General features: G+C 37.8%; 2 protein-coding genes across 4 annotated transcripts; one reads left to right on the top strand and one right to left on the bottom strand.

Annotated features, from left to right (window-relative positions):
* Window positions 1–20,911: 20,911 nt before the first annotated feature.
* On the top strand, window positions 20,912–28,732 carry myl13 (myosin, light chain 13). The gene is made up of 7 exons (XM_035428467.1): window positions 20,912–21,099; window positions 24,100–24,127; window positions 25,647–25,796; window positions 27,032–27,205; window positions 27,778–27,855; window positions 28,231–28,268; window positions 28,513–28,732. The coding sequence occupies exons 1-6, from the start codon at window positions 20,998–21,000 to the stop codon at window positions 28,257–28,259; spliced, it is 561 nt and encodes a 186-aa protein (XP_035284358.1). The 5' UTR covers window positions 20,912–20,997; the 3' UTR covers window positions 28,260–28,268; window positions 28,513–28,732.
* Window positions 28,733–60,227: 31,495 nt separating this feature from the next.
* On the bottom strand, window positions 60,228–140,361 carry LOC118234689 (corticotropin-releasing factor receptor 2). 3 transcript variants are annotated; one of them, XM_035431405.1, is made up of 14 exons: window positions 139,942–140,361; window positions 139,661–139,820; window positions 138,116–138,194; window positions 128,496–128,615; window positions 85,732–85,817; window positions 83,663–83,769; window positions 82,374–82,491; window positions 80,726–80,879; window positions 76,770–76,830; window positions 71,166–71,238; window positions 69,745–69,830; window positions 65,811–65,946; window positions 64,454–64,495; window positions 60,228–62,623 (listed from the first exon to the last, which is right to left on the bottom strand). In XM_035431405.1, the coding sequence occupies exons 2-14, from the start codon at window positions 139,700–139,702 to the stop codon at window positions 62,483–62,485; spliced, it is 1,245 nt and encodes a 414-aa protein (XP_035287296.1). In that variant the 5' UTR covers window positions 139,703–139,820; window positions 139,942–140,361; the 3' UTR covers window positions 60,228–62,482. The 3 variants fall into 3 exon arrangements, with proteins under 3 accessions (XP_035287296.1, XP_035287299.1, XP_035287297.1); XM_035431408.1 differs by having other exon boundaries at window positions 139,984–140,361; XM_035431406.1 differs by lacking the exons at window positions 138,116–138,194; window positions 139,661–139,820; window positions 139,942–140,361 and adding an exon at window positions 128,716–128,961.
* Between the last annotated feature and the right edge of the window lie 3,818 nt (window positions 140,362–144,179).

Raw genomic sequence — 144,179 nt, 5'->3', positions numbered from 1 at the left:
GAATACAATGCGGTTTATATAAAGCCCTGGCATTGGCATGCACACTAATAATCTGCGCTATAATGGTTTACTGACAGGAGAATTGACCATCTATTTTGTATCCTTTTAGCAGCTGATTCACATCTCACTGTCTCACCTCAACTGTCTGCTAATGAATGGCTGTAGTGCCAATTTGCAAAATGCTGGCAGACAAACAGATGTACGAATGGCAGGCTGCTAGCAGGCAGCTAGTTGCCACTGTGCTGCAAATGTGTTCACAGTTGTCTTGTTTTTGAGCAACTTCTTTAATGAACACCATAATAAGACAGATGTGTTCCCTGCTGAAATACCTTTTAAAAATCTTTTAATCAGCAACAAAATTGGGAAATTACTTCTGGCAAATGAGTACCAAGTATGGAGACCAAGAAAGCTACTGTGAAGGTGAAACCAAAGAAAAAAGTGAATTAGAGCTATAGCAGAGCATTTCTGTGTTGCAAAGTCAAAGTGTGGAATGTCCTAAAGATTAAATTAATTATGGTCATGTGTGGAAGACAGAAAGAGGTGACAGGATGATTATGGGAGCTTTGAAAAAAAATTCTAAATTATAAGCTCAAGCAATTGCTAATCTCCAGACAGTGGGAATGAAAGTATCACAGGACACTGTGCGCAGAAGAATGAAACCTCTCACCCGCACCAATAAAAGAAAGGCAAGATTGGAATTATCAACAACAAAAAAAATACGGACAGATGAGACAAAGATAAACTTTTACCAGAGTGATGGACAGGTTAGAGTGTGGAGAAAGAGAGGGCCTGCTCCGGACTCTCAGCATACAACTTCATCTTTCAAACAAGATGGAGGCAGTGCGATGGCTTGTGGCTGTAGTTCTGCATCTCTATTGATGATGTAACCAGTGATGGCTGCAACAGAATGACAACTGAAGTCTACAGAAACATATTCCCCACAAATATTCAGAAAAACTCCACCAAACTCATTGGATGGAAGTTTATTAATCAACAAGGCATCAACCCGAAACATACAGCAAACTTAACCGATGAGCCTATCAGGAAGAAAAGGAGGAAGTGTTTGATGTGGCCCAGGCAGTCATCAGATGTTAACCCCCTTGAAGGTGTTTCAAAATGAAACTGTTTTAAAAAAACCCAGCAAACACACACCAACTTATTTTATTTTTTTATTTATCGCTGATATTTTTCTATTTTTACACATGACAAATGTATGTCAAAACCCTGACAAAATTTCTTTCTGTTTTGTGCCTTTAACCACCTGAGTTGATGATCAATGTTCAGCGAGGCAGAAACCCTAAGAGAGGGACTCAGGTTCATGCCCCTGGCTTGAAAACAAGGAAAAAAGAAAGAAACCAGTTTACTACTCTGATCTGAGACACACAGCATACATTGTTTGAAGTAATTTCTTCCGTCAACAGAACAGAATGAGTTTTCAGTGAATGTTATTTTAATGTTAAGTTGATCTGTAATTTATATTAGAATTAACAGATGTAGAATATATGCACTGTATATGCTGCCACACAACAGTTTTTTTGATGGAAGCTGCATGGGGTGTATATACCTGCTGTGAAAGACCAATATATTATTTTAACAATTTTATACCCATTTCTGCATGTAAGTAGATAAAAATCTTTGAAGGCATAGCAGATTGCTGAAGACATGCAAAACAAAAGGAAAATGTGATGAGGGAATGAATAGAAAGCCTGTTCCATATTCATCCTTTACTTTGAATGATGAACATAAATATAATGTTTAAGTCTTTTATACAAAGATCAAGAATCAGAAGGAAAAGAAAATTTATACTTGTTAACATTAGTTACTCCATGTTGAAAATAGGGTTGTCCTACAAATACTACTATTCCATTTGTGTATAAGCAAATCTGCTTTGTCCTCCACGATGACAAACAACCTCAGGATCAGCATGTCCAATGATAGTCTGAAGATCATCCTGAATACATAGAAATGTCTAGAATTGTAGGGCCAAAGTTATGGCCAACATACGTCACGCAATCAATGAGATGGACATGTACACCGCTTACTGCCTTGATGACCTGGAATCTGGACTGTAGCATGCTGGCAGGAGATAAAACCACCATGTTTTTGGCTACATGTGGGCCAAGGTGAAGCACATACTGTATTAGACACAAATCAATTTGTGTAGGCTGACATCAAATCCAACTAATTTCTCACCTTAAAATCACCTAATTGAGACCCAAGTAAGAAAATGAGGTGAGTTAACTGTGTAGGCTAATCATGAATTAAGTGTAGAGTAACTACAAAAACCAGCAGACCCTGTAGCTGTCCAGGACCAGGGTTGGAACTACTGCTACAATATACTGAGAGTAACATGATAAGTTGAGTTTGCATACTGATGAACTCACTATCCTATTGTATATTTAGTTCCACCTCAGCAAGATTCAGTGCTCTAGGACTGAAACTGCACTTTCATTCTTTCATGTTGCACTGAAGAATGTCCACTTAAAATTGCATAATTAAACAATAAAGCACAAAAGACTGTGCTGTATGACGTTACAGGACAGCCTTCAGTGCAGTATTGCTTTTATAAAACAGTTACAATGTATAGAAACAATTGATGACACAATATTATTTATTTGGTACTATAATGAGTGTGAGTAACAAATTGTTACTTAAAAATGATATTACAAAATAAATAATAGGCCTCACAATTGGTGAGGTAAACTTGGTCTCAGCCAATCTGCATCCAGGATCAAAACAATTTGTTTCATAATAATTCATACATTTTGTCTAAATATTATTAATATTAAGAAGTCATTCCAAGAAGCAGCAAACAATGAGACAATTATGCAAAACTGGATCTACGGTTTTGGTGGCTCTAATCAAGAATTTTGTGGCCCCACAGTGTTTCAAAATAATCACTTGAATTGTGTGGCCCAGGGATGGTTGTGGCCCTAAATTATGCATCACTTTATGCTTTCATATCAGATCTGAAAACATTTTAAGAAAAAAAATTAGTTTGCTGTTTCAAAACATAGAAAATAGCATTTTGGTAATGGTTATAAAGCTGAACCTTCCCTCAGAGCCCATGGCATAAGACAGTTGGCTTTTCTTGCAGATTAGTGCCATCTAGAGCAGGCTTTCACAGTCTCATTCCCTCTACTCCTCACTGAGTGCTGTATTTTTTAACTTAAGCTGTAAGTAATATTTTAGCACTGTTTAAACTTGCATTTAAGCAATCACATGTATTCTCATCTTCAAACATATTTCAACAAAGCACATAGTGTCTCCTTTGTATTTGTTGTGTTCCTGAACTCTTTGTGAACCGTCAACTGTTTAGTTACAACAATAATCTGTTCACAATTTCAATAAGAATTACTCCAGAGTATACCCTCCCACTGATAAATGAAATTTGCCATATATAATCCCCTTTCCAAACTAATTGGCTCAATGCAAATCAGGAAAATCAAAGCATCCACTGTCCTATGCAATCGATTTTCACGTCTTTGAAGTAACAACATGCGTCCATTCCTTTATGGGGAATAATACATAATGTCACCATTGATAGTGAACGCTACAGACTACTGATCAATTAATGACCCATTGCACTTTAGTAATTGCAATTTCTTTGGGGCTGGAAGAAAGATCAGCATACTTGACGTCCTCTGATTGTGAGGCAGGTCACTGATTTGAAAATATTTGAACACCACATACATGTATGACTTATGAGACTATGGCCTGCGGCTGATTTATGGTAAATTAATGTTTAATAAGGGATCTTTTATTTTATTTATTTGTTTGTTTGTTTCTTGTTTCTTTTGCCTTAAAAGATCAATACGGTATGAAATATTAAACATGTCAGAGCAGAAATAAAAACAGTAGAACTGAAGGGTCAGAACAATATGCATCCTATGGGACATTACACACGGGACATCTCAAGTGTCTCCTTCTCTGCAGTTTAACTTGTATGTATACAACAAGACAGAAGTCTAAAATTGATGCAACTTGCCTATTTTTTCAATATATTTAAATAATTCAATACAAGGATGGAAATGCATGTGAAAGTTTCAACTGAACACATGCACTCTGTGTAGAGTGTAGACTTTTTTATTTGTATTTATTTATTAATTTTTAAATCTGTTTTAGGTTTTTTTTCCATCTGTCAAAGTAAATTCTGCCTTTTTCATTTTCCCAACAGGTTATGGATCAAACCATAGGATACCAACTGCTAAGACACAGGAAGTACAGGATGATGAATTTAACAACCAGATGGCAGAAAAAAAGAAACAACATGATATGCATTTCAAAAAGCCAGTTGAAAGCCGTTGCAACCTCCAAGCATGCAACACAAATGTATTCTGGCAGCTGTAAATTGGAGGCCCCCACGCTATCTATAATTTGAGTGAAAGAAGGAAAGGACAGTCACCACCGATCAGGATTAGTGTAGGCTATGTAGTATCCCCTCTTGAAGCGAGGTGTCAACATGAAAAAATATGTCACATACTGATTGACAGGGAGTGGAAGAGGTGGCAATGTGGAAACAGGGCTAAAAAAAACTACTGTCTGCTTTGATTGTCTTCTCATGTGAAGCTAATACAGTCAATAATAATATTATGAATGAAAATATCCACCCAGAAAACAGCTGTGCGGACTTTAATTAGCTATTTAATTTAATTAACCGTTTTTTTTTTTTTCTGTGATCGAGATGTAAGTGTAGCAACATGGGGGTAAATATGAATGTAATGATTGTAATATTAGTACACAGCAAAATGAACTCTTACAGTGTACAAGTGGTCCCTATTAAACTTGGAATAGAGTTGGAATAAGCCTGGACATATGCAAGAGCAATTAAAGGAAAACTCCATTAGTAAATGTCTTGTAACGGTAATGTGAAATTCATACCAAATGATCTGATATTTATAATATATTTTACTTCATAGCTGTCTCAAATTTTTCAGTTCCTATCCTGTCGAGCATCTTCCGGATCGGTTCCAGTGTGTTATTTTCCTAGGTTACCCAGAACTAATTTCGCCATCCCTCTTTGCGATGAGGGGCACGGCGTACACAGCCAGCTACATTGACATTAACATTAGTAAGTTAGCTAGTTATCTGACAGTACTTAGCTAAAAGCAAAGTCGGACATCGTGGTCATGCCTTGCTGCCAAAACAGGGCTTAGTTTTTGAAGCTCATTTCCTGGTCTTGTTGAGAGATGTTGCTCACTAGTGCCAGCGCAGCTGGCTCCAGCACTGGTCTTTCAGCCCCTGTTTCATTGTAAGTCAATGGTAACAATACGGTCAAAATACAGTCAATAGTTTTTTGTTTTTTTCCCCCCACAAGACAGTGCAGTCGCTATAGGTGTTTTATCTTCATCTAATGTCTCACCATGTGACATTAATCTTAGTAATTGTTATTTTGGGCAAGATATTTTGTGGACAAATCAGGGACAGTTTGCTGATTAGAAACGATTTTCTAAAATGTACCATTCAGCAACGTCCTTTATTTACTCAGTCCTCACATGCATCTGAAATTGTGTTTAAAATTTAACTGGGGTTGTTCCTAGGTTTTTAGTCCTTGCATCTAGATGTGATTCGATTTAAATAATGCTATGTCACAATGAATTATTTACCAATAAGTCTGAATATCATTCAGAAAAACAAAATCATGTCATTCAGTAAAACAATGAAATTAAACATATTGGCCATTTATTCCATCCAAACATCTGATGATAATCACAAGTGATTGAACAATATTATTTTTTGAACAATTCATTTATAAATTCATTTATTATCTTCTTTCACTTTTCTACTATAAATATGGGGAACTGTCTCCTCAAAATTTTACAGAGGTTTTCTATAAAATGAAATATTTGGTATTACTTTCCTGTTATATGGAAATAATCTGTTTATTATAATAATTTCTTATTTTCCGATAAAAGTATTTAAAATAAGTTAATTTTTAACAACAAAAAAAATTGTTTCACTGAATGACGTTTTAGTTCTTGAATAAACTTTTTTTTTAATGCCAAGGAGGCTCTTTGAACAACTCATAAAAACGTTTGCAAATTGCTGCTACGACATTTCTATTCTTTGACATTTTAAAAACCTAAAACATCACTGACCCATGACACAGTTTATATAACCAGGACGTGACCTGGCCTTCCATTCACCCCATAACACATCCTGGCTTTTGTATTTTCTAAATAGATAACCATTGGCAAAGGTCATCCTACTACCAAAAAGACAAAAGACAGTACCATGTCCTGATGGTTGCACTGATGGGGGGGTCATGGCCACCCCTAGGAAAATAACAACCCCCTCACCACCCCACAATCATGATGTGACTGTCACCACCCCCCACCCCCCACCCCCCAGCCCCCTACTCAGTTCTGCACTCCCAAACTCCACCCTCTACCCCACTTTGATCCACAGCATTGAACATTGCACCTTACACTCAGTATAAAGAAACAAAGAAATAGGCATCAAAAATCTATAAACTAAAAGGAAAACTTTGTTGTTAGGTGTCCAGTTGAGGAACTCTGCCACTTTTAAACTTCTAAAATTATTAAAGGTTACCAATAAAAGCAAAACATTAATTTCAATGTGACAACAAAATTACTCGTGACACAGACGAGAGAAAATTTTACTCCACCATGCCACCATGCCTCCATTTTCTCAAGCTATAATGTGATTCACCCTGGCTAAGTGTATCAGCTGAATAATATTAAAATGTAGTGGTCATTATGGATTGTTTTCATTACGTATAGAGCAACTGTGGATTAGGAACGTAGTGGGAGTTTCAATACCACATCCTGTGAAAAGGAACATTCTGTGAATACCCACAATTCCTCAACACACTGAGGGCTTCATTAATGTCTCATCTGGGTTTGCTGTGTACAGGGTGGAGTTGTCTCCTCCTCAGTGGTTGTGTGTCTTGGAAAAGATGCAATTATTTCAAGTCATTTTAAAACTGAATTTGCAGTATGTTACAGAAGAAACTGCTGCACATGCAACTGCATGTGCTGCACAATATGTCCACCAATTTCCATGAATTGTTTCTATTTGTTTTCTAGGGCAAGCATATAGGATAATTTGTAATTCCAGTCTCATATTTACTTAAAAACCCATTAACTGATTAATGTAAATTTTTTATTGAAATCCAGTGCCAGCTGTAGGATTGCTTCTAAACCCCGTCCTTGACCATGTTGACTGGCTAGCCGTTTGGTGCAATCCAGACTTCACTTAAGTTCCTGTTTTCTTTTCAATGCACTAAGTACTGTTGACTTGAAACCCTGAGTCATTTGCTTGGCATTACATGCCGCCAGTCAAGCTGATTCAGAAGGGCAATTGGAAGTTTGCCCATAACTATTTTCCTGTAGCTTGCTAACTGATGTTGTGAAATGATGCTTTGCTTGCAGGTGATACAGTAATTTATTCACACTACCCTTATACAACAAGTTTTGTTTTATGCTGCTTTCACATGGATCACAGTAGACCACAGAGTGGCACTTTTGGGAAAGTATGGAAAAAAAGCAAGGCCAGCATGACATCATATAAAATATATGTTGCTATGGTGATGCTGTTAGGTGATATTCCAATAATAGAAGCCATTTCAGAAACTGAAGAGGAGGATTGTTGTCAAGGGAAAAGGCAACAAAAGTCATTTCTCATTTTCGGATGTGAAAATGTCAAATGTTCTGATGTGTTGTGCCATATCTGGTTCGGAATTCTGTTGAGTCTGTCAGTAAAAAGTTTAATCGTTTTAACTTTGAAGGCAAGTGCCAATCGCTGTTGCCATTCTTTACTTATCTTTGTCTATCCTTATCTTTGTCTTAACCAAATTGTACCATTCTGCTCTCATCCACTATAATGACATGCGGTTTTCCATTTACTGCCTACCATGACCCAAGTGAACACGGCATTACAATGCAGACAGTGCACTCTGTCTCTTTTGGTCACGTTTCCCTCTCCTTTTAACGTATGCCCGTATAAATTCAAGGAGATTTAACACTGGTCAGAGCCAAGGCCATCGAGCATTTGAACTTTAAACTGAAAATTACTCCAACACCACAAATGCAATACCTTGCACCTCTTTTGCCAGCAGCCTTACCACCCTGCTCCTACTGAATGGGTGAATCTAAGCAAGTGTAGGCTTGTTTAGTACTGGGATGGGAGACCACCTGGGAAAACTAAGTTGCTGCTGGAAGTTGTGTTGGTGGGCCTGTAGGGGGCAATCTTCCTTCTGGTCTAATAAACCCCTCTGCCCCAGTGCAGTAAGGGGGAATCTGTGCTGTTGGAGATGTCAAAATCACACAAGTGATTGGGACCAGAGGAATCATTGGAATTACTGATACATAACTTCATCATGGACCTGGCATGCGAGCTGCGTGAAAATTACATGAAGTCGAACACAGAAGCAGTGTCATTTATTTCCCAGAAAATAGTTTTATCACATAATGTTTCATAGTCTTTATGAAATGAGGTTGCTGCGGGAGCTGAAATTGATGCTGTGATGCTGAATGAGCTTGATACCACTGGGCATTGGGCATCAGGATTGGCAGTTTAAGGTAATAAAACAATGCAGCCTTTCTTGTGTTAATGACCCAGATGTTAATGGATTTACACTACTTCCTTTTTTTCACAGATAACACCAACTGCAATACAATAATTAAATGTTCAAATTTCATATAAACATGCTCTTTTTATCAAAAATGAGCAAGCAATCCAATAATTAGTTTATCAGTCAGACCGAATAATATTTGGTACATAATTGGTACAGCCCTAACATCCATGATTTTGAAAGACTCAACATTCAGCCAGTATAACGTTTGGGTTATCTTCGGATCAAAAATGACCCTTTTCTGAATGTAACAGCAGTGAAATCAGCATGAAATTTTATGACTTTTCCTAGAGTGACCCTACCATTATAAAAAGTTAAACATTGCTCTTTTTCATATTTAACCCTTATGAAATAAATTATGAAATAAAAAGTCATATTCAAAGTTAAGTGCCACACATCTATTACAGCAATAAATAAATAAATACATAATTAAATTGTGAGTTAATTAAACAATATATTTTACTTCAGTCAATTGTTTTCTTAAGTATCATTTTATCTAGTCTTTTAAAATCCCACTGATTTGATATGATTTTTAAAATATAAAATAATAAAAGTGTATTTTATTATACGGTTTCACTGACATGAAATTTCTGTTATTAATTGTGCTCATCATTTTTTAAAAAACATCATAAGCTGTAAGCAACACAATGAGAAGAACAGATGCACGGAGTGTGTAATTATTCCTAAATGATTTCAGTAGCACCATGATGTCATACCTTCTTAATGCTGCCTGACAAAGACTGAGAGTCTGTGTTCACTATGGTTATAGCTGTAGGAAACCCTGGAAAATGCTGTATCAGTATGTGACATGCCCCGCCACGCTGTAACCTGGCAGGCTGCATAACAGTCATCCCAACGGGGCCTGTCAGAAATGATGTATCATTAGTGCAAAAATTGAAATGTTCTGCATTCATATTTTAATCAAAAGGTCAAATACTCAAAAATCCAAATGAGGACAAGACTGAGAAAAACAAGAATGTCATGTCTCCACATTTCTTCCTGTTCAGTGATGACATTTAACTTTCCATTTCCTTGTGCCGGGAGAAAAGTATTCATCCTGCTTTAACTTCAGCAAAAAGCATACTCAATCTTGCATCAACCCAAAAAATCTTTTCTGACATCTGCCATCAAGCCAAATCCGCTGCTATTCATGCCTGGCACAGGATTCACCAAGTTCATTAAATAGACTTGTCCAATGAGCTTCTCTAACATTCTGTGTTGCTAGTGCTGTTGCATTGCAGTGGTATTTTAAAAATTTAATGAATGTCTGTTTTCAGTAATGGTTAAGATTACAATTCTTTCTGGATGTTCATATTGCTATTAGATGAATAACTAGCCAAACGTGGACCGTGAAGGAGCTATGTTGCAATTGTATGTTCACATTGACCTCATGGGACATATGGAATGCTATCTTAATTAACAACAATAATTATCTTATGTGTGTATGGAGCTTTTCTAAGGAATGCTATTGACTGATTTCAATTTAGGTGAATATGCACCCAGAAAGCCATTATATTGAGACTTTTCAGGAAAGTGGGCCTTGAATTTAAAAGCAGATGAATTGCCATTGAGTGGTTCATCCTGTTAAGGCACTGTTTTAATGCAGGAATGGGCCCCACAGCCTGCATGATGACCTCAAAATGTGTGTTACTAGTGTACTTCATCAATATAAAGAGTATTGCCAGTGATAATATAACAAAGTTTGACATGTGCATGACATAAAATCATAGTGGTGAACTTATAGATAACATCTTGTATTGACACAGGCACACATATGTATTTGGGCAAATATAATTTTAATGTTTGTGTGTGTTTTTGATCCCTGCTCCTCCAATGTAAGGAAGACATGGCTCAGGTAGGGGATTACAGAGCCTGTATAATTTCCACAGCAGAATATAACAGCTGCATTTAGCCAGCATTATGCACTTGATTTAATATGCATTCCTGTCATTAATTGTTGCCTGTCTGCCTGTCTAATTGCATATCAGTTAAATTATTAATGTAAATGTCTTTGGTTTATTTATACATTTGCTGGCTAGATATTAATTTCCCTTCTGCCATAAGCTGGTGCAATTTAATTTTTAACAGGATATTCTTTACCCAGGTGAAATAAAAGCCTTCTGGTAAAATATTTTCCTTATCAGCTATATATGCTTGGAAAGTAAAATACTGTGCTGTCTGTCTCGGTGAGAATCTTGCAGAGTGTATATCACTGGTAGTGAAATTACAAATTGACTTCAAAAGATGAACTCCAAAAAGACAAGCAACAAGAAAATCCATAGCTCAAACATATCATTAGGGGAAATCACTTTCAGTGCAAGAAGTTATAGTACAGCATTCATAGCTAATTTGTTGCATTTTATTTTCTTACCCTTGAGCAAACTGAATAAATATACCACCACATTCACTCTGTAGCCTGTAGGGAGCACTGTGGTGTGTCTCATGTACAGTGGCTCATAACCTGTCACAGAAACTGGTTTGATCTCTTGGTTGTTTTAATGTGCAGTTGGCTGTGACCTACCAAATGTACAGACTTTATGAGAGGCAATGGCTAAACAAACCACAAGCCAGTCTTGGTGAAAAAAATTAAGTGTCTATCCATAGCATGAGGCCTAGATTATTGCAAATGTCCCTTGTTGCTGAGACCAATTCAGAAATATTTAAGGCAGTAGAATTCAGAGACTGGCACATACTAATGACACCATCCGCATCGAGAGATGGTTGTTTAATAATAATGAAAAAAACGTTTTTCATCTGACACTGACATAATTCTTGTTATTTACTATTTGTTACAGAGCTCATTTGGCATGTCATTTGATCTAACTGGGAAAACTCCCACTAACTGTTAGTAAAGTTAGAAATGGCTCCTTATGTGTCAGTTTTGTATCATTGCTTATGTTCAAATGTTTTGATTTTCCGGCTCATTACGTATAGTCATAAAGAGAAAGTGGCTCAAAACAAAACAAATCATCCAGAGCTAGTATTGTGATAGACAGCAACAGAAACATTGGTTAGCAACCAGAACCTGAAATCAAGTAGTGGACAGAGCAAAGCAGGACCTGATCATTATATGAAGTGTAAGGTCTATGGTATTGCTATTTCATCTTTGCAGAAAGAAGTTATTACAGAGAATTACTTTTCTCCCCTCTGTGTGAAGGTCATTTATGCATAGCTACACCGTGACTGTGAAAGATATGCGTCCATTGATCTCACACAAACCTCTAAATGATACATTTTTGCTTATTAGTGATTAGGTTTTAACCAGGATTTTATCTCTCCCTCAGCCATTTTCCACAAACAGGTATGTACTTTAAAAAATGTATCACCAGTCATGTCAAAACATTGATTTTGCGGTCAGTTCACCATCTTGATTCATTTTAAGGGTGCTATTGGTGAAATTAAAAATATAAGTTGATGATGACTTTATGCCAGATGCGTGCCGTGTATAAGAACTAGAATTGAAAGTTGCGGCGAGCCATGTAGTATCATAGCTTGTCATTTTTCTTGCTTTAATTCTTCTGGTGTGGTAACACGCTGTGTGTCCACTGGTGTGTGCAACACAATACCCCCACAAAACTAATGATTTGTTGTATCGCCTGAATGCACTGTCATATGCCCTGTTTAGTTGTAGTCTTAGTTTAACCGTAATTGTGAAAAAATGACGTTGCAAACCATTGCTAGCTGGCTTGCCATCTAACGTAGGACACACATTACGTTATTATTCAAGTAATGTTATAGGGCTGTTGTGAAAGCACCATTGTCTCAGTCCATATCTGTAATTTTCAATTAATAATTGACTTACTTTCCTATGAGAAGTGTTTGCTGTGTCCGGACAGAGCAAAAGACTCGTCAGTCAGCCTCGATCAGATGCGTTTAACTGTTGTTCCACAAGCAGGCCTAGGGTAACTCCTTTTATTGCAGGTTAACATAAAAGGTGCTTTCTGAAGCTGTAAATAACCTTGCTATAGATGCTAGGCGTGTGTGGCCTGTGGTGAAGTCCTTTGGCTAATGGTACACTGATCTCAAGTAAAATGCGTTCTGTTTTGTTGTTGAAAAGCGATGCTTCCACAAAGGAATAGCTAATATAATTCACTAGGCTTGGTTTTATCTACCTACTTTGTCTTGAAAGAGAGTCTGGTTCATGAAAGAAAGCAACATATTTAAGCTGTCCCTGCTTTATGCACTATATCTATAAATAAGATAAAAACATAAAATCTTTGCCCTTAACAACTTATTATCTAAACATTTTAAAACCAGGAGTAAATATTCATAAAAATAGTAATGTGATCTTAAGTCTACCTTTGTGCAGAAAAGGACTGTGACTAATTTTTTTTAGACATTTTCTGAAGGGATGAGTTCTACAGAGTTCTATGGATTTTTATGGTTACTGAGCCCATTTAAAGCTTGTGAGCATATTTAACAATGAAAAAATATATTGGCAGCAAAATGTCAAAAAGACTTAATAGACTTGGGGTACACAGTATATTATTTAACAGAATTGAATGGAGGGTTATTGATAACATCGTTACCACATAATTCTGATATACAGTCAGAAAGTGTGTTTTGTTAGAACACAGGCAAGTCATGTCAAATTGGCAGACAGTTTGTGAATTTTCAATGTGTAATTGCTTCATATTCTAAACCCGGTCCAAAACTATCCTGAAAGACGCTTCATAGGAAATTGATTGTTAAGGACATAAAAGAGTTTGCAACCAATGCAATGGGATTTCATAGCTTGCAGCCAAAAAGGAGGGTATGCATTTAGACCACAAAGGAAATTCACTTGGTCATTTTGGTCCAGTTTTTTTCACCGTCCCTTTGTGTGACAAAGGAAACACAATGGTCCACTTTGAAGTATGCGACAACAAACATGGAGATCCTCTTATCATGTTCAAGTGTTCTATTCATTTTTCAAATCTTTTTATATATCTGCTGAGGGAAACCAAAGATAATAGATATATCTAATGGAACTCAATTTATTTTGAAATAAGGCAGTGTCTAGGCCAAGCAGATACTGAAAAATGAAAGATTTCATGCATAACACAATGAGGGTGCATATTGGAATCTGTTGGAAGCAGTCATGGAAGAGCATGTGGAATTTCTTTGAAATATAACCATGACATTTTTGTACAAGCTTTCAATCAGAAGTATTTCTGAAACATTTCTGCAAAGGAAAAAATGTATGCAGTTTGTTTTGTTTTGCTTTAAAGCTCAATATTTTGTTTCAGTGTTGAACAAGTGTTTAAAATAACTTCCATATTATGTTTTTATTGGTCATGTATTTGATTTTCAAAGAGTAGCCATGAAGTCCCCCAGACCCAAGAATGCATGCCAATGTAACATTGTTGTTGTATTTACACATTCCTGACACAATCTGGGGGGGGGGGGGGGGGGGGGGGGGGGCAGTAAGAATTGATAATTCAATCCAAGGTGGAAATTCTGCTAATAGTGATACAACATTATTACTCGGCCAGTTTCCAAAATTTTAATTGTTCCATATGTGGCTTCATTTCAGACAAAATATTTTCATTACTTGTCATGTCAGAGAAGTGGTTTTGCTATTACCAAAATCCAGTGCATTACAATCTACCATAGCTCATTGTTGCAATTTAGTCATGAGATTTTAATCACTTGCCTGTGTCAAGGCAGCGCTGGCTGAAATATCTTGTTGAAATTAAACCGTTGCATAAAATTATGTATGGCAGTTTTTACTAAGTAGAAAGCAATGACACATGCTTGTACCTGACTAAAAGTTGGTGGATGAAATATATTTAAACACAAATGGATCTAACAGGATTGCGTGGACAAGTCCAGAACCAAACATTCCTTCATAAATTCAAAAGTCTTTTGTGATCAGTATGCTTCCCTGTGACTTAAACCTTGGATTGCAGGGTTTAAAATTTATTTATTTATTTATTTATTTATTTATTTATTTATTTATTTATTTATTTATTTGTGCTGACTTACAGGAGCCAGGGACCTTGATCTTCTGTTCCGCAACACTGTTACCACGTTACTCTAAAATAATTAATCTGTGAGAGAATCTGGAATATACCAGTGTTCAGCTCTTCTTCAGCCATTATTCTCAGAGCTTTGGACCTGAACAGTGACACTGTACCATAAGACCTCCTGACAGAGGTGTCATATTTCATTTCTGGAATCAGGATTAAAGCTGAGACGTGAAACATTTACATATCATCCGTGTGTTCTCTGAGGTCATGCTGGCGGAATGATTTTCCCAATCATGGGGAAGGGGACCGCACACGTATTAAAATGCATCTGGCAACCTCCGTCCCAGTTGATTGAGAATTTGTCCCGCCTTCCACCTGCTTTTGGCACTGCAGCAGCTGCCCCCTGCCCATCATAGCAGCGAGGCAGACATTTTCCTCCTGGCAAATCCATTTGTTCTGGTCCAGTTGGCGGCCGTGGTTCATCTGAAGGGTGGGTCAATGTCAGCAGTCACTATGCCCGAATGTCCCCAAATCAGACAAAATCTTAAAAAAAACACTATGAAAAGGTTCTGAGCTGAGTATTATGTTTACAGGACACTTGCTTTTCTTTCACAGCTTGGAAAAAAGTCTTTCAAATCACCATCATATCAACAGGCCTGTCAGTTTAAGGATTCACAACATAGCTGGTGTGACTTCGTCCATTTTGTTAAGCCGAACAGAAACCTTTGTAATTGACGGGTTCTGAGTGAAGGTTACAGCAACACAATTGCTGCTATAAATCTCCTGGCTTCCTTCCATTGTAAATACCATGTCCACAACAGGCTGCAACCAAAATAGTTAACTGAACAGTTCTGGCGTGTTTCACGAGCTTCCCGTTTTGGTACCTGTGACGTCAGTGTTGCTGGCGTTGATGGCCAGTCGGTGGCAGTCAACTGGTATAGAAAATGGCCGAACAAGAACTACGTAAGCAGTTACCGCTGAAGGATAGTAAAAGATTAATTTCAGAAATATTTAGTATCCATGCAGAGTTTGCTTGGTAGAACCCCCAATCCAAGGTGATCTAAATTGATCACAAATAATGAACTGTTCAGCAAGACATTTACTGAAGCATTCAGGTGCAGCACATTGTGCATGTGTGTGGGACACATACACACACACACACACACACAAGTGTACATCAATGTACTTTGAACATCTTGGAATAAAAGCCACTAATGCCTTTTTTTGGTTATCATCCTGCCATTATCGCCGAATCACTTCCATTTCGATTTTGGAGATGTCTGTATTGATTTGCAATTGTAATTGTAATATTCAGCTGGGAAATGGATGGATAATGCGGCTTACAAAAGCTTATCTTAAATGCAAAACACAAGCAAAATAGGCTGTAGCATTTCTAGCCTTTTTGATTGTGTCCATTTATACTAATCACGTAGATCAGGCAAAAGCTGGAACACCTGTATGAGAGTTAGCTAGCAAGCTACTTCATAAGAGAATAATATCACTGCCATTGTTACCTATTACTAGTGCATGGTGTTGCTACCTTCTTCTCAGGCTGAATTGTAGATGCAATGCTGTTGGTATCCCACTTTTCCCACCTCACTAAAAAGAAAATTAAGACCAAGAACAAAACTGATGGTGGTTATGCATTATGATATGACGAGGGAGTAAATATCCAAATGACCACCATGTGCACATACATAGGCATTTGGATTTGAGATAAAAAGATTCATATGAGACAAAAATACAAGCTATCAAGTACAGCAGTTTGAAAAGTCTTGAAAAAGAAAGAAAACACTGGTGGAGAAATGTCAGAAAAACATTGTACAGGTCAGTCAAGGACAACATCCGCAGTTTATAACAGATAAATCATACGAGCTGTGACCAAAAAAAAAAAAAAAAAAAAAACAATCTTCAGTGACATCACCAGCAGTCTCCAGGGATGAAAATATCACAAGCCATCAGATCACAGAAGACTTTGAGAGCAGAATTATAAGTACTACACTGCTAGGTGCAAACCTCTCATCAGCAGCAAGAGTCAAAAGGCCAGATCAGAATTCACCAAGAAGTACAGAAATTAGTTCTGGAAGTTTTTATGGACATATGAGACCAAAATAAAACTTGAAAAACAGACATATTTTGCCTGGCAATGTTCAAATTGCAGTACACATATGTATTTTTTTGAGCTCTGTGCATCTGTGCATAGATTTCTTGTCTAAATTATATAGACTGTGACGAGCCTGTGAGTGAACTGATCATTAGAACAAGGGGCCAACTCTGAATTAACATCAATGTTCACAAAGTTGATTGCTTGTCTGCCAAACAGTAGCACAGAAAAAAGGTAGATGGATCAAACATATGAATTTCCAATATTTCTTTTGTAAATGCACTGTGCTTAATTTATTTGCTTAATTTAACCTTGGCTGAAATGTTTTGTAAGAGAACATAACCTTTTGCCTGAATATACAGTATGTTTTCAGGTGAGTTTTTACAACATGTTGCCTGACAAATTTTGATTTATTAAATTCATTCGTTCAGCTTTGTCATGTCATCACTCACAGAAGCTACATTGATGTAGTACGCTAGTGACATGCATTTTAAGGTCATCATGCTTTTTCTCCACGGGCTGTGTGTTCTTGACCATGGATATAAGTCAGCACTCAGACTTAAAATGCCAGGACTGCTGGAAATGTAGAGGGCACTGGCCCAAAGCACAATGACAGCAGGAACATCAGGGTCAGGGGTGTGCAGGCACGTTTTGCCATGTGCTCTATTTGTCTGTACAGCTGTGTGTAAACAGGTCCGCCCAGGGCATTTTGTGTCAGCTTCTGAGTGTTCCTGCACCTGTGGCACCAGATGAACTGTGCATTGCTGTTCTTAAATAGTGAACCATAATTACATGTTATAAAATGAAATCTCCATGAGTAAGCCATGCCCAACTGATTACAATTACAGATGCAGTGGCCATAAATTTGAAAAAGAAAAAAAAAAAATCATAGGCTAATAACAATTTGTAATAAGGGAAAAGGCTACACTATGTTCTGTAAATGTAATGATATAAATGCAATGTATGTTCTGTAAATATAATGCAAGTGCTGTAGGTGTAATCCAGGCCTATTACCTGTATATGCAGCTTGTTTTCCTGCATATTCCCACTTGGTTACAGTGATTAAATAAAGGGAAAATTCCTCTGTTAAAGGGACATGTCACATTGATATAACACAAGTAATTTTGTGGAGCCTACCCCATTTTATTTGCATAGCGTTAATACAAGCAACATCTGTTGTCTCTCATATTGGTTTTTCATGGTACATTTTTTAAGAACAAAAGTAAGAATAATTTTTAAAAAGTTTTGTGAATGAGGCCCCATAATTCCAGCAGAAAAAAAAAGTTCCTTTTTATACTATACAATTGACACCAATTTTGGTTATTTTTGTCATTACATTATTAATGCAATTTTATTTATGTATAAAATTGAAGGAAACCATAGGCTAGCTCAATTACATTTACTTCCCTCTGTCTTGCTTTTTAAAATGATTTGGTCACGTAGTGTAGACACAGCGAATGTTCCTGACACAAAATTAAACTTTGTCACCTTGTATAATTTGCTACATTATGTCAATTGCTATGCATAGCCTACACTGCGTGAAGTGGCCAAATGTAATTGTATTGTTTATAAAAAGCCTATAAGAAAAATTAACAACACATCATGATTCAGATCATATCATTTAATATATCTCTCTACTTTTTTCATATTTCTCAGCCTTTTAAGGCTTCCTAGACTTGACATTGGTACAACTCTGGTTTTATGCTGACAAACGCCAATAATAGACTCCAAAGGCCTAGAATCCAGACCAGATACTGACAGCTCGTATATACTTGCATATATAAAGAAGCAATTGAACACACCTGTCTAATCAAAAACACCTGTGAAGTCGTTTTTTCCCAAACATTATGGCGCCATGAAATGGGTGAAACTAAAATGTATTAAAATATCCCTTAATAAAAGCTGAGTGGGCATTTAACCACGTGCACATTGTTTTATTGCAGATCTAAAACTGTGGAGTACCGAGCCAAATCAAGAAAAAATATGTATTTGTCCCGAACATTATGGTGCTCACTGTATATATACATTGAATCATGCTATATATACATCATGTCTTGGTTCTTGATATATACAGTATATATACTGAAACATCAAAATCAACTGTTCGGAACACCATTAAGAAGAAAGAGAGTACTGGTAATAGCAAAAGATCTGGTAGGCCAAGGAGCAGCTCCACAGTTGATGACCATAATGAAGAAAAACCCTTGTCCAACAGATCAGAAACACTCTTCAGGAAACAGGCATGGATGTGTGAGTGACTACTGTCTGCAGAATACTTCATAAACACAGGCTGCACTGCAAGATTCAAACCTCTATTTAGCCACAGATACAGGGGTAGCCAGGTTACAGTTTGCCAAGACGTACCTAAAAAAAGCCTGCAAAGTTCTGGAAAAAGGTCTTCTGGACAGATAAGACCAAGATTCACTTGTATCAGAGTGATGGCAAGAGCAAAGTGTGGCAGCCAAAAGGAACAGCCCAAGATCCAAAGCACCCCTTCACCCTCATCTGTGAAACATGGTGGTGGGGGTGTTATGATTTGGGCATGCATGGGACATAAGAATATCCTTACATTATATATAAGGCAAAGTGCTGCATGTTTGATTATAAATATTAAACTGTACAGTACAGAGCCAAATAAAGAATAAAATATATAGTTCTATTGTATTCAGTTTGAATATGGTTCAAGCTCTTCCGAAAGACTTGAGGGGCAGCTTATATGCTTTAGCACTCAGGCATGGAATTGCATTGGACTTACCTAGTAAGCTTCCATACAGTGGTCTAACAGAAATGTTAAATATTATGCAGAAGGATTACTCATTAAACGATTGTACATATCTTCCGTCAAAAATACTCAAGTAGCCAACCTAGTCGAGAGAGATTCTTTTTTCATGGAATATAAGAACACAGAAACTGGGATTTTAGAAAGCATGCTCAGCTGCCAATTCTCCTCATTCACTGAGTCATCTCTTTAGCTGCACTGTCATTGCCAGAATCCAAGTATGGGTTCAAAGAAGTGAAATATCAGCTACAGCTTCATCTGCATTGCCAAGGGAATACACGCCTGCCAACAAGCAGGCTCCTGACGTTCTGACTCCTGAAGAGCTTGTCACTCCTGCTCCTGTTTGTTTTCTCTCTTCTGTCTAACAGATTAGCCGCACAGTCATTAGCATGAATGTGTTGATTGAATTTCAGAGCGCAAATTCAACCTTTGTTCCCAGCGTTCACCGAAAATTAAATGCAAGCATTCAGGTTTTTTCTTAACATGCAGTTTGGAGTGATACGACGGTTGAGTGTGTTCAGTGATCACCCAAATTAACTTGTCAAACTGCACTCATGAAGACAATTGTTCACCCAGCTGATGTGCTGGCCTGACTCTCCGGGCAGCTGCTTCCACTAGCACAAGAGGAGGAGATAGTTCATGCAATGCATGCCAGTGACAGAAATATCAGCATAGAGATTTAGCAGAAAAGAATTACCACCTGCACATCAAACTTAGCATTAAGTGCACAGCCAAGCAGGTGAAAGAAGTCACAACTTTGGTGCTGCCATAATCAATTTTATTTTTATTTCAGGGACACCATTTTGGGACACGGGTCCTGACAACATTTTGAGAAATCTTTGTTGATTTAAATATTTTCCGTATCTGCGCAAATAAACCCGTTGAGTTTTTTTTTTTTTGCGGACTCCATTCCCAGCTTTTAAAATAAAGGAAAATTGTTACATGCGATTAATAATTCTTCAGAACACCTGAGAATAGAAAACAAATCATGTTAGACTTGTATAATCTTTTCTATTGAATGTACCTTTCATTCATAATCATCCTAATCGTCTATTGAATTTTTCTCTGCCCACATATTCATCACATTCATCAAACTTCTTTATTTTCACAGACAAATGTATAAATATGCATAATGGGGGCGGGTGAGGGAGAATTAATGGTCGGAGACATCATAAAAACAAAATATCAAAATGCTACATGATTATGAATAGCCATGTCCTCAAAGTATTTCTTGCTGCCCACAGGAAAGTAAATGTCCCTTAGGATCAAATATGGGAATGGTCCAAGTTCAGAAATTCTATCCAAATTAGCCGTCCTGTTGTCCCGTCGAGAAGCTTGTCTGTGAGCAGTTGTCTTAAATAGCAGCACAAAGCAATGCCCTTTTATAGCCGTGCCCCTATTGTAAGTGGCATCCCGGGATGGAGGGGGGGGGGGTGTGGGGTGGTTGAAGGACAACTGAGGCCACTGAATAAAGGCCGCTCTCCCTGCGGAAGTCTCTCCACCCAGACGGAGCTTGAACTTGCGAAGAGCCGCTTCTACAGGGGGTCTGTCATCTCAGCTGGTCTACATGGCACCCAAGAAGAAGGAAGAGCCCAAACCTGCTCCCCCTCCCAAACCCCCAGAGCCTGAACCCCCAAAGGAGCCAGCATTCGACCCTACAACTATAACGGTACCAGATGACTTGCACCTGTATTCTGAATGTCACTTGTTTATGGTTATTGTTGAGTATCCAATGTGTACATTTGTAATGACAGTTCAATTTTCAGTGATTTTCAGAAATAGTAAAATAATTGTTTTCAGCTTGAAAAAGAAACACTTTCATGTATTTGTACAGTATGTCATCGGAAAGACAGAGAAGTTGTTTGACTGTTCTCTAGAGCTCAGTATGGATTTTCTGCACCACTGAATGCATCAATCACTGTCTTAATGATGCAACTACTAACCTAAAAAAATAGAGAAAAGCTTAGAAATTGACATGTTGAGTTGATGAGTACCTCTGAATCCCCCCATCCCCCAGATTAATCTAACCACCTGCTGCTTAGAATTTCAAAATCAATGTCTTAAATCAGTATAGACAAAAGTGATATATTGTTTAACGTTTAGGTGGGTTTACAGCACTGCCTTGCTTCTGTGATTAGAAACACTGTTGTGTGGCCCATATCAAAGGCCACCCCACTGCGTAATATTTTAGAATAAATTGCTTCTGCAGGTAGAAATGGATTTGCAGAATATGGGTTTGTAGTGGTTTGTCATATAAAAATTATCACGCATTTATCTTTTGACTATTCGCTATCATGGAAAAATGAAAGAAAAAAAATGCAAGTTGAGAAACCTTTTTATAAAACTGTTGAACTTAATGTGTTTGAGTGATACCTACATTAAAAGTTGAACATATAGGTGAGACAAGTGGCACAGCCCACAAAAGCCATGCTGCATACTTGCTGTGGGTCGAGTATTGAGCCTCTGCCATGGCACCTTATGGGCAGTGGTCCCTTCTATGTCTGCTACCCTCTCTGATTTCTCCCTGTATGAATAAAACAAAAAAAGTTTAATAAATTTAATATATATAATCTGTTAAATGTCATATGTACTATATTAAGAAGGGCCTGGACAGCTTGTTCAGTTAAACTTTGAATTATGTGCTATTCTGTGCATTCTAAGCACGTTCTCAGTTTCTCTTGGCATAATAGGTATTCTATTGCATAAATTTTGTTTTTAAGGAAAAGATAAAATATCCAACAATGTTTTTAAGTGTCCATATACTTGAAGATCTGATGTATTCCAGAGCTATATGCCATGACTCCCTTTTACCAGATTCCAACCTCCCTGGGATAAGGAATGTCCGTATGCAGTATTATAGTATGAGGTTAAACCCATAAAATGTTATTCTCATTATGGTCATTTGCTGTGGGCCACCCACTCTCAGAAATGCTTTCTGCAGGAAAACCTCAAAGTCTAAAACTGTAAGCTAACAATTTACAGCTATGCTCCTGTACCTTTCATTGGAACTGCAGGATAAATATACACTCATATCAGACTTCTATGTTGGTCTTATGTTAATTTTAACTTTATTTTTTTCAAAAACCCAATCAGTATCTCAAATAGCCCTGAACATGTTTCTGTCTGTTATTTATCTAACATACGTGGATATCCATATACATCAATGCTATGTATACAGTACATTGAAAGTGGATCTTTCTGGCTCACAGAGAAGTCAGACATTGTTCAATTTTGCACGGAAGAGTTAAAAGAAGCAAAACTCCCCATTGTATCAAAATAAATATCAAATCGAATAAGGAGGTCACCATTCTTATTAGTGCCAAAATATATTTATTCGTAAAGGTAAAGGTTTGAACTTGGCTTTTTCATGAAATACATGCTTCAACTGTGATAAGGTGAAGCTTTTTTCATGAGATCCTGGGCTGGACAACTAGGCAGGGCTGTATAATCAAACGACCCTTGTAACCCCAAACGATGCTTGTCCTGATAAGATAACAAAAGTTAAGTGTTAAGTATGAGCATGAAAAAACACAGGGTCAATGGCATGTTGTGTCGGGCCGTGTGGGTAAAGGTCAGCCATAAATTGTCCTTGACAAGTATGTGAGACAACAGCAGTGCCGCGAAGCGGCCGGGTGGCGCTTTTAATTACCAGCGTGCAACCAGAGCTCAAGGAATTTAGCCTGTGTTTGGACATCTGCCGAGATAGCACCCGACCAACCTCGAGGGAGCTAACGCAGAAAGGTCAAATACACACAACAATGAGGACAGGCTTAACTGCTTGCTTTTTGCAGGTGACAACTATTTAGTCCTTCCATTACTACACACAATAATGTATACCTTCTTAGATGACTCTCCTATCGAGTCAAACTTGATAGGGCAGTCACGGTAGGTGGATGGTACTTCGTGCCTGAGGGATTTCTGCAGGGATTTAAAAAGCACCAAAGGGCACATCTATCAGGAAATAATACCCAGGGAAGGATAATAACTGGACACTGCAATGACTTTAGCCAAGGAAAAGTCCACATGTGACATATGTTGCCAGCAGCCATGCTACTATGTACTTTGCTACTGTTGAATTGTTGAAGCTAAGCTGGTGTGGGCTTGGCTAGGACTTGGTTGGGAGGCTTCCTGGGAAAACTAAGTTGCTGCTGGAAGTGATGTTGGTGGGCCTGTAGGATGAGATCTTCCCTCTGGTACAGCCCCAATGCCCCAGTGCAGTGATGGGGATGCTGTACTGTACAAGATTACACCTTTTGGATAAGAAGCTAAATCGAGGTCCCGATTCACTGTATGTCTTTAAAGATCCCATGAAACGTATTGCCAGGAGCTGGTGTCCGAGCTAAATGTCCTTGTTTTCTCCAACTGCCACCAACTGCAACCTCTGATTTAACTGGCTGAAAAAATCATTCTCTCCCTCTCCAGCCCCGGCTGATGTGTGGTGAGTGTTCTGGTGCAAAATGGCTGCTGTGCTACAAATTGATGGTGGCTGAGGCGCTGAGTTGGATGCCAGTCAGAAAAGTGCTATATGAATGTAACTAATATGCCATATAGAGTTCAAGCAAAGTCATCTTCATTGAGATACATCTTAAGATTATTCAGGAGGGTTTGATTGAATTGCAAATGTCCTAAAACATTTGCAATTGATTGATTGTTGCCCTCTTTTTTTCAGCTTGAATTCACAGCTGAGCAAATTGAAGGTGAGTTGGAACTGTGCATGCTGAAAAAATATCTCTGAATATCATGTCCTTTTGGAATTTCTCAAGATTATCCAAAACATTCCTAGCCTATATACAGGGTTCAGCCAGGTCATCCACTTTTTACCACCAGGTAATTTTATCAAAAAAGTTCACTCTCCATAAAGCAGAGATAGAGGATACATGATAAACATGAATTAGAAATTTCAGAAAGAGTACATTCAAAATATATTGTATATATATAAGGTCGAGCACCCATAAAGTTTTATTTTTATTCCAGAATAGTGTTCAGGAAAGTTAGAGATACACTGAAAAACCTGACTGAAGACTTGAGACTTCAGAAACGGCCTTTTATGGCAGCCTACAGTTTCACAAAGTTTTGATCTAGAATGCATGCATGTCATTAATAGCCTCACACCACTGGGATAGAACAACCCAAAACATTCAAGCAGAACCAGAGCATATATTGGAACGGCTACAAAAAAGGCTCTTAGTTGCTAGTGGTGAACTGTGTGTAACCCCAGACAAGAACAGCACAAAAGGTGTGCACATATATAGATTTACACTCATCTGTGCTGCAGCCTGGGACACATGACTATGCCAGGGTCAAATACTTCCAACCTGCCCAGGCATGCATGCGCATCTGCACAGTGAAGACCATTCACAAGGCAATTACTGTCCACACTCTCAACAATGCAGTGAGCTAAATATAGGCTGATTCTTAGAAATAAACCGATATTTCTCAGGAATAATTCTTTCTTTTTATAGGAAGGCAGCTGCTCAGCTTTGGTGGAAAATAACTAAGCACCTTTTTTTTAAGCACTATTGTGTTAAATCACTGGGCAGCCTCTCTGGAAACAGAGATGTCAAATAGACAGTGTGAGGAAGTTGGGGCTGCCATGACAGGACGGTCATACAGTTGCTGATGCCTTCAATAATTCACTCAACCCAAATCAGTTAGTAACACTGCACTTGGTGGATTTCTCATCAATAAATATCTGCCAAGGTCACTGTACCTTGTTAAGGTGCTCTTATAGGATAGAAAAAACTCACTATAAGATAAAGATGCAATCTTTCTTGAAAAAGACCTGGTTGGATTTGGTAGGTAAACTTGCAGAAGGGAGCAACCAGTGACATGCATCTCTTTGCTGTTGCATCTATACAGGCTGCAGGTTCCAATTATCATCTTTACCGCTCTGCTTTCCATATTGCATCCCAATTCCGTGTGTTTCTGCTGACATTATTGTAGAGTAATGCCTCCACATCTGCCCTTATGGAAATGGAACATTCTGCAAAATGTATTAGGATATTTTAATACTTCAGAATGTTTTGGCAAATATGCTAATTATTGCTGCCTTTAGATTTTTCAATATCAAAAAGCAATGTATTTACAATACATTGCAGCATATAACATTTCTATCAGGGTGTGGTCTTACAGGATCACCGATGGTATTTAGGCCATAGAAGGCAAAAGCAATCTCTCGCTCTCTCTCTCTCTCTTTCTCTCTCTCTCTCACATCAGATTTCAAGGATGCCTTCCAGCTGTTTGACAGAACCCCAACAAATGAGATGAAGATTACTTACGCTCAGTGTGGAGATCTGATCCGGGCCCTCGGTCAGAACCCGACCAACGCTGAGGTCATGCATGTCCTGGGCAAGCCCAAGGCTGAAGGTTAGCCCAATAAATGCCTCACATCTGAAACATGCAAATCTCCAACAGCTCTATTTTATAAAATTAAAGGCAGTCCATACAAACAAATATGTATTATTATTATGATTGTAGTGAAAATATCATTATACTTTCTCTAGACAGTCATATTAAATAGTACACTGGTGTAATGCACAGACCTCTTAATTCCAAGTTTGAGCATATAGCAGGCTGTTTTAAGCAGAGTAAGTTAACAAGAGTATATATTTACACATTGGGCTACTAGCTCATTTATTTGCTGATAACACCAACACATGAAGCTATATTTAAAAATCCAAATAGCCTTATAATTCACAAGTAATCAATGTCTTGCTTGTACAAAAATACAGATTTTATTTGCAAGGTGCCAGGAATAAAATAGAATGTCTCTTCAAGTCCGTATTTGTTGAATGATGAAAAGAAAATAAGCTTTTGAACTAAACAGAAAAAAAAGAGACATTGATGCAAAGCTATCGTAATGATGAGTTACCTGTCTAAAAATACATTTAGCATTGCAACGCAATGGATCAAGACAGAGCTTAGAACTAGTGGTGAACTTACACAGCCTCTGAGTTTTATGCAAGGGAGCAATTTGTTATTAATGCCTAGCAGTGGATGAAGTGACAGAACACCACCTGCAGGCAAGTGATGATGTGCATGCTCCTGACATTCCGCAGTAGCTCTCTGTGGTTTTTTTTTTTTTTCCAGAACATTTTCGTTTTATTGAATGAAACATGTCTACAAACAGCAAATTGCTAGTATTTGCTAATAACAAACAGCAAATTGCTAATATGTCTAGTCCTAGTGAACCCTAGTCTTCATTTTCATTTGCTGAGCAGTTGTGAGATTTATTACAACTCTTTACTCCCCTCCCATCCAAATGAACTCGATGGTGGATGAATTGGAGGTACTATAGTTAGGCATACAGTGGTATGCATGTACACTTTTTAAAAGGTGTTTGAGTTAAATTAATTAAATTGTAATAATTCAATCATGCTTTGTTTGTTAGCCTGACAAAAGGCAGCTGACAACTAACAACAAACATTATTATTATTATTATTATTATTATTATTATTATTAATACTATTATTATTATTATTAGCAGTAATAGTAGTAATATTAACAGTTCAGAATTAGCCAATGTCACCATAATTAGTGTTGTGACTATTTTTAATTAATTTGTACTTGTTTACAAAAAATAATCATTGTGCTTTTTACAGAGATGCAGACAAAAATGATGGACTTTGAGACGTTTCTGCCCATGCACCAGCATATCTGCAAAGCCAAGGACCGAGGCACATTTGAGGACTTTGTTGAGGGGCTGAGGGTGTTTGACAAGGAAGGCAATGGCACAGTTATGGGGGCGGAGCTTCGCCACGTCCTGGCAACGCTGGGTAAGATCAAAGCTCAGCAGGGGGGCGCCAGAACAACAATGCACAACAAGCTCCATTAAAGCAATTCAGCCGCCGTAGCAGATGGCTGTGGACTCATACCCTGACAAGGTGTACCAGCAGCCACAGATGGTATTCACAGCCACTCTCTTTACCGCTCAGCATTGCTTTGACAGACAGGGTTAATTGCACTGTTGTACACGTCTTCCAATGTGTGGCCAATTTACCAGGCTGAAATCTGTGTACTTCGTGATTCTTTTTTAATGAGTCAATGTTTTGACATGAAAGAAGTCCGTATTCAGTGAACCCTAGAATGCGTAGGGCATGGGAAACTATAGATGGAGTCTAATTCTCTATGGTGAATTGTGAAGCTGAAGGTTTGCTAGGGCATATGTGTGCAGGGTTTAAATGAGGTGCACGTTTCTGAGCCCACGGACAGACACCAGGTATATGCCCCAGGCCTGAACTCTGTCCTGCTCATGCAGAGTGGAACGGCGCGGGCGGATCAAAGATCAGGGCGCTGCAGATGTTTTCGGCTCACGCCCTGGTGTGATGTCTCTGTGTCCCCGTCACAGGTGAGAAGATGAAAGAAGATGAGGTCGAGCAGCTCATGGCTGGACAGGAGGACGCCAACGGCTGCATAAACTATGAAGGTCAGCATTATTTTCTAATAATTCTAGAAGTCCTTCAAATAAACACCAAAGAGCAAGTGTGGAATGTTACATCTGTGTGCACTGTACACCACGCAAGTTAAATGTCATGTCAAATATCCTACACTATTTCACTATTTCAATAGCCTGACTTCTCTGAAAAAAAGATATCACCTTTCAAGGAAATGCAGGTTAATAATCAAGCGACAGTTTTAGAGAAGAGCTAACACCGCACTTCAAAAGGACAAAGGAGGTATATTCTACTGTAACAGAGCATGTAGACACTGGGTGCACTGTGGTGCAAATTCGCTTCTTGCAGTTTTGTTGAAAGTGGTTGATTAATCCACCCTAATCCATTTTATCTACTTCTCTCAACAGCCTTTGTAAAACACATCATGGCAGGGTAAACAGCTAAGGTAAATGAACATCATGAGATGCATGTAGATAAATAGATTTGCTATTTTACCAATCAAAGAAAAAAGACACATCATAAATTGTTTTTATTATCTTAAAAAATCCTAAGATACAAGCTTGTGTTTGATTTGGCATTTGTCCATCAAGCTCCATAGAAAAGAAAATTATACTCTGATGAGTGTGTGTCATGGACTGACAAAAAGTAAAGTAAAAACATCTGAGTTTCTATTTTCTTCCATTCCACAGGGATTCAGTATGACTGTTGACTGGAAAGTGTTTATATAAAACAACATCCACCCCTACACTAAGGGGGTCTGCCTCAGTGGCCATCCTGGAAATGCTGCTGGCTGTGGCCACATTTTTATATTTCTGTCCTTCTGGTTGTCCGAGAACAACTGCAGTGCCACAACCACGTTTCTTACATGGAGGGATCAAACATTTCAATAAAAGCTGAATAACTGAATAACCTGCATGTCTCTTTTTCATCATTCTGGGTCAAAATGATTGATCATGCTTTATAAATGGTTTATAATCAGGTTTTCATAGATCAATCTCAGAATTACTTTAAACTGAAGATAAATTATGCAACTCTGGGCATGGTGGTGCAGCGCGCAGCACTGTCACCCCACAGCAAGAAGGTCATGGGTTCGAATCTTGGCTTGGGGCCTTTCTGTGTGGAGTTTGCATGTTCTCCCCGTGTCCGCGTGGGTTTCCTCCGGGTACTCCCACAGTCCAAAGACATTCAGATAGGCCAATTGGAGATGCTAAATTACCCATAGGTATGAGTGAGTGATTGGGTGGTGTGTGTGCACTGAGATATATTGGCGGCCTGTCCAGGGTTATTCCTGCCTCTGGCACAATGCACGCTGGGATAGGCTCCAGCACCCCCCGCAACCCTGCCCAGGATAAGCAGGTACAGATTATGGATGGATGGATTGATGAGGGGGAAAATGTTTAAGATCCACCTTCCAAACATCCAAAAACGTGTCAATATTTGATGTTTATTAAGGTTAATGATGAATTCAAATGAATACGTTATAATCATAGTATATCACACCCACATAATGTGGTTGAAGTGGATCAGAACCAAAGATGATGTTATTCTGAATTCATCCCATACATATCAGTCTCTGACAAAGAGGGGCAGCCCAATCAAAAACAGGAGGCTAATTGATAAGTATCCAAATAGAGCCAATTGACTGGAATTAACTGGAATAAAAAGATTTGCATAACCTACAAGAATAATAGTAATCACATTTCTAATACACTTAGACACACTTTATACCTCATGGTCCATGTGAAATTACAAGCTGTAAAATTAGACATGCTTTTATAAAAACTGTGGTTATTCAAGACTTATCACACACAGTTCCACTATATACAGTATTAGAGAGATATGTTTGATAACTCCTGAGATTAGTCTGAATTGCTTGTCAGCGCATCCCAAATGAGAACAATTTTCAAAGGAATTATAATTGTGGAAATCCAAAACAGCATACTAATCAAATGGTTAAGAACTATTAAATTGTTTGGGGTCACATCTAACTATTATTGTTCTGAAAGCCACTAGGACAATGGCAGGTTTAAAGTTAAGTACATACCGTCGGTGACTGTGCATATCCCTTGAAACCCTGTTCATCCCACTGACAAATCCTATAACACCCATATAGGACACTGGCACAGGAATACACTTCCTTGTCATAGAGGAGACATCATAATTATGAAAATGTTTAAGTTCCATATCCAGTACACATGTGCAGAAGGCATGACATTTTCAGTGAAATAATAATAAAAAAATAATTAAATGTTACAAATGCTTAATGTAACTGTAAGTGTTTTGCAAAACAGGGCATGGCCGTCTGGGAGATTTGCGAGGCCCTGTGTGAAGTAGGTAGCGAGAGGCCTTAGTCACGAGGCACTACATACACACACAGCACACACACATGTTTTTATTTCTCAGGCACAATACGTTGTAACAAATGCACTCATCATGTGCCCTCCACTGTTAGGTGACATAGCCTAGGTTACGCTAGGCCTACTGCTCATATATTATAGAAAACAACAGCACACTGTAGTTACTAGTATATAGATTAGCTTACAACCATGTCTATTAGGATTTAGGACTCATTAAGCAGTTATACCCCACATTGCTGAAGCACATTTTTAACATACGCAGTTGCGCCATGCAAAAACACCAGTCACAAACATATCCAAGCACCCAAAATCAATGTAAGGGCACATATAAATAAGCGATATTCTACAAAAACTGGGTGTACAAAAATGTCCAGCTGCAATTAATTAAGGTCCAAATATTCTGTTTTTTTTTATTCTGTTATTTCTCTGCCCTGGTTCATTCACAAACCACAGTGTGTCATGAGGTATTTGTAATTAGAGGCTGTTTATAATACAAATTAAAATACAAATTTTTTTGTTCATGCAAAGTACTTCATTTTTCAAATGAGAAAACACATTCTAAATTGGTTTTCTGGAGGATTCCTACTGGCATTAGTAATGTGAGTACTAATACCTGGAACCAATTAATAATGCTGGGTGGCCTCCCTGGATTTCTTCTGCAAATTAGCATTTTTATTTGTACTGCAACAGAAGAAATTGAGAGAATGCTCCATAAGAAGTAATATAAAAGTAATAAAAGTAACAGTACATTTCTGCACAATGATAAAGATAAACAATTGAATCATATTCATATCAAAGTAGCAACACTTTACAGAGGTACATACAGATGTGAAAACAGAAGTCCTTTCAGGCTTTCCCGTGCATACTTCCCAATTCTCTCATATTTATCTCCACAAATTTGCATCAACATTTGCATCAACTTCTCATGCTTTGGTCCAGGTCATGTGCAATAAAGAAACATTCTGCCCAGTGAGGGCTTTGGATAGATATTAGTTTTGGAAAATGAAATGTGATACTAATCCTAGCGTGCTTTGCATGTCAATGTAACAACAGGACCTCAAGATCAAGGACCAAGATCAACAACAGTGTCACTATGTGTTGATTTATTTATGTATTACTTATTGCAGGTACATGCCAAAAATATGCAAAGACTATAGATTTGACCATAGAGGTCAGCAATTTCATTTGACGTAAGGGGGAATGTAAACTCACCGGTTTTTTATTTTATTTTATTTTTTCTTTCAGGCAGAAGTAATGGTATTTTTGCCTGAAAGCAAATTAAACTGGATGATAAACTACTCAAGGATGCAGTCCCAGCATTTCAAGTCATACATTAGTCACATTTTTTAATGTTTTTTTTTTTTTTTTTTTTGCCAGTTGATTATTTGAGAACAAATCAGCTAAACTCCCAGTACAAAACTACCACAAAATTTCTATTCTTATAATGCACCACATGGCCTTCTGAGAGAATTCTATGGCTGTGATTAATCATTTTTTATCCTATTCATGTATGTTCAGCTGAGGATGAGACTGACCAGTTTGCCATCAGTTTAATTGATTATTTAAGTGTTTACTTTTAAATAAATGAAAATTAAATGCATGTACATTTATTTCACAATCTTTATTATTCCCTGTATTCTTTACGACAGGGCCTTTGGGGATTCTTTAATGTGCTTTTTTATTTGCAGTGGCTTCAACCAGTAAGGAATTTAATTCATTTATCTTTTCAATTTAGCTCGGCTTGTCTTATCTATCATTGGATACCACCTCCATGACAAGAAATTTGAACGCGATCAGATTTGTGGGACTGATTTGTGCCCAAGTTGCACTCAAATATGAAATTAACTTTGTTTTAGACCTGATTGCTATTGATTCATCCTGATTTCATATCAATGATAAAAAAAAATGAACCAAACTCAATTTGGAAGGGTAGCCTCAGATCTATATTTTCCTGAAGTTGATTGTGTGTATGACATGAATGCAAATAACTCTTAGATTCTAAAGATAGACTAAAGATATTCTGAAGCAACCTGCGACTTGTTTCTCAAGAGCAAAACATTTGTAAAGGTGTTTTTTGTTTGTTTGTTTTTTTAATTAAATCCTTTCATTGGAAGTTCATTTTTGGCACATTATACCACAGCTTTTTGTGCCCCATCATTTTACTAAAGTTCTGTACAGTTCCCAGTTCCAGCCAAACAGAGCAAGACTTTACATCACTCATTACCTCTGGATTAAAAAAGTATTTTCTATGTGCCTGAATGTGAGAAATGGTTGTAGAAGAGGGTATCAGTATGAGACTGAGGCACTGGGCCAGAATGTGAGTGTCTGCGAAGACAGCAAAACTTATATTTTCATGTGTTTTTTTATTTATATATATTTTTGTCATTACTTAAGAAGTTACACGTATGTCAACTGAGAACTCAATTTCTTTGTAGTGACAACCTGGGAAATGAAAGTGGATAGAGGATGCAAGAGAGTGCACAGTGACTATGTATTTGCACTAATGCAAGTTAACTATGTTAACCAATAACTAAAATACATAACATCGAAATTCTTAGAGGCAAGAGGCAGTCTCAGGTTTCTAACAAGATGTTAATATTGAAAAATGATTTGAGAATCCAATTATTACACTTCAAATGGTCTTTACAATTTTTTACAAGGTATAGCGTTGCCTTCAGTGCTGGCAAATGAAAGATGTCAGTTCATCCTTCACAATGTAGCAGGGACGATTCCCAAGTGGCAGGTTTAGCCTTACAAGATACAGGTACTAAAACATTTAGGAAAACATGTCACAGAGAAGGCTTGCACCAAACAGTGACAGTAGAAAGCTGTAATATGTTCAGATGTATGGTGTCTGTTATACTAGAGAGAAAAGTGCTTCTGGCCTGACAAAATCTAGGTCATGCACCACACTCTGATCCCGTTGATGAGAACTCATGTGCAAAAATTAACCCTAGGGCCAGGTGCACAGGCTGAGACATCACAGAGCATTAATCATATGTGTGACTTTCACAGTGCAACGAATGTACACATTAGCATTCGGACACGTCCCTGATTGACATCCAGGCAAATTCCTGGCTGGAAAAAAAAGAACAAAGATTGACTCGCAAAGCTCAGCAGGGGAACGTGCTAGAGCTGGCTCTGCTTACAGAGCCCATCCTGGCCCATAAATCTTCACACAACACAGTCCTGGAATAGTACTGCTCTCTCCCACACAAAGACGGCTCCCCTTGACCAAGAATTTCCCCGCACGTGCACAACTGCCAAGCCAACGCTCACCACTATGCACAACAGTAAAAATGCAAGACAGATTTCTGTGGTTAACTAGATTGAGAGATGCCATTAGCAGGAGAGCAATGAGTCCTGAAATGCTTTTAGCAAGTCAGTGAAAGTGAGTGGTGCTAAACCTTGTGGTGACTTCACAGTTACTTGGAGGAAATGTTATCCCATGTGCTACAGGTGAATGCTATGACAGTTCAGAAAATATTATGTTTGTGTTGTTGCAATGTATCACAAATCTGTGTGGGAAGTCTGTATAGCTCCTAATGATTGCAAGGGTGGTATTATCCAAATAGCTGATGCAAAGTAAAAGGTGAAGCAGGGGAGATGGTAAAGTAGGCAGTATACTCCAAACAACATGCAAACCTTTCAAAGAAAAACTACCGGAAAACATGTTGCCGTACATCGTCAGTATACGCAATACAAAATGTTTTTCATTTTATGTCACTTTATGCTGCTAAGGGGCGCACATAAAATGTTTTTCCAAGTTGCTTTGCACGATGATCATTAACACCCAACTCCAAGGAAATTTTGTGCCAGGAATTTGAGTACATATTGTCATCTTTAAAATCTTTCTGTGATCAATTATAAAGATGATGATATCCTTGCATGAGTTCAGCGTTCAAAAGTATTAATCTCAAAGAAAGCGGCGCCAATAGAATCCTATGGAAAGCACATCAGAACCAGGAAGTCCAATTTTTTTTGTTCAACAGACATGCACAGTTGTGTCCTTCGTCACATGCCCAATCACATGCAGTGACATGAGGACTATGCGAAGCCCACCCCCCTTCACCATTAAAGCATATATTTAGGAGCATATATCAGTTCAGTGCTTTCGCCACGGGTGATAATTAAATGCCAGTTCTCATGACAACATGAGATTGACAACAATGTACATGTATCTGGAAAAAAGCATCCGCATTCACAGATCGCAAATGACACTACAATATTAAGAGAAGTATTTTTGGACAACCTCAAACTATTTATGTCGTTAAAACTGACATTAGCGAGCTCCTAAACGTATCAGCATCATCGGACAGCTAAAATGAGCTATAGCCTACTCACACAGCCGACCAAACCTTATCCTCACAGATGAAAACAGTAATCATACAAAACCTGACTATCGCGACTTTAAGGCGATGTGCACCAACAGCTAATTAGAGAGCCTATTTATAGAGATATCAAAGTGAATTTTACTGTTGTTTGTGTAGGCTATGATGGAATTGGCCAAAACAATAAAAGGCGTTAATTCAATGTTCACGGTGCAAGGAAACATAATGTTAATATGTCAGGCCTAGCTACTGTGGAAAACGTGACTATACGTGACTGCCATTTTATGAATCAATTTAGCTCAGCTTTTAAGGGGATTATTAACGAAATCCTGTAACAATACCAGCTTCATACACTGTCCTGGATTTAGCTACCTGAAAAAATGTATCCCCAAGCAATGGCTACAGTTGTAAGCAGCACAAACTTTTGACTAAAAGGCTTACATATCATAAATCTGACATGCTGCAGCTTTCTTATCCAATCAGGATCATTTACATTTCAAGAACCAGCAATAAATAATTACTATGAATAAACAGATGAATGTGAATAATGAAGTGCCCATTACGGAAAACAAAATCAAATGCAAACATCCTCCCCCCTTGGAATTTCACACATGACGTGTCCCAAACACCCCCATGAAAAAGCCCTATGGTATGGCCCACGCTTCCTTGGAAGGCTTCGAGAAAAAAAAAAACGGCTGTATGTTTGGTTGGTGTTTGCGAACTTTTAATATAATGCAAAATAAACAATGTTTTACATGAATGTTACATTTTAACTTCAATAATTTAACTTTCCCCCCCCCACAAATTTATGACAGACCGCTATCAATTTCATTTAAAAAATTGCGGTCGTTTTTTTTTTTTTTTAAAGTATTTTAAATTCGCGGTAAAACGAACATTATTTCTTTTCCGTCTTTGCCATATTTTCTCGTTCTCATTCATTTACAATTCACCTTCAGAACACACACAAACAATGGTAAGTACATTTTCCCCCTTCCTTCACGTTACTTTATATGGTTGTTACGTTGCGCACAATTAAAAAGAACACGAACAGGGGTTTAAATGCATTCGACCATGTGCGCATGCTTAAAACTGTAAATGTCCACAGGTCATGGGCTGCCTCGGAGTAGTCTTTTTTTTTGCTTAGGAAGGTTCCTAACTGAGTGAAATGACCTGGAAGTATCTAAGTGGCAGCCATGATAAGAGCTCTTCGAATTCTCTAAATGCTAAGGAAATGTGCTTCAATGCTTCCTATCTTATGTCCTTTAGCATAGGGCACACTGGACCCTCTTTTACGAAAGGGAAGGAGATAATGCCATCCCACAATTCCTTACGGCAGCAACATTTAAAGCGAAGCACCATTCGACCGTTAACATGACTGAGTTGTGTGGTGGTTCTTAAGCTATTATATGCATAGGCTTATAATCAGATCATAATCAGCATATTAACCATAACTCAGAAGTCTGTCTTTCAAGAAAAAGGGATATGAGACGTTTTTAGCCAGATTATGTTTTTAATTCAAGATGTTTGAAACTTATGAATGATGATATGTACAGCAGTAAATGTGTAGGCCTAACATGCCTATCTTGCATTAAATTGAATTAATTATTTTCATACAATCATACTAATTGGGATTCATGTCGATAAATATGAGTGGACAGGAGGGTGAGTGTGAGCAACCATTCTCAATGTGACAACCATTTCGTTTAACTTTTGTGACTGGTAGCCTATATTCCATTTTATTTAAATTCCAACCTTGGTAATGAAGTAATATTTTTCACCGGGTTGTCCACGTTTATAGCCTGCATGAAACACAGTAAGAACGCACGGGGCAAAGTATCCAAGATGCGCTTTTAGTAGTCCATCTTCGGAACATTGTAGTTTTACCACGGCAGACCCACGTCAATAACATCCGCCGTCGCATAATTACGAAGCCTAGTGTAAGTGCAGTCGGATTCTCTTAGCACCGCGGTTGTCTTTTCCTAAATCCTTTTGAATTCTCCTTCACATATTTCCTTAACCTCATGACGTTTTCCATCGAGGTCAAGGAAAAGTGGTTAGGAAAAGACATAGGATGTATTTTTTTTGACTATTAGGATGCAGACATGGTTTCACTCCATGACGCCTTACATTGGTTCTGCGCAGCTGCAGTGACTTCTGAACATACCCAGCTAAAAAGAAATAGCAGAATGGCTGCTGTTGGTGTTCGGGGATTGTGTGGTCTGAAGACACCTGTGCTCCTCTTGCATCAGCTTCCTCAAAAAAGGAGCACAACCAAAAGATAAACACATTAGCAGAGCCAATCTTGAAGAAAATTACCCATAATCAAGGATTGACATAAGTGGTACGCAAGTATCCATTAATGGCAGAAAGATTAAATTGCATGGCAATTTTATGTTATATCAGTGCAAATACCAACCTTTCGGTATGCATTCTGTTAGGACATAATATAGCCACAGCTTTTTGCTGTTAATGCATTCTGGTGCACCACTTATGTCAACCTCTGCCCATAATCCAATGTTACAGCAGTGGGTTCTGAGTTCTAACAGAGCAGTTGTGTGAACAAGTGGTCTGAGATCTCATCAATGCTTGGGTGGCCCAGAAGTGGACCTCTTTCAAGAAGAATTCAGTTCATTTTAAAATAACTGTGAAAACACCCTAAAACTATGCCGCTGCAATACAACAAACAAACCTGCAATTTAAAAAGTTTGGAAACTTGAGGGCAAATGCAATGGCAAGTGATGTGAGGACAGGTATACATCAGTGTCCCAGTAGGTACCAGCCATGGTCTCATAGACTCAAGGAGAGTTTTCATGATCAGAGATTACCCTGAAAATAAGGCTATATTGGTCCTGGCAAGTTTGAGAAGCAAATTCAATGTATTTGTGGTCCAGACAGAGCCAAACAACTTCAATGAACAATTGAGCATTTCCTACAGAAAAGGTTAATTACCTTACCTTGATCCCAAAGCTTAAAGTACAAGACTTGCCTGTTGTCAGCTTCAAAGGTGACTCAGCTTACAGGTGGTTTATGTGAGATTCTTATTTCCTTGGACAAAGCTTGAGCTATGCTCCCATCACATTGCTCCATGTCAAAATATCCCATGTCACAATATATGTGACATCGCCTCAAGATCACGGAGCTCAATATTCTAGTATCGCAGGCCCATGTCACCCTCAATCACAAGCTTCATTCGGCTAAACCAAGAAAGACTGTCTTTTTAGCCCAGCAGTATCCCTGTGTCTATGCAAGCTCCAAAAAATGACAACTTGGGAGTTTTTGTTGCTCACCAGTCACATGAAAGTTGATTGTGCCTCTTCTGTTTGAAGTCATGCAGGTGGCTGAGCTTTTGTGGTTTGTCTGGTCCTTGCTTCAACATGAGTTGAACTACAAAATCATGACTTCAGCATCTCATAGAGTAAAACTTGTCAATGGACTCTGAAGTATCATAAAAGTAAAATCCAGTTTTATCCAGAGAATAGCAATTCATCATTCCATAATTTGCATTTCCCCCATCATCATGAACATTCTCATTTGCCCTTAAAAATATGTCCCTATACTCAGAAAATATCCTGTGGCAATGCTTGTACTGACTGACGGTTCTTCATAAAGCACGTGTCTGCAACTGATGTGCGGAATCCTGCCAAAGGCCTCATCATGGCTCCTGTGTTCCACAATGGCTTTTTGTTTCCACCCATCAAGCACCGATCTTTCATCCAACGGGGCATCCCATTTTCAGCAGGATCATCCCAGATCCCATTTTAAGTGGCCCTAATTAAGGGGCTCAATGCAAGTGGCCAAAGGCGTCACTAGGGGGGTGCAGGGGGTGCGGGGGTGCGGACTGCACCGGGTGACTCCATCAGTGGGGGGTGACATCGAAATGAGTGGCAATACATTTTTTGTGCGGTGTTTTGTGTAGTGACGAGTTGAATCAGCAAATTTCTCTGATGCGGTTTACTGCCGGTTGGTTTAATTAGCGGTTTGAATGTGATGATAAGCGCTTTCTCATTTGAAACCATAACACACAATTACTTGCCCCCCCCACCCCCGTCGACAACATCGGGTGACGCCAACGGTCGACCGCACCAGGTGTCACCAGCCCTAGTGACGCCACTGCAAGTGGCCCTAGTATTTGCATGTAGCTGTAAAACATGTAGTCTGTCTTTCACATGAAGACTGCAGTCAACCTCTCGAGTTACCAATGTGCTACATAGCTCGGTGCACAATGTACAGCAGCTAAGGCATTTTTACTCCCCCCTTGCCTTTGTCGACAAGCCAATGGCTATTTTTACACCACACAATATGACAGGAGACATAATGCCAATTGGAGATGAGGTCAATCTTTTTTTTTTTTTTTTATTGGTAAGCTCATGTATCTTTGGAACGGAACTAAAGCAGCTTATGCAAACTGAGGACATCCTCAGTTTACTGCAACATTTTCATAATATGGCGCATATAATTAGTTGTGCAATTTATTTGCATTACAACTAAATACACCAACCCAATTATGTTGGCAATTGTCTAAAAGTGCAATATCTGATGCAAAACACATTTTCAACGTACAAAAATGCCAAGTTACTCACATATACAAAGCACTGTCTGTAAGTCATTCATTCAAATCTAGGCCTGCCATTAAAAGTATTGATATCAAAATTGTGCCAAGTTACATGCAAATATATTTTTCAGTCTTAACTCAGACAAATTTTACAAGCTGTAAAGAAATGCTACCCAATATTTCATAAATTCTTTCAAGTAACTTGGCCCCGTGCTCTTAAAATCTTACCATCTGAAGACAATGCCATAATTTCAAGTTTGTGTCACATCAAAGTGTCTAAAAACAAAAATTGCCTCATGCAAGGTATTTAAATGAATGTATGAAACTGCTGGTCAATACCTAAATAAAGGATATTCCCCCAGAAAGGATATGTTTCTACTTTGTTCTCAAGTACAAAATGTACAAGTCCTTATATATTTGCAACTTCAAATAAATACTGATTGTAAAATAATACTGTACATACATACATGGAATACTTTATTATCCGCGTAGCGATATTTTCCTAGCAGCGTGTAACATTCACATTTATAAACAGACATTTAAACCAAGAAACATACAATCATTCACAATATACACTAGAAGGGTGGGGGGAGGGGGTGTACATACATGAATACAGATGAAAAATTACACATATTGCGACCTCTTAAATAAAATAGAATCTTACAAACCTATCCACACGTGTTTGCCCCATTAATGCATTGTACACACAGGGCCAAGCTACTTGAAATAATTTAGGAAACATTGGGTAGCGTTGCTTTTGAATACAATTTGTCTGAGCTAAGATATTGCAATATTGTTGCATATAACTTGGCACAATTTTGATACCAATATTTTTAATGGCAGGCCTAGATTTGAATGAATGACCTATAGATAGCGCTTTGAATGTGTGAGTAACTTGGCATTTTTGTATGTTGAAAATGTGTTTTTCACAAGATTTTACATACTAGTTTTATCACATTAAATTTAATGTATTAAACAGAACACATACAATGGACCAGAAACAAACAATTTCCTTTACTATTTATCACTTCTCAAGCAAAAGAAAATGTAAGAATTGTGTTATAAATGGTTCACTTGACAGTTTTTGTCACTTTGCAGTAATGTAAAAATGCCATTGAAAATTGCAACAAACATGCAGTTTCATAAGTGTCATATGAATGTTGCTGACTGATGAGACCGCCTGTAGTTGAATACATCAGAGCCTTATCCAGTCTCCAACCAATCATATGTTGTTTTATTGATCATCGTGTGTGTGTGTGTGTGTGTGTGTGCGTATGCATGGTTGAGTATAACAGTGGCTACCTTTTAGACAGTAGGTGGAAAACAGACAGTATGCTGCCATCAAGAGTTAGAAAGCTGATATACACATAATGTTAGATTGTAAAAATTGAGCAAGTCTACTTGAATTATTCACATTTTATATGTAAGCCATTCAGTAGTGGTCTAGTGACTGCTACATTTACATTCAGTATTGATAATCAAGACTACTGAAGTCTACTTCAGCCTCCAACCTATCCGGCATGTGCATGCCCAAGGATTAGGTTAATCTGTCGAGCAAGCTTTTATGGCTCACATCATGGGGTAAATGAATGGAAAGAGAAATTAGTAGGATGAACCACGATGAAGCAGCAGTCAATATTGGACAGTATTTAGTATGGAAACCAGGATAATGCTGAATATGTACTAATTGTTCATTGCATAACACATCATCTGGAGCTGGAGGGTCAGTAATTCCTTGGTTGGGGAAAATAGGCTCTAAGTGGTAATACAGTATATGATGTATGCCAATGCAATGGTAGTCCCTTCTAATAGTGATTGTGACAGAACCATACTTTCTGACAAATTACATATTGAGCATATAGTAAAATTACGTTTGATTTAGCAAATGTCAGTTCATATTGGCTACTCATTGACTATAGTATGAAAAAGTTGGAAATTCATAAATATGGCCTTTGTAAATCAGCCCATAAATAGTATGTAGCCAATTGTAAACTCAGTATTGAAAACATGAACAGGTGAATGAAAAATAAAAAAAGAATCCACTGAGCTAACGTGGGACAGACAGGAAGAACATTTCTCTGACCAAGCTACATGCATGAAAATGACAATTAGCCAATCCCACCTGGTTTCCAGTAATGTATGGACAACGTGCCCACCTTTCACAGGAGGTGCATTCACCTAGTGAATAAAAAAACAGTGGGTTCGGGTTAGGGTTAGTCCATGAGTTAGTTGCTGATATGTTCCAGAGTGCTAAATGTACAGAAGGATAACCTCACAACTAAAATCCTAATTCAAACTGTATGCAGTCCAAAAACAGCTGCCACTACAAACTGCTAAGTACAGCCCTAATCAGGTGGATTCTCAATATATCATCAAATGCCTGGGCCTTCTGTGCCTTATTGCTGATATTACAATTTATTGATGATATTATGCCTCATTGATGATACTGATGATATTTCACTGTTGTATTTCTGAGATGTTCTGCATTTTTGTTGGTTGTGGTAAACATAGCTTCTTTTAAATGAATGAAAGTAATGCTCCAGTGAAACATGTCACATCCAGTGAATGATTACAGTATGGTAGCTGCTCGGGCTCTGATTACAGTCCTATTCTATTAACCCAGATAAGTGGTTAAGCCGACTGAACCATCTCTTCAAACATTTTTATGTATGAAGACTCATTTCAATGAGGCTTTGTGGTCATTTGTTAAACACCCTTTATTTTTATTCATCCGTGTTCTTCATTTTAGACAGTAGGTGGCAGAAATGTATCACATAACATCAGCCAAACCAGAGTCGTTGGGTCTGTTTTAAGGATATCAGAATAGAATGCAATCATACAGATAAATACTACTATAAAAATAGTACAATGTACACCTTTTATAGGTGAGATGTGACTTATGAACTAACTGCAAGAAAATATATCTACACATTTTGAAAGATGCCTGGAATAGCCCCGCCAATGCATTTGGGATCTGCATAGGTGAGACTCATGGCTATGCTCCTAACATCAGTTCACAGACTAGTGATGCACACAGTAAATTGCACCACTTTTTTTATATCTAATGGAAAACATTGCGTTTTATTTACATTTAACAGGTTTTTATGAACATTATCATTCTGTGCAGCAATTTATGAATTGGAACAAAAACAGCCAAACTTTGCAAATGTTTTGTATGAAAGAAAGCTGCTATATCATGATACATTAAATCTAGTGAAATGTATCCACTTGGATTAAATATACCACTCGGTCGTGTGTTACTGCTGTAAGACATTACTGGAAACTGCTGTATTATGGTAATAATGTCAGGAGTCACACACGCTAGCTCCTGCCACCCAACAGTAACCAGGCTTTTCTTTCCCAACAGGAACCCACCCACCACAAGGAAACCAGGACAAGGTGGGTAAAAGGCAAATTCTTTATTTAACGCCACGATCTCGCACTAACCCCTGCCCTTACTGCCCCCCCCCCCCCCCCACAGGTAAGAGCACACTCCCCTCACACAGCACACACAGGCCACTGTAGGTTTCCCCCTCACACATGTTCACTCCTCACACCAAATAGTGTTCCCCAATCTGGCTCCCCTGCACGTGGTCCCACTCCAGAAGGGGGAGACCCCGCTCAGCAGTCTGGGAGGGGAAATTACCAACACCAAAAGGGGTTCTCACACACGCTCCACACCTCTCACTCCCACACACACACCATGAACACACATTAAACAATAAGAAAGATGGGATGTAGTTCGGCCCGCACCTCCATGCTGGGCCTTCCTACATCCCAAAAAATAAAAACCAAACCACGATGAAAACACGCTGCCTCCCGCCCGTCCACACTTCGTCTCTAGGCTTCTGGGCTGCATCCCGGAACACTCTGCTGAACGCTGTGCCCTGACCTGGTCTCAGAGACCGCCATGTGAGGATATCACTGCACCCCACACTGCTCAGGAGGGAGCAGGCACTGGTTCCAGTCCTGGTCCGCTTTCGCCTATATCCCGGACTGCACCGCCGTACCCCACACTCTGGCCCGTCCGTCCTGATCGTCGGTACTGCCAAGCTGGGGAATCGCTGCGTTCACCACCCCTCACAGGGCCAGCGCAGCGCCTCTCCTCTTAGGGCCAGTGCAGCGTTCCTCCTCCTCCAGGACCGCCCTCCAGTAAGCCACCGCCAGATGGACGAGAGGCAACCAAACTCACACAAAAAAAACAAAGAAAGCAAAACCAAAAATGCAAAAAACCAAAGCTAAAATCCTCTCACGAGGAAACCCATTAATTCATCTGGCGTCTCTCTTGTGTTCTGCCTCTTACCTCCCCTCTTTATAACCTGGACCATTATTTATTTCAATGGGAATCAGCTGCGCTGCTTCCCCGCCAGTGCAACCAGCCATCAATCAATTACCCTGGAGTGTGTTCCACACGCGGATCCCAATTAACTAATTCACCCGTGATTCCAGCACAGCGAAGCCGGCGGCTTGTCAGTCTCACCTCCTGACAATAACATAACTTAACATAACATAACATAACATAACAAGACATAGCATAATACTACTACTACTACTGTTTGTGTCCTACCCTGTAACCAGTTCCGAATCCACTCTGAAATACGTCCTCTAATTCCTTCGGTCTTCGTTTTACTAACAAGTCTCTCATGTGGTACCTTATCAAATACCTTTTGGAAATCTAAGTAGATAATATCATACGCCTTGTTATAATCAAAACACTTAGTAGCTTCTTCAAAGAATACCAGAGGGTTTGTCAAGCATGACCTTCCCTTATGAAAACCATGCTGGCTATCCCTTAGGATGTTGCTATTTTCAAGAAATACTTTCAACTTGTCTTTAATGATTCTAGTATTTTACATGTGATGCAAGTTAAACTTACAGGCCTGTAGTTTCCTGGATCAGTACGGCCCCCTTTCTTATATTGGTATTATATTACCTTTCTTCCAGTCCTCAGGTATTTTTCCAGTTTCTAAGGAATGTCTAAAAGTACCTGCCAGTAGTTTATAAATGTGAAATTTTTTTTTATTTTTTATCTTACTTTAGATCATAATTTAAATAATTTCCATAGCACCTTATAGCCTTTGTACTCTCAAGGGAGATTGTGAATGTGAGCTCATTGCCAGTAATTGACAGGTATGACTCATGCTAAACCCATCATTTTTTTAATGGTTTCAAAGTTGAGTCAAGTTGTGTCAATTCAGAGTTGATGTTTGGGAAGTCTCCACCAGATGGAGCTATAATCACTATTATATGAGAAGGGGAGGATGTGCTTTCCATCTTGAATCTGGTTGCTCCCAAGGCTTCTTCTTGTATGACAGGGGGTATGATATGGTATACTGTGTAGTGTATTGTGACAGTTTTTATTGTAGCTTTTATTGTAATTAATTAATGTATTTATTTACAAAATGTGCTATATGAATACAATTACAAATTTTTACAATTCAGTCCCAACGCTAATGCCTTAGTGAAGCTTTCCTATTGCTTCTATTAATGGGCACAGGCTTTAAATCTTTAAACGGTACTCTTCTTACAGACAGTTCATCTGATACAGTCTTCAGCTCAAACCAGAGGAGAAATTAGATTTTGTGTTGTGTACACTGATGTCAAAAGATAGGGCAAGGTTCTGGGCATCTCTATGAAGTATACTCAAGTATGTATACAGTGCCTTGGAAAAGTATTCAGACCTTTGACCAATTTTCACATTTAACCAAATTGCAAATGATATACTAAAATCTTGTTCTATGACATTTTATTTAAAAACACTGAAACTCAAATTGTGAAAATGAATACTAAAGAGCATTTTATGTAAATTAGAGATAAAGTAATACAAATGCATAAATTAGGAAAAAAGTATGTCAATATGTTATGTTGTCCCCTAAAATGAGGGAACTAATGTATAAAACGGGTTGTAATTCCTACGCGGTTCACCCAATATGGATGCAAATACCCTCAAATTAACCTCATATGTACATTAACCTCACGTTCATTGTTTCATTTCAAATAAAAATTGTGCTGGAGTACAGAGCCAAAAGAATAAAACATAACTGTCCAGATACTGTTTGTCACAGTTACTAAGCCCTAGAATTAGACCTTTAAAATCCTGAAGTAATCACCTATTTTCACTGTAGCAGAAGTATAATAATACATATCTGAATAGATTATAATTACCCTACTATGTCTTTCCATTTGACAATGCTGAACTGAATGGTCTTTAAATGTTCTGTTAATAAGTGTGTCGCTGTTTCATGTTGAAATGTGAAATAGCTATTATTATTATTATTACTATAGCTAAATATTATATCCACCCACAATGTAGTCTTTGTATTTTGCAGAAAGTTGCCAGACAGGCCATTGAGAGAGCCCATTTCTGTGTGCTGCATTTCATATTACATTGCATTATAGACTCACTTATCCAGAGTGACATACAGTGGTGGAGAACACCAGGACTACTCACAGTAATACAAAAATGCACCAAGAAACCACAGTGGCTTTTTTAAAAAACAGTAAGTGTAAAGGTAACCTAATATATAACAATTTGCATTGTAACAAAAGGAGCTACAACTAGACAGATACCCTATCTTTACACACGGCTATAATTAGGACATTATGGAGCCATCAGGGAAGCCATGGTGGAATCTGTAGAGGGCAGAGTTTCTGCTGTCCTTACTGGAGTGGGGTGCTCATTCCTGGGGGGTGGGGGGAGGCGGGAGGGAGGTAGACATATCTATTACAAAATACAAGGTTCAGATAAAGCAGCCAAAACCAGGCTGCATTTTTGAAGCTCACTTCCTTGTCTTGTTGAGAGACGTGCCACTAGTGCCACTGCAGTTGGTTCCAGTATGGGTGTTTCAGACTCCCGTTTAAATGTAAGTCAATGGCAACAATACGGTCAAAATACAAAATCAATCTTTTTTTTTCAGAACAAACAGTTTCTTCAGAACAAACTGTTTCTTCTTTATCTAATGTCTCCCTATATGCCAATTTGTTAAGCAATTGTACTATTTGGAGTGTTAAGTCTGTAATATCTTGTGGACGAATCAGGGACAGTTTGCGTCACTACCGAGTCACTATATCTCACGCACTTAGTGGATGACTGGACTTCAAGCATATGGAGCATAAAACGGTGTCCTTAAATAACATGTTAATGTATTTCTTTGGGGGAAAAAATTATCAGACAAATGAAACATGAGGAAGATTCATAGATGATTCTTCACCATTCCATGCAAGTTTACAATCACAAAGTAAAATGTTTTGATGTGCCAAACAACCATGCTTCCTTTCCTGGATGGAGGCATGATCGGTGTGTACACAAAACACAGAGAAGTAGTGCAAGCTGAAAAGGCCTGATGCTGTTCCAGCCTTCAGAAAGAGGGGCAAGGCAACACAAAACCAAGGTTACTGGGCAGAAAGAGCAAGGAAAATAACTGCAATCAAACCAATAACATAAATTTCAATAGAAACTCAAATAAAGGTCCTGGGGCCTGGAAATAGGCAGACATTCTTTTATCAAAATGCAATTTCACAAGTGGGTCAGGGCATACATTCATTTATTTGAAGGGGGACTACTTCTTTGACTGGGGGGAAAAAAAAAAAAAAACATAGTCAGACTAACAAAACAGGAGAAAGATTTTCACTTCCTGAACAGCAGCAGATCTGTGCCACCAAAATTCTCTAAAATTAGCTAAAATGATGAGGACTAGCATACAGTATGTAAGCCTTTTCAATGCCTCAGCAAGTTAGAACTGATGCCACTAAATGTGCCAGCTGAGAAAGAATGTAACAACAGGAAATCAGCAAAGGTAAGTGGCATTTGTTGTCTGCGGATTTGAAACGTGTGCTGAATATTGATTTGCTTCCTTGCCAGTTGCTTTATATCACTGCTTACACATCCCCAGAGATTTGAAACCTATTTGTTATAATGTTTCATGCATGAGTATAACATTAGCTAGCTGCGTGTGATTCAAGAAGGATAAAACTTGAAGAGCATGCACATGTAGAGAAGTCTGCAATTTGCCAGATGCCAGCAATGGAAAAACAATTTCTGGACCAGACTGTATGCAAATTTCTGTGTCTCAATGCTATCATAATGAATAGTTCTGAGACCATTTTTAAAAGTTTGTACATTCAAGGAGCAACATACACAATGATTGCACTTTTTTTTTTGTTAATGAATTCTGAGTTTTGCTCATCCATTTTTATAGGCCTAGTTGATGAAAGAATAGCCAATTCTTTGTGCTGAACAAGTGAGTTTGGAGAGCTGGAATAATGGAGTTTAAATGGTGTTTAAGGTACTGATTAAAAGTCAATATTATGTGACTGTGGGCAAAGAAAAGGAGTAAATCATTAAGCATGAAAATAATGCTACCACATGACATGATTAAGTGAACCCCTGCACACTGGAGCAAATTAAACAGCTAATTAATCGATTGACTGCCAAATAAGTAAAATACACATAATCAGGATGACAGAAACAGTCAATTTAAATGTAATACTTCAGCATCCCTATTTTCAAGCTCAGTAGCCATGACTACATGCCACTAAAGCCACATGATTCAGAGACATCAAGTTTTAGCGGCTGGAAGTCATCCTATTCAAAGAAGCTTTAATGCTGAAGGTTATTCTGTCTAATAATATACATCTCTGAGTAAGTAAGTACTCAAAAATCCTCCACACATGCACACACACACATACACACACATATACACACACACACAGTCTTACGGGGCACTGTCCCTTCAGTACCATGGGTGTTTCTTACAAGACTATGGACTGTGACAGTGTCAACCTCACACACTGGTAAGGCAGCAGGGCAGCTCATTGCTTGTCATAATAGCAGCGACTCATTGCATACATGGTGGACTATAAAAGCCTACTCCTTAGGTCTGGGGAGGCTGTTGTAAACTCAGCCATTTTGTGGGTCTCCTCACTAACCTGGCAACTATTTATGGTTGCCATTTTGGAAAGCTGTGCTTTTTGTTTAGGCCTGTAATTGTTTTGGTTTTTTTTCCTATATTTTTACCATTTCTTTGTTTTGTACCCCATTGGCTTACCCCAGTAAACACATGGCAGAGTCTTGTCCATTCAGCAACCACCCCGAGCATGGTATCATCAACCAGTGAACAAGAACCAAACCAGGCAGGTAAAGGCTAAACACTGTCAGAGCATCAACCAGTGCCAAAGAGCCACACCAGACAGGTAACACTATCACAGCTGTAGACCTATGAGTCTGAATGGAATTGGAACAGAGGGAATTATATACTTAAAATAGAACAAATTATTTGAATTGACCTCATGCTGAAAACACTATAATAACACAAAAACTGGACTAAAAACTGACAGAAAAAAATCAAAAGAAAGACTTTTTGTGAATAAAAGATTTCAAAGCTGTCTTAGATTTTCAACTACTAGCAGTCTAGTTAGGAGATTAGACCTTAAAATGTGCACAAACTGAAATGAAAGCCAGACAACATACAAGTTATCAGTGGATCCAAACAATGTCTTTTTACCCCCTGTTGACAATGTTTCTGACTCCTTCTGACCCGTCTATCAGTGCATAGGCTTCTTTCTTCACAGCAAACTGTTCAGGGTTAAACAAACTGTTATAGTAGATATGGTCACTATTGGACTCATATATGTACTCAGTTAGAGTTGCATTAATACCTGGAATTTTACTGTTTTCTTTAAGAAGAACCAAAACCCTCACAAGAAGAATAACTACAGCTGAATATGATTCTGGAAGAAAAATGTTTGATGGTAGGCAAGTTTAAACCCAAAAGAGCCATCGAGGAAGAAGGGCAGGGGCGATGCTTTGTGGTAAATGGAAAGCGTTTAAAAAATATAGTAAGAAAATGAAATTTTGATCAGGTGTGCTGAATTTGACTTGCAGCATCATTTCCGAAACAGTCATAGCATGGGTATAACAGTGATTATATTTGAGGATCTGTGCATCTGAGCTGTGCATATGTGCATGGTTCTTAAATATTTTGCCCATTATCTGCAGGGAGAGTTACCCCTCTGTGTCAACCTGCCAGGGAGCGCATTAGCAACTAATTTTAGGAAATCATTTTAAAACAGCTAATTAAAAATTGAGGATGCTGTACCTTTTGCAGGAAAGACTGTGTGAGATAAACAGCTACAACTTGAGCGCACATTGGGGTCACAAAGGAAGCTTGCATTGTTTTACCACAAAAAAAGAGTCTGATTTGAAAACAGATTAAAAAAACTTGGTACACTGAATTTGGTTTATATTTGTTCAAAAAAAAAAAAAAAGATGTAAAAATTCAATCCAAAAATAAATCATCAAATAAATAGTGTGGTGGTGGGGGGTGGCGGTTTCAAGTCAGTGGCCTGGTACTTTGTACAAAACACAAACATTGAAATGCAAAAGATAGCAACTGAATATGGTGAGGTGGTGTACCCCCAAATAGCTTTTATTATGGAAGTGTTCATCCATATTTGGCTAATTTATCCAGGGGTGATTTGTTTCTAGCCAGGATGAATGTTGGGCCTACTAAGAAAAATTACCACAGTGATACAATGCAAGGCAAATAAGTTGACATTATCTTCACGGAAAGTCATTGTGGTACACTTTCAGACCCAGTCGGAACTTTGATTATCGTCCTGACTATTTTCATTGGAAGCATCATCATTTTCATAGAAGCAGGATAAAATTCTCTCGGTATCTGTGAAATAATTAGCAAGGCAGCATATTTGCATGCAGATAGCTTGTCTAGGGAGGCGACGGACTACCTCAGTAAATTATGCCAGAGAGTCCCTTTAAAGCCTCAGTCGAGGAGGCAGCAGGTGTGGACCACTGAGCCGTTCAATAAGCAGAAAAATTGCTGGTGGACCCGATGCTGTAGTGGATGTTGGCTGCAGATTTATTAAATTTCCACCAGGGGATCTTCAGAAAGTGAAGCAATATGCCACAATGGGTTTCCCCAGGGTTGTGGCTACTGTTGACAGCACCTGCATTACTGTTAAAACACCCAAGAAAGACGCAGAATAAAATGTTTGCTTCCTGTAGTGATGTGAGTCTTAATAACTAGTGTTGCTGTATATGTCCCTGGTTCCTGTCATGACTCCTTCACTCGATGAAAGAGTGAAAATTACGCCACATATTAAGTTGATACTGTCACAGAGCACCTCCTTGGTGTGTCAGGTAATATTAAATAATTTATCTGTGAAATTATCCCCTCTGGAAAGATCCCCTCAGCTGAAAAGCGGCATTTACAACTATATATAATACATAAATCTTATGAAAGATGAGGACTGGTTGGTTTAGCAATATGACAATGTCCCTTTACCCAATACATTCCATTCTTTGCCCTGTCTTCAGTTTCTTATGCTCCTTTCCTTATGCTCTATGGGTCATAGTGAGACCTATTATCTACATCTCCTTTTCATATTAAGAAAAAGTTTAATGAAACCAGAAAATATACAGTATATTAAAAATGGGACCATTTCACCTGGGATGCTAAAAAACATGGAGTAAAATGTAATGTCCAAAACAAAACTCTTTCACTCCTGCAGAAGGGGTTGATTATTATTATTGTTCTTATTCATCAACCTCATTTCTTCACCTGTACATGCAACTGTATAAGAGGCCACTTATTTAAAATGTGAGCTGGCAAGGGACATTTTCCCAGAAAATGAATGAAACTCAATAATGTAAAGGACAAAGAACAGAGGACAGATTGGTTAATGATGATAGAAACTGGCAGGAACACTTATTACTTATCCCTCTCATATAGAGTAACATAGACACCATTATGGTAACTACACTGTTGGCAGTGTCGGTACAATTTTGACACCAACCACCTTGAAAATAAATATCAATGGAACAGCTGTCACATTAAGATAAATGTTAGCCATGCAATCAGTAAATCAGTATTAAAACAAATATACCAATAAACTGGTCTAACCCAGCTATACTCCCAGTTGTTTAGAAAGGCAAAAAGATGTCAGCTTGCAATGGACAGAAGAATATAATGAACTATCCCAAAGGGAACCCAGCTGTTTAATGAACCTCCACGGGAATTTGCATATCAGGCTGAATAAAATATCCTGTCAAATGTGTGACAGTAACAATCAGGAAGTAGGACAATATAGTGTCAATGTGAAGCTATTAGGAAGCAATAAAATGACATTTTTTATGCTGCAGCTATGACTAGAACATGATTTTCCTTTTAAAAGTGCAATTAGGTATCAGCGTAATATACTACTAAAGTCACTATTAATTAATTGTGATCACTCATTTGACTTTTTCTCAACTACCTCTGCAATATATAATAAGAAAATGCCACAGTTGGTTTTGATTGCTACTACAGTATGTACTGCTGTCATCAATGTACACACAAGTTTGTAGGGAGAGAAGCTGTGAGCACTGAGCTTTAAGGCATAAAGGAAAGAGTTCCTATTAACATGAGCCGAAATGTACTGGCTCACTGGCCATATTTTTTTGGCTCCAGAAAGCAGCAAGCTCAGTCCAGAACTGAGCCAAAACGCACTTTTATTAATGATGCCCATCGCCTCTGCTTGGCACTGAGATATTGTGAAGATAGGGTGTGGGTATTGGCACTTCTCAATCATGTTGTTTCACAGAAATCAGGATGCAGTCCAACACAAAGAGTAGGCCAGGCTCTGGCACAGCTTCCAAACAAGTGTCCATATGGTAGATTTTTTATTTGCAAACCCGATACCACTTATAAAATAAAGAAAAATCAGGTTTGTGTTGTCCATTGGACTGCGTGCCTTTTTTATTTTCTTTCTTTTTTTCTTGCTAAACTGTGTAATTCTGTATGTAGCTTATATTAAGAAGCCTTAGTGAAAGGCTTTCTCCTGGACCCAGAATTATTGTGGTTATTTCACTTATCTAGGATCCTTGGACCCTGGATCAGTGAGCTGATCAAATCTGTGTTATTTGAAAGCCAATGTACGAGTTTTTCAGCAGACCAGCCACCATTGCACTGGTCCACAGACTAGTTCCCTTCTTTTTACAGATACCATTCCTTCGCAGTTGTCTGACTATAGATTTTTTGGAAACTTCAACCTCCTTCTCAACTCTCTGTCTGTTCCTCCTGGCCCGTATTCTGCCCCATATTTTGCAGGCAGGCACAGAAGGACCATTTTAATACTGATGTGAAACACATTTGCAAAAAAATTAAAAACGAAATAACAAATAAATAAACCAACTCACTGATATAACAAAACACAACACAACATACCATAATGAGATCAGGCCTTTCAGCCCAACAATGTTTGCCATTTTCCTACCATTAATCATACCTAGTGCACATAGTTTACCTGCAAACTAGGTAGTACCTCGCACTGAATCAAGCCTGGTCACATGTAATTAGCTCTCTTCTCAGCATACTAAACCTGATAATTACAGAGCACAAGCCATAAGACGTTCACAAAGTCGATTTTACTGGCTTCAGATTTATTTCTCTTCTGGGAGCTTTTCAACATTGACACATTCTCATTTAGACAAGGGAATGGAGAGCAAAAAATAGGAGATAGGCATTTATTATTCAGAAATGGCTCAATCAGATTCTTATTTTGTTCATTGCAATATTTTATGGTCACATCATACTATGACCTGTTTTTTATTGCATAATAAAATGTGCTGCTGAGATGGGAATGTATTATAGACAGTAGCAACAGAATTAGGAATTTTACTTGTTTAATTGTTCAATCATTAACAACAAATTTACATTTTGCTATATTTTTTTGTTTTTATTTAATGTATAATGCATTAATCCTCAAAAACATTTGTTGCCAGTCAGTGTTATCTGAAAGTTATTTGATAAATGATATTGCCATTTATCAGTAGTCTCTACAAAAACTATGAGCTACTGTAGGTCCCAAATGTAAACAGTAAAATATTACAGGCTGTGCTGTGTTAATACAAATTGTTTCCAGTTTGATATTTCTTATTAGCTATAAACCTGTGTATTCAAGGAGGTCTAGAGGACAAGACTGAATATTCTAGACTGTGAAAAGCACATTAAAGGCTGTTTTTATTAATATCCTTTCAAATCGTGGTAAAATCAAATGTTAAAAATAAATAGCGAGAGATGTGATGTTGCACTTTATCGCTCTGGTTAATTTTAGACAAAAGGATATGTTGAGCTCGACCTGTGTGAATTTTCTCACAACTTTTAATTACTGCTTTCACACTGATTATTTTAGCAGAGCTATGCAGGGCTTCACAGACATCTATAAGAATTTAAAGAAAAGGGCAGAACTCACACTTTGTCTAATGGCAAATTCCAACATGAAAAAAAGCAAAAAAAAAAAAAAAAAAACTAATTCTAAAAATGTCATGAAAATAATATCTCAAGATGGTGGAGAAGGAGAAAATGTCAAAGGGTTGTCAGTGCAAACAAGTAGTGACAAGAGATTCAGGCTCTATGGGTCATAATGAGATAATAAAAACCCATTATCTACAAAATAATAATAATATGTTGTTGGTATTATTATTATTATTATTATTATTATTATTATTATTATTATTATTATTATTTAATGCATCACAGTAGTACCCTCTAGGCATTACAATTGGGCACCACCAGCAAGCCATGACACAGCCCCCCACCTGCAGGCCTGCACATAAAGGGGCAAAAATAGAAAACGTTTCAGGGGGCCTGTCATTGGATAGCCCCCAAAACTGGGCAGTAATATTGACAAGGTGTGCATTTATGCGTTGTTTTTCTATTAAGCAATCCCCCCCCAACCCTGTCCACAACTACAGCTACTATTTTCCCAGGGCCAAGCTACTTTATGAAGCGAAGGCAGCTCTCCATAATATGTATTATCATTTGACAAATGGTCCCTCACTATAATGTATAGCAGTACAACATTAAGTACAATTTTTTGTGGAAAAAAATCCTCAGGCATGGGTACATAATTTTACTAATTGTGTTAACAACTGGATTAATAGATAATAGCAGTAGATTTAGCAGTCACAGCTTTGAAACCAAGCCACAGCATTAGCACTTTAAGATGTGATTAAACATAGAAGTACATACAATATTTCATTCACATCCAGGGGGGGTCTCATCTTTTTGATCCCTCCGGCCCATGTCACATGACATCAGAGTACTTACATTCTGGGCTACTCACAAGTGAACTAACATTTAGCGCTGATTACAGGATAAGCTCAAGGGCACAATTACTGTAATGCAGTCCTATCACATATACCAACTCAGCCTAGAAAGGCACGATAAAACAGGAAATATTAAATTCACACAACTAGCGTGCGCACACATGCACACATCCACGCCCTCACACACACGTACACACCCACACACATACACACACGTACACACACACACTCACACACACACAAACAAAATGTAATAAAAAAAACATCTCTTGCATGCATGTCACTCACCTGGCATAACTTTACTGTAGCACTTAGCATTGATTTGGTACCACTTTTAGGGTCTAATAACCTAATTGGACCCTTACTGTGTCTTATGGCTGCACACATTAGCCTCCTGCATACTGTTTTACTGCCACTGCCTCTTGCACAATCTTATAGGTCAACTCTGTCCCCACAGGAAGCATGTTTTAGGGAATGATGGTGCATAAGGTAAATTATTGAGACGACAAACAACTTCACAGTATCCATTCAGAACAGTTTGCTTTACAGAGTTTATAGGATTCAAAATCCCAAAATACACCAAGCCTCAAATTCATCCACCAGTTTGCTAATGAGTAATCTACACAGCACAAGGATGCTGTACAATCCCAGGCGCACTGATACAGAATGGTAACAAGTACGTGGCATGGTACGTGACGTTTCGTGGATGGACGCTTCGAGGAGTGTGCATGACAAAAAAACAAAAAACAGTTTAACTGGCAAGGCTTTCTCTCTGGGCGATGGGAATGCGTACATCTTCTGTGCTTCCATCTTGAAACGGCGTCTTTAATTGTCACAATCCTTTATTGGCCCCCTTCAGCGGTGACCAACTGCCCAGGAACTGTAGCAGGCAGGAAGTGCTGGGGGGGCTTTGCGTTGATGGGATTTTACGCTCCACTTTCCCCGGACCCAGCAGGAGCTGGAAGAAACGGAATCTACATGCATATTACATAACCTGCTCCGACTATTCCTCCTAAAACCATTTCAAGGCACATTATTAATAGATTTAGCGTCTACAAGGGGCCACGACGACTCTACACTGACCACAGAGCAAAGCATATCAATACCTGTTCACTACCTTTAAAAAACACCAATGCATCACGTAATCAAACACATGTACGTGTTAGGATGTGAATCTGGGAAGACGGAGATCTTGTCGATATCTCTGACCTTCAACAGATGCGGACCAGTGTACTCATTCTTTTTCTCTGCCTCCAGTACAGACCCTACATTATGCTGGTCTACTTTTATTGCTTAACCACATCACCCACATGTGGTAGGATGTAGCAGATCTAGTAACTGCTCATCTATGCTGATGAAGACATGGGAGGGAAGAGATATCCATTCTTGGAGTAAAAAGATTTAAACAATTTTTTTACTTAAGCTATAGTGAACACAATACTGCTGAACATATTTTTTTGACGCTCTGGTACATGTAGTTTTTACTTTTCTTTCTTAACAAAGATTTGCAATAAACCAATATTAAATTGATTCAGACAATGTAACACCCATTTGAAGTCAATGAAAACACCATGAGCATTACATTTCAGTTTATTGAAATATCACGATCAAATCTGATATTTAAGAGCAGATTTACTATGTACAATTGTATAAATTCATTCCCGTCCCCCTCACAAGGTAACACCATATTTATAAAGCTTTCATTTTACAATTATTTTGATTTTTCATCATTTTCCGTAAGGCATTATTGGTGTTTTTTATCAGAAAGTACAGAAACACTGATACGTAATTATTTACATCACCACATTATCTGTTTAAACACAACAGGACTGAAATTCATAATTCAGGTCATTGTAATTGCAAACAAATGTGCAAGGTGTACAAGTCCACCAAGACCATATTCTGACAAAAATGATTAAAAAGATGAAAAGACCATCCCAGTGAATTTCAAATATTAAAATTTGTATGTATGTATGTATGCATGTATAAATGAATGAATAAATAAATAAATAAATAAATAAATAAATTCCTGAAGGTGACCGTTTCTGTGTTTCAAAACAAACAAATATATTTTGCTCTGCAATGTTAAATTCTGTACAAGCAAAATACAAATGAATTTCCCATTTCATTTTCAGGTAGGCTCTACTGTGTTACTGGATCTTAATGTGAAGTAAACTGAATGCTTCATTCTACTCTAAGTCTAGAATGATTACCCAACTAGCGTTGTTTGAACATACTTTACAACTTGTAGGTGCAGAATTCATATGTTTTGGAGTTGATGTCATAGAGGAAGGTTAAAACAAAGAGTGAGCATGGTACTTTATAAGTTATGAATTACTGATGACTTTCCTGACATGTATCATCATAATAATAATAATAATAATAATAATAATAATAATATAGGTTCAGAGCAGTGAGTCACAGACCAGCTGATACCACTATATTATAGCTAATAATAATAATAATAATAATAATAATAATAATAATAATAATTCTCACCAGCTACTCAGGGTCCAGAAATTGGTTGAGTTTATTGGTCAATGTCTCAATAAAAGTTACCTTGAATTCTGTCAAGACAAAAGACAAATGATTTGTTATAAACACCATTTAACTATAAAATGAAAATATGGTATATTAAACAAACAAACAAAAAAACGTTCAATTCAATTTTGCAGATTTAGACAATCATTGAAAGGCTCTATTTGAAAAATTACTTTTTAGCCTTTCAGGTTTATTCCTCAAAGTGACGATCCACCTACATTGTAAAAATGGAAACACACGGCCATCTCTACCAAATAAGTATGTTTTCATACATCTTTCCAAAAATGCATTTGATTGCAAATTAAAATAGGTACGGTTCATTTAAAACTAAATAGCTGTAAAGATGTAAAGGATAAAGAGAGGTGGACGTAACAAAACCAGGTCAGCTAGTCACATGGTAGAGCTGCTCTATTTGATTTCTCATCATATCTTTGATGAGAGATCCTGTTCCAAGCCCAAACGTACTGGTAGTTGTAAAACCACTTTACAAATTCCTTCTCCAAACATGTCTCCCCCTTTTATCTATTGATGCACCTTTTTTGAATGGGCCTCTTTGAAAACTGTACCACAATGAATGCATCCACATTTATAATACAGCTTTTTTCACATTCATACATAACTGAAATATTGAGGACACTGTATAGCCAATGTCAAATATTTTACTGCATGAAATGTTGACTATACAATAGTGCATACTCATGTACAGTCCCATCATCCTGCCTCATCTTTCATAAGCGAACTTACTCAGTCACTATTCATTGCTCCACTGTGCCTATTATTATTATTATTATTATACTATTATACTTTTTTTGTTTTTACTTAGAAGCAATAATTTGTTTTTGTTCCTTTTAAAAATGAACTAAGTATTGACTTAAGGCTGATTCAAAGGCTGATTCTTACACTTTTTAATTAGCAGTTGGCACTTCAGCACCTTTCAGAGAGTGTAATATCTGAAAATGAAACTGCAGATCTCCACATGACATTACTATACTGCTCTAGAAACAATGGTGGATAAAAAACTTTGCCTCATATTTCCATTATAGCCTGAAGAAACCAACTAATCCTAAATGTCACAGTTATGAAGGACCACAGAAAGTCTAAAAACTTTAAGAATCCGAGAACTAACAGGAGGTGGAAGTTAGATTTCAGGATGAGATAGCTAACTAGGTCAGGATTTGTTTGCTTGGACCATAACTGATGATTGATAATAACGTAGTGAGTACTAGGTGATTGTGAGGTCAGTGGCCAACAAAACCAAACTCTGAGCAGAAACTCTGTCATGAAATATCTATCAATTAACATTAGCTACTTTCGTAAGTTTTTTAAGTACTGAAATGACGTATTCATTTATTTTATTGAAGTTACGTATTTCTGGATCACTGCAATCTAAGATACTCTTTCAGTATTGCGGAATAATCAAAGGAGACAGATACAACTGAAACACCAAATGTTACTGTAAATAGAACACAAATGACTAAAAACCCTAGTAATTCTACCATTGGTATTTAGTGCTATTATTGGAACTGGTAATGCAGTGGGGTGCGCAAGCACACCCAGGCCTTTACACATCCTGTGGAAAGCAGGGATCATATCAACAGGTCATTTGTAGCCCTGGCTTTTATGAAAACTTACATAATGTGATACCCATGGCAAAGCAAGTGTCACTGGTAAAAGAGGACTCCAAATTGGGTTGTACAGGTAGTCAGGTCTCCCTCTGTACAGCTTGGCTTTAGCTTTTATGAGAAAACTCTTGTTGGCTGAAATGAATTAAATATTTACAATGGGTAATGAGCATGCAGCTTAGTTATCTTGTCACTGAAATATGTATTAAGACTATTTTAGTTTTGGTGAAGTTCCTCTGATCCAGTTGTGGCAATATCGCAAGCTGCTAAGGGCACTGCGTGCTAAGTTCTCAATTATATCTGTAATTAGGTTAACACAAACACATGCCTCAAGAGATGTTCTGCATGATATTTGTGCATGCTTACATTAAATAAAAAATAAATTAAAAAACATAGCATAATTCCTTTGGTTAGCATGGCCAAATAATTTACCAGCATATTAACAAAGCATCATGTTCACTAGGCCATAAACAAATTTGTAGGATTTTTGGTTCATCCCTATTAACTGGGATGAACCAAAGGAAATTAGAATGAACAAATCTTTAACTTATGTATTATTAAAGAATGATCAATATTCCATGTTGACCTTTTAGTATTAACAAAGTGACCACAAATGTATATACAGAGGATATGTAGCATATTTGTTCATGGTCGGTAATAATAAACAAAGGGATTAACTCAACTGCATTTAAACATTCATACAGCCTCTAGGTCACATCCACCTCAGGATGACAGGTTGTACAAAACTGTGCACTATTAGTTGACAACTATGCTTTATGCCTGTAAATTGTAAGAAGGCTTTGCGGGAACATTGCCCATCTTACTAAGTGTTTCATGATCTTTGTCCAGCATTACTTCATGAATCAAGTGTCAGATGACTCACACTGCAGCAAATTTGGAAAGCTGGACACAGGTCCCCCCTTGCTTCATGGTGTTAAGCATTAGTTGACTCACTTTGCAGGAACTGCTATAAAGCAGATCTGAGTAAATGTGCCAACCAATGTTATTGTACATATATCCTATTGTAAATGCATTTTTTACAATAGGCTTTATTATTAGGCAGGAGTATTGTAAAAGCTGTGTTAATACACATTCATCATATTAACAGTGCATTTGATGACAGCTTAGCACAGTTAATGGTTTGTTAATACGGTTGTAATATATTTGTTAATATTATGTAAGAAATTAAAGTAATAGAACCAGACTGTTTTTCCAGTTTGGATTTGTTGTGTATTTAATATTTTGTCACATTAAATAATAATAATAAAAAGTTTAATAATAAAGTGCCTTTTCTTTTGTCCTGCGCTCCTTTCAGTAATTAGTAAAGTGAACAACGACAGAGACAGATGGAGCCAAGGAAAGCCAAGGAGCAAACGCGTATAAAAGAAAATCCCATAGGGAAGTGATTAACATACTTCATTCATTTCCAGTGGGGCGGGGCTGGCCGTCATTTGAATTGCTATTAACTGTGTAGTGATGTGATCTGAAAGAGCTCAGAGATGTCCAAATGGAGTGCTCTGGAAAAAAACTATAAGGATTCTGAGGTACTGCTACAGTAAGCTGGGCTAAATCAAATTAGAGATTGAATGTGAGACACAAAGACAAACACACAGAGCACTAATATACTATCAAATGTAGCCGCTCATTTAACTTTCAACTGTAATCTAGTGATACAATCAGGGTCCCGACCCCCCCCCCCCCCTTTTTTTTTCTTTTTTTTCTTGGTTTACATAGACCGAATGGTGTCTACCAACCCATGTACAATAGGCTGGGCAAAGTAAAATGAATGAACAGCCAAGGATTTCAATGAGTAATTAAAAAGGGAGTTTTCCCAAATTTTCAAATATCAAAAATACTGCTATAATAAAGGAACTACTAACAGAAGGGGACTGGTATTTATTTCAAGTTATGTATTTATTTTTATTTGTGTACAACGCATTTGAATTAATATGATCAAAACCTGACTGTGTAATTAGAATATATGAAGTTCGCATTTGGTCAGTCAGTAGATTTCCAGTGAATTTATATATTAAGCATGCTGCCAGTGTAAGTTGGTGTCATTTTACGATCTCAGCCTTCACTCACGAGCATTTAACATTTTCCCACCTCTTACAGGAAGAGGGCTGGGCTGTCACTTGCATGCCCTAATGCCGAAGGTATCGAAAATACTTGAGAATTATGAAGTCCACTCCCTACCACTGTCTTCTTGGTGCATTACAATCAATTTTCCTCCCTCAAAAAATAATTATGGTTACTGTAGAATATCAGTTTATATGTTCTAACTTCGACGACAACAATTAGCACGTACTGTACAGTGTCTCTTCCCAGAGCAAGGCCGGGATTCAATCAACATTTGTAAATATGTTATTAATGAAGGCAAGTATTTTTTTAAATTAAATAAAATTAGAAATAATTTGAAAGCCAAAGGTAATAACAAATGGTGATTGAAACATATTTTATTGTTTCCATCACTTCAAAGTAGACCTCATTACTATTAATTAAAATTTACATAATCTTTGCTTAAGTTGGTGTTGGGTTCCTAGATATACCAGCTGGGTGCACTGGGAGTAACACTCCCTTCCTCTGATCATTACTCCACTTTTCATCAACTCTCAATTCCTTGTAAAATATCAACCAAACCATGCAATGCAGTATTGCTATAGTTACACTGGATGGCCAAAAGTATGTAGTTACCTGATCCAACATCTCATCCAAAGTTATGGGCATTCATATGGAGTTGGTCCACCCTTTGCTGCTAAAACAACCTCAAATGTTCTGGGAAGGTTTTATACTAAGTGTTGGAGCATTGCTGCAGGGATTTGCTTCCATTCAGCCAGAAGAGCATTAGTGAAGTTGGGCACTGATTGGGCAATTAGTTGGCTTTCTAGTTTATTCCCAAATGTCCACACCATTCTCAAGAAAACCATTTCTATATGGACCTGGCTGTGTGCCTGGGATAACTGTCACGCTGAAACAGGAAAATACTTTCCCAAAACCGTTAATATTCTACACATAATCGTGTAGAATGTGCTTGTATGCTGTAGCATCATGGTTTGGCCTAGCTCAAACCATGAAAAACAGCCCCAGACCATTACATTTTACATTACAGGCATTTAGCAGACGCTCTTAGCCAGAGTGACTTACACAACTTTTACACAGCATTTGCATTGCATCCATTTATACAGCTGGATATATACTGGAGCAATGCAGGTTAAGTACCTTGGAGACAACGAAAGTACCTTCCTGGGAATGGAACCTGTGACGTTTAGGTTACAAGACCAGCACCTTATCCATTATACCCATTTACTACCGTCTACCAGATCAAGGGGTGTCCAGATACTTTTGGTCATATAGTCTATATATATTGATATATATGTTCCTTTATTCTATCTAGGGAGTAGGAATTGATGCCATTTAGATGCCAACACATATTTCAGTACATAATTATGAAAAAAATAATTTTCATTGATTTATGTTTTGCTTTTATGCATTCTGTTCTCCCCAAGATGGAAAATGGGACATTATAAACGTAAGTGAACAATAGGACTAAATTATCTATGATTGCCAACATCATAAAAATTCACATTTTATGATTATGCATTTTGAGTGCTAGATTACCACATATGATCATTCCAACAAGCATTTTATCACTTAGCAGGAACAGAGCGAAGCAGAATCCTACTTCCAAAGAAGGGGATGATAATGTGCTTTTCAGCCATTAATTTCCCAAATGCACGCTCCTTTAGCAGGTCATAAATTGCACGCAGGCAGTTAATAGAACGGCCATCTCTAAAGCTGGTCTAGGCACTGCTGGGGCAGAGGGACCTGCGCTCGCCTTCTGGACTTTCCATTGAGGAAAGACCACATTGTTTGACCCAGAGCCTTCATTTTGGTCATGCTGAAACGGCTTCTGACAGAATTCTGAGTGGAATGATCCAAAGTTTTGCAGTGAAAAGGCAAACAAAAACGGGAAGGATTTTTCCTCGTATGCACCATGTTCAGATCAAAGCATGGCTCCCACTGTATTTTACTTAGCTTTTCTGAACAAAAATGTTCACAAAAAGTAGTTCCACCTTCGTTGTTCGATAGGAAGATGGGATCGGGACAACGCCACTGTCAGAAAGTGAAAGGAATGAAGCTTCTCCAGAGGTTACACGGCAGTTGTCTGTTTTATGCTGTGGAAGCTGATTCGGGTGGGGGAGGTGGGAATAGACATCGCACGGGCCACTCGAACCCGCAGAGCATGGTTGTCCTGCCAGCGGTGCCACCTCTTCCTGGCAGCTGAGCGTACCTACAAAACAGGAGCAGAGTCATGTTTTTTTAGTGCGTCAGTACCAATCAAGCTGGATTAACACTAATGGCCTTCACAATTAGCCCTGCCTCAAACAGTTACATTTGGTCAACAAAAAGGTAGGGAAACAGCCACTTCCTAGTACAGATGCCACTTAATTTAACAGTCACTTTGCTTTGTGATTCTCTGTACTTGGCAAAGAGGTTAGTGGAAAGCATTCAATACCTAGAACATTTAATCCCTACATCCCCCGCACCACCACTTTTCCAACAAGGTTCTAACAACAAAGCTGTAATTAATATATAAACCACCTTATATTTATATATATATATATATATATTAAATATTATAATAATTTCCCCACAGCACTGGAAGTTAGACCTTCTAAACATCAATGACACCACCTTTCCTGCTATTATGAACAGCTTAAAAAAATTATCCCAGAGTCTGACCTCCAGGTCTCAGTAAAAAATACTACTAATGTTGCTGCATGTGATGGATAGATTTGACCCTTCTGCAAAATCGGTATCAACATGGTTAGACATCCATTCATTTGTATGACACCTGGCTCCAGTTTGATTAATCACTCCCTTAAAAAGTTAATATATGAGATATTAGAAGAAATCACAAAGCACATTCTGTGTCTGCACATACAGAATTCAAATGAAAAGGTAAAGCAGTGCAAATTTGCTTCCCAATGTTCTTACTGTAATAATCTTCTAAATGGCATAGAAGGGGTTAAGGATCTGAGGCAAAATAGTGAGATGGTCAACTGTGCTTCTAATCCACTCCTAATGAGATTTGATTGGAACAATTAATTTCAATGATTCTACATTGCCAATTAAGCAGCTATGTTCGAGGGGCCGCAGCTATCAGGGTGTTCATTTGTGAAGGAAAGAATCCAATTTAAATGTACTAATTAAAAAGGAATTAATGACAGGGCTTGGAAATTAACATGCAAGCTGATACTCCCAAAGCCTTACACTCAAGAAACACCAGCTTCTAACCTCCTTACCTTAATAATGGGATATGCATGGGTACAAAAACAGCTCACTTTGAGTTATTTATCATAATTAAGTTGTTGATCAAAACATGAAGGTCTTTCAGTACTTCTTATAGGCTGAGCGCTTCACCAGACATGGTGATAAATGTCTCATTTTGGCTTCAAACCACCTCAGTCTGCTATTATCACAAATAATGTGGGTGTGGCACTTTGCAGTCATAATCCACACCCAGCAGGCTTCAAAAGTCAGTTTAGATGACTGTATTATAGAAAGAATAATCGTACGAAAATGCCCTTTTTTTTACATTGTTAGTAGCGTAAATGTATTTAATCATGTTTATCATTGTTTTTGATGCCAAGAAAAAACAACATACTCATGGGACCTTCAGGGCAATTAGCAGTAACAAGCCAGGAGGTATAGTAATTAGCTTCCCCATCACTGAACACATAACAGATAACTACAACTGCAATTAGTTGAAGTTTTTTCTTTCCAGGTTCTCCCTTCTCTAACTGCTTCTACTGCAATTTCTTTACACAGAAAGAGAAGATTCTTGGTTACAACACAAAGAATCAAGGAATATATAGCCGGATTAACAAAAACACACATAGCACATACAAATAATGCAGTGTTTGTCGGTGTGAACATGGTTTCAAATAGACTGCTGCCCATTAGCAATGCTTCCCGTGACATCTGATCTGTGACATCAAGACGGATCGAGAGAAGTTCAAATGACGCCACTTGCAGAGAACTCGGCCTAACCCTCACTGCCCCTGCATTTGTCACACCGCAGCACCCATGCGTGAAATGATTTCCAATGTTGACTCACCTCCCCATTAAGGAAGCAGTAAAATACTGACACGAAGAAACCCTGAAAAGTATGGGAAAGGACAGTTAACACATTACAAGCGCAGTTTGACTAACGTTTAATCTGTCAGCCCGAACAGCCTTGCAAACTAGTACAACACATCCACCATTTTGTATCTATTTCTTTTGGAGTTTAAAAGTAACTAGTAAAATGCAGAACTTGTGTTATCTCATTTTTCACAATGGGCAGATCTGCTTACACAAACCATGTAAACACTGATGAACTGGGCCCTGTGCTTCAAGCGGTCACTTATTTTATTCAACAAGTTCTCATTACATTTAGAAATAAAATCAACTGGGCATGTTTCATGTGGAGCCAATTTCAACAAATTAAAATTCTCTGTGGAGGACCTGGTTAGGGAAGAGGTTCTATTAATATTTTATATCCTCAGGTCTCATTTTCTCAGTTAAAAAATATGGGCTAATAAAGTGAAAAGATATTAATGTCTGGCTATAATTCTGGATACATCTCACAGTGTGTGAGCGGGAGAAAGAAATGAACTATGAAGTTGAAGGTGGCAATAATGCCTATTTTTAACATGACTCTACATTACAAAGGGATTGCAATGACAATTTAACATGTTTTGAACAAAAACATAATATCGTCAGGTTTTTTTAAAAAAGGTGTTGGAAACATTTTCTTTGCCACATTTTTCCTCAGTTGGTAATCAAGTGACATTGTGCCATTTAAGCCCATTAAAAGGGCACTGGAGCCGACATGCATGTACTCCTCAAATGCACAGTCTACAGGCCAATGGCAGGAAAAGAGTATTTTATTGATGAAAACTCCTGAAAAAGCTTGTGCACAGCTGACAGAGTTTGGAGGGACTAAAGCAGTAACAACCACAGGACACCAGGCTAACTTAAATGCTCACATGCTTTAGCTTTTTTGTCAGAAGACATTGTCTCCACTGGCTGTGTACCTACACTTTAAACTTAAAAAAGTTTATTTATGTGTAAGTACACTTACAAATTTAAGACAAAAATGCAACCAATTTTACACAGGCATGTCTGCACATGGACACTAATACTTTTTTTTTTACCCTTTAAACTAATTTGATTCAGTTAGCCCATAAATAGACCTCAATTCAGCAATGAACATTATTTCTCCTGTTCTGAACACTAATAAACAGTGCGTGTGTTAACTCTAGGCAAGAGTCACATCCTCATATTGGCAGCTAATTTAAAACAAATTGGTGGTTAGGAAACTGTCACTGGAGGCATTTTTAAATTGCTTATGTGAGTAAATTAGTCATTCTGGCATATGAAGCATCACTATGTGTATACACACACAAAATTGTATGTTATCATTATCTCACCTGAAATGACTGCAGAAAAGAATTGAAATAAATAAATACTATTTGGGAGATGTCATCTTCCCCCGGATTGACAAAGAAAAGCATGTAGGTGATTCCCAGCAGGGGTAGCAAAACCAACGTGGCCTTCACAGCTTTTCTGTGGATGGAAGAGAACAATTCTGTCAGACACAATGACTGCAACATACATGTAATTAATCCCTCCCAGCCCCAATATTCGTATTTTTTAAATTGGCAGCTATTCTCTGTTTGCCTCCAAGGGATTGCTTGTGAGCCAGTGACTGTCTGGTGCCCTTTAAATGGCATGCAGTGATGTACTGGAGAAGAGAGGCAAGCCTACTCTGCTTTTCACAAAGCCGCCCACATCCACATTTGAGGCATACCTGCCCCTCTGATAAATTCACCCTGAGTCCACGGTCAGCCTACAAGTCACAAAGCATGCTGCTGGACCGCTAACACAGGTCATTAATAATTCAATACAACTGGAAATCTGTAAAGTTTGCAAGTACAAAGGGGGAACTTTCGATTCAGGTGTAACTAGACTGAGGAACATAGCATTGCTAACCAGACCTGGGTCAAATACATATTTGTTTTGGATTCAAATACTTTACTGATCTTGTTTGGTGTATTGAAACCAATCAAATAAGTGCACGACTGCCTTCTGGTCATATTGGCAGTCTCAATTACACCAGACAAGATCAATAGGGCACAGAAAAGTTTGAATCCAAAACAAATATGTATTTGACCCAGGTCTGTTGCTAACATAACATCTCTACCCTGCAGATACAGAGCCAAGAGTGTCCCACTACTGCAGGTTTCTGGTCATAGTAAACTAAAGATATAACCCAGGCAGTAATTAAGGCCTTTATTAAAGTATTACAGTTCTTCTTTACATGTGTGGATTGTTGAGTTCAACAGTCATTAAAATCATGTCTCCAAACCGTGGAGACAAAGAAATGTGAACACTTGCATGTGTTTGAAAGTTGAAGTCAAGTGCAAATCTTGATTGAATGTAGGCCTGTGTCCAGGCCATAGGGTTTAGCCTACATGCTGACAACAGCTGTGCCACTTGGGAGCTGTCACAACACAATTAATTTTAAGCATTAATGAAAGAATGTAATCTCAGAGATGTTAACCCAATGACACATCAGATCACCTCCTTCCGTTATGAAAACTACTTGCTTTCAGTTTTCCAATATGTTAGCGGTTACCAAAGTTATGCTCGGCTTGAAAGAGATGAAAAAGATATCGTCAAAGCTTCATGGTAAGAAATGTCAGATGGACGCAGAAAAGCTCTAATTATTAATTAAAGTGCCTTATTGTTTCGGATCAACGGGTACAAATGTGCAATGTTTATGTTTTCCCAACTGAGAACTGGAATTCCTTATCATGATCGATACTTTTCGAGGCCTTTCCTTTTAAGAAGTATTGCACGTTCTCCACAAAGCAGTCTACTTACCAGTATTCTCTGCTAATCTGTGATGATTTACATGTACTGTACATTGACAAATGTTGTCAGTAACTCTTAATTCACTGCAATGTTATTCCATTTCTGATAACACAGAAGCTCTATCATTGCAGACTCTCCTATACTGAGCATACCATTGTAAACATGAGAGCTCAGTATTGAGCCAAATCTCCAAAAACCGCAGTGCACTCTGCTCTTCAATTGAAAAAAAGACTATGATTTCTGTTACACAGTAGCACTGTGAGTTTCATCATCCCTGAAATCCACTAAAAAGGATGATTTGAATCTGAAAAGGGTAACATTGTTTAATTGTCTTGTTAAAAGCATGCTTCAATTCAACAGAAAATGCCTGAAAAGTCCAACAACAAAAAAGTTCTGGAGTCTCATCTATAAATTTTGTTGTTTATGAACTTAGACCGTTGGTATACGTATCTTTTCCCAATCTCTTGTCATGTAATATTAGGAAAGCATTACATTTGTAAAAGTAGGAATATGTATTTTTATCAGTTCAGTTTTGATAACTGTGACAGCAATGCTTGAATCACTGAGGAAAAATACAAATGGGACATGTGGCATTAATGCCTATTTGCAATGAATGTTGGTTGTTCCAGACATTTTTCTTTCAGTGTTTTCAGACATTCAATATTAATGTTTCTTAGATTCAATTAAAAAAATGAAATTAAAATGTACATCTGAAACATAAATTATGTTAACAGAAATGCATATACTGATTCTTGGAAAATAATATCAATCAATCAACAAGCCAAGGATATAGAAATATATTTCTCAGTTTTAAGGTTGAATCACTATTGTTTAAATGCACGCCATACCTTTAAACCTATTTTCAAATGTAATGCTACATTTTTTTATTCAGTCCTTGATTTCAAATCACTTCTTGAATGCACAATTTTATAAGACGGGTCTGTTTTTCAATTATAATGCATTCCAGCTGTTGTGCATGAGGCAAAAATCCATATCAGCTCCTAATTATGCATGCAGACATATCCTGCAATGGGGCTGCAGGGTAGCTCACTTAGCAATCTAATGCGTCTCAGAATTATTCCTCCCGCTGCTGACTGCTGTCATTTGCCCAGCGGAAAAAATTACATACTGGAGATTATGAATATACTGTATGGCAAAGTACAACAGAAAGTCTGGTTCTATATGGATTTAGCATCACACCAATACTACTCACAAACAGATATTACTGAGAACACAACATGATGAGCCCTGCAGTGACTACAGTGAACAATAAAAGTAATTTTCTAAATTTAGTGAAAGATACAGAGAGGTAAATCTGTTTCTTCTGCTGCATACATTTCAGGAAAAAAAGTCAATGTGCATGTATTGAATCATGGTCTTAAAGGCTTCAGATGGCGGAATAGAAAACATGACGTGCGAAATCTACAGTAGTAACATTTCCAATTTATCTTTATTTATTGGAAAAGTATGCTAGTATTGAGTGTCTGGCTGTGTTTGCTCAAAGCTATTATTGTTGAGACAGGTCTGGAAAATCAATGGGATATAGACTCAAATTACTTCAAGAATGGGCCACACACATCAATAAATCTTTACCCTATTTTCACAGCCCTTGCCATTGAGACTTGATTCCAATGAGGATTCGTAACAGACTGTAGTGTGGAATACCTCAGGATCAAGAGCATAGCAGTCTTACTAAACTTTCACAGTACTGTTGGAAAATAGTAAGGAGGATATTTTTGCTATGCATACTGGCAGACATGTGACGTAGATTGTTTCTGCGAGAGGTTACTAGCACTGACATGAACAGGCAATGCTAATTAACTGTGGAGAGCATTACAAACTGGGTTCAGAGGCAGCTCTCAAGAATTCATGTGTAATCTACACAAATATGGTCCAAAAATCTGGAAAATCAATGGGATATAGACTCAAATTACTTCAAGAATAGGCCGCACAGATCAATAAATCATTACCCTATTTTCACAGCCCTTGTCATGGAGACTTGATTCCAATGAGGATTCGTGACTGTAGTGTGGCCTACCTCAGGATCAAGAGCATGGCAGTCTTACTAAACTTTCACAGTACTGTTGGAAAATAGTAAGGAGGATATGTTTGCATACTATTCTTTGCGTACTAAAACAGACTAAACAGTAGGCTTAGTAGACAGCACACACTTTGAGGACACAGCAGTTAGGAGGATGATTTTGACACAGCCACACTTTTAGAGCCTGTATAATGCAATGCCACTACACAAATCGATTGCAAATTTCTGATGCTGTTTCTTAAAGAGCACTTTCCTAAAAACCTGGCTGCAATAAAATGGAGCAAATATGCTGAATAAAACTGGATAGCATGAAGTAAACTGAATTGGGAATGCATGCAGTAAAAAAAATAGAGAAATACATTTGCTAATCAGTTAATGGGTGCAACTGAACACTGTACACACCTCCTGAATGCACCTGCTGCTTTGCATTTGAGTGTTGGGCTTACCTATACTGTATTGTTTCTGAGGTGGTTGAGGCTCTCAGTTTGGTCATCAGGATCCTCACGATGTTGAACAGGAAAACAAAATTTATCTAGTGAAAAATTAAGAGAAAGAACAACTTTGTGATAATTGCCACGTGATTGATGTGTGTTTTTAGATGTCGACCAATCCCTGTACATTTGAATGACTGGGAAAATGGCAACTGGCCAATTATAATTTTAAAAGACTGTCTTTGAAAGCAAAGGTTATGATTCAGCCAACATTTCAGAAAAGGACCAAGATCTTGGTGCACACATTCATCTTGCTAAATGTGCCGTTTGTTGCACAGATTAAGATTATTACTATTCAGTTCCTACACTTATTCAGCGAAAATGCCATGGATTCTATGCTCATGATGACTTCAGTGTGCTATGGCACAATTCAATGGCAACAGTCTGGGAGTGAATAAGTGCCACATGCAAGGTTTTTCATTCAAATGCTTGTCGGAAATAGCTTGGTGAGTATTAGCAATCCTTCTCAAGGCCTGTTTGTGAAGAATAAAAGCCGATGAGCATTTTAAATAGTAGACCGAAGCTAAAACCAAGAGTTGATTGCACAAGGTTATTGTGTAGAGCATAAAAAAATATTGCCAAATCTTTAAAAATAGCAAGATTTTAAGTTTATTTAAAAAATATAACAGTATTCAAACTCTGAGCTGAACTGAGCACCTTGCCATGCATACTGGCAGACATGTGACATAGATTGTTTCTGTAACCCAACAACTAGAGGTTACTAGCACTGACATAAACAGCCAATACTAATTAACTGTGGAGAGTATTGCAAACCGGTTTCAGAGGCAGCTCTCAAGAATGCAAGTGTTATCTATACAAATCTGTTCCAAAAATAAATCTTTATTGCTTAAAATCTTTGATTTATCTTTGATTTTCTTTACTTATTATTCACTCAGTGAATTTAGATAATTATTCAGTTCATGCTAAATAAATGCATAGAAATACAATATTGTAAAAATGTTTTTTATTCATATCTAATAATATTAAATCAATACACAAATATTTTATTTAGCTGGCTTTGGAGATAACAGATTTCTTTCCCACTTTAATGCCTGTGTGTGTGCACATGTGCCTGTGTGCATGCCTGCATACCAGAGATCTAGGGTTTTGGCGGCCCTAAACAAGAATGTTGCTGTGGCCACAAAGTGATCCAACATAAACACATGCACCACTTAACCGCTTAATTAAATCCACTTACTTCACTTGTAATGCACCATAAACAATTTATAACAGTAGTTTTGGGGTGAATACTGTACAATGACAGTGTGTCCCGAAAAAAAAACTTGAATAATTATGTGACCCAAGGATGGTTGTGGGTCTAAATGGCTGCATAGATTGTTTAAGGCAGCGGCTGGCTCTGGGGTGTGCATACTTACCAACAGCACAAGAATGACAGGCCCTTGATAAATGTAGTCTATGTACTTCCCAGGTTCTTTTCCAAACCAGCATCTGCAAATGAAATTTAAAAAAGTATTGTGTGCTGACATTTGTCCTATTAAAAGGGCTGAAGTACATTGGGATGGCAGGTATGCCATCCCGCCAAGTTACGCCTTGGCGGGGGCATGCCCCATACCTATACAGCACCGAGAGTTTGGCACTTTTCAGGGTTCCCCACAGAAATAACCACAACAGCCACAGACACTCAGCCCTTAAAAACATTAAATTCTGTACATTTTGACCCCATTTCAACAGACAGATTTCATAAACAACTTCACATGTCCACACATAAATAAAGCCCCAAACTAAGGGGATTTTGCGTTTTCTCCTTCTTCTTCTTCTTCTCTTTCTTCTTCTTATTCTTCTTCTCATTCTTATTTTTCCTGCCGCCTATCCCATTAACAACATGTCTCCCCATTGGACATTTTACCGACATCAGCCAAATCTTCACATACACGACCCAATCAAAAACTTGCATAAACACGCAAAATACCCATACCTTTTTATTCTGAAACATTTCCAGTTTAAACAGGTAATCTGCCTGTGGCCTAGTAGGTAAGGTTACAGTCCTGGGAACATGGGGTTCAAGCCCACCTAGGGACACGTTTCTTTAACCTGCTTTTACCCTCACTAATAATTGTCTACTACTTCTCAATTATTGCTTTTGCACCATATCTACCCGCCGTTCACCGAACGTATACACTGCATTATGACGTACCGTCTGCACATTCAGTTATTAACCAGCTACAATATTGCAAAGCCATATGGATTTAACGGGAGCTCTTCTGTGCTTACTGGCCTGTGTTGTTCTTTAAAACCACGGACAGGTTTGCTAATGATATTTCACGCAGTGCATAGCTATGTCATGGTGCTGCACTAACGAAGTCACAGACTGGTAAACTTTCGGTTGAAGGATTGAATCCCGCCTCGCCCTCAGGCAGATAATTTCCTCTTTTACACTAACGTTTTCTTACGCTTTTATATTTTCTTTACCAAAACTCACTCACGGCCACCCATATGCATTTCATGATGGCAAACGTCTTAAGTACTAGTACAGAACATGACAAAATCACATCAGTGGAATAGATTTCGCACGTTACTTAACCCTCCACTTTAACAACTAATGCTTTATACCGACTGTTATATATACCGTTCGATAAGGAAACTAAGCTCGCTCATGGTCACTTCATTTACTTCGCATTATAGTCTGTGATCATGTCGACCTTCACCTAAATGCCCATTCTGCTAAAAACATATTGTTTCAACTATGTAATTTCATCATTTCATCCTAATTTCTCTCACAATGTTGTTATTTTCTCATATGCAAAGCCTGCTGGGACATATGCGTCTGCTTTTATTCTCCACTATCAAGTTTTCTAGCTTAGCAAAACAGCGAAGAGGATTCTTACCTGCAGATAAGCCTATCAAAATGCCTTATAAACCTTACAAACACTAAAAGTGCATCTCCACGAAATAACAGACAGCAGAGCAGGACAGCAGGGTACACAAGTTGCGACCTAGGGAGCTCTAATTCTACGGGCTTGCTGATTCTTTTCTCAATCAAGGCTCGTTGGATGGCCGTAAAATCCGTGAGTACATACACTGGCCATATTTCACCTGCGTTTCTGATGCATTTACACTTACACCACCGCACCCTTTGTCACAGCCACTGTTTTACATATATAGCAAACCGAAACTGCTAAACGGTACACGCTCATCAGACTGAGGAAATGTTGGGTAGCATTGCTTTGGAATACATCTTATTTAATTTCGGTGAGGCAAGATAGCCTATATTGTTTGTAGTACCGTAACTTGGCGTCATTTTGATATCAATACTTTTAATGGCAGGCCTGGACTGGTCTTGTATGTGTGAGTAACTTGGCATTTGTACATTGAAAACGTGTTTTTTTATGAGATACTAGATTGCAACGCAATAAGAATGTCATGGCAACTGCTCAAGGCTTCACACAGAGATGTCCCAATTCATTTGTAAACCTAGGGCAAGTGAAATCGACTACATATGCTGAATAATATGTACTTCAATGTGGCAGGCATGTCCAATTACTGCATGTGAGAAAAGCTCCTGCTAAGAGCTAAAAGAAAAAATCCTACATACATTTGTCTTTGATAAAAGGAGATAGCATCCATCAGATGTTTTCATGTGAAAAGAGGAATGGTCTTCCATGGGTTCATAGACAAAGTTTAAGGGGTGGGGAGGGGGGGGGGACTCTAGGGGCTGAAAGATTTCACAAGAGTAAACCTTAAATGCTTGCACAAATACAACTATAACGTTACATATTATTATATGCACCACTAATGCAAATCGCCACTAATCACAACTGATTATTGGTAGAAATAAATGAAACCCTGTTGCTACAGCAAGCAACCAGCTACAGTGTACACACCCCATGACACACCCAGATACAAACTTGTGTTTTCTTTATTTTGCAAACCCACAGCCTCTGCCATTTTTTCATCGGATTCATATCGAAAATTGATAGCCTAGACTTTAAAAAAAAAAATAAACTGCTCAAATAAACAAATCTAACAACATGCAGTAAGTAGGCCTATAGCTTTCTTTTTGTGTCGTCTTCTGGTACTGTATATATGGACAATGGGTGGTACTGTGTTGAACAGTGCAGTGTTGAATAGTTGGAAGTGTTGACAGTAGTGAAATTTTGATGTGTTATGTTGTATGGTTCAATGGCTATAAGTCTTTTTGTGTGTGGTGCAGCGCTATGGTTGCAAGTTGATAGACATAGCATATTTTCAACCCAGAATGAGATGAAGCTCTGTGCTCCTCCAGTATAATTCAACCCATGCACTGGCACAAGACAAACTGCACCTATGCGTGGGTTCAATCATGGAAGCCAGAGAATGAAAATAAATCATTGTGAGAAAGCACCGAAAGTATGTTTTCTGGCAAATTGTGTCTTCTGTCAAAGATTGTAATACATATTTGGTTAGAAGTAATATAATACAAATTAAGTTGCGTTTTACCATTGTTTTAGTTATTCAGTTATCTTTTTTTGTTTGATTTTAGCTGTTATTGATCAAATAACATCAGTTATAGCTATAATGATAATGATAATGATATCTCATCAAAAATACTGCTCTGAAGAAATTACATCTTTATGAAGTCAGCAGAAAGTACATTTTCTGACATTTTAGAGCCAAGCAGTCCAACTAAAACCCTGCCAGTGGTCAGTGCTTACCCTCCACATATGTACACAGCTGACAGAGTGCGATTTCAGATCAGATGTCGTGACAGTGATCAGTACTGGAAATAGCCTCCTCTAAGTGTCAACCGTAGCAGGTCTTTCCTTGAGATTTGCCATTTCCCGGTTTCACACCTGGGGGGTCCTCCCCTTTGCCAATCTGCTCAGGAAGCTAACCACATGCCATAAACTACGGGGCTCCGCGGCTGCCCGGCCCTTCACAGATCCTGCCGCCTGGAGCCGATCATCCTCTCCGCCTTTCATTTCCCTCGATAGCCGGCGGCTAACCCCCGTACCCCTAAACCCCACCCTGCGAAGCCTTGAAGCTCGCTCCTGTCAGCCCTGAATCACTGCACAGCGTCATCCCCTTTATCCTCGATGCCATTTTGTGATCCTGCGCACGGGTGAGCCAAAGAAGCGCAGCTGCAAGGAAGGGAGGATTTACTATTTCATCTAGTTAATCCGAGTCTGCTTCTTTGTCTGAAATGAGGGGAACTGGCTGCCAGGAAACTGAGCTTCTTTTATCTTTTAACTCTCATATTGCATTTTCTCAGCCCAATGCTGAGGGCCAAGTATTATTGAGTCAAATGTAATGTTTCGGGAATCTTCAATTATGATCCTATTAAAAGAATGGCACAGTAATATTGAGAATGACTTATATTGTTAACATTTTGTTGGCTAATTCATACAGTAAGTGTTATACAGTATATATCCACCATAACTGTTGTGGATTGCCAAGACAATTTGCGTGGAAGTATGAAAGTACATGTGCAATATACAGCTGTTTATGCTTACATTTAAGAATGGTTGTCATTATCACTTTTCAGTGATTCGTACTCTATAAATGTCCAATAGATGTGGATAGTCTCATGTGCTACTGAGAAATAAGTTGTGGAAATGATTGAGCAATAAATGAGAACATCAGAGAGGAATGTCTGGGCACCTGAGCTCTGTTAAGGCACTATGCACAGTCTGGAGAGTACCGGTGCTTACTGTAGCCAGGACTTCGGCCAATCAGTATCACTTATGCACATTTAAGGGAGGGGCACGTTTCAGTGTGCAGGATAACCCTCACTCCCTAGAAGCTCCCCTGATTGATGAGCCAATTGTGACCTGCCCATGCCAGAGGCACAGTGCTCTACTGTTGCACCTATGTCACCTTCACTGGCAGGCTGCAGTGGGAAAAAAAACCAGGCACCTGTTTCAGGAGTTCTAAGTGGAAGAAGGGTGCTGGGAAGATATCCATTCACCTAGTTAACCAATTAATCCCGTATAGACATTCTTTCTAATCACATGGCTTAAATAAATCCAGATGTTAATTTGGATTTAGTGTTTGCTCTTAGTCCAACTTCCCCCTTAAATCTGTTTAATTCCCTTTCCCATCACAGGCATGGCAAAACCTTTGATCTGTGTTCAATTATTATTATGTCTAATAGCTCTGATATGCATCCTGGTGCCTGCAGTTATCAACTAATTAATTTGGAACTCTCACAAAACTCCCTTCAATTGGGACTTCAAGCCGCAAGGGTGATGTGCAATTACCAAACTCATTTTCTAATATTCTATATTAAAACACAGATGGCACAGCTGTTATCTTTTAAAGGCACTAAATATGCTTTTAAAATCAAGGCTCAACTTGTCTGTTAGTTAAGATTAATACATAGTCTGGATAACTCATGCTCTGTAGAACTGCAACTGCCACATAGGTACTGATTAAAGGAATAATCTTTACATAGTAAAATAAATGTTTGGCAGTTTCATTTGAAAGAACCTAAACATTCTCAATTGAAAAAACCTATAAAATATATAAGTGTAAAAATTGAAGTTAAATTCAATGTGAATGCAATGTGAAGCTATTTTTTCTGTTTGGGTACAAAAGGAAGAGATCATGTGTAATTACTGAATGGCCAGTAATAATATCACAGTGTACACCGCACACTGTAAGACATTCATGTACAATGTAGTACCCTTTAATTACCATTCATTAGTTACTAAATCAGACCTTCACTGTCAAGTAATAAAAATCAAGAAGGGATTTTCTCCACTTTAAGTAATTTTCTTCATTGTGGTCATAAGGACATAAATATGTGCCAAACTGAACCTGCTGGAAGATTCAGGCTTGTGTTTAGCAAACGAAAACACTCTGCAATCGATGAGCACAGAACGCCTCCAGTTTGTGAAATTTCTGAAAGACGTGAGGCCATACCTTTTGTCTTCAGCAAGGGAGTGGTTCCTCTGCACGGAATTACATTAATGCCTCCAGGTACGCTCCAATTATTTTCAAGTATTGATTTTAAATTGATGTGAAACGGGTAACATACTTACTGTTCATTTTCATTGTAAAGCTTGCCTATAGCCCAAGCCACAATTATTGGACATGGAATACCTGCAAGAAAAATAAATAAGCAAATAAATAAATACAGTATATGTAATCATGGGCTTTTGTCAGTGAAAGACAAATCATTATTATTATGAATTTTAGAAATTTGAACAATATATATATATTTCCCTGTTGTTGTTCGTACTGTCACAGAAGTCAAGTCAAGTCAAGTCAAGTCAAGTCAGTTTATTTATAAAGCACATTTAAAAACAACAGAAGTTGACCAACGTCTGAAGCAATACAGAAGCAATACAGCAGCGCCAGTGAGACAGGTCACAACTCAATAAACGTGAGCACAACAGTACAACTATTTTAGAAAAATCAGGAAAGCAGCAATATAATTCAAAGAGCTACAGCATCCCAACTGGACAGCTGGTCTGGTGCTAAATTAAATTGTGGATTGAGATTTAAGAGGTGAGAAAGGTCTCTGACAAAAGCTGAGACTGGAAATCCCCAGACATGCTCACTAAGTGAATTGAGGGGCCACATTTAATGCTATCCATTAGAGTTGATAAAAAAAAGGATTAAGGATTATTTTGATATCCTCGTTATGATGCAATGGCTAGATGTCACACAGGAAATAATGAAGAAGTACTTTTTTATGGAATTAGTTTAGAAATCACAATCATATGTAAAATGCTCACACCACAATAGTAATTCTGTGAAGATTTTGCAAGTGTTAGCCTAGAAGTTGAGTTTCCAAATTATTACAGTTAAAAGTATTTCTCAGAACCAAATATCTCTTGCATATATCATGACAGTTGTAAGGCTTTTAGATAAAGTTTGTATCATGTTTCGGATTAATGCTTGACTTTGAAGGGAAAGGTGAACACAGCTTTGCTGCAATACTTCTCACCTCTAATGTCTTGAGTTAAGCATGTTTACATCTGTTTGATATCATTTTATTTGGGAAGGTAGGAAGTGAGAGATTTATCTTAGATTTGCATGCACATAACAATAATGTCTTGCTTTTAAAACGACGGGAGACGCATGTAACAGCTTTAAAAATATTCATTCCATTGATATGCCATATTTCTATGCCACTGAACTCTCCCCTGTATACAGTATTTGACCTCTCATGTTCAATAAAAAGAATGGAGGTACCTTGCCCTTTGTGGTATGCACTTCCAAATCACACACACAACTGAAACAGGTGGTGGGGCAAAATGCATTTATTCATGTTTTATTTCACCAGGCCAGCATCTACCATGGCAGTATCTGCTTGTGAGGCTTCTCATCTGAAGCATCTACCTTGGCAGAATCTTGCTACTGTCTACTGTAGTGTAGTATCACAATGCTTTCCTTCACAATTAGGAAAAAATTACGATCTGTGTAGCTTAAGAGTTGTTGTGGTTTTTCAGTAATCACACTAAAAAATATTTAAAAAAATTTTTTTTAATTGTATTTTAATAACTAAAATAAATTAACAAAATTAAGAAATAATGTGTAATTACTGAAATGGCTAAGAATTTAACTTAAAGGTAAATCCTTTTCAAAATAAACATCTAAACTTTTTTTAAAAGATCTTTTTCCAGCTTGAAATTCTGATGCCATTTAGTGTAAATGGCATCTGTTAAGGCTTTTTACTAGATGTTGGATCATTGCTGTAGGGGTTTGCTTCCATTCAGCCAGAAGAGCATTAGTGAGGTTGAGCACTGAATGGGTGATTAGGCCTGGCTCGCAGTTGACTTTCCAAATGATCCCAAAGGGGTTGGATGGTGCTAAGGTCAGGGCTCACAAAGCACAGGAAGCACAGAATCATCAAGAATATCATTGCATTAAGATTTGCCTTCACTGGAACTTAAAGAGCCTAGCCCAACCCATGAAAAGCAGCCCTAGACCAAGGGCTGTCCATATACTTTTGGTCATACAGTGTAGTGTTTAACGTGTTGCTGTGACATCCTCGGTCAGTTTAGGAGATGGCAGACACATGAATTGCCACCTGCCAGATCTGCTCACTGCATAGTCAGACAGTTAGGCTGCGCTGAAGGAGTAGGCTTCAGGCATAGCTGGCACAAGCAGACTGCCGGAGCCTTTACGACCAGAGGGGTTGCCTGTGTGTGATGACTCAACGGTCAAAACCCTGCCTCCATGGCTGATGCTACAGCCAGTCTTGTGTTGTCCTGCGGGCCGGAGCCAGTGCAGTCAGGGTTCAATGGAAGACTGTTGGGTGCCTCGAACCACCAAACTGTTTAAGATGGATGAATCACCCAGAAGCCTTGTTATGTCACATTATGTTCTGTGAAAGTTTTAGAATCATGTTAATTTGTCCTTAAAATGTAATTAATCAGGACAATGAGAGAACAGTTTCATTCAGAAGTTAAACTTCAATTTAATAACTTCAATACCGAGGTTCCAACTGATAAAACAGTAAAACTTCTCTTCCTGCAACCTAAGTCATCTTGCTCAAAATATTAAGATATGACCAAACACTGCCAAGTTCTCTTTATCAAGAGAGTTCAGCTCCATATTCTCGGTTATGTGGTACATTTCACTGCATGTTCCTCTGGAGACATTTGCCTACTTTTAATATTTAGTCTGAAGCAACCCTTTTTTTGTAAATATTGGTTTCTCTCCTTCCGAGTGAAGGGAGCCAGTCATGGTTCATATGTAACATGTCTGTGTTACTTTTGCTTTTCTTTAGTTGTTCAAAAAGTGAGGGTAAGTTTCATTAGGGTTTTGGTATGGGTGTTACAAAGTCTAATGGCTAAATTTTATAAGAACTTCCATTAAAATTAATTCAAGCGCAATGGATTTCAAGGGCTGTTTAAGGCCAGTGGCCATTGCATTCCTGTGTTGGATCACCACCCCTGCAGCACTGTTCCACCTAAAACCTGGTCACATTAAGCTTATTCATTGCCTTTGCGGTTGTTCATTTTATACCATGCTGGTGACATCCCAGTTTACACAAGTATGTTAACCAGAAGATATTGATATGACATGAGGCATGTTGAGAACTTTGCATTTCTAATCCATTTGTAATCCACACACCACTCATTTGTAAATAACTGAGGTAATAACGGCAACATCAAAGGAAACAAATTGCTAACAGCACCAGGGAATTACTCGTGCCACATTTCAGTGAACTGTCCTGTAACGTATTGGCTGAATGAATATCCCACCATGTCTATCATGAGTGGTGTCTACACAAGAGTGCTTATATATATTTTTATAAGCAAATCCATTACATCAAGCAGTGTAAATTGGTAGGTGCAGCTCAAATAACAGTGTTACAACACTCTAGTTCTATGGTGTGAGTCATGCCCTAACATAAGTGTTAGTCTTTTGACAGCACTGTTCTTCTGTTCACACTTAAGCTCAGGGTGAGCATATACTGTCATGGTTCTGTGTTTCCGTCTGTCTTTTCTTGTTGGGCCGCCAGATGATCTACGTAATGATCTTACGTAGTCTAGACTTCAATTCGTGGCGAAAGTTCAAGCCATCACAACAATTTACTGATAACATACTGCGGGTAATGGTTGCTAGAATCAATCGGATTGCAGGAAACCAATTTCACCAGCTGTCCACCTTATACTAAATCTGTTTCAGACATGCATCTTTTTGATCAGTGCCAGTGCCTGTTCTTGCATTTTCAGCATTTGCATTCTTAAAATAGAGTGCATAATGGTCATTCCAAATCTGAAGACAAGTTATATTGGTTAATATATTCTGCAGTATTCCTCTTATTTACACTTTCATAATTGTTTTCTGTTACTGTATATTACAAGTATACACTGCAAAATAATTTGTGAAATATTGTCATATATATTAAATTTGATGTTTTTCTTACATGGATTCAAAAATGGATTGAAGAAGTCAAAATATATCATGTGTTACACTTCAGAGGTGAGCCAATTGCAACCAACTGAACCACAAACAGAAATGACGAAGATATACTTACACCACCCAATAAAAAGAAACACCCATTTTCTTAGCTTGTCTGTGGAATATGTCATCACAATGGCAGTGTGAAGATAGCAGCCCTCCACAAACATCCAGAAGAAGTTAGTCACCACAAAATAATTGTATATTGTTGTGATAAGGCGACACCAAGGCTGGAAAAAGGGGAAAGTTATTGCTTTATTTAACTTATATGTAAAAGATCAAATGCAGGACTTTTAATTAATTTCATTAGACATTTTGCAGCTAATGTGCTATTACTATTTTTAGTGGAACTTCCCACGGCATATTCGGGACCTTTTTAAAAATTGTCATAGAAAGACAGTACTATTTATTTTTATAAATAGTACTTTTTTAATTTAATTAAAATATTTTTCATTATCTTTGTTATTTTCAATCAACTAATATTCAATATTTTATCCAGAATTTTGATTAAAGTAAATAAGAAATATCACCAAAATACTGATTCACATCATTTTAAATGAGTATGCAGTTGTGTACTGCTGAATAATTTATTGAAAATAATATTATACTAGTAGCAGACACAAAAACATAAATTGTATGATATCATTGGTGTATTTCAGGTCAGAAGCAAGCTGTCAAGATGCTTGGGGCATGCAATGCTCTTTCAAAAAGCCCTTCAAAAGATGCTATGCTTTCTTGACTTGAGCAAAGCTGACTTGGCAGTGGCTATGCTATATAACAGCAGGCATTAAAGCATCAGGCCGTGGAATTGTCCTAAAACCACGTTGTTAATCGGACAACCTCATGTCTGTTTCGCTTCTGTCCGTGTCTGGAAATACGTTTTTTATAAACTCTAAGAAAAAATTAATCTGTGCCCCTTGCAAATGCCAAATTATTTGAAAGAAGTTACACTTACTGAAGACCAACGAAGCACTTTCCGCCTCATTAAGGGGATTGAAAATATTCCTTTCTCAAAAGACTCAAAAGAAATTTTCTGTCTCATTTTTTGTGAATAAAATTGTAGTTTCTAATAAAACTAAAATGAATGAAATACCCTGCAGACATTTTATATTGTCTTTGTATGACTGATACCTTTCATACATGAATCATTGGTGAGCAATGCAATTAAGGTAACCAAGGAAACCAAACTAATAATGGTCTATGGTACAAGAGCAATGAGAAATGTCAGTGGGAAATTGAAACTGCAAAGCAGCACATACAGCAAATACTTGTCATGGGTATGCAAATTGTGCTTAATGACTATTCATTAAAATGTTTCATCAGGCAATTTGAAAAGAACATACTAGCAGACACTGTTAAAAACTCAAAAGGACAGATTTTAATTTTCTCTGTACTTTCAGGGCATAATCCAAATGCTCGTTTTGTGACTTTCCAATAATTAACTTTGGTTTAATGCATGAATGGTGCCCTTTCCAGGTGACATTTGACCAGCTGCTGTTTCCTCAAGGGAGATGATAATAATTTCAGTAGACTAATGTAGGCCTTGATTTTTAACTAAAACACCTTTGAGGTGGCGAGGAAAGTGCTGCCAGCCGTGAACTGCACTCCCGATGCTCGGATTGCATTTAGCACCGTTACTGACTATTAATTACCATCATCGTCATAGTAATAATAGTGTCAACAAACAAGCTGGAAAAGACAGCAGGAGGAGGAAGATGGCTGACCTCATTGCTCTCGTGAATATTGTGGTCGATCAGCTGAAGCAGGAACCACATGACGTTCCTCAAAATGAAGGTGGTGATCAGGTTCCAGTGAATTATGTTGCGAAGGCATCTGATACTCCTGGAAACAGGAATAATGGGAAACAACAGAATAATTATAAACTGATTGACTGTATATGTATTTATTGTGGGATTCTCCACCGTCATAAACTATGGAATGCAAAAAAAAAAATCACTTCAACTGATTACAATGTGTTCAGTAATTAATTATTTCAGATCTCGCCAGAATCTGTTTTTGAAGACATGATGCATCTGAAGTTTAATATAAGGGGGGGGGGGAATGTTTGAATTCCTATATACTGTGGTACTCAGTAAAAAGTGAACAGTTATTTTCCTGAAACATAAGATTCTGAAAATTAGTGTTCCGTAATAAGCATGACATTGCCTTAGCCGGTAGGAATCATGGCCTGAAAAAAAACCTTTTCTCTGCATGAATGAATTGCATGACTAATGTATAGAATATTGCTTTCACCAAGACCAAAATAAGCTCATCTGAATTAAACGCATATTGTTAAAAGGGTTATGTTGTCTGTTTCGCTCCCTTTGCTTTGAAAATAAATAAACCTAATTAATTTGCATAACACTATTTCTAAATGTAAATGTATCAATAATTAATTTTATCAATAAATTATCTCATACAGTATTCCAAAACCTATTTTTCACTGTTCTTTGCCTTTGTGTCTATTATGTGTCATAGTCCAAGGAAAGGATGCACAATACATGATGTGCACAAAGTTACACTTAACACATTATCTTGTGACAACTGCAGGATTTTCCTTATTGTCTCAGACAATAAACTGGAAATCTGGAAGCTGGAAAGGCTGATTTTCAATATCTGATACAGCCAGCTCCTAACAATATCATATTCTCATGACACAGTTCAGTGTGTACTTAATTTCATTCCCAGAAATCACCAGCAGAAGAGAAGAATGCAGGTTCAGAAAGTAAACTAGTCAGCAGTGTAGCATAATGGGTACTTTTATTTTTTTATTTTATTGTATAGGATTTTACTTTCTAACCACTGCCTCTGATCACCAGGAATAGAAATGTTATCACAAAATTATTTGTTGGAACATTTCTTCTGATTGACTTTGTCAGCAGGTTCACACTTAAGATGTATTTGTCTTTTTGGAGTGCAATGAAAAGAAGGCTATAGAGGTTTAGAAGGCTATAGTGGTTGCAGTTTTTCTATATAAAGTGTCACTAGGAAAAATAAAAACCATTGTACTCACCGCAAACATAAGAAAAGTATGAAGGCAACGACAAGTGCCCCCACAGATATACAGTGACCTAAGTAGTTTATAATCAGGGCAATCTTGTAGTGCATTGGATACTTCCTCTGGAAAAAAAAAGACCAAATTAATTTAATAACAAAGAAGATCACAAATCTTTTAAAAGTCTGCAAAATCTACAGTAACTATTTTAGTAAGCACTGGAAATTGCGCAACTAGCCAGAATCATTCCAGAATGATCGCTCATTGCTATTGACTATTTTTATTTTTAAAATATGATAAAGTATTTGCGTTTGGCAGATGATTTACACAACATTGATCAGTTTAATAAGAATGGCCCAAATTACACAATAAAAGAAATAAGATATCCATAAGAAGGGGTCCAAAACAATACCGAATGCTTACACATTCTGATTATAGGGCACCAAGAAATGAATATGGAAAAACCAGGCACAAGTAGCGAGGCAACCACAAGAAAAAGATCATTTAAATCAGGAAATAGAGGTAATGGCCAATACATCATGCCGTATTACAGTATATCAATTCAATACCAATGGAGAGCAGAATAATTTGGAGTGACATCACAAAATGTATTCATTAGGCATACCGATACCAACAGTACTTGATGTAAAGAAATGATTGCATGATGTTAGGCAGCATACTAAAAAAAAATATTCCTACAACATAATGGGGGAAAAAGATGAAAAGTCTTGTTTGTTTGATTGACTTGCATTTCCCTGTAGTACGACTAAGTGCCTTTCATTGAAACTAGGGATGTGACTTCAAATTATACTATTTAAGGAGCCATCACATAAATGAAAGCAGTTTACTTTTATATGACTATTTGATGTCAAGTTAAGACAACTGTCAGAGGATTCAATCTTTAAATAGCACGTGTGCTATAAATATGCTTTAACCAGCGGCTGCAGTGTGAATTAATTAGGCCACTGAACTCTAATTCCAGTCAAATTTATCCTCAGGTTTTTCTCACCATGACCTTTAACATCGGAAAAATGCATATTAACATATGATAATACAAGTGTGCATATTGTTCATGGGAGCATATTTTTATGGGAGCGCTATTATTCAAACATAAAAAGTATGAACTCAAGGTTGTCGCATTGGCTGTTAAAATGTCCAGCATGCTGCAGTAGCCTTGTTGCAGAGGCGGTTTGTGAAGGACTCTACCGCCTTGGATTTCCCCCTGCAGCCCTCTGGTCATGTGACCTGATTGGCTTTTATGCGCAATTCTAAGAGGACCAAAAAATAAATAAATAAATACATTTTGTGCTGCTTGATCCGCACTAATGTAACTACTCATGACTGGACTTATTACGACCCTGCTCCGTGTGTCATCCCACTCCTGTAGGTTGTGAATTTGAGTATTGACAGATCCAATCCTCAGTTTGTTTATGTCAGAAGCCCCAGGCATTTCATATCTGGAGCCTTACTCTTGTTTAATTGCCTGGAGAGAGCATAGCGCTTTTGACATTGATGAATGTGAAGATTTACTACTGTAATCATGGTGACAGTGCATACCACGCTGTCTCTTTACCCAAAACAGGTACCGACAAATACTAACTAGGACTTTTGGAGAGTCTTTAATGACTATGGTCTATACTGTAACTGTCTTCATAGGCATTTACATTTATATGTGAGAGGTTCTTTTTTTCAATATATATAATGGGTAATTTGATCATTTCAGAGAGAATTGCAGAAAATAATCTTACAAATGATCACTAATTTCAATTTGGTAATTTTTCTTTGGTAATTCAAGCACTTTTCGAAGATTTAAATTATCACTCACATTTAACTGTGCCCCAAGTAAATAACAACTGTTGACTGAATCCAGCCCTTCCAATTTTTTGTATTTATTGAATGAAATAGATGACATTAACATTTAATCAGTACCAAATAGTTTCCCCACGAAACGTGCATAAACTGAAAGTTTCTGCAGCACATAGAATGTTCAAATTTCACTGTGAAGGTTGACAAGCTGTCTATGTAGTTCAAGTTTGTCTCAATAAATTGGACATATAATACATGCCCGGATATACAAACTTGCTCACCTTTTCCTCCAAGATGGGTTCACAGCTAGAGTAGTTACTCTTGAAGGCCCATGTTCCATTATCCATGCATTCCCTGTATGCATTTCCTGCGAAACAAGAGGGAAAAAGAACATTTCATTTTACTACATGATGACATATGTTCAAAAATATTGTTTTATTTTAATATTTGTAAAGACAAAGGTTGGCTTATTCTATAGAGTCGTAGTAGTTCCTGTTCACACAATTAAAATGCCGCACATGCATCTTTAAACTGTCATAGGCGCCTTTGAAAGATCGAGTGAATGCTTTCTGATTCCGCATTTGAAAGTGTGTGTCAAAGAGGTCAATTAATATGAACCTTAGCTCTGCCTGTCACTGCTTATGTTACCACAGATTTGCCATCATATTTACAATAGAAGCATTTTTGTATTAATGGCCTCTTGAGAAAAGTGTGGGCTTACCATGGCCAAATCAAATTTTAGGGAAAAAAATGTAATGGAATTTAAATGTGTTTGCAAATCACACTCATGATCAAAAATAAATAACACCAGCAGTGTTGTCTTAATTTTCCAGAAATAAAGTTCCTTAACAGACTATCTGGGTCAATCGCAGTACACTTAGTTGAAGTTCAAACCTCAGGTATAAAGCTCTAGACCACAGAACTGCATTACAACTGGTACCGATAATGCTTATTCCACAGCTTTTGATAACCATTCCATTTGTAATGCAGTTCTGTTGTCTACAGGTTTATAGCATTTATAGGTTTAAATTCTAGTTAAGCACGATGCAACTGACCCAGAATTATTTTAAATAAAGATGTTTGGTGGGTGCTGGTGTGCGGTAGATTGGAATGTAACCATCATACCGAGAGAAAACAGCATTCAGCATTTCTCTAATTGGCTTTGAGGATTACGGAGAGGAGATGGGGAACCAGCTCTTCTTTTCCACAGCCCCCCTCAACCCTAACCCCCCCCCCCCCCCCATCTCTCTCAAAAACTGCCTTTGCAGAAAGAATGGTCCATGAGCTTCAGCAAAGCAGATTTATTCACTTTCAGCCTGGCTGAAGGCCTATTTGTAGTTCTGCTGGAAAATTAGGTTCACAGTTTGACATTTGAATCTCCTCACAGCCAGGCTCTCTCTGGGAGGAAGACATGCAATTGTAAGAGGAATTTTATGTGTGACTGAGGCCAGATTACATGCATATCACCCAAACCCCTTTATGCACCCACCTTTGAACTGAACATTGTGTTTAGCACTCTCCATTCCAAGAAACATTTGTTAGACCTTACACAGGTTTAACAATCCTCTTTAATGTTCTATTATATAATATAATGGCCAAGTCATATAGGGAATCCATGATTTATTAATAAAATCATATTTTCTGTTGGACCATTTATTTATTGATTGATTGATTGATTGACTGACTGACTGTAGTGCTAACAATTTTGCTTAGAAGTCAAATAAGATTGGAATTATCAACCAGAACATGCATTCAATAACCTGGTCTCACTGCTCAGGAAAAGATCTATTGTTATTGCATTGAATGTCAGTTATATAACAATTAGAATCTTTATAAGCAACACAATTATTTGACCTGCCTAACAACATTCTCAGCGAGGAAGGGAGCCCAGAGATGGTTCTTCAGTCTGATTCAGAAAATAGCCAGTAATTCTGCTGCCTGCAGAATGTGAACAAACAGCCATAAAAGGACAAGTGGCCACACAGGGAGAGAATATGCTTAAATTATATAATATTACCCATCCATCCATTCTGGTCAGGGTCGCGAGGGGGTGCTGGAAACTATCCCAACATGCATTGGGCAAGAGACAGGAATACACCCTGGACAGGTCACCAGTCCATCGCAGGGCACGCACACATCATTTTCTCATGGACTCCTAGGCGCAATTTAGACTCTCCAGTTAGCCTAACCTACACATTTTTAGACTGTGGGAGGAAACCCACGTGGACACGGAAAGAACATGCAAACGCTACGCAGAAAGGCCCAGGCCGGGAACCAAGGACCTTCTTGCTGTGAGGCAACAGTGCTACCCACTGCACCACTGTGCCGGCCTATATTATATTATATTATATTATATTATATTATATTATATTATTGTCATGGTTTTGGGTGGCTTGAGGATTCTGCTCTATTCCTTTCCACCCCTGCTTCTCTAATTAGAGTTCGTCAGCTCGTTTGGGTTAATTGTCCGAACGCATGTGGAATTCACTCTGCCTACAGACCCCTTCCGCGATGATTGGTTCAGAGCTTAGCAGGCGTGTTGATTGCATTAGCTGCAGCACCTGTCTAACGTTACTTAAGGTGTGGGTTCACAAAAAGATGGCGTTTTAGTGTCATCTACACACAAGAGCTGGTACTGGTAACTTTTCAGCGCTTCGTACCTATATATAAAATTCACATCCAAGAATTATGCTCATAGGCGTTAATAATCTCTTGCGTGAAACTTATATAAGGGAGGTATGGTTTAGCACGTCTGTGACTCCTTTAGTCAGGATTGTCACGGGGTAGAGAGTTAGGAGGAAATCAGTTCTGTGAGTTGTGCAGTTATTTCTCTCTCTCTGAGCTATGGAGGTTTTTTTTGAGTGCAGTGCCCAGAGGTTGGGTCTGCATCAGCTCGCTCCGTTGGGCTATTGTTTATTTTATTTTCATTCTGAGTTTTGGAGAACCTATCTTCTCCCCCTTGGTTCGGAGTCCTCCTTTTGAGGTTCCCTTATTTAGTTGGGATATTCCCGTGGAGTAGTAGTCATTTCTGTTCGTTTACCTTTACCCTTCCTCAATCTCGGAAGAGATTTTGTGGCGTGCTCAGCTTTTAGTGAGACGCTTTATTAAGATCCCTGTTCGGTTGCGCTTGGTCTCCGTCCCCCAACCCTTACAATTATATTATAGATAATCAAGTACAGTACTACAGCTTAAACAACGAAGTACCGTAACACAGATGGAGCCGTTTCAGGCTGTCACAAATATTCATGCAATTGCAGCTCAAAATTCAAAACTCAAAATGACCTTTTGAAATATTTTATTTAGACAATCCAGAGCCTACATTTTCTGCTCTGGGAGTTCTGAATCTCTTGTTGGCTCAATGGCCTTCATGAAGATTACACCCTACATTTGACTTATTATGCATTTATATGATTACATATTATATGAAGAAATTCAGTACCTTACTCATGGGTTTATACTGAAGGTACAGTATACGATTCCACCCTGATGTTTAGAGAAGCTCTTGAAACTCCATATTGTTGCCAAAAATTGTCATCAGTAGGAAGTAATGCACACAGGAAACGTTGAATAAATTCAGATCACAGAAACTACTGTGCATATTTAATTATATTTGACAAATTTAAGAAAGCAATCATTTAGTGTATACCGCCAGAAAAAAATGTGTATGTCCTGGTATGCCCATTGTACCCTTTACCCTTTTAGATTACAAATATAGATTGCAAAGGTACAAATGTTATCCAGTGAGTGAACAACTGTACCTGACACATGCCATATCTGTTTATGGAGAAAAGAGTTAGGGCATCATCCTGGAAGCCTTTTCTTTTAGTTTAATTCACATATATCTATGTATTTGCATTGTACATATACTGCAGAGGCAATATCAGACATTATCAGGCTTACCTTGATACATAAAAATGGTTGTTTTGCTAGATCAATTGTTCATCAATTATGAATCAACAATATCTCATGTATATTCAAGTACCTTTTACTGTACAATGCAAAAGGTTGACAAAAAACATTGTGTTGCATCTGAACTTGAGTTGCACCTACCGCTTCCGTATATGGGTCATGTTACTGTGATACTTAATAGCAGGCTGCTGCATTCTCCCTCCTCAACTGATGGGTGATGCTTCAGCAATTTGATCTACATTTGCAACTAGGCATTCTGTTGCTTGTGTGGAAAATATGAAGAATAAGAAGTTGTTCAGTGGCAGTGACACCATCAATCTCGTTTGTTGCTAAGATGAAAGTAAGGATGCAGAATGCATTGACCTATGAAGCTCATAAACACTGAGCCACTGAGGACATGACATTTTCCCATGAAAATAATGTCAGGCACCTTCCCACAATCCAAAACTCCAATTCCTACCTCAAATTAACTGGTTGCTAATTGTTTTTGAGGGAAAGTAAAATAAAATATGATTTACACTATGTAATAAAATGCAATTAGCTACACGACACTCACTTTTTAATGAAATCTTAAAATCCTCCTACTTTTCAATGTTAGCAAGTCTCATCTGGTGCTGAGAAAAGCGTTCTGACCCAAGAAAATTGCTGACATCTGGTTTCAACGATTCACACAAAGGCAAGCAGTGTAGGCTAGTAATGTAAATGGGTCGTATTCTAGCTACAGTCCTCAGGTTAAATTTTGTATATTGATTGGATAATTAATGCAATCTTCACATACACCCAAAGTAACCAAGGCCCCTTTTATCCGTATTGACACACTCACACCAGCTGGTTGTGCTAGTAAGCTACCAGTAACGGTAATCTTTTTTTGTTGTTGATGGAATCATGCAATTATCCAAGCTGGCTGCAGTGAAAGAAGGCGTGGCTAACTAAAGTTAAGCTGCTTCAATGCAAGTCTAAGAGGGGTTTTCTTCTGTTCAACTTATAATTATTTATTTTAATGTGTGCTAGCTTAGCATGTGCAACTTACTGTTTTTGGTGCATTCATTCACCATTGTTACACCATTGGTGTTATCCTGTTAGATTTCAAATGTTCTTGTTTTGCATGGTAATTAGTTGTCTTTTTGCATGAGGCAATACAGAGTCCAAAATCAGGAGTGTGCATAAAGAAAATACAGCTGGTAAATTATTACATTTGGAGAAGTGCGAGAGATCTTATCCCTATTTACATCCTGATAGGCTAGTTTTCCACGATAACTGATAGAATACTGATAGAATTAAAAGATAGCAAGCTCCTTAATTGTTTGGTAATATATGATCAGCCAGCCACACAAGATAAACCTTAAAGCATTTGCTGGGTGTTCTGTTCCTAATAGAGCTTCTTCAAATAAACATACACTGTAGATTTTAGTGTTCTCAACAAGCTTTGCCGTGACTAATATTCTGCAAATGTTGAGTATCTTTCCTCAAACCTACAGGGAAATCTTTTACGTTCTGGGAACTTTCCTTGTCTTTAAAAAAACAACACTTTTGTAATGTCATGGGAAACATTTGTCAGCTGGGTGAATGCAGCCAACCATGTTTCTAGTACAATTTGAATACACTCACTATTTTTGGCTGGATCGCAACAGCGGGGCCAGCCCTACAACCGCGAATGTCTGTGACTGAGTGAGTGACTGAATGAGTGAGTGATGAAGGTTTTAACCTGGTCTTGTTGTTATCATGGTCTCTTATTGTTTCCTATATTACATTAAATGGAACATAAGGACCCTGGGACAGGATTTACTGCATAAGGAAAAATGATATTTGATTTTTTTCTTTTTTTTTTCAAATTTCCGCTGGAAGGTCTTTTTTATTTTAAAAGGTATATTTCAATGAATTTTTGTGCACATGATGACAATCTGCAGAGAGACATCAACATGCTAGAGCACTCTAGTGATATGACCCACAGGTCAAACTAAAAATTCTCTTATGAAGTGATGAACTTTCATTTCATTCAGAAGACAAAAACCAGACATGTTACTTTACATGTTACTTGGAGGGACAGTATACTTACAATAAATATCCAACTATATTGAATGATGGTTGCAGCAAATTTTTACAGATCTAAATGTTTGATTTCATATATTTACAGTTATTGAGGTCAGAAAAATAACTGAATGCATCCACTGTAAAACATAATTTTTAATTTTGTTGGCAAACTTTGATCTAGCACCAGTGCAAGTTCAAGTGTATAAACATGAAGCTATATGGAAGCAATTTCTATTTTTGAAGATGAACAAATGCTTTTTAACAAAATTACATGAAGTGTAGATGTGTGTGTGGTTTGAATTTAGGATGAAAGCACATAATCTTATCCATTAATATGAATTTTCAAGTACCAGTTGTCCCAGTGAAAAAAGAACCCAGTGAACTTCATTGCAATTAAATGAATGAACAACCTACATGAGTCAGTTCCAACATCATGGAATGTATCCAAATCAAAGGGTAAATTAGGTCATATACTAAAACAGGGGAAATTATTGGACAATCCAGCTGTAGTTTGTACTTAATGACTACCTTGTCAGCACTAATTACATACCATTTGACATATGACATTTTAAATAGAAAATTCACTTCAAATATTATTATATATGTTTATTCAAACACTTAAACTTACGTCTTCTGTCTAGGACAACTTACTTTTGCTTAACTGGCCAGAAAGAGGCAGACATATTCAATATGACACAATTAAAACACCTACAAAGCTATAAAAACAACAAGTCACAGATCAAAGATAGAACAGGCTTCCTAGCTGAAGGCTTTGGCGAGTTTCACATTTTCTGATGATCACATTGTGGAACTGTAAAAACGCAGGACTTAATTAATCAAGTGAAGTCCGAAAAGGAATGTGTGCATATAAGGCGATTTAATCAACATTTTCTTAACTTCTGCAAAATAAACACAAATGTTTGCCCCAAACACATTTCAGGTTTTGGATTTTTATTTTATTTTGGTGATTTGATAACAGCACTCTTTGTTTTCACAGATACGTGGCCAGGTGTATGCTCTTTAGACCTACTAGCTGATAATTTCATCAATTAAAGATTTTCTTCTTTCTAAAAGAATACTTTGATATAGCACAATAAATGAAAGCATTAGCTGACCTCTTCACTCTTATGTTCCTTCTATGCAGAATAATTGGCAAATACTATTCATTTCCCCACTGTACTCACACCATCCAATTAATGATATCAGCCCCTTAGTGGAATATTTGGCATCCAGGCATATATTGCTGGATAATCTATTATTCTGAATTGAAAGTACATATTTAATCAAATGTCAAACATAAAGTAGGGAAATTATGGGTCATTCAGCTTCCAGTCCAATACTAGAAATGTGAGAAAGACATCTGGGGAATATAATACCTTTTAATATTAACATTTTTAGTGGCATACTGAAAGCGGTTCCTACAAATTTTGTGAATATTTTAAAAATCATTTACATTTACATTTTAGGAATCAAACAAAATAACACAAAACTATTACACTGAGGAACGTGACAGAATGAAAATTTAACACGACATAGCTCAGGAGGTAAGACCGATTGTCTGGCAGTCGGAGGGTTGCCGGTTCAAACCCCGCCCTGGGCATGTCAAAGTGTCCTTGAGCAAGACACCTAACCCCTAACTGCTCTGGCGAATGAGAGGCATCAATTGTAAAGCGCTTTGGATAAAAGCGCTATATAAATGCAGTCCATTTTCCATTTACCATTTAAATTGACCCGCCACCAATTAAATGTGACAATAAAAAATAAAGAATGAAACATGAAGAATACACCCACCAGGAGTGAAAGAGTTGTGTAATTAATGAAAAAAGCATTTAAATTCAAATCTGAAAAACAAGAAAAGTGGTCATGCAAAACTATCCCCTGTTATACATGTTTAAATGTCATGCCTATTGTTCTTCAGGGACCTACATCTTCAGAAATGATTCATTCTGTGACAAATTAAAGGTCAAAGTAATTATTACAATTACCAAGGTTTACCGATGAAGTTCATGCAAAAAAGTACATTCATAATGTATTTTAGAATGGTAACATTATGAACAATCATTATAATTTACTGGAAAGTGGAAAACTGAGTATTTCTATGTGTAGTGAGGTTTGGTCGGGCTTATTCAAAACAATGGAGTTCAACAATCAATCAGAATTCTGTACCTCTGTATATATTTATTGGCTATGGTAATGACTGTGAATAGACTAATTGAAAACAATAATTAGCATAATCTTATACAATTATAATCAGAGGAAATGATAATTCTGCGACAGCTAAACATAAAGGTTAGCAGTATAACCATTTAATGAAGGTTCATTTTTGTTATGGATTTGTGACACACTACTCTATGTTATGTGGTTAGTTTATTTAATCAGTCTCATAAAATAAAGTTTTAACAATTTAAAACAACAAGGTCAGGGAATTTGCTATTCCAGACCAACATACACACAACAAACAAAACACAACAGCAAACAGCAGCAAAATAACCTAATCAGTAGGGCTGCCCCCGACCAAAGATTTTCCTAGTCGACGAGTAGTCATTAGTTCAAGCCATTAGTTGACTAGTCGTCGCACGTTTATGATATTAATTTAATTATTTAAATATATATATTTTGGGGGTATCAGAAAATGGTTTGAGTTCCAGGGATGAGAAATAATGGTATAAGTAACACTGGTAACACTGTGCTACATTAGAGAAATACAAAACTGTAATAATGAGCCTTTAAAATATAAATTTTACAAGAGCACGCACGAAGCGAGCTACCTGTTAACGACAATGCTAACGGAAAAAGCGGTAATGATTCTGAATGTGTCAGAACAACCAGCAAGGAGAACATTTTGAAAATTTAGTTCAACACAGTATAACATCACACAACTTATGAACTTGTAACACCAACACAATAGCTTATAAAACAAATGATAAATAAAAAAACTGCTTTTTGTTAAAAAACTAAATTGAAAAAAAAATAATTTCGTTTTTTTGTTTTAATGTAAATAAATATAAAATTATATAAACAAACAAATAAATAAATATACAGCAAACTGAAACATTTAAGAGAAATATCAGCGCAAAAATAAACAGCTCTACGGAGAAGTAGCCTCAACATGGAATGAAAACTTTCAATTTTTTCTGAGGTCAGAATGCAAACAAAAATGTAACATTAACGCATTTAACGGCAGCAATGAGTTGGCGGTGTATCAGGTCAGATAAATAGAGTACATGGTCATAGCCCTAACTTCCGCGTCATTCGTGGAATAGACGGCCGTGCAGTGTTTTCAGTTCGTTATACTATGTTAAGCGCACGCATGCTTTGTACATGGCGAGTGGACGTCCGCCAGCAAACCGGACTTCAGGGACCGAACTAAAGCTACGAGAAGTAAAAAAACACCTACGTTGCAAACACATCTTTGCATGCAGAGTTTGCATGTCACCTTCTTGGGGTCGTCCTTTACACGCTCAAAATGATCCCACACTTTGGATGATTTCCTGCCCGACTTAGTCTAATAACTTTTTAACGACAAGGGTGCAGCTCCCGAATGGAGTTTGAGGTTGTTGTTTGTTTTTTTTTTTTCTGCGACTAACCGACCAATGAAAACTTGGTTGACTAAGACTTCTCATCGACTACTGGTTTGGTCGACTATTAGGGGGCAGCCCTACTAATCAGGTATTTCAAGTTTTACGCTAACATATCATTTTATGTCAGTGTTAAATAAAATGTCTTTCAATACTTAATGGCAACAATAAGGGAGGCCAGTCCTTTATTCTGTTAGGTGATGTCTCAGCTTGTCAGCTGGTCCCAGGGTCTGTGGCAGGTGCACAGAGACTTGAGAAACTTCTCTGAAGTTAGGGTCGCGACGGGTTCCAGTCAAGACGACTCGGGATGTGCACAAGTCTTCCGGCAGGTGATACGGAGGAAAAGTCTGTAGATACTTCTTCCTCAAAACGGCTGTCAATGGGAAATAAACCAGCTTGGTTTATTTTGCGGATGGTGGCAGGCCAACTCAGGCAGGTCCCCAGCGAGGTGCGAGCTAGGAAGTGCAGCGAAGTCCGGCCATTAAGGACATGTGTCTGGTCAGTTAGGCAATGCCTTACCTCAGAGCAAAATTTCGATTTTTTGATCATTTTTATGCTCAAAAACTCACTGATGTGACAGAACCCCATGTGTGATCTCTGTAACATGATTGTTGTATTCTTTGGGTGCATTTGATTGGCTTGTGGTATTGGAGTGGTCAATGAAACATGGATAGATAAACCATTGATTATTGCTTTAATGTTTAACTCTGTTCAATCGGGCTCCCCATTCCTCCAAAAGGGGGTGTTCCTTGGCCCAAGCAGATTCCTTGGCTCTAATAGATCAAGTATAAATTTATTGCAGGGTCACAAGAGGAAGGGGACAGGCACTACATTATGCCTTGGTTGACCAAAAAAGTTAATGATGAACGTGACTCAGCAGAGGGTCAGTCCCGTGGTCAGGGACCCAGGGGCCCCAAAGTTCTTGTGTATAGTTAAACACCGTTACGTATGCGCTAATGTTGGATAACATCGAGCATTATGGCCAAAAAGGGCCACGTTAATGAAGGAAGGGAAATATTCAGTGGTGTGGGAAAAGTTACAGTCCAAAGAGAGCAATTATCTCTGGAGATAGCACTCTGAGACTCAAAAACACCTGGTGGGAAAGGAATGTACTTCGTGAATCACCTTGGCTGAAAGAATCTTCCAAATGACTAAACTGTAATTGTACAATTACAGTTAATGACAGATCTATGACAGACAGGGAAAATTAATTCACGACTTCATGAATTCATGTGGTTAATTCTGCGTGTAAAATTCGAGGTTGGTTTACATTTGTAATATTGTTTTTAACAGGACTTCTCTTCATCTATGTGAAGTGATCTGAATAACAAACTCAGCAGCCGAACATGAATTTATCAAACCTTTAATATCATATTGGAGAATAACACTGCCACATAAAACAGCATATATATATATATATATTTTTATTTTTTTATTTTTTTATTTTTTTATATATATTTATAAATATTTTTAAATAAAATGTATATTTTTATATATATATATATATATATACATATATATACATATATGTTGGGTTTCCCAAATTCACTTGATGCAGTATAATCAGACAGACTCAAATAAATGAGCCAGTCTTATGTATGGCCTTGATTATGGGCTAGTACTATGACAGGCCAATTAAAGCCTGGATTGTAATAACCAAACTCAATAGCTTTTATATCTGTTTACATGCACAGTAAATCGACATCACCACCCAGAAGTCTAAGTAATAGAAAGAACTGAGAAGATTTCAGAAAATTCAGTAAGACATAGAGGGGAGCGGCAGTTACCCTATTACTGGTGACCCCTATATAATTCTTGTCCCTTGTTAGCTATGAGTTTTGAAAACTCATGATATTTGTCATGATATCTGCATGGCTTCTCTCCTTTAAGATTTCTCTTGTATTCACCCTCTCCACTGTGCCCAGTTCTATTTAACAGCTGGTGTGTTTAATAAGAGCTAGAATTTAATTGGCTTTCTTCCTGGCATAGCTAACTGATGCAAAATTTTTGATTAGACCTGACATGCATACACTATGTCCCCTTTTATGTCTAAGCAGAACCTGGCAAGTCGATGAATACTTTCACCTAAAAATGCAAAATGATGGGTTCTGGAGACAGTAGTGTATTGCCTCAGCCCCACAATATGCAAGGTACACCGATGACCCATTATGTAAAGCAATGCCGGACAGACACTGCTGCTTAAAAAATCCTACTGATGAAAACCATCTAACACTGGATGCTTCAGCTTATCAAAATCATGATTTTGATTATCATTGACATTTCCATGTACATGAAAACAAAAATGTTGGAACAAATTAATTTGGGTGCACGACTGCTGACAGACAGGGACAAGGTCATTTCTGTACAATGAACAGGTACAATTATTTAGTTGTGAGAAAGTGACTTGCAACAGGTGCTGATGAGTAGCTCTTGAATGAAACAAAACTGGGCCACTTTCATTTGTGTGCAATTTTATTGTGGTATTCGAATGCTTAGCTTTATGTTTTCACATTGGGAGTGGCAATTTAAGCATGAAAATGATAGTGGAGAAAACATAATTTTACTTATCCAGTGTGACTTGTAAGTACGCACACATAAATGCACAGTCAGTGATGAATGCCGACAGCTCGAAAGAGACAGCCTTTGCAATGGAATTATACCCATGTCAAATGTACAAAGTGTAAACTCAAATTAGGCAGAGCTAAAGCTCACTGAAATCAAACAATCAGAGGTGTGAATCTTTCCCTCTCAGAAGATTCAATACACATCACAATACATGATCTATCACAGGATCCAATGCAACGATTTGATCCAATTCAGCTTCGATTAAATTTAACTCCCAATTAAATTCAGTTCAGATTTCATACAATGCGGCTTAATTTACCAGGCGTTGCCAATGTTGTCAGTAGAAATTATTTATTCTAGATCACAAAATCAAAGTCAAATAATCATCAAAAATAATCACGGTAAAAATGCATTGTCAAAGCCAAATTTTTCTCCATACCACAGATTTAAGGATGTTGGGAACGTTATTTGCCTCCTATCCGGCATCTTCAGGCAGCCGGTAATAAAGATGTTCTTTGTTTACTTTGCAGGCAGTAATAAATACGTTTTTGGTTTACATCACACACTGTCCATCTGGCTTTATGAAGAGGAGACTGAGACTCTGGGTTCAGGTTCAAATCCCAAGCGGGGGTACTCTTGTTATGCCCTTGAACTAAGTACTTAACCTCAATTGCTTTATTACATTTCCAGCTGTATTGATGAACAGTACATAAAAATTCAATCTGTGCAGGTTGTTCTGAAAAAGTAATGAAACATTAAAATGAATGGCACCGAAAGAAAAGCTATAAAAAGCCCAAAGCGACTCGCGAATAAACTGAAAGAGTGGTATTTTTAAATTTGAACGTCACAATGTTATTCTTGCCACATTACTTTGTCAGAGACTGATACAATATTGTAGCAGTTTAAAACACTTGTAAACCCATTCTGTAAACAGCAAAGTTTTTCATTTAAACTCTCTGGGTCTTAAGACAAAACACCATGAAAATAATTTGGGGCTGTTTTTAATTCAGCAAGCACAGATTAACTGTTGTTCAAGCCTGTAATGTCACTCTGAACATTGAGGCCAAGTTTTAGAACCTTAACAAAAATAGCACCTATAAAAAGAGAACATAAAGGTTAGTAATTTTATAATATCCTCACTACTGAGGATATTATATTACTGCAGAAAATATCCAGATTAGTGAAATGTAGTGATGTGACATCATTGATATATGCCAGGTTCAAAATTATTATTATTATTTTTAAATAGCCATCCACGGGAAAGTTTAAGCTTGTAGGATCATCTTTTTAACTTAGAATATGGTATATGTATGGTATATGTAGGACGGAGTGTAGCACAGTGGGTAAGGAACTGGACTTGTAACCGAAAGGTCGCAGGTTTGATTCCCGGGTAAGGACACTGCCGTTGTACCCTTGAGCAAGGTACTTAACCGAAATTGCTTCAGTATATATCCAGCTGTATAAATGGATACAATGTAAAATGCTATGTAAAAAAGTTGTGTAAGTTGCTCTGGATAAGAGCGTCTGCTAAATGCCTGTAATGTAATGTAATGATATATGGAATATTTTTAATTCATGATATGGTTAAATCCATATCAAATACTTGCCCTACTTTATTACCAAACGGCAAGAAATGCTTTCATCTCACATTACATTTGGTAGGGCCTGTATTAGAGTGCTATTCATAACATACTGATGGGAATTTTGCTGAATGACTCTAAGGGTCGATCAATATGGATCAATACTGTGAACAGAAGCTAACCCAAAACCCTGCTGAGCCATGGAGTTATAAATAAAAAAAATTACTGTGGCGGAAAAACACTGGTGCTCCACAGAGAAAGGCACTCAAGTGTAATAAAGCAATACATTCCATGTTATTGTACTCTGTTATACTACATTATTATTCATACAGTTCTTTTATTATGTTATTAGAAACAGTGTCTTGGGTCTCTTCCTTAAAGAGGTTTAATAATGTTGGGGAAACCACATACAGATAGAATTCTACATAGATGTTTGTAGTCTTGGTTTCCAGCAGCCGTTCAAGCAAGCACAATTTGTTAAAAATATTTTGTGACACCACTGAGTGACACAAATAACATAAATGTAGTACAATTTAATGTTTTGACAGTAATCAGCTATTTCCTGATATTTAGCTGTGCACAACACAGAGTTGATTATTATTATTATTATTATTACATGGAAATGGAATTGATTAATTAACTGCATTAGAATATTAATCTGGTGCTCCAAACTATCAGAACATTTAATCTACAAAAAAACAGTAATGATCTGAGAAAACTGATGGGCTTACCCATTCTTGGAAAAGCTGTGAAACCACCGAATGGACTTATTCAAGCTTAAGAAACTGCATCCACACAGGGTCACACAAGCAGCCTATGTACCATCATGTGACAATAAGCTAGCACAGATTCCAGCTCCAGCAACCATGAAAGAAAGGAAGTACAGAAGAAAAACCAGATCGGAGACCGACTTTTCTACCGACAGCGCAACGGAGATAGTGCTCAAGTCAAAGTTTCCTTAGTCAAACAATCCATGCGACCAATCTCAGACCCATCTGTGCTCCAGCAGTAAGATTGACATTTCATGAAGTATGTTATCTGTTGTAGTTAATGTTGTGTTCACAGCATATCACTTCACTTGTTAGTTGGCTACAGCCACCTAGCCTGCATAGCCCACATATATACTTTGTTACTAACATTAGCTTACTGTACAATCTGCCTTCCTTTTAACCAAGATCTCTCATAATATATACTCATTTGATATAATGGTCTCATATATTTAGAATGCCAAGGTGTACTGAGATTAGCTAGACGTAGCTAACTTCATTAGCGCTTTGTACATGCCATTCTCCTGGTTTCCAGGCCATATTTGGCACCACATGCTAAAAGCTAATTCATAATTCGCTCCAACAGAGGAGGTTTTGTAATCTCCTGCATCACGTGTGCTGGCAAACACATAACTAGACAGACACACCACTTTGGCCTTCAACCTTAAAGACCAAAGTGAGTTAAACTTAAATCCAGACCCGTATCTGGCTAGTACCTGTATTACTGAAGCCATAATACCTAACAATTGCAGTACCTAATATTTGTGTTTGTCACAAGCGTGCGCACAAATGCCACATAGGCACACATACTTATTTATCTTGTAATAACACGTTTAGTTTTGTGAAATTTGACTAATATGTATATATGATGGATGACAAGCCAGACTGCCTGACAGACAAGGTCCAACTGAAAGCTCCCACGGCTGCAGTAAACACTGACGTATATCCCTTGGTTTCTTGTTTATTTCAGATTTATCTGCCAACGTGCCACAGTGTACGTTCACAGAAAAGCACAATTCGTCAAAGCACAATACCCTTAACTTTGGCATATAAATAAATCAAGTGTCACTTCTGTTCAATGCAAATGTTACAGTAACTGACTTTTAAAAACTATTTATGAATCCATTTGATTTGTGAGTCAAATATAAGGACAACTTTTTTTGGTCTGATGAGGGTGTCTTCATCACAGACAGAAAGAAACTAATCATGAACTTATTCCACTTTTGATTGCGTTTTCTCACTGTTTGGCAAATAGAGTGGATATTAATTTAAATTTGTATTTGGCATTCTTGTGACTAACATTGCTCCAGTACTACTGTCCACTGGAATAATTGTATAACATAAAATGCCTGTGAGTGTCACAGGAAACACTGAGGCCAGGATACAATTAGATTTTTTTCTTAACTTGGACTCATGATTAAATGTTAATATTTATTCTTTCTGCAAAACATAAAAACAGAATGTAAAGTTCACCCAACTAACAAACACTTGCATTGCATTTAATTGGCCACTTAATTCAGTACCATTAGCCTACAATTAGTTTTAATACTAAATCACAGGGAGCAGGGGTTGTAAATTAGCCTTGGCTGCATATACAGTATGTTTCTTGTTTGTAACTTGTAAAAATATCAAATTTCATCGTCCCCAACAAATAAATGAATACATTAAAAAAAGAAACAATTGTGAGATAGTGCTAAAAATGCATATTAGTTTGAAGCCAAGGCTAGAGCATATGGTACTTCATCTAAAGCTGGTTCACACTATGGAGCTCCAGGAATGGATCAAGGTGGGGGGGCCCGGTGCTTTCGACAGTTGGTGCCAACTGTGTGTTTTGATAGAAAGATTATGGATATTAATTCTCCCCCATCTGACCAAGGCTCTAAGACTTAATTTACATTTGATAGTAGGCCTGGGATCAGTAACAATTTCTCTGGCAAGCAGACAGATGGCATCAAGCTGCTGCTCGCTGCTCTTCCAATTTCCTTCCAATGCTTAGAAAGGGGGGGGGGGGGGGAACTGAGAGGACCTTCTCAGGTAATCTAACATATATCATATTCACATTAAAACCATAAAATGGATACAAATTAAACAGATGAAATTAAAAACAGTTTTTGTGTGCGATAAGGTAGAATAGAGTAATAACTAGTATATAGATAATAGATAGATAATATAATATAAAGTGGGACTTTATAATGTTGTAAAAATTAACTTAATTTAACACTGAGGTGTTCATATAACACATTTCTCATATATGGTGTGTGGCCATTTTGGCTCAAATAGCACATGGGGCATGCTCAGAGCCCCACCAGAAAACTGTGAAAATGACACTGTGGTACCATTCTAGATTTGTGTTTCCTCTAGGTCAGCTGCCACTTTCCTATTGACATACAAAACAGCCATGATGAGGGAAGCAATTATTCACAGAAGAAATAATCATGTAGGCATTTACAGGTTGCTCATATTGTTTTTTAGCCTCTAACATTTGAAAACATATTTATCAGATCTAAAATATTTATGGCTTTAGAGGTAAAAAAGCAGACATTGACAATATGCTGTAAAACAAATAGTCAATAGTCTTTTGTGTTGTCTGTTATTCCCTGAGATTCCATCCCACCCAAAGTGATGCAGTACACCATGGCAAATGAACAGCACAAATGAACATCAACAATTCAAAATGACAAAATTGTTATGCAGTTCTGGGATGGTTAACAGCCATGCATTATAGAGCGTATATCAGAACATTAAACTGTGGAGCGTACATCAATGTGTCAAGCTATTTGTCAAGGTTGAATGAATTCTTCAAGTTTCTTTTATTGTAGTCCCAGACATGCTCTAATGGAGCAAGAATGCATGAATTAATTTCAAGCCATCAAGAATGAATCTGACCAGAATAATTCAGATGCCATTTTCGTCAAACACAGCCTCGATTCCCAATGGCTCAATCGAAGTGCAGCGGGCCTGGTAAAGTAGTTTGTTGTCAAACCCAAGAGGAAAACTGCCTCCTTGTCAGAATTGTTTAATGCGAGATCGTAAATCTGAAGCTCTTAGGAAGGGAGTGGCATCCTGCTGAGAAGAGAGGAATTGGTTCACCTCACAAATGGCCTACTTCTCTACGTGTTCAACGAGGCCACAAATGTGAACAGGCAAATACAAAGACTTGACAGCTGAATTGAAGGTGTGGCTATGATGTTGTGACATAGCAGCTGATATAGCTGGCAGTTACAGCAGGAGGTTGGTGTTGTGACATATACAGTGAGGTCCATAACATTTGGGAAAAATACATGCTCTGAAGCTGCTCACCGAAAAAATAAAATAAAATAAAAAAGTGGCCTGATGGAAATATTTTAACCCCTTCGTGCAGGTGCCAAATCTGAGCAGTCATCACCCTTTTAAGGGGGTTTATATTTAAGACTTTATCTTAACTCCAGAGGTTTGAATGGCTTAAATTAAACAAGATACTGTGCATGTAATGAAGTTCTTCTCGTTCAGTTTGAAAAGTTCTGAGAGACCAGGCAGGATTTCTCCCTGGACAGGCCGCCAAGCTATCGCAGAACACACACACCATTCACTCACCATTCACTCACACACTCATACCTACAGGCAATTTAGAGTCTCCAATTAGCCTACCTCCATGTGTGGAAGGAAACCGGAGTACATGAAGGAAACACACAGACACGAAAAGAACATGCAGACTCCACACAGATAGGACAAACCCAGGACCTTCTTGATGTGAGGTGACAAATTTCCCTCGCACAAACAAGATGAGGTAGCCTAGTTGTCGAAGAAAGGAGGATACTTTTTTTGAGTATTGGGACACACCCCTAGGTTACTTTTGTGGTTTTTCTTCGTTGGATTTTGTGATTCTTTGGCCTCCCTCTTCTATTGCAGTTTTTGATTGCCAGTTTTGCCTTTTTCTTGTGTTATAAGGAACTCTACTGAATTCAGTGTCTCAAATAAAGCAGTAAACCAACTATCCTACTTTGTCCCTCTTTGTCTGCTCATCACATGATGCAGAGGCCCTCCCCACCCAGCCTCCCCAATAAGGGCATTTTATCTTTTTATTTATGCAGGTGTACGCAATAAAATCTAGCATTTGTCACAATCAGATTAAAAAACACAAGCCATGAACATCAATTTTATTAGAAAACTGTAGTATTTCATACAATTACATAATATTGGTAAGATCCAACACAAAATAATGTTTCTATCCATATCTACATATATTGCTGATTTGTATGTTCCCTATTGTTTGGGCAGTCACACAAAATCTGCCGGGTCCAATAATCAGTCCAATAATTTGGCTTCATGTCGCTGAAATGAGCCAGTGCCAAAGATCCAGAATTAACAGCAGCCTGGAACACAAAAATCTACCCACAGATGGCTGTCTAGCATTTGAATCTCTGGAGGTGCAGCTGACTATTGAATTTCAACAGCAGTTTGTTAATGTGAATAAGGCATGTTTTCACAGTATCAAGTGTCCTCATGCCCACTTTTTGCAGGAAGTTAGAAATCCTTTTTCGCCAGCTACACATCCAGATATCATCAGAGAGATGATGTTTAACTTAAGAACTGACGCTTAATGATGCAGTTGTTGTGATCCACAATTAAGAGGCAAAAGCGTATTACAAAGCTTATTACAGGCTTGCCTTGATGCCCTTCTTACATTAGCATTAAGAATACATTTTATCATTACCCTTTACCCATTTAATTAATTTATTTGTTATAGTTTGACTTCAAAATAGCATACAAAAATATCTATTTAATAAGCAATGCCAGTTTATTGAAAAAGAAAGTGCCCTCTGATAAAACAATTTAAAATGCTGTTATAGATTGTTTTAAAGAAAATGTCAAACAAGCTAAATGCTCTACCTTGCCCTTTGGGATATTTAGGAACTGGTAAATTGATCTTTTATAGTGAAACAGGGACTAAGAATTACAGCAACATGGTGAGTTGGATGTGTACACCAAATGCTGTCTTTCTTAAAATGGAAAATTCATTAGATGTCTGATATTTTACAATAACTTTTTGATACCCCAGATCCCCCTATGAAGTTATAACCTCAGATGTGATACTGAGGCTGTTTTTCACAAAGGGCTGCCATCACATGTGATATCTCAATGCTATCCTCCACAGTGATATATCCATATGGAAGACATGGGTCACCAGGACACACATTTTCTTCATCCCCTTATTTTTTACCCTATACTTCACAAAAATGAAATACCTGAGTGATCTGCAATACACAGGACCCACTCTCATAAGGACCCATTATGGTAATTAAAAAGATACTAACAGAGCTTAGCAAATAGATTCTGCCTGTGTCCAGGTGCTCTCAACAGTCTCCTTGGCTGAGATATTGATATTCTAATATGCAACCATGTTACTCTAAGGAAGAGTTGTTTTACTGCTAATGTGCAAAGACGTCTAAATAATTGATTGGTGGACTGCATATTCAACTGGCCATTTAGAAACAGCTGTTGGTGAATAACAGGTGAAGCCAAGACAGTTTGTTTCTCCTCATACCTTTATAGTGCAATACTCGGCTACTTGCTTCTTGTATTTTTCAGGTAAGAATTTATTTATTTATTGTGGGAATGTTCCTTTAATTAACTGTCTCCTACCAAGCTTCCTTTGTCAAGTTTACCCAAATATCACAATTTCATTCACAATTAATTAAGGCTACCTTATTTGTACTTAAAACTCCTGATTAGGTATCATCAATGTGTGACCATACATTTTCCAACGTAAATTATATATATTTAAAGAAACCTTTAACAGTTGGCATGTTCATCTAATCCCCAATGGTACTGAAACAAACGGCCATAATAAAAATATGCCCAGTTCATATCTTCCTAGTATTGGAAAAGTGACATTAAAAAGGGTTATTGTGATACAGTATTTATTACATTGGCTGTCTTCTAAGGTTAAGTTTCTCAACAAGACACAAAAGAAAATCGCTGGCATGCTGTACATCATAAAAAATATTCACAATTATTTTCACCAACACGGCATCTCCCTAATAAGCACAACATTCAGGCAAAATTATGTTTGTGAAATTGCATACTTGTGTGCAGCGGTAAGTAATAAAATGACTAACTAGGGTAGTACACACTCTGAAGTTCCTCTGAATAGCAATTACTTTTTTAAACAAATAATGCAAAGCTATAAGTCAAGAGCTGTCAGTGTCTCCTGACTCTGAATGTTGCTGTAACCCTGGGGTGACTCACTTATTTTAATCATCTAATAGCGCAGCCTGGCAGCCTCTGACAAGCCCTGTGTAGTTTCAAGGCATTTTGTATACTGAAACATTAATATTGGTCCATAATCCTCCACATACTAAGGCAGAATGCTCTCAAGTCCTCCTTACCTCTGCAAATAAGTGTGCCGCTGGATGTACTTGACTGATTTAATTACATACAATTCCGCTTATGTCTCCTCCCATGCATATGAGTGTTGCAGCTTATACAACAATGCAATACAGTGCATATGGTTGCAGTTCCTTGCCAGAAACCAAATGGGCACTGCCATTGTTGAGCAGGGTACTTAATCTGATTTAAATGGATTATATGTAAAAATGTTGCAACAAAAAAAAGTGTATGCTGCACTAGTTAGTCTAGATATGGGTCTCTGCGAAGAAAATAAACAATGTAACACTGCTACTGAGAGATGACCATCGGAACAGACAGCTGACGATGCCTGACATTCAGCATGTTTCTTCCAGAAGGCTGAAGCTCTCTGCAGCTGTGATGGTTTCCCTTATCCTGCAAGCACTGGGTGACTAAATTTAGCGCTGGCTGCTTCTGTTGGCACAGATTAGTCCTTTCTCTTCAGTCTTCTGAGAGTCTGCTGAGGCCTGCACCTCAGGGCTCTCTTCAAAAACACAGGCCCACATTGGGCACAGCTGAGCTTCAATGACAGTGTGATAACAAAAAGGAGAGGAGCACATCCCCAAGCAGGGACATTATTTCAAAAGCTCAATGTGTTTTCAATTAAGTCAGTAGGGTCCCTTTTCTACAGCAGGACTATTCAACTTGAACCTGAAGGGTACTGGGCAGGTTCTTTCAGAAAAAAGCAGTGCTCTTTAAGCACTACTGCACTCTGAACGGTGGAGTGAAACTAAATTTGTTCAACTGATCCAATGTCAAGTTACAGGGGGTAAGATGCTGGCTTTGATGAAAGGCTGAAGGCGCTGGATTAAGGCTGAGCAGCTGTGCTGCACAGACTGTGGTTTCGTTCTTAGGCCTAGATTCAATTCACATCTGTCCTTAACTCTGACTTGAGAAATAAATGAAGGCATTTATTTTCACTAAGCAAGTCATTATTTCGTAACTCTTTTTTATTTTTATTAATGAGCTCACTGAATTTTGCTTGTGAAGAAAAAAACAGCTGAAAGCCAAAGACAATTTTTTCTTTGAGACATTTTGCAGGTTTCTTGAAAGTTCACCTAGAAAATATATCAAACCAAAAATGAGCTTATCCTTCTCAAAGAAAAGTCTCTTCATTTTGAATTTTTCTATTCTTCCTCTGCTATTTTGGTCTATGTCTGTCTTATCATCAATCATGGACTTTGAATTTCCTTGCAATCTTTTTTCCTCTGGCAGAGTAATTTTATTTAAAGTTACAATCTCAAAGATTTCCGTTTCGTTCTCTTTGGCGGTACCAATGGCGAGAAGCGGTAATTGCAGGTGTGTTTTTGGACCTCACTTCCCATAGATCCAACCGGATCCAACCAGTGTCGCCTGTGTGACGTCAGTCAGTTGGCACCTGGGCCACGCCAACTATTACATTTATTATTTACTGAATAAAAAATCGTTGTTATACAAGTAAAGTTATGTACCTACTCATTCATTGTCTAACATTAGGCTAACTTAAGCTGTCTTTACACTGCCAAGCCGGGTTAAAATGCTGTAGCAGACCTGGGGTAGAATTAGTGATTATCAATTTCCACAAATGTTCTTTATCCACCTTTTGCTCTGTATGAACATCTTTACACTGCAGAGAACATTTTGTGGGATTCGCTGTGGTTCGTGCAATTATGTATCGTGCACAATAAACAGTTTTGTGAATGATTGTTGTGTGATATTTTTGAAACAACTGCCTTGTTGTTTCTGATTTTGCTAGCTAAACTGTTCGAGAACAAAGCTGAGCTGGGTGTTAAATTAGCAATCAGAACAAGAAGAATAAAACAAAAACAAAGGAGATTTCATCAAAAAAGGGCATCAAGGCTGAAGGAACATGAGGAAGCGTAATAAAATAATAACAACGCTAATCCATACTGCCATATTCTTTTATTTAGTTTTCTCATGCTTGACATCTTTACACAGAAATCAGACCCGCTATGCTCCGCCTATACCCCGGCTTTATTCCGATCAATATATTGATGAACTTGATGGCAATGTAAATACCGATAACGTTAAGGCCAGTTCAGATCAAGAGACAAAATGGTTTTAGAATGTTGCAGAGAAAATTGCAGCGGTGTGAACTGGTTAGTTGCAGAGCGTCTTAAGCCGTTGCCTGGGGTATCAAAAGACCCACCTTGTCAAATCGCTAAGTGCAGCTTTAGAACGTTTACAATCAGACGTCTTGGAATTTTGCAGGTTGCATCCAGTCTCGTTGCGAATCATTGATCTTAACTGGCCTTTAGTTAGCTACATTGCAAGGTTGCAACAAGGTAGCATTGCATTCGATAGACGGTTTGTGAGGCCGGTACCGGTCGGTAGCGTTAGCTAGCGTTTTTTCTAATTGTTAGCTGACATTAGATTGTGTTAATTACATTAGCTAGCTAACGCAACGTTACCTGATATGAGAGATGGATACTGTGAGCAACGTTGTCTAAACTAATGTTGCCTTCCTTGACATGGTCCGGTAGCTAGCGTTAGCTGTGCAAATAGCTATGCAATTTAGTAACGTTACATTGTCATCAAATGTAGTACGAAAACTACATCAACAAATAATATGACCTCTCATGTTACACAAAAACTAATTAGGGTTCCATAACCCCCCCCCCCCCCCCCCCCCCCACCACCTTTCTCTGTAACGCTAGCAGACACCGGAAAAAAACAGTACGCCGCTCACACACAAGTGAGTTCAACAGCGAGCCTGTTGCGTTAGCTCCGCCTACCCTCTCTGGCGGACCAACCACTGATGGGTGATGAATAATGCGTCGCTAACTATGCGCCGCTTGTGATTTTTTCCCGGGAATGTCGCCACAGACACACAGTTCTTTAATCATAAATTATAATAATAATAATAATAATATTAATTAATATAATAATAGGCTCAATCACCATTGTGTTACCTAATTCAGCGATAGATAGTGACTTAACAGAGATTTATTTTAATGAAAATCTTCGAGATTATCACTTTAAGAGCAATACATGAATACATCATGTCCTCAAAATATTAGGCTCCACTGACACATTATCACTTTGAGAGCGGTTTCATCTGAGAGTGAAACAAAGCAGCGATTCCATGCTCTTAGAGTGGAAGAGGATTCACACTCAGGAAAAAGCCAGAATCCTTATCCATTGCAGATGAGATACAATGAACTCTTCAAGAAAAAATAAAAATGGGGTATTGCTTCTGATTTTTTCCCCTTAACGAGGGGCAGGTGTGGAATTATCTGAAAATAATATGCACATTAGGAATTCAAGATAAATGCATCCATTCATATTTTTATAAATTACATTTGAGTGAATAGTGGGCATTGCCAGCTAAATTACTGATCAAGTACTTGGTTGCATTTCATAGTGAAAATTGTTTTGAAAATTGATTTTACATTAATGTTGCAGTCTCAAATGTGCAGATCACTCCTAGCACAAAATGGTTATGGCACATTGAGTGTCACATGCCTGCCTATTCTGGCAGGCAGGATTAGAGGCAGCAGTGGAGAAGGCAATGAACATGCCTGTGCAGGCATCCTGAATTTCTCATTCTTGAAATCCGTACTGCATTAGTGGTGGAAGCATATCCATTTAGGGCTTGTGCTTTTTGATTTATGTCACAAAACAGTGCTATACTGAGGAAAGGGCACTGACCGGAACAAAAGTGATTTCGTCATCAACAATTTATGAACGTATGTGCTGCATCTATGTAAGTTCTCCCTCCTCGCGTTTAAAAATAAACATGCATTTTTAAAAACACTGGGAGGCAAATTCCCCCCACATTCAAGCCAGCACTGTAAAACATACATGCAATTTTACTCAATTAAGTATTCTTATTTAATAATTTCCAATTAATACATTTGCACAATATTTTGTAATTTTACAATTAAACCAAAAAAGGTGAGGGGGGTTTTATAAACATAATAGGAACAGGGGGTTGAACACTTTTTATAGCCAATGTATATAGTGCACATCAGGTGAAAACAATGTCCATGGTAAGTAACTGCTATGAATACTTCTCTCTTGAATATTAGTCCCAGACTAAATGCACATGTCATAATGTACTTGTAGGCTAGTAGGCAGGCACTCCTAATTTTGGGCTACCCCTACCAGAGGTAGAACAAAACACAATAATGTTACATCCACATATTTAATTGTACTGTTCTTTTTGTGTTGTATTTGTCTCCACCAATTAAATTGTAAGGATTAGCCTAGACTGAAGTCAGTTTCTTTGTCATTTGCTTAGGACACCTTTGACATTTTGATTCCAATTAGTTGAATATATTGTATATGTTTAATATTATTACATTACAGGCATTATGCAAGTGCTATTTAGCACAGACACACCTATCCCAAAAGTCATGCCTTTCTATGATAAACCATGGAAGAAATATTCAAAAGTAAATGAATTCCTTTAAAATAAAACATTTTTTCTCTACCAGAATATTTACCAGCATATTTTAGATCTGTGTTTATAAGCCAGTTTTTCCATATGCATCAGGATATTCCATTTTTTTATTTTGTGTGTACAATTATGTTTTGCCTTTTTGTATGTACAATTATGATTATCAGCATGCCAAATCAGAGAGCTCTCTGGCCCCATTACAATGCATTGCAAATCAGAGTAGAGTGGTTCTAGTGGTGACCTAAGCTCCACAAAGAAAGACGTGATAAAATTATTATCAATACCGATCCGCATGGTGAAACTAGTTTGGAAAAATGGGACCTGTTGAAAAAAAAACAAAGTTATCCTTTAAAGTGATCAAATAAATAATTGTGCAGTAAAATTATAAGTGATGCCCTATGGTTATGTTTGTACCCTGTAGAGGTTGTGTTAACTTCTTTTCATAAAGAGAGTTAAAAAAACAAGATAATTTGGCCACTGTAAGATAGCAAAAGTTTAATGCAGTATCTTATCTTATACATTGAGGTACAGTGTGCTCATTGTCAGTGACATTTGCACCTAGAATGACTGTAACAACAATCATTGTATCAGTGTAATCCTGGTGTGAAAATGAGCAATTTAATCATTCAATCTAATGAGTAGCTACTCATATTTATGAGACCATAGTTAGGAGAAACATACAGCAGAAGATTCACATCCATTTAGTAATGACAAAAAAACAACAACAAAAAAATATGCAGACTGTCATATATTGTGATTCTCAATTATGGTGTATGTACACAATTAAACAATTGACTGTAATCGGACACAATCAGAAAATTTTATGTTCTGTAATAGTGGCCTGGATTCAGTGACAATTTGTACATAAGTGACATTTAAACACGTGCTAGTATTTTCATTTACAAACACAGTTTGGTGAGTTGCAATCTTAGCCTAATCTTTAACATGGCATACTGTTTTGTTTATGAAGAAAAAATATCACTTGGTTTTATGTTCATGAAAATTGAAGGATTAATTTTATTCATTATAGTCTATCCACAATGGGGGACCACTTGACCTAGATTCAGTCTGGGACAGATTCACTCAGAACAGTAGAATGTACTCGCTTTAACTCTGGAGAATGAATTGAAGCAGTCATGTTTTCCCAACTCATTTAGATGTGGTGACAAAAAAAGAAGAGTGGATTCTGATTTGTTTCAATTGACATTTAAAGTTTACATTTCAATTCACGCAGGACCCCCTGGAAACCTGTGCTACTCAATGCTCTCGATTTTAACAGGGTGTGGTTTAGAATGCCACTGTTCAAACTTCAATTTGAATAGGGCTATAATTTTTTATGGCATGAAATTTAGCCTTTTAATCCCAAGGTTTATTTAAATATTAAATGCACTTTTGAGGTGCTTTGCTTTTTGTCATGTTGTTGTGGGACTGAATATACATTCATGGGAGCCAGATTCAACTGAAACCTTGGCTCCTTGCAGAGCTCTGACTGACAAAGTGTGCTCTCTCACTGTATAAATGCACAAAAATGGGGAGTTGCGTGCACAACAGGTTCTGTCTGTCTGGATCTGTGACAATGGCCTGTTTCTTTTACCCTTAGCAACACACTTTGTGTGCCATTCATTTCCTGATGGCGACTTTTTCCATATAAATGCAAGTTCAGAAAATGATGTGGCAAGAGGAAAGGCACCCTCTTCCTTGCAATTCATCGTCAAACCTGTCTGGCATCTACTTTCAGGGGTTCAAAGTCAGGACTTTGACTAGGCCACTCCAAAACTTTCATTTTCTTTCTTTTCAGCCATTAAGATGCGGACTTGCTTTAGTGTTTTGGCTCATTGTCTTGCTGCATAACCCAGTTATGCTTCAGCTGCAATTTATGGACAGATGCTGGACAGTCTCCTTAAGCATTTTCTGGTAAAATTCAATAAGGATAAGTTGTCCTTGTCCAGAGGCAACAAAGCATTCCCACACCATCACACTACCACCACGTTTGACAGTTGGTATGATGTTCTTACTATGAATTGCTGTACATACAATGGAACCCATGTAATCGAAAAAGTTCCACTTTTGACTTATCTGTCCATAGAACATTATCCGAAAAGGCTTGGAGATCATCAAGGTGCTTTTTTTGCCTATGTGAGATGAGCATTGATGTTTCTCTTGGTTAGATTAGAAGTGGCTTGTGATTTGCTGTTCAACCATGAACCCCATTTTCGTCCAGTCTCTTTCTTATTGTGGATTCATGAACGCTGATCGTAGCTACAGTAAGGCTAGATAGGCCTGCAGCTCTTTGGATGTTCTTCTGGGAACTTTTGTGACATTCTGGATGAGTTGTTGCGGCACCCTTAGCAGGCCAGCCACTCCTGGGATGATTCACCACTGTTTCAATTGGAGAACACTATGGTTCAATGAAGCCTCAGGGCCTTAGGAATGGCTTTGTAACCCTTTCCAGAATGATATACAGTATTTCAACACCTTTCTTCTAATCTTTTCTGGAATTTCCGTTGACCTTGGCATAGGGTACATGTAGAAACTCTGTGGTGACTACTTCACTCTGATGTAAGGTGCAATATGAGTGAGGTTTAGAATCAAGAGGGCTGGCTGCAGTCAAGCCTGGCTATGTTCAGTCAGCTGAATCTAATTATCAATTACAATTGGTTGACTGAGGAACTGAGGGGGCAATTACTTTTTTTCACATGGGTGATATGGATATGAATGAAATTATTTAAAAATGTGTTTTGTGTTTACTCAGTTTCCCTTTATTCTTTTATTACATTTTGTCTAAAGATCTGAAACCATTCAGTGTGACAAATATTTAAACATTGATGAAATCAGGAAGGGACCGAATACTTTTTCATGGCCATGTACTGTGGTATCTAAATTTATGTTGTAAGATGATATATTGACCATTGCTAATGGTCGCTAAATTATAAAAAAAGATTGTTCCATATATAAACCTGTATATTCTCTGAAGAAGTACCCATCAACATTATGAGGATACCACATATTGGATGTGGGTATATAATGTCATATTTTTGGATTCTAAACTTGCTTATTTCCTGACATTATCTCATTATTACAGCTAATAATTTCATATCTTTTTCATAAATGAAACAATAGATTAACCTGGACAAATGCACCAGTGTAAAGTAAATGGGAATTCATAATACATTTTGCTAATGCAGTTAAGCTTCTTTCCTCTGTAGTAGAGTGAAACCCACATGAACATTTCTAAGGTTATTATAAAGTGTTGAGGTCACTTGATGATGGAATAGAGCTTCAGAAGCCTGTGAGGTACATTACTCCTGATGGATGCTAATGAGTTTGCTGAATTTGGTAGTCAAAATAAATTAACTTGTTTTACCATAACACATACTCAAGTATTTCATGAAATGAGAAAACGATGAGTCATCTAAATGCACCGGAGGATTAAAAAATCATGGCTGCAATCTACATAAAACTTTATGAGCAGAAAATGGAAGGCGTCTTTATCCACGGGTAGACAACAGCATGTTCATTTTCAGAATGTAAGCCTGAAGTTTTGGCACAGTACTTACTGCCCATAAATTAACATGCAGCTCAGTTCTGACCACCAGCAGAGATATTTATTAATGCAATTAATTCCGTTTCCAGGAGTGAAAGAGAAAGGACAAGTTTTGATGAGCATTTTTAGCATATGTTTCACAGCTATCAAGCTGTCCAGAAAACTGGAACAGAATACCTGAACTGGATTTTGCCAACGGTAAGAAAAATGATATTGTGTTTGCTATGTATGCATTCTGCTCACTGTATACAGCATTCACTATTACCCAGCAGTCATAATTGTGCTGAGTTTGCTCAAATAGACAATGACAAGCAGTTCAGTGGCCGGGATGTGGGAAAAGCTGCTAATGGCAAAAGCTTAATATTTGTAACAAGTGGGAATTTCATCCAAAGGTGTATGGATCCCTGATTTGTACTTGTTCTTACAGGCGTTGTATTTATTTGTGTGTTCTGTGGACATCAGTAAACCACTCAATCATTTGCAATCAACTTTGCAGTGCATGACAGGAAGCATTCCTTAAAGCATGCTGGAAAGGGGAGTTTACAGAAGAGTTCCATGCATTGTAATGCCGGAAATAATGGCCATGTATCCATAACGTTACTATAACTAAAATATATATTTTTTAAGCGAGGCCTCCAAGTCCAATTAAAAACTCAATTTCCCTTGAGTCATCACACAGCTCATTTCCAAGGAACCTGACCACTGATAACAATTTCAAATTTAATATAAATAAATATAAAAAAAGATTTTGTTTTCCACATTAGCAAGGTTTGGTTAATTAAAAATACTGGACAGCTATATTGCACATATGTAAATAAGGGCTGTAGGTCTTACCGATTGGTTTTCTCGTGCTTATTACCTTTCCTGAATCACACAAAAAAAAAACTAACAGACCTGTTCACCTGAAGGGTAATAGCTGAGTGGAGTAGAATTAATGCAGATGCACACCATGTCTCAGGAAAAGGGGAGCGAAGTGACTCAGGGTTTGCACACTGACAAATATTTGCACCGTGGTGCTGATTGGACAACTCCAAGAAGCTCCAGGAACAGGGAGGTGCACACAGCAGACAGCAACAACAAGGCGATGGCTATTCTTGCAGACATGTCACACTGCATATTCTAATGAATTAGAATGGTAACAGGATGGAGCTGTGTGTGTAACTAGGATTCAGCAGTTTGTAAAATAAATAACAGTAAAAACTAATTTGAGCAGTAAACCATTACAATCTGCCATTTCTGACCCTCACTACAGGGTAGATTTCTCTGTTAGCAGTAAGGGTTATGACTTTGTAGGAATATGCAAGAGGAAACTAAAGGACATTTTCCACCTCAAAGATAAATAATCCACTATTAAACTAATTCAGGTCTTGTATCCAGAAATTGTGCACACTACACAGTCAAGTGCTGTCAGAACCATTGAGTCATTAACAGTTCCCCCATACATGGCATGCATTATATGTGCGGTAAAAATAGGCAACAAAAAGGAGCCTAACGTGAATGGTTTTTAATAACCAAACAGTAAGATGTGTCCCGTGTGCCAGTCCATCGCAACATCTGGCCGGAAAACTAACACAGATTCCAACGCAAAATAAGCCAGTACTACTACAGAGGCAGCACCAATATCCAGAGTATATGTGGATCATACTCCAGCCCAGATCCTAACTGATGCACTCAGCTCCAGACCGACCTTGGCCTGGACCTGCAAACCAACAAAACTGTTTAATTTGTTTTAAGTATCTATGCTTAATCTATCCACTGGATAGCTATCTAGATAGCAGATAGCAGTTGCTTGTGGCTTACGCCTCAGGGGCAGATTTGGTCAAACTGCATGAAACAAAAAATAATAATAAGGTGATGAACATATTACACATTTGGGCAGGGAAACCCATATTTGGCTCTACACAGTAAAATGTCCAGTGTTAATTTAACTCTAGCTGAGTTTGTATGAGTCCACACAGGCCATAGTAGACTCATAATACCTCTTTAAAAGTTTATGAGTCCACTCTGGCCATAGTGGACTTATATTACCTTTTGAAAAGTTTATATGAGTCCACTCTGGCCATAGTGGACTCATATTAACTCTCCATGAGATGTTTTAACACTGAACCTTTTACTGTGTAGTATTTCACAGTTGGTGGGAGGGTTTCAGTCAGCCAAACAGGAAGCGTCTCAGTGAATACGGTGGTCGAGCAGGTGCCCGCAAATGAGTCTGTTGACTGCACATGAAATGTCTTCATCTGAATCTCGACTGTGTGAGCCTTACTGAAGTGTGGTGTGATAAGAAGCACTGGCCGACATGTTTCGGAGGAGAGCGCACGCTTGACTGGTCTGCGCTCTCCTCACTCAACAGTGGGGGTTGTGATGAGTGTTGCAGTGTGAGCATGATTAGGCATCCAAATTAGAGAAGGGGAAAAGCAAGAATATTGTAATGTCTTGTACAATTATTTCTATTGAGTTAGTACTAAACTATAATATGGATAGTTTTGCCATTATTAATGTTTCTCAGATAAAATTTTAATGAATAACATATATGAAATAGTTACAGAGTAAACTTCATGAGCGAGTACATTTATTTTGACCAAAGTAGTCATATTACTATCAAAATGCCTTCCCACTGTTTTCAAGCTAGCAGATACAGGATGAAGTAAAGTGTAGAACAATACAATTAGACAATTAAAGTCAATGCATAAGCCCATAAGACTCCCTTTTTGCTATTTTTGATTGAATTAATAATAATAATAATAATAACAACAACAACAACAACAACAATAATAATATGTAATTTGTACTGTAAAATGTGCTTTAAGAATTGCACTTATGATATATGTATTTTTGTCCCACATCACCTTTGCAAATCAATTAAATAAAAATAAATGATCATATTTGTTGTTCCCTGTATGCAGTATAGTGCATACTACACTATACTATATACTTTGAAATATAAATAGACTCCTGAAGCAGACAATTACAACAGATTTCCATGCTTAATTTTCAAGGCAAAGCAAGCTATGATAAATTATGATAAATTACTTTTGCAGTGACATTTTTACAACAAAGGGGATGTGCTTAAGTCATAATTGAGAAAACGAGTTGGCCATTAACACTTTGAAATCAGTATGTTGGCAGGCATAAAATCTGTTTACATGCTCAAGTAACTTCATTAATGAAGTCATTATACTGAATATATGCCTTCTAATTTAATCTGTATTTGCTGATATTTATCATGTCCATTTATGTTGTGTATGTCTAATTTCAAACAAAACCAAAAGAGTCTGTGGCATAAGACCAAAACTTTGGAAATAAGCAATAAGGCCATCCGGAGATAATTTCTGATTACTACAATTCCCCAAAGGCCTGTGGATTATATACAAATGTCTGTACAAAAAGGCTGCGGGAATCTCCAAAATGGAGAATAATCACAACAAACACATTAATATTATTTGCATATTCTCCAAACCTGGTTTTATTATGACATTTATTTATTTTTTATTATGATATTTCTGGTGCCTGTCTTTAATGTTGTCGCACAGTTAGATTTTGTCTGACAAATTAACCTGTGTAATTATATTAAATATTTTCAGTTTTTCAAAAAATCACAGCTTGCAGTGGGGGAACTTTTGACTCCAGCAGGGCTCCAGCGGTGCATCTCTCAAGTGTATTGGGTAGCTGGACAGGAAAAATTATTTTGTCATTAATATTTATTTTTTTATGAACTATATGTTAGACATCTGAACCATTGGGCATGGAACATTATGTGTATATTTAAAACGGCATGGGTGTAAAATTCTGGTTCAGAAAGTGAAAGTCCTCCCCAGTATTTTTGTTCTAATCGCTTGGATTTACTCACTTCCATAATTCTTCAGCGAGGTGGTAGAACTAACTAGTGAAATCAGCTGGCTAAGTTCATGAAGGGAAGAAACACATGGCTGGACTTTTACACTTTCTGACCGCTGCACTTCCCACCTCTGTAGGTAACTGATTATTTGGCTAACGAAACTGTTACAGGTTGTATTGCCTACACTTACAAAAATGTAGCTGAATATGAAAATGAAATTCATGAAATATGCATCTTATTAACAGCATGCACATTTGAGAGGATATCCATTGATCATTTTGTCAGCACTGCAGAGCATTCCACAGTGTTCATGCTATGTGTTGGTAGCCTTAAAAATGTTGCTTGTGTCAGGTGAAAATAAGTGCGTTAAAATTAAGTGGCATTCCTCCTGTGTCAGAGCAAATGTGTGCATGTTAACCAGGGAAAATTTCTTTTGCGCCACTGAATCATAGTGCCAATGAATCATTGACTGTTAGTCGTCAATGATTCATTGGCACTATGATTCAGTGGGGGTGGGGGGGGGAGTTGGAGGATTGGGGGTCTGTACTTTCTCTAACCCTTCCACTTTTACCCAAAACTTCATGTGGCAATTCAACAAGCCAGTGATTTTGTGACCAACATCTGATACTGTGTTCAACAGCACTGTTTCAACAATTGTATCACAGTGATTATGTATCATGGTTCTTTTCAATAATGCAGCATATGTTCAAACAGCTTAGAGAAAGCATGTTACGGGTAGGTTTCAAGTCCCAGAGCTTTCAGAAGTACCAAACCCCACCCACAGTTGACACAGGTAGACTCTCTAAGATTGAAAAGCAATTGATGTGTTGTCTGTCCTTGCATGACACCAGCTTTGTGAATTTGAGTTTAATGCTCCCTTGGACCGAAAGCAGCTGAGACCAGCGCATTCAGCTTCCTCACAAGAAACGTTTTACATGAATCAAACCATTGCACTCTATTGGGACTGCAATTTTTTAACGCTACTTAAAATACTGTGTCCCCTGTGCAACATTTAAGTTACATGATTGAATGGGTAAGTTTCAGATTTTGTTAAGAAATTTAAGGAACACGCGTCACTCTCACAAACTCTTATTCAGGGGTATGTATAAGACAGAAGAAAGGGAGCGCACACCAATATAAAGCAGCGTTCAGATTTAATACATGTTTTTAACACACAAATGTTTTGTCACTCAGCCTTCCTCGATGCGCTCGGCGTGTTTTCTTTCCTCAGGCAAATAACACCAAGCAAAATCACAGAAAAACACTAATCAACAATATAAAATATACATGATACAAATACCTTATGATCCATTAAACTATTTTTATTTGTATGAACAACGTTTTACAACAATTATAAGATGAACGTAGAGCATTTTAATCAGTTCATTTTTGATTCTGAGTTTTGCGTGTGCATAAACAGGCACATTTGATGGTGCCCTTTTAGGGAACATGATTTTTAGCTACCCAAGTCTGAGGCAATACCTAGCCGCTTTGCCATTCTGAAGAACCATGATTTGGATAATGCTGATAGAATATCATGTTATTAGTGGTAATAGAAAGGGGAGATGATGACAGCTTGTGGGAATGCACTGATCAGGGCCAGTTCAGATAAAGGTGTTTTGCACCGTCATGCAGTGTCTGAGGGAATCTACTCAGGCGCAGACTCATTGTAGTTTGTAAATACAATATTTTAGAAAATTTACAATATGTGCACTGTAGGTTAAAAGGTAAATTTCTGCAACATTTTACCTTGCTTCAATGCTTCAACTTTTGCTTGACTTAGTTAATTACTTACTTACTTAGTTTTGGTTTGTTTCACAGGTGGTGAGTTCAGTTGTTACCAAAAAAAAATGAAAATAAACCTGATGAAAGTACAGAAGCTGTACTTTAGCAATGTGTACAAGTTTGTAATGTCTGCCAGTTTTTGCATGTAATACTTATGCATTTTTCTGGGTATGCTTCTCTACAAGTTGTTTGATATGCATTTATATCATGAAAAGTATCATTCATGTTTGTGAGGTATTCTGAGATACCCTTTACTACCTTCTTTTTTGTATCTGACAATTAAGCTCTGACAATTAAGTCTCTGGTGCTTTGGAATAACAAGTATCACAGAAGTTGTTAAAGCAATTAAAGTGTTATATATTCCAAAGTAATTTATATTCTGCAATTATACTAAAATATCATTAGGTCCAAGAAAAGGTCAAAATAGAATAAGGCTGCTATTTTCATTCAGATCATTTTCTTCGCAGATCTTGTCTGAAACTTAAATGTCAGCTCCACAATGAAAAATGATGTCTTTGTTGTGCGGAAAATTTTGCCACACGGATTGTCATTTTTACTCATACGTATGTTTATTTTAGTTTCATTTGCTACAACATTCAATATGGATGGGTACAGAGAAACATGTTAATGTTTTGATGAAAAACTTCCAGGGCATACTGGATTGAAAAAGGATCAAATAGAAATGCATCCACTAAAAATTTAAATTATTAAATTAGTTTAATAATTATTCATAAAAAATAGGATAGACAGAAATATAGGTATTACATATTTATTATATTAATATTATTTATTAATAATATTTATTAATAGATATTACTCATTACATTTAAAATAAAATGTGAAACCAAATAAGACTTTAAAAGAAGGTAAGGTGCAGTGCTACATTGCAGATATCATGGGATTTTCCTCATCTTTCACTTAAAAACATTTCTAACAAATTCAAATTAAAGTACTTGTCTTCAATTGTATGCCTGTACTTGCTGTCACTTGTCATATGTCAGAACATGACACTTACTTTGGAAGCAGTTTGTCTCACAAGAATTAATCATTATGCACTTCAGATCATAGGTGAAGATGTAATGTGCATATTAAGCAGTTAAACCTTTGCATCAGAAAAGCTTCACAGAATGTCTGACATCCTGTGAGTATAGCGTGTAAATGTCCAATATCCTGCGAGAATGTCTACAACAGGTACAGATTCCAATTTCACGGTATGAGAACTCAAAGTCTTGTCTGAAGTTTATCTCATATGGGCAACCAGGAGTAGTTTTCCCCCTTTGCAACCAAAGTTGTATCACTTGGACCAGATATTTTGTGTCATTTCATTGATAAGTTTCCTCTTTTTTCATTCTCCCTCCAAGGTGGAGAGCTTTATTATCAGTGCACGCCTCACCGTACCCTCACACACATTCATGCAAGGAGCACATGCTCTTCCAGCACACTCCATTTTACAGGCTGCAGCCTACACAGTACTAAGAGAGAGAGAGTGCCTGTTGGAAGAGAGCTGAATCTCTCACTGATATGGGTACCCAGTGTGTGGGTGAGAGGAACTAATTTAGGGCTATCCTGACGAACTCTGGATAATTCAAACCCATCCTACCTCTGGTGGGAGCAAGTCAGTTGCTCTGCTGCTTTAGACTCCCATTGAAAATTCTCAAACCTGTAACCAAAACCTCAAGGTCTAGCTTGAGTTTGAGGTGAGCATTTTTACGAACCGAACCACTGGGGAACCCCATTTTCTTTATTTATTTATTTCTTGGAGGAGAATGGACAGCCCATCATCCTTCCATTTTTTTTTTTTTTTTTTTTTTTTTTAATTTCAGAACCACACATTTCTCCCAGGGAACCCCATTTCCCTATTATACTACACAGTGTCCTATTGCAATATCAAGCTCATCTGATCACTGCAACACCCAGAAGGGTTAATACAACCCTTCTCTGAAGCTTGCACCACTTCTTTTCACACTGCAGCCCACCAGGTCTCCCTGAGTATTAATAACATGTCACCCCTAGACCTAAGTGATAATAACACAGCCGGGAGTCGATACAGATGGAGGGCAGGATTAACTGCACCAAGAAGGAGTGACACAAATGAAGACTGTAAGTTTTTCATTGAGGTCATTTTAGCTTTATCACTAATTCACAGCTCAGTAAAAAAAAAATAGGTCACTCATATATGTATTGGTACGTTCACATTAAGCCAATTGAAAAATGATTTGCCTTGAATCAGCGCAACTTGAGATTGAAGATTATGAAGGCAATCTAACAGATTGCAGCAGATCTGCCATATAGCCAAAATAACAAGAAATAACATTCTTCAACAACAAAGAAACAGCCTTTTCTAAAATTAAAACTCACAGACGAACACAAATAGACACACACAAATACGGACACACTGTACATTCACAAGCATACACGCACATACATTCATGCATGCATACACATGTACGCTCACCCACTATTCATAATGAGCATGTGAAACAGGATGTTTAATGGACTTAATTTAATGAGAATTTAAAGCAGTTGTCACGGAATTTCAACTGTTTACGCACAGCAGTTTGGAGCAGAGATATAAGAGAGAGACACAGTATATGTGTCACTCATGTGTTGTGGGAATATAAATTAATAAAGTATGCCACACACAGAAAGGAGGAAATGGTTGCCTCTGAACTTCCTTCCAGCAAAACTCCACTTTGATTTCTCTCTCCCAGCGGTGCTTGTCTTTAAGTGACATCCATTATCTAATGCCTCCTGACTAGAGAGGGCCAACACCAGCAAACTGGGCCAATGACACACAAGTGACACAGCAAATGCTGCACTTTAAGACACTAAACAGTGAATTATAATGAAACACAGAGAGGCGTGCTATCATGATCGGTGTCTAGACCTCTTTTGGTACACCGTCTCATAACTGATGATATTTATTTCTGTGTGCGGAGCCATGTGTGCAGCATCTGTATGGTCCTAGAGACTGAACAGCCATTGAATGGGATGGCTCTGATGGAGACTTTAAATAGGGATGTACAATGATAGACCCTGGGCAAGAAGCAAAGCCAAGAGCTCCTCTACACATTGTAAAGCTCAGCCTTTTTTTCTAAAACAAAAATGAAAACATAAAACCTGGCGAGATGCAAAAAAAAGATAGTGGAGCTTTAAAAATTCAAAGGCTATAAGCCTCTTAAGGAAATGCTTTTCTTTAATCATTAATGTTTATAAATAGGGGTGAACTGGGGAATAGAGCTTTACAATGGCTTATGGCTTACCTGTCTCAAGTAGAATGAAGCTTCTAATTACTGGCTAGTGCTAAATGAACTGTCACCTCTAAATCATAAAAATGCCAATTTTAGCAGCACTGTAAAATTGATAGTTTAAACAAAAGCTGCACAGTTTGCAATGCAGTATGCTGGGGCTGGACATGCCTTTAAATGTCTGCACGTGAAAGGATGCATGCAGTGAGTCATCCTTTTCAAAACTGGCTGCTCTGGATTCACACCTTTGTTCTAAAATTCAAGTCAGTTCCTAGTCCCTTAATAGCCACTTGGTCCAAGTGTGAATACAGCAAGAATACAAACCAATTATTGGTATTGATGAATTATAATAGAGTGGTTCTCATGTTCAGTCCTGGCCTATTTCTTTTACAGCCAGTCTCTGGCTCAGTTAAGGTTATTGAACACATATGTTTAAATTTGAAGTACTTTTTTACCTCTCGTGAATATGGGACTTTTATTCTTAATGGCACACGTAGACATTTCTGACATAACATGGCTTAAGGTGGTAAATAATAATATCTCAAAGCATGAAAAGCGTAATTAAGAAAAATTAACAGCTTGTTAAAATTCTGGTATTACAATTGTGATTGGGATAAAAACCGGCATACACAGTGGTACCCCAAGACAAAACTTGAGAACCACTGACTTAAACCGTGTGTTTGGTTTGGGTCCAAATGACCCATTTTAAGCTTTTATTAAAAGAGAAATGGCACTTTTGAGGGATGTATTCCATAACCAGTGAATAAACCAGCATGCGTTTGGTTCCCGTTTTGTTTAATGCAATAAATATCAATAATCTACTGCCTTCATTATAGAGGACTTTGTACATAAATCACATCTTTATCATAAATGATAGACACTTTAAAATCCCAAAAATGTTCTGGGTTCTTTGCCCAGGCAAACAGTTTTACAGGTGTTAGTACGTAAACAGAACACAAAGGTTAATACTTTATTCTCCCAGTTAAGTAAACGATGAGCGATATACAGTATTTGGCAAGATTTTCCACAGCTTATATTTTATTGGTCTCATGCCTACGTGGAATTTAACTTCCTAACTAAATTGCACATAGTGCTCTGATTACAGACTAGATAGTGTCTAACACCGTATTAAGCCTAGTTTTTTTTTTTTTTTTTTTTAAATCTTATATAAGTATAATTGTCCCTATGAACACTGCACAAAATTGCCATTTTAACAGGTTTTTCAGCCTAAGTGCTTTACAACTAAAAAGAAAAACATCTTAAAAGAACACCAACATGTTTGTGCATTCATGACAGTGACAGCATTCAGTTTTCACAGAATAATTAACTTGACCCAATGCTGCTATGTACTTTGGGCTTGGTGTGTCTCATTAAAATGGTTGATCACTTATGTCCCTTGGGTTTGAGAAATTCACGGACAGAGGAATTTATGTAGTGCTCAGCACAACAGAATTAATCAGACTGGCCATTTTTGATTTTTACATCAATGTTGATGGGATTTATTAGTGCAACAACTTGGAGCTCTATTTTCCAAAATCAAAGTCACATGGGCACAGTCAATAGCACGGCACGTGGTGGACTGGGCGTGGCATGTGATTGTTGGTATTTTCAACACCACAGGCAAGGAGCGCGCTGCGCAAAACATGTGTTGGGTTATACTGAATATATCATCAGTGGGTGTGGTACTGCTGCATTTATTAATAACCAATCAATTCATGTAGTAGTATGCTTGATACGGTCTAGCCAGTAGGTAACCAGTAGGTAATCAGAGGAAATAAGATAATCGTTACCTCTGTTATAACTGTCCTGCACTTACTTTGCAGTTGTAACATTGGACAACATTAACGTTTAAATTGTACATTAACCATTTGGGATCACTTCAAACGTAATGCATTGTAGCAGACAAGTGTAAGCTCTTTCTAGCGTAATTCATAGCTTTTGATCGCATTGTTTTTAAGTAATTCACTTGTTTCACTCAAATGTTTGTTTCACTCTACATTTTTGTTTTATACATATTTATATTACATTGATATTGATATTAAATGTATTATGCCAAAAAGAGAGATTGTAGCAAAATATTGCATTAATCATCAAACTCTGTTTATAAAGGTAATCTGTCCATAATTTGAGCCAATACTGTCGCTATCATTTTAAATACAGTCAATTAAAATGAAGATAGTTCAAGTCGCATTTATTGTCATTCTTCTCATTACAGAAGGATGTAAGAAAAAGAATTCTTAAAATTGAAGACCACAATGTAGCATAAGAGCAGCCATAAACAATTAAAAATAGAAATACAGGAATTAAAACTTAAATTAAAAAAAGACAATGAACAACAAATTTATTTTTCCTGCTTCTGGGATTTATATCAAAGTGAAATTGGACAGCATATGATCCATGAAAACTGTTCATCGCCTTTTTAATGTGAAACATGCACGCATTGCATGATAAAGCACAGAAATGACCAATCCGCCAGATGATGGCCTACACCATACACCATAGACGTGGTCTGGGCAGGCGGGTGGCGAAAGGTGCAAACCAGTGGACTGACCCAAAAATTCCAAGGAGCTGCCAAAATTGCACCCCAAGGTGTTTTCACACTTCATTCCAGCCTCTCAAGTGGACTAATGGGCTAATGACTCAGCATTATTTAAGCATATGTGAACATGCCAAAGGAACTCAGGCCCCACTGAAATGAACTGAACTCAGAAGGTGGTCTCGAGGTCCACTTTTTTTGTGAACACGAAGTGGCCCCTGTCCACTTTCGTTTTACTGTACACTTTAATACCCCAAGACGTTTAATACCTTGATTCTGCACAGCTGTAATGACTTCTGAGTGTACCTGGCTAAAAAGAAATAACAGAATGGTTGCTGGTGGTGTTTGTAGGATCGTTTGGTCAGAAGAAACCTGTGCACTTCTTGCATCAGTTTCCTCACAATGTAGCGCAACCAAATGATAAATATATCTTCAGAGGCCTGAAGAAAATTACCCATAATCAGGGGTTGACATAAGTAGTACACAAGTATGCATTAATGGCAAAAACATAAAAATGCAAAGGAATTCTATGCCATAATGGTGTAAATGCCGAACTATTTTAGGTGCACATTCTGTTCAGACATAAAATTACTATCCATTTTAATCTTGCATGCCACTTATGTCAACCCCTGCCCATATTCCAATGGTACAGCAGTGGAGCCTGAGTTCTAAAGGAGGTGCTTTGTGAACAACAAGTGGTCTGAGATCTCTTCAATGCTTAAGTGAACCAGGAAGAGAGCTGAGTCCACTTACAAACATGACAAAAAACTGAGTTCATTTGCAGATGGTTCACTTTAAAAGAACTGAGTTTGGTTCATTTAAAAAGATATGTGAAAACACCCTCAGACCCACTTAGGTTTAAAAAAATATAGTCTTTCTTGTACGCATTCCACTTGACACAGAAATGCCTGAAAAGCCTATCTCATCTTCCAATTACGTGAGTGCAAGACTTAAATGAGCTTAAGCTTCAATGAGCTGCTAAACAACTAGTATTATTTATCTCCCATCTCACTTTTGACTAATATCACCAGTGACTTACAGCTGGGAATATCTAGGTGTTTCTGGGTACAATGTAATGCATGCAAGAACATGTGCACATTTCACAAAAATCCCAAGCGCTGACGGACATTTCTGTTCAGCCCAAATGGATCTACGTCACGTCACCTGGCAATGATAATGTACCATAACATTTCCATTGTTAATTCAACGATAACACCATGCACATGAGTCCAATAGGGACCATATGCACTCTGCAAGATTTGATATAAAACTAAACATTTTACTGTGTTGTGTAACTCTTTCACAATGCAAATTCAAGGACCTTTCATTAACAGATTTTATAAAAGATCTTATTTTAAATGGGTCACCATGTAACAGATTTTAGTAAAGAGCTAGTAAAGCATCTGTTGAAATAAAAATCTGTCCCGCACACAGTATCCAGACAGTCTGTCTGTTGTATGTATGGTTTGGAAAACAAATGGCTTATGTGACTGATTTAACAAGGGATTGGTTTTTGTGCACATGTGTGTACACTATATGTCACAATAAAAATAAAAAAAAATTAATAAAATTGATAGGTTGAGAGAAACCCAAGTTCCACCCTCAAACACACATAAAAAAAAATCTATGCATTTCCACAAACTTAAATGCGCCGATTCAAAAGGAGCGTTTCTGTGGAAACAGTAAGGGATAAAACAGAAGGGAGCCAACAGAAACACTTTAAAAATAAAACATGGCAAGGCAAAAATAGAAAAGCTGTAAGCACTTCTGTCTACAGTGAAAAACATTATTGGGAATGTTTGTCCTGTGGCTGATACCAACGAGCCTTTTTGCATCATATTAGAGGAAAACTTCAGGGTGAGGAAGTATATGTGTAAGCCTACCTTGGCAGTACAGAGCCAGACTACAAATTTGCTATGAAATAAAAGCAAAGTAAATGGTAATTTCTATGCAATATGGCACCTTTCCATTCATAAATAAATAAATAAATAAATAAATAAATAAAATCATGCATAATAATGGTTAATTCCATATGGGACCAGTACCATACTCCAATCTTTAACTGTAATGTTCAAAATTACATTTTCAAAATCTATGCTCAGACTTGATCATGCATGTTTCTTCCCTGAACATGATGGTCCTTTGCCAAATATCAAAACAGATCAAAAGGAAATAAATAAATAAATCAGTGGCACTGAATATTTGTGAGTTACAGTATAACATCTCGAGTACATGTCTTCGAAGAAACTTGCTGAACAGAAAGCGTGCTACGCCGTTTCCACTGCTTATAAATAACCTGCTAATACATTTCTTTCAAAGACGAGTTTGCAAACTTTCGAATCTTAGCAAAGCATTTTTTTCTCTCACTCAGACATAACGCTTGGTTTCACCATAAATGAAAAAGGTAGACCTGACGAATGTCCACGTTATCTCAATATCATTAAGCATTCGGTTAATTGAATAAGCTACTTGTTATACTCCAATACGTTATACTTGTTCATTATTTGAACGAATTAACTTAATATTCACAGGAAGAAACAGTTTCGACACCTGTCCATATTTTCAAATATGTTTAAAACTAGGCTACTCACTGTTAAATACAATGGCATCTAAAAAGTTAAACATCCAGTCATTGTAGCCTTCTTTGGCGAGACATTTATCGAAAGTGATAAGGATGCGAGAGAGGTAGCCTACACTGGACAGCTCCCGTGTTAGTTTCGTTCTCCATCACTCTTGCCTTTAAATTTCCGCAAGCAGCAGATAGACACAGCAATAGGTCTAATACAAGTTGATATGGCAAAGCAAATTAAATAGCCTACAATTCACACGGTCTAGGCAGTGAATACGATATTTTAATAAGTTATTGAAGTGAACTTACTCGTGGTGTTGTATTTGACTCCATTTATGTACTCTGGGCACGGTCTTTCCACAATTCGACCAGTGCTACTCCTCGGCCAGCAAGTTCCAATCTCGTCTGTGGTGGCATTACAGTACAGACCTAAAAAAAGAAAATAAAACCGTTGGCTTAATATCATTCTGCATGTCTGAAAATGGAAAACGTAATACTTAAAACAACATATGTAAGAAGCGTTGGCTACCATCAAAATCCATTAACGAAAATGATGTGTTCTCAAAGAAAGTCTCCTGAAAGGCGTCCACGAGACTACAGTTCGGGTCACCGAATTCGCCGATAAAGATCTGAAAGATTGTAGCGTCCATGATTTGAACTAGTTTTAAACTGGAAGGTATGAACAGTGCGATTTTAATAAGGAATCTCCACGGTCGCGTAGCCTACTGAATGATCAGTGTAAATTCTCTCTCTCTCTCTCTCTCTCTCTCTCTCTCTCTCTCTCTCACACACACACACACACACACTACCGCGGTAGCATACCCAATCCTAGTACAAAAGTATCAACCAATGTTATTGCCCTCACTCAGTAGTTTTAGCCAATGGTAAGTTCTGTATTCAGGAGCAATTTTGAGACATGCCACACATTGTTCTTCGCGATGACATCGTTCCCAGTGGTTATCGTTACACGTTCACACCTGTACATTAGTTTCATTGCTACTTCCCATTATGTTGTAATATGGTCCTATTCATGTCCAATGCAGATATAAGTCGATGCATTATATCAGACAGGCCAATATCTGAATATATTGATACATAGGCTAATGACCATAAACGTACGCCATTATAATGTTCTGGCTAACCTAACTAGCGACAGTTACCTACTGAAACGTTATTGGAAGGGTATTGGTGCAGGATTGAGCTGAAAGCCTCCCACTGTGAGTAAAAGTGGCAAAACTTTGAAATGCACATTTCTCACTGACTCAGGCATGGTAAATTGAAGAGCGGCTTGGTGAAAAAAGGAGTCACCTTAGCAAGTGAAAAATAATAACAGGCGCCCTAAGGTGTTTAATTTTCCCTTTTTGTAAAGTTGAACTTTTAATAAAGTAAAGCTGACTTTTATTGGTTTTGTTAACCCAATAATTATGCGTTTTATTTTGTTTACATAATATCCAAGGCTGCACACAAAATATCACAAGACTCACTGAGTAGCAATGACTTCATAATACGTTTTGATCACACTGTACCACAAAACCTTAGGAAAAGCAGTTGGTCCCACCCAGTTCAATGACTTTCACTACATCAGTTTAGTTCAGCAACTGGAGCCTACCAGCTGCAGCTGCACTGTGGTGACATTGTCTTGTTTCAGTCTATTGCAATCTTATTTTGAGATACAAAAACATATGATACCTTCTAATGTAAGCGGAGGACAACACACTTGGAATCAAGATGTCCAATTATTTTTTTATATATATAGTTTTGAGTGACAGTCACAAAATATATTCTTGTCTGGTGGCTCCACCCGAAACCATGTAAGGACTTTCAGACTAAAAACTGGAAATGGCTGCACTCAATCAGCTTATTAGGAAGCCAGGGATAAGAGTCCCTTGTCTCTGTCTGCTTGTTGAGAAGTACTAGTGGGGAGGCTGCTGAGCGCAAGAGAGCAAGAATGCGAGAGTGCACTTCACCAAGGATTTCTTTAAATGATGATCAGGGTACCTGCTAGGCTGAAAGGTTGCTAGGCTCATCTGCACCCCTTTCGGACGTGCACTTTAATCAATGTTTGAGATGAGATGAGACTGAAGGGATTAGAATGATCTCTATGAATCATAAAATTTTATACTGATTGTACAGCTTGATTCCAAGAGCCATCCAGCATGAGCCTGAGTAGGAATGTCACAAAACTGGAAATTATCCAGAAGGAAGAAAGGCAGAGTTTAAACTGGCTTTGCTTATGGAAATTTGCAAAAACAAAAAAACAAAAACAAAAAAGATCAATATTCATATTTTTTTCAGCTTTTTTGAAAGTTGCCGTCTAATGTGTTTGAAATTCAGGGGTGGAGGAGTATAATTTTTTTATAATGTGTTTTAATGTTTGCAGCATTGGTCTTCACAAGAAAAAGTGTATAATATGTTGAAGAAAGCTGAGTACTTGAGGAGAAAGGCTTTTCGTAATTATCAACTGACTAGGACAAGTCATCACCCAACTAATTACCTTAATTCAATGTAAATTAATTTTCCATTTATTTGTTTAGGACATAAGAGTAATTTACTGATGTGTGAGCATATTACATGCACTAAAAGGCCTTAATTAAAATAAATATGACTCCAATTAGCAGGCCATTATCAAGGAAATGTAGCTTTATAATTTTGTCAGGGAAAAAACCTAAAATTCATATAATTACAGATGTATCACATTAGTTAAAGCCATTCTACGCAGGATTTTAACCTTGAAAATATTATAAAATAACCATAAGGAATATCTATGACACACTGGCTGTCTTTATGCACTTACACCAAATTAATGCACCGTTACCTGTATTTGTTATTCTAAAATGTTGGGATGTTTCTGGGCGTGGCACTCTTTTCTGTATGGGGAGGGGTGGGTGTGGCCTCAGATTTCAGCAGCGTTTGTTACTAGCTAGCTAGCTGTTGCAACGGCAGAGGTGAAGAAGCCCAGATACAACAAAGTAAAAATACAAACCAACAGGGCTTGTTCAAGAACTATAGTTACTTGAATTTACCTTTGAATTTATTTTCCTCTGTGCCTTTCCAGGTGAAGTTCACCATGGGGAGTTTGCTTAATTTCTGTTGGACCTGTAAATAACATTAGCTCTAGCTATCCAGATAGCTGGATGGCCAAATTCAGGTGCTCCGGGTGAATGGGCGGGGTTGAAGATGAAAAAGGAGACTTCTTTGATTGTAAAAACAGGACCACAGCAAGGCAAAAAAAAACATCCTGAATAGTAGGTCTTTAACAAAACCATAACAAAATCAAAGAATATTAAATAAAATTGGGTTATATAATTCCAAGACACAGTATCTGATGTGTCCACAGGAGGAATAATGAGAGTTCTGGTATGACATACACTCATTTAGATTGGCTGCAATTTCTCTCCAGTAGTTTTTTTTATCTTTGATGTGTTCTTTGTGTACCTTGACTTTCTTGATAAGTCATAGCAGGTGAATTTACTCAATTTGATATTTGCTTCTTGAGTGATAATCTCTCAACCCAACTGTTTGATAGAAGATCTAACTTAAATAAACTGACTTGATCTACTGCACCTGGGTTACCTGGCAGGAGTTCCCTCACTGCTCTGGCCCACAAATGCAGGGCTGGCTCTAGGCATAGGTGTCACAGCCACCTAGGGTGCCATACCTTGGGGTGGAAGTAGATTTGTGTCAATGTCTACAAAACACTATGTCAGCTAACTAAAATTTCATTGTACAGCTGTGGCACTAGTACACACCTCACCATACTACCTGTTTAAGGGAGTTTGATTTATTTAAAACAACAGCTGGCATGCCTTCAGCAATTTAGCAAACAAACACCCCTACAGGGCCTCTTATCCCTATCCCCACATCACTGCTAAAATCATTCTAAGCTGCTGTCACACAGTTTGTTACCGAGCTGATGGACAAATCCTTCCACCCTGGGGAAGTTGTAGCATTTCAAAATTGCTGTCAAAAGAAATTGTTGCTCTCCTAGGTAAGCATGCAAAAAAATAAAAATAATAATAATAATGGAAGCATACGTTTTCCAAATTGAGCATAAGCAGTGATGTGAGGACAGCATTTATTGGGGGGAAATTGTATTCCACTCAGCAACAAGTTCTGCACACAATTCAGCAATTGTTCATCGGCATGATGTCTAAAAAATTGTGCACTGGCTCAGACATTTAAGTGGAGGGTTGGGGACAGGTATGTCAAGATAAATGCCTATTTGCAGTTATTGAGATAATAATTACTTATGAATGTTTCTGCAGTGCTTAGGAAGGTGGTATGTACTACTTACAGAATAGTTATACAGCTGTTTCGTAGGACCCTTCAATTAAGTTATTTAAAAATATGCACTGCAAAACCCTGTATTACTAAATTCCATAGAGCAGATATAATCTTAGATTTCATCATATAAATCTATATGTATACACCTAAATTGATGTTTTTCAGAGTATACACTTCATATCAATTTTTGGCTGGACCGCAACAGCGGGGCCAGCCCCATAAACGTGGATGTCTGTGAGTGAGTTACTGATTGATGAAGTTACACCATTGGTCAGCCGGATGAAGTGTGTTAGGTCCAGCCATATACTAGGTTTTGACCTGGTCTTGTTATATTATGTTTTTGGAAACTGTTTTAGGCAGATGAAAATTCTGTCCTGAGATTTTATATTCCGGAGTATATTTGTATTTAATTGAGACGGCGCTGTGCACTGACTTGCATTATCTGTCAAATTGCTATTTTCCCATCAACCCCCTGAAAGCATTTACTCCAGTCATGCGTGAAAGTGTTTAAATTACTGAGCAAAGGGGGATGTTTTAATTACACTTTCAACATTTTTCATAGCTCAGCAAAAATATAATCACATCCTGTATAATCCCCAATACACACCCAAAAAGAGAAAAAAAACAGGCAAATAAGTGGAGATGTTCTGAAAAAAATGGAGACTTCACTGAGCCCCATTAGATAACAAAACAGATTACACTGTAGCCTTATATTCCATAATACTCATAATAATGATAATTCTCTCTCTCTCTCTCTCTCTCTCTCTCTCTCTCTCTTTCTCACTCACTCTCTCTCTCTCTCTCATTTATTTTATCTGTCAAAATGATTATTTTAATAAAAGATAGCCAAGAGAAAATAAATGCCATCTGGGCGCACATATGGCTTGTGATAGCATCTATTCTCAGCTCGAGCTGATGTTTATTGGATTTTCCTGTCATAAAAGTGATGCTGTGTTTCAAAGTATTCATTCCAGCCAGTCATAAAATGATACTGAATAGTATACTGGTGTAGTCAGCACTAACAACATATACTATAACACCCTATTACATCCCAGAATATTCTTATAATCGGGGCCACCAGTTTGTATTAATGTCCTCCCACAGGAATTTAACCCTATTTACTTTACATGACTTCATAGAAATATCAGCATGACACACCCCTTTGGTGGACAGAAGAGTTGGACACACAGGGAGTGGAAAAAGATTTGGATTTCACCGGTGTTTGTTGTGGGCTGAGCGAGAGAGAGTCTGTTCATAGAATTAATTGAACCAAACAAAGTTCTTCTCCCATCCCCATCACGGGGTCCAGGTCAAAAACAATAAAGTAAAATAACGAACTAAAATATCCAGAACAAAACGACGTAACAGGGAAGCTATGCAGCTGCTTTTGTAACTAAGGCACTTTCTGCTGAGGCTTTTGCTCTCTCTCTGCCTCGCTCTCGCTCTCTCGTGGGTCCCTGGTCTCAGACCCCCACTAGGAAGAAAGCACACTTTAAATACCTGGACTAATTAGAGATGCACTCCTGGTGCATGTGCCTACTTAACCAATATCTGAGACAAGCTTAACTTGAAGCTTGTCCATTACATGCAGGCCATTCATGTGGTATGAATCATAGGCCTACACAAGTTATTTGTTTTGGATTAAAGTAATACAATCCTTTTCCTATCCTAATCTTAGCACTTGACCACCAAAGCAATTTCTCACAGATGTTGAAAAACTTACACACGTGGTTTGACTTTATGACTTTCAATAACAAAAAGCACTTGGAAAAGAGCACACATAATTGCCCCAAGGACTCTCAATAACATACATTGTATCCAACACATCAGATATCATCCTTGCTATCTTGATTTATGAAACAGTAACAGGGCAGTTCACCTGTCCTTGACCTGACTGGTTATTGTTTTAAAAATAGGAGTGGTCCCCAGGAGTTAAATCAAACTCAAGCTTTAGTGTCTTTGTGTGATGCATAATAGCAATGACTGTGGCTTGACTTAATTGTAGTCAGGGGGATCTGTTAATCTCATTTTAAATTTCTGAAAGACAATGCACTAGATTGGTAGAGTGTGTCATTTCATTTTCTTAAGAGAAAATACAAGCCTGTTCAATTTGGAAATGTCTATTCTTGCAATGCTCAATGAATTATATTTAAAATATCTTCTTTAAAACAACATGAATAATTAAATACATAAATAAATAAATAAACCGGATTAAATCGATTGCTTTACTGACTGCTATGCATAGAATAGTGACCTATAGTTCCAAAGTTGTTTAAATAGGTGTTGGTATGTTTTAGCACCATGTTTTACACGTCTTCCACTCTGTCCAGTGAGTTCAGTCTCATAGCTATATATGATTGAAAATGAATTGTTGGTGTAGATGTGTAATAAATCCAAGAGACACTTTTGTTGAACTTGCTTGCTGCTCTCTTTATTAGCTACACCTACACACAATACACCATGGCTAACAACCCTACTTCCTGTTCCGTGTTGGCGGAAGTGTATCCCGTGAACCCTGTCGCTAAGCAACCATGACAACACATTCTACAGGAAGTATGTTACAAAACAGATGAGGTAGAGATTTGTTTCATTGCAGGGTCAGTGCGTCCATCTCAAACCAAGGGAACAGGCTCACTTAACATTCATGACATCACGCTTTGAAAGACTGTTGAACAAATGGGTGACTGGGTACAGTACGCCACTTCCTGTACCTAAGCTACTATGATTGTGTTTTCCTTCTCTGCTCACTAGGCTGCTTAGAGGACGTTTGCCAAGGGTGGTCTCTAAGGACACCTAGGCCTAAACCCGATCTGGGAAAGAGAGAGTGAAGGTCTGAAGATGCAGGAACACATGGGGAGACGTACTCTCTCTCTCCAGTTGTAGTCACTACCAATGGTAGTGGCTTACTTCAAACTCAGAGTAAGTTTGTTATCCTGCAAGTTAGCTAATGAAATTACATCCACCACAGGATCAGTTCATTTTCTGGCCTTGCTATCGTTCTGCAGCATAGCAACAATTAAATGCGCATTGACTGTGACAGCAAACCTGCACTGAAAAGACAAAAGAACCCTTTCGCCGTATCAGCAAGGAAAACCAGAACGAAGATTAGCTTCCACAGATAGCCTGACCAAGTGATGCTGCCCAAGCCAGAGTTTCCTTGGAAAAACAAGCCACGCAACTAACCTTTCCAATTTACCCTTATTTACTACTTTAGGATTTTAACTTAGTTGTTTTTTTTTTCATTTAATAATTTCTATTTTATTAAACCTCATTGTCAATCTGATTATAATTTTAATAAATGTTTGAGCTTATAACCTCCATGAATTCACACATGATGAGTTATTGGTTATTATTTAAATATTTAATATTGAAATTTGTAATCATGTCTTGACAATTTGTTTTGAGACTGATTAATTATGAGACTCATACTTTTGCACCATTTAGTCAAAGGTATTTCCCCTACATTATGAATTTTATGAAACATTAATTAGTCTTTCTGACTGGAAATTCAGTATCCAGTCAACAGCCACTGTAAACCCAGACATTGCTTTGTTTAACATGAAACAGGACACCAGACATTCCAGACAAAGACCAGACTTACTAACTTTAGCATGGGTACCTAGAGCAATTCCCCCTTTCCACTGTTCATTGCTAGAAAATGAAAATCTCAGCTTTCACGCAGATCACTTCCCACTCAAGACTGCAGAGGTGACTTTGCATAACTGTGAAAAATCACTTAGTGATCAGAACATATATATTTCAGAGATCCACTGTGGAAAGTGCACCTCTCAGCTGCCTCATAGCCAGGTTTAGACATTACACTGTAAACTGATGCATCCAAGTAAAGCGCTGTTGAAGGGTGGTAGCTTCTCAAATTCTGGATAGCATTTCCAGGTTGGTTTGAATTTCCTCTCTGAGTGCTCAGCCTGAAAAGACTTCAATGGTGGCATGTAACAGTGAGATTAGAATGAAAGCCTTGTTTGAACTGTATCAGCTCATGCACATCACATACTGTTTATGGTGTACTTGTCAAGCTATGATCCAGTCTCTGTTCCTGGTTTTGCCAGCCCGGCAAGAATGTACTGGCAAAGTACAGCAGGAAAAAATGTTGCAAAAATAAAAACAACTAGAGCTTCCTCTCTTACAGTCTGAGCATATTCCAATATTACAAATAATCAAAAATAATACACTTTGGGGTACTTTTTCAGCTAATGATTGACTAAGAATTAGGAATAATATTGATACTGTCTCCCTCTCAAACCCCAACAGATGCTTCAGTGGAACTATTTTCAGAGGAACTATTTTTGCTACACCTTAGAAATACAACAAATCCATAGTTTGATTTACTTTATCATGCACAAGGATACATCACTTAGTTAAAATAACTAATATTTTTCTTGTATAAATCACTGAAACATTGAAAATACACAATTTTATCTGTTGGGACAGCTAATTGCTACTATTCACACATTCACAATAACCCTGTAAGCTTTTGGTGATGTTGAAATTCCAGTGTTCTATAGGCCTTTATAGGTAAGTGGCTGGTGGCATGGCAATAAAAGGAGAGGAGAGGGCCTTATGATCTCCTGACAGAATTTTTAAACGGGTCCCCACAGGCCATGGAATGCCCACCCACCCCCCACCCCCCAAACAAAAGTCATGCTGGATGATAGAATCTGACCGCAATCTTGAGCTCAACCTGCTTATTGGCTATGACTGAGGTGCTCTACAGTACATTCCCTCAAAGTACTCTTCACTAGAATATTTCTCCTTCAATCTAGATAGATGCTACAGCAGAGCTCATTCAGAGTCTTTCTCCTGTAAGAAGCTTGGCAGTAACCCAAGATGACCCCACTCTCCTTCTCATCCATATAGCCTCAGTGGGTCAGGTGTGCAGATTCCATCTTTATACCATCCAAGAATCTGCTCCTTCCTCACCTGCAACCCTACGGTTCCTAGACCAGGTCTGAGTATTCTCATGCCTGGATTATTGCAATTATTTTGTCAGCAGCCACCCTGTCTGAGTCACTGAGGCCCGAAAGCTAATACAGAATTCAGTTGGACGACTTTCCTACAGTGTTCCCAAGAGTGCTTATGTCACACTTAATCTCACTTCACTGGGCCTGTTACAACTCATAAATTCAAAACCTTGCTAGTAATCTCTAGGGCAGCAACTGGAACAGCTTCACCAGTCAATCAATGTAAAATCCTATCTCTTGGCCAGATGCTTGTTCCAGGCACAATACCTATCTCTATTGCCCCCCTCCTCCTCCTCCCCAATGGTGGAATAAACTCTCCACAGTGGTCAGCACAGCAAAATCATTGGCCATCTATCAGCGCATACCGAAGACCCGTTTCATACCACATCTTCTCATAGATGTGATTTGTATATTCAGATTTTATTCAGTGGTTCTTGGTTAGTATAGCAAACGTCCACTAGTGATTTAATGATGTTGCAGCTATATTCACTGGTCTGGCAATGTTGCTAATGTTATCAATCAGTTTCTCCAACATGGTAAATTGCTCTGCTTAATGAATGTAATGTCAGCTAATGTAAAGCATGGTGATTTGAAAGACGGCATGCAAATATGATCTATGATTGATATTTTTTTACTAGTGAATAGATTTATGCAACACTGCATTACCTGTGACATTGTAGAGGGCAGAGAGCGCTTCACAGTACTTTTGGAGCAGTGTAAGCAAGGACTCACACCGTGTGCCGGGCTGCAGGAGAAAAGATACAGCAATACTCAGTTACCTTGACAATTTGCCAGTCCATGGCACGCTGGCACATCCCTGGATTATCTAGCCTCTTATGAAACAGCTAATTCAAAATAGCAGCACGAAACCAGGCTTGTATTGGTCCCCTTTGTTAGTACCAAATGAAAGCATTCAAATTTTGTGCTTCTAGGGATGATTTACACATCAAATTTCTCAATCCCCATCCACCTATGTGTTTTCTGAGGATGTAGAATAGCTTCAATGTCTTTCTTTAAATCATTTGTAAATACTTGTATCAGGCACAGAGGAAATTTTTTAGTACTCAGTGTGTTTGAAGAAATATGAAGGGACAGATATTGCGAGTCTGGTGTAATGTCATGGAGTGTTCCCACACTCTCTTCCCCTAGGGATGCTTTTCGATTGCTTTCCCATGTTATCTTCTTTGTTTTGTTTGTTTTTTTCTTTTCTGAAGGAGGCTGTCAACAAGTTATTTACACATATTCAAACATACAGTATTTCTCAATATAAGTAGTCTTAAGGTGACCTAAAACAGTAATATTCCTGTCCAACTTGTGCATTATTGTAAATTTAAACAATGGGATGATTTATGGGATTTTTTTATATAGGAGTTGTTTTGGGACAGTTCAGTTGCAGACAGAAGAGATCTGCTGTGTTGTCACTGCATTTGTTGAAGTAGGTTATGATAATTAATTCACGTGTGCTTACACAGTGCTTCCACTGCTATACTTGAGACAATAGTTTAAGCACAGTCCAGTTTCACTATTCACAATAATCAGGATATCCTTTGAATATCATTTGTTTCAATAACATTGTGACATAAACTTGTATAATTTCAGATTATTTTCATAGCCAAAGAAAATTATTTATCATAAGGGGAACATTGTAAGAAACAACAATAGGATCATTTCTATCCTGGCATTGTCAAGATTTTCCTTCTTTACTATCATGAGTACACTATTTGTCTAAGCAATAAATAAACCTGATGAAACCTGCCTAGCCTTATAGGGTGTAAAAAAAGAAATAAAACATTAAAGTGATCTTCTGTTTTTTATATTATTTTTAGTGCTTTTAAATGGTGATGGTTAGAGCTCCACATGATGTTACAATCATGAGAGAATTGACAGCCACCCACAATGCATTGCATCAAAAAGAAAACTAAAGAATATGATTAGGATATTTTCCCCTATTAACTGCATACACTGAAAAAGTGAATGATATCTACCGACTCCCATATTTTCACTTGAACAAGGGAAGGTCATGAGTGACAAACAGATGATGCAATACAATCATGTATAGACACATGACTTGAGAATGGGTACAAAATAACTCTGATTTCACTGTGAAACTCTGCTGCACAGTTGTATTGTGTGCTGAGAGAATGACTAATTATTGATGATTCCAAGGATTTCAAAACACTAACAAAGTGAAAATGTGCAACGAATACTTACATACAAGAAAAGCAGACAGAACAAAGTCTTTGTGATATTCATGTTGTCGATGAGTCACCTCTTTCTATTCTCTACTTCCTCATAATCCTTGTAATCCATTGAAGATGATGGCAATCAGCTCAGTACCAATTTATCATTTTCACCATTTGGAAAGAAGATGCTAGACAAAGGGGGAAAACACTTTCTCATCTATCAAACCAAGCTTATCATGACCAGTACAGTATACATTAATGTTGACAAGGAGAGCTTATTACAGTTCAGATTACACATGAACCACTCACGTGTCTTCTGAAAATGATTTAGAGAAAGAACAGGGCACCCACATATCAGTGGAATGCATCCTACAGTCGTTTTTTTCTGAGCCGTCGGTTTGTCCTGAAAAGTTTCTATTCTTCGGTGTTGTCCTTGTCTTGGTCTCTTTGTACCTCTGAGGCTCTGAGATGCCCAGACGGACTGGAGATCAGCATATGCTCAAGCTAAAAACATTGTTAGTCCAGATATGCACGCGCGCATCGGCGGACATGCACCCCTTTATGACAAAGTGGCTAACGACAGTTCCAGGGACCATTAAGCCAGTCTCGAAGTGCTGAGCACCATTTAATGCCGTGCGTGCCCCTTCTCCCCTGCTCAGCCAGGGAGAACAGACGGCCCGCTGATCAGCTCTTCTGGCCTCTACTGCCACGTTCCAATGTCCAAGGTAACTTAGTCTTTGCACTGTTATTTTATGGATTTTTCTTTTTTTTCCGCTCTTTTTTTCGCTGTAACCCTTTGAGCAGCTCCACTACTGGGACTGGCTGGCTGATCGTTTCGACAGCTGAGCTTGATATGCAAGGCTCTTGTCCTGCAGGTTTAGGAGCTTTGTCCTCTCTTGTAATGTGATATACAGGCTGACACAAGGACAGCCTGGGAAAATGTAGAGGCAGCATGCAGTGGTGAGAGACAGTGCAGAGCTTACTGAAGATTTACGGTACTACATTTATATCAGGAGAAGGAATTTTAAGTTCAACTTTTTTTAGCTCTTGTTTGAGGCACATAAGTTTATTAAAACTGTTATTTATTTATTTTATAGAAAATAAAGCAAATAACTCTTGTCAGAATTCTTTAGAAGCACAAACAGAATGACTGATACCGATAGGCAAGTGTTTACCACATGTTCATTCATTCCATGTACCACATGTGCAGTCGTAAATGTGCCTTGCAGCTTACTGTAGTTCTTTTCTTATCTTATTAAATTTACTGTATGAGATTTTTTCCAAAGCTAGCATGAGTCCACAGTTTATTTTCCCCTCTATTTCACATACTATACTGGTAGCAAAGTACTGTATGAGGTGGTGCTCTCAGTCTCCATCTCCATGTTCTTCAGGCGTTGAACAGTTGTCCCAGTGCTGTCTCGTAGCAACCTTAGCCTAATGCCACACACGTTGTAATTCACACACATGCACACGCACAAGCACATACACACATACACACACACAAACACACCTTAGTGTGAAAGTATATATCCTGCAATCTTTGCAGGAAGAGGTAATATAACCTGAAGATGAACTGATTAAAACGATGAATGTAGAACATGTTAAAAGATGGAGTAGATAGTAGATTGCAATAATGGTTAAAAAAAACTGTTTTTCCAGTCTCCTCTTTTGCATTACATAAGAATACAAAAAAGCTAGAAGAATACAAAAATGGCTAGTGACCCAATAGATAGCTGGTTACTGGACAGTAACGTATGATCAGTATGCCTTTTCTTTGACATTGGATTGAAAAACACCTCCATCTAATTTGAAATAGTGATGTAACTATTTGTAGTTTAATATAACATGCAAACCAAGCTGGGCTATCAATTAAAATGAAGACAGTGTCATTCAGAAAACACTGAGGACTATAAAAGATTGCAATTATTATGTTTTTTTATGGCCAAGCAAAAATCACCCATTGGCAAGGAAGGACTGGGATCGGCATGTAATCTATCAATATCTTCATTTGATGAGAACCACAATTATAAATGAACATGGTTGGCTGTGACAGTATGACAGCTCAACTTCCATATATAGTTTTGTTTGCCATCCAAAAAAAATACTGGTATATGAATATAAAATCAAAATCAGAATCATTGAATCAAATTTATTTTTATAGCACATTTCATTTATATTTATTAGCACATGCCACAGTGCATTTAGCCGACAATAGCCTAAATCCTCACAAAAGCAAGCCTAGGGTGACAGTACTGCATCATAACAAAATAAATATCACAGAGCTGTATTTTTGTTTTTCATCTCAGGCAACATGAAACTAATACATTCTGTTACTGATTTTCTGTACGTAGCTGTAGTTTTAATGGACCAGCAGAGTTGAACCATATTACAGCTGAGACCCACCTGTGTCCCATCCACACTGCTCTGTGTCTCTTCACTGTCTTTTTAATGTCAAGAAAAAGCCACAAATCAAGAATCTGATTTGAAACTTCAAGGCTGAATGACCCTTGTCGAGCCACTGTGACCAAGTACTGGAGATATTACCACCCTATTCCATTCATTCTGAATGTGCCAGATTCTTTCACAGAAATAGTAGGCCTGATCTAATCAATAGACAGAGTTGGGATTTCATATCTGTGAGTCAGCCACTTGGCAATTAATCTAACTGAATTACAGAAAATAAGTAAATACGTAGACAAACACAGTTCTCAGCAGTAGGTATTTCTGGCAAAGTCTGCATCTTGAGACTAATATAACCAACGCCTTTACAGATCAAACCCTATATGCCAGCCAGATCCCTCCGTTCTGCTACCTCAGGATGCCTGGTACCTCCCCCTCTTCGCACCTGCACTTCCAGAACACGTCTCCTGTCTGTTCTGGCCCCACGATGGTGGAATGACCTCTTCGTGGAGGTCAGAACAGCTGAGACACTGACCCATTTCAAACGACGACTGAAGACTCACCTCTTCAGGCTGCACCTCTCCCCATCCCTCCCTACCCCCCTGTAAATGACTGTAAGCTTAGGGTTGTAACTTGGCAGCTGTTTCGTAGGTGACTTAGGTGCATTAACTGTCTTAACTACTGCTTGTATTTTTTCCATAGACTGCGTTGTTGCCGTTCTCGTTGTGTTAGTGTTAATCAGTTTAACCTTCAGGGTCCAAGTTGAACTATGCGCTATGCGGTTGTTCCCTGCACTTGGACCGGTACTTCTCTCTAGGGTTTTCGTCATACTTGTTCCTGGTTATGGTTATACACTTTGTTGTACATTGCTCTGGATAAGAGCGTCTGCCAAATGCCTGTAATGTAATGTAATGTAATTACTGTATTCTCACAAAACTGTAATCTCTTATTTTTTACCTGCATTTTGAAAAATATACAAAAATGATAACAATATTGAATTAAAATGTAATGCTGGGTGCACTCTGAAAGCAAGCTAAATTAAAGATATTAGTTCATAGACCGACAGTACTGCAATAGTCACTCCCATATATTGCATAATATGTATTCTCTTATTTCTAAATTTCTATACTCTCATTTCTATATTTCAGTAATTTCACTGAAAATTGCACAGGAAAATGCTTATTTAAAATTTTCTTTTTACAGATATTCAGAAGGGGCTCGTAAGGTAAGGGGCTTGTTGCCTGGGCTTTTAATGGTTTAGTTTAATTTCAACATTTTTTTCACTGTGTACTCGAAACTCCTGTCAACAGTGTCTTATTCAGATGTGTCAAATACACTTGAAAAGTATGAAAGTAAGAACCGTACAGTGACCATTGCCTCCTTCACACATTTGCATTCAGAATAGACTGCTGCGGGGAGACAAACTACAACGATCAGAATGCCATGAGCATTGAATGAACCCTGGTATGTCTTGCTCGCACCTACTGACAGTTTAGTGGTGTCATGACAAATGTTTGATTCTTTCTGTGAGCAATTCAGTCATTAATATCAGCAAAACAATATCATAATCATTGCATCATACATCATCCAAGGGCAGTTTGGTGTGCAGTGAAGACTCATTTTTAATGTCTTTATTAATCTGTTACTCCCAGTCTCCAATTGAGTGACCGAAGACACGCCTCGCTCCTCTAAGCCTGCCTATAGGTCACAAACAATAGCAAATGAGGAAAATATAGAATTGAGAACTTGAGAACAAGAGAAGAGGAACCAGGGCCGTTGCCTCTCAAACTTTGCAGGGTAACTAGCCCTTTGTGAAAAAAATATGTTCACACACAGGTCCTTACATATGGGTCACTTGTTAAACATCAGAGAATACATGTGAATTAATCTGTGCTGTCTGCTTTATACATTGTTCAATAAAAAACTCATCTCAATCATGGTTAGTATGCTTTTGTTGTACAAAAGCAGAAACAATAGTCTGTGATCATGTCAAGCTTAACCTATATGCCCCTTCTACAAGAACACATTGTTTAAACTATTCAATTAAATTATTTGCGGTCATTTCTGTGATACTGATGTTATTTTTCTGATATGAAAAAGATTCCTGGGGAATATGTCTGTGTGTGCTTTTGTCCAGTGTCAAGTGT

The sequence above is a fragment of the Anguilla anguilla genome, chromosome 8, assembly GCF_013347855.1.
Source record: "Anguilla anguilla isolate fAngAng1 chromosome 8, fAngAng1.pri, whole genome shotgun sequence".
Classification (NCBI taxonomy): Eukaryota; Metazoa; Chordata; class Actinopteri; order Anguilliformes; family Anguillidae; genus Anguilla; species Anguilla anguilla.
Note: the sequence above shows the minus strand (reverse complement) of the source record. Positions and strands in the feature narration are given on the sequence as shown.

Excerpts from the sequence above, each read along its gene's own strand:
- myl13 (XM_035428467.1), top strand. The coding sequence starts at position 20,998 with ATGGCACCCAAGAAGAAGGAAGAGCCCAAACCTGCTCCCCCTCCCAAA. Across the intron at positions 21,100-24,099 it reads TCGACCCTACAACTATAACG|CTTGAATTCACAGCTGAGCA; the intron begins GTACCAGATGAC and ends TCTTTTTTTCAG. Across the intron at positions 27,856-28,230 it reads CGGCTGCATAAACTATGAAG|CCTTTGTAAAACACATCATG; the intron begins GTCAGCATTATT and ends TTCTCTCAACAG.
- LOC118234689 (XM_035431405.1), bottom strand. The coding sequence starts at position 139,702 with ATGAATATCACAAAGACTTTGTTCTGTCTGCTTTTCTTGTAT. Across the intron at positions 138,195-139,660 it reads TCTGTCTGCTTTTCTTGTAT|CCCGGCACACGGTGTGAGTC; the intron begins GTAAGTATTCGT and ends TTTCTCCTGCAG. Across the intron at positions 64,496-65,810 it reads CTTTTCTGCAGTCATTTCAG|GGTTTCTTCGTGTCAGTATT; the intron begins GTGAGATAATGA and ends CATACTTTTCAG.